At 38.4% G+C, this 142943-nt stretch overlaps 6 protein-coding genes across 6 annotated transcripts; 3 read left to right on the top strand and 3 right to left on the bottom strand.

Annotated features, from left to right (window-relative positions):
* Positions 1-6483: 6483 nt before the first annotated feature.
* LOC140239345 (echinoidin-like) lies at positions 6484-10526 on the top strand. The gene is made up of 3 exons (XM_072319221.1): positions 6484-6620; positions 8744-8918; positions 10287-10526. Exons 1-3 carry the CDS (start codon positions 6484-6486, stop codon positions 10524-10526), a joined length of 552 nt encoding a protein of 183 aa, XP_072175322.1.
* Positions 10527-17099: 6573 nt separating this feature from the next.
* On the top strand, positions 17100-25292 carry LOC140238670 (uncharacterized). The gene is made up of 5 exons (XM_072318571.1): positions 17100-17138; positions 21979-22125; positions 23329-23469; positions 24330-24431; positions 25026-25292. The coding sequence occupies exons 1-5, from the start codon at positions 17100-17102 to the stop codon at positions 25290-25292; spliced, it is 696 nt and encodes a 231-aa protein (XP_072174672.1).
* A 7554-nt stretch (positions 25293-32846) lies between these two features.
* LOC140239270 (echinoidin-like) lies at positions 32847-37407 on the bottom strand. The gene is made up of 3 exons (XM_072319143.1): positions 37283-37407; positions 35734-35908; positions 32847-33086 (listed from the first exon to the last, which is right to left on the bottom strand). The coding sequence occupies exons 1-3, from the start codon at positions 37405-37407 to the stop codon at positions 32847-32849; spliced, it is 540 nt and encodes a 179-aa protein (XP_072175244.1).
* A 5465-nt stretch (positions 37408-42872) lies between these two features.
* Positions 42873-50014, bottom strand: LOC140238669 (uncharacterized). Its single transcript, XM_072318570.1, has 5 exons — positions 49976-50014; positions 48690-48836; positions 46977-47117; positions 45241-45342; positions 42873-43130 (listed from the first exon to the last, which is right to left on the bottom strand). Exons 1-5 carry the CDS (start codon positions 50012-50014, stop codon positions 42873-42875), a joined length of 687 nt encoding a protein of 228 aa, XP_072174671.1.
* Positions 50015-62230: 12216 nt separating this feature from the next.
* Positions 62231-69642, bottom strand: LOC140238926 (uncharacterized). Its single transcript, XM_072318823.1, has 3 exons — positions 69259-69642; positions 66966-67164; positions 62231-63561 (listed from the first exon to the last, which is right to left on the bottom strand). Exons 1-3 carry the CDS (start codon positions 69540-69542, stop codon positions 62986-62988), a joined length of 1059 nt encoding a protein of 352 aa, XP_072174924.1. The 5' UTR covers positions 69543-69642; the 3' UTR covers positions 62231-62985.
* Positions 69643-75394: 5752 nt separating this feature from the next.
* On the top strand, positions 75395-138703 carry LOC140239324 (phosphatidylinositol 4,5-bisphosphate 3-kinase catalytic subunit beta isoform-like). The gene is made up of 19 exons (XM_072319197.1): positions 75395-75531; positions 78419-78635; positions 98114-98342; positions 102043-102254; positions 104151-104318; positions 105069-105305; positions 106778-107023; positions 108098-108379; positions 110805-110981; positions 112042-112163; positions 112762-112905; positions 113437-113536; positions 114765-114946; positions 116005-116114; positions 116993-117071; positions 117907-118086; positions 135216-135333; positions 136284-136432; positions 137650-138703. The coding sequence occupies exons 2-19, from the start codon at positions 78492-78494 to the stop codon at positions 137909-137911; spliced, it is 3141 nt and encodes a 1046-aa protein (XP_072175298.1). The 5' UTR covers positions 75395-75531; positions 78419-78491; the 3' UTR covers positions 137912-138703.
* The last annotated feature ends 4240 nt before the right edge of the window (positions 138704-142943 follow it).

The following is a 142943-nucleotide window of genomic DNA, read 5'->3' as shown; positions in this document are numbered from 1 at the left end:
AGAGACAGTAGGCCTAAGTTTACTTCATGAAACATGGAATGTCCCTTTTTATGATTACTCTCATTAAATTAAACTTCATTTGACATCCTTGGCAAATAGTTATGACAATCATACTGTTTTCATAGACCATATAATAACATACCAAAATGATTAATGATCTTGAGTACCGGTAATGTAGTTTACAGTACGATTAACCCCCAGATAAATAACTAATTAAAAGCATGCCGTCGAGTACCTAGCTTATCATCTCAAAAAACAAAGACAAAAATGGAAACCTGAAGCCCCACCTCAACCGAAACTATCCCCTTTTTAAGGGGAACTATACGCAAACTTATCTGCCTGTGAGTCGCCGAAGAGCGCATCTACTCCAGGGCACACCTCCCTTGAATTTTAAACGTGTAATACTTTTGGTGACACGACAATTGCTCCGGTCTATTTTTTTTTTTCAAAGGACTTAGTATTAAAGGGGATGGCTAGTAACCGATCAGTGGGAATCAGTAGGAATGCTGGGGGATGATTGTTCCAATCCTTGTGGGATTCATTTAAGAGTACGGTCATTATATATCTACTGTTGTGTGATAATTATTTGCTTCAGACCGGTCTCATATTCAAGTAATGTGCAGATTAATGCCCCGTCACCGACCAGGCACGCTAACCTGGAAACATTAAACTGCACATTACTTGAATATGAGACCATTCTGAAGCAAATAATTTTCACACAACAATAGATAGTAATGTACTCTTAAATGAATCCCACAAGGGTTGGAACAATCATCCTCCGGTATTCCCACTGATTCCCACAGATCAGTTACTAGCCATCCCCTTTAAGGTTAGGGTCGTGATTGGGTTTTAGGTTTAGTTTGATGTGAGAATTGGGATTAGGTTTAGGGTTATGTTTGTGTGTAATATGCTCGGCTTAGCGTGCAAATATTTCACGGTAGTATTTGTCGCAGGAGCAAAATGTCATGGAGCGTAATTTTTAACCCTAATAGTTGTTGTTGTTGTTGTTGTGGGTTTTTTTTTTACACCGAACCCAAAATTGTATGTGTTTAAATGCTCTTGGGTGCAACATACGCTTCTCCCTCTCCCTCTCTCTCTCTCTCTCCATCTTTCTTGTTAGAAACTTTGATGAATGTGCTTGTATTGTACACCTATTGGCCGAATTCGCATATTACTGGAGTTCGGTGTGATATTTATCACATATTAAACGAAGACTGACTATTGAATTCACGTGGTTGTTGCCTATTTCTTAATTGGTGTCGGTAATATGCTTATTTGCCGTTGTTATGCTGTTCGGAAATTGAAATGAACGAACTGAACTAACAAAGTATATATATATATGTATGAAGAGTTTCTTTGCAAAAACCGATAAGTCCATATTTGTCAAATGGAGATATTTGCACTTTATGACAGAGACCGTACTTCAAAATCTTCAAAAATGGACTTATCGGTTTTTGCAAACAAACTCTTCATATATATATATATATATATATATATATATAGATAGATATAGATATAAGTAGATATATTGTATTCTTAATACAACAAATATACATGTGTACATATTTATATACTATTTGTATAAAGAACAATGATATTTCTGAAAGAAAGATATTATTCAGAGGGGTGAAGGCTCAGATTTGAGTTTCTTAAGTTTGTCTCCCTCTACAAATGAAATTTTTTTAAGATCGCAACTGCTGATCTGTAAATTAACAAACATGTCGGAAAAAAGGAACCAGTGGGACTCGAACCTGTCATCTACTGCTTTCCGGGCAGCGACACTACCACCATCAGGCTGTCCCTTGTTGCCGGCAGTGACACGATGAACATGGAACAAATGCCCAAGCTCCGAAATTCCGACATTGTTGTGTTAAGTAGTCCAAGGCGGACAAACATAACAATGTCGGAATATTACAATAGATAATAAATTTTCATTAATATTCGTCTCATATCTCTATTCGGTGTGATTTCCCAGTCATTCATGTTTTTGTTTTTTTTTTTCTGTAACAGTTCACATGTCACACTCAGGAGTTAACATACACACAAGTGACCCCCCCCCCCCACACACACACACACAGAACCACAGATACAGACACACACAAGCAACCCGAGTACACACTGATACAAACAGACGTACCGTCTCGCATAGGACAACATCTGGCTAATTGGAATGAAATATTCATGAAATTGTGTGAACAAAAACGAATTTGATCTTCACATTTTGCGATCCGTCAGCGGGAGGGATGAATTTGAATGACAATTGACGATTTTGAATGCTATGTGTTCGAAAATGTTTGACGAAAAACGAATTACAATGACAATTGACGAAATTGAAGTTAGGATTTGCGTTCCACGTGCTTCTCGGGAGGAATTGAATAATACATTTTTGAAATTGAATGACAAAAGTGCGAAAATGGATGGGAAAACCTATATACAGATCAGCAGTTGCGATCTTAACAAATTGCATTAGTAGAGGGAGACAAATTGAAGAAACTCACATTCCGTTTCATTCCGCTTAACCAAAAAACAAAACAAAACAACAACATAAGAATGTAAAGCGCCAGGAACTTCAGTGAAAAATTCTCTACAAAGAAACAGAGGTGATGACGTGATGACAATCAACAACAGTTTAACTTACTTTCGGTTATGCGATTGTTGATATCGATGTACTTCTTTACATTCGATGTCTTAGACACAGTACAATCAGCAAACAGACCAGTGGTGCGAGAGGTAAAATCGGACATGAAAGAGCTAACAAGTTTAAGAGTATTCAGGTTTCCTGTGTTTTATAATGAAATGTCTTGAACTCGACCAATGAATTATGCCCACTTCCATGGGTTTGTGCGCATATTAATCATACCTTATGAAACAATTTCGGGGGGGGGGATGGGTATGAATAGGATTCGTCAATTACACACTTTCCTCATTTATAGACATGATAGATGCGAAGAATGCAGGTTCTTGTAATTGATTTCATTGCGTTCATCCTAAATTACATAATTAACATCCCCCTTTATATTTTGACGAGAATAATGTTAATGCGGAGCCCTCGAACGGTAATGGATATTCTAGTGCTAATTCCTTTCTCTCTTTTTTTTTTCGAAATTTCCCCTTTCTTATTTTTTTTTTTTTTTCATTTCTACGGTATAAGTAGGTTGAAGAAAATAACCAAAATTCTCTCCCCCTTCCTTGGCCCTGTTATATGGTTGCAAGAAATATCACTATTTAGTGGAAACATTAAATCACAATTCAAAATCCCATAACTTGCATAAAGCAGTAAAGTCATGAAAGTGTGCGTCCAACTGTCACTACTTTCACTTTCAAATGGATTGTGTATGTGTTTTTCCCCTTTTCTTTTAGATGTTATGGAGAACATTTCCTCTTTAAATTGTTACAGATTCTTTGCTTTCGAGAACGTGACCTGGGATGCTGCAGAGATGCACTGCCGTGGCTTCTCCGTGCCGTGTTCGGAAACGGGGACGTTGCTAAGCCTGGGGCATCTGACTTCAATCCACTCCCAAGAAGAGTTCGACTTCCTCACAGTACTCTATGATACCACTCGAAACAAGATAGTAAGTTTCTTGGGGGCATCAGTGTGGTCTAGTGGATAGGAATCTTGCCTTTGAAACAGAGGACCCGAGTTCGTATCTTGCCATCTTGTGCTTACGTTCTTGGACCAGATCTTTTCACCCATGGTTTTACCCACGATATCTTATCTCTTTCATCAGACTTGTAGAAAAGGGTACCTTTCGATATTAATGTTGCCCGTCCCGATGTTATTTTGTCTTCACTCAAGGTTTATTGAATAGTCAACAACTCTCCGATGCGCGCCCAAATTGCCTCCAGTATTCAAGTTCCTTCCATAATTACAAACAGGCAAACAAACAAAACTGCGACGTTTACAGCGTAAAAATAGTGAATGTATATGTATGTTGTAATTTTCTCCTAATATTCTCCCATTTTCAGGTGGCTACCAGGATGTGAATTGGTCTTACCGATGAAGACGTTGAGGGCGCTTGAAGATGGGGCGATGGATCTGACGTCACTTTCACCTCACGGGGGTCGGGCCAACCAACAATTATGACGGCAATCAGGGCCCCGTTTCATAAAAATTGTCATCAGTGACAACTGCCACATTTCTGTGACAAATTTGCTCTCAGCCAATCAGATGCAAGGATTTCAGTAGCTTGTCACAACTATGACAACTTGTCACTGATGACGTTTTATGAAACGGGCCCCAGGACTGTGCGTCGTTCAACACCAAGTTCAGTTGCAACTGGAACGATCTCCACTGTGGGATTGATAACGAGTTCACCGTTGAGTCGTTCATCATGGATCGAGCGATGAAGTGCAATTTAACTTCATGTTCAAAATTATATAGATTCTTCCAATTTAAGACATTATTGTACTGCGTCATCATTTCGTTTACTTTTTATTGCACATCTCTGAATCAGTAAGATAAAGGTCGTTGTTTGATGGAAATATAAAGTCGTATTTTCATGTATGTAAAAGCTGCATGCTGAAAAAAGTTCGTATACTAACAAAATACACGAAGATTTGTCTTTGTTATTATTGTGTGGTCCCCAGTATTCCCAAGTGGTCCCCCACACTCCCTATAGCCTTTTGCAAAGGCGGCTCGCTATAATTTCAGCGCACGCACAGCTCGCTCCCATCCGATCTCTGTGTGCGCGCGAGTCCAACGCCGTCGTATGCGAGTCCATCACTGTCAATACCATTGCGAGCCGCCTTTGCAAAAGACTACATTCTCTACATAGATACAGGTTCGATTTCGATAAAGTATAATGAAAATCACATGGTACAGTATGTTCATGTGTTAACAATCGCCTATACCACATACCTGAGGGTTCTTATTCCATGATATTTATTAGAAGAGGCTATCTATTGTTACAAGTTGTCATGATGTAAAAGAATAGAATGTGTATAACAATTCGGTTATGATTGTGTGTATAGTTGGGATACGGTTGGAATCCATAGAGAATTGCACTAGGTAAGTGTTGTACAGTATAACGTATAAACTCATAGTTTCGTCGGAGATAAGAAGTGTATGACACAAATTGCACTGATGTGTAAAGGAGTTAAAAGTTCACATTATTAGGAAAGATACTACCATGGTTATTCACACCGTAGGCAGGAAGTTTGCAGACTGTAATATCCTGTTGAGCTCTGCGATCTAAACTTTGTCTGATATACAGTACATACAGTAAACATCACGATGAGCTAATGGCATTATGTTGGTATAGGTAAATGATCTTCATTATTCAAGGCGTATTAAGAGAGTAACATCAGGCAAGTAATAGACACAGAATAGTTGAAAGTGTTTACACATAGTCGAAACAACATGTGAGTGCATACTGCATCCATTCTCTTATACAGTAATCCAATGTTTCTCCCTATACGTCTTTGTCTACACAATAGAATATCAATCACATTAAAACGCATCGTCAGTTATGATATGATATTGGTATATACTACGTTGGATTTATGGGCACTTCAAGTGAATATTTTGAGGATTCGCACATTAACCGAGAAGAAGCCCGATGAGTGAGAGAATTGGACAAAGAATTAATTATGATACCTCGCTGACAGCATTTCTGTGTTTGTGTAGCGTGCAAAAGCACTTTTTGCAATCCTAATACCTACCATGCAATCATCTCATGTCGTATTGAATTTCATGCCTTGACCCAATCGGAGTGGGAGTGGCCTGGTTATTACAAAGGTTCACGAGCTATATCCCAGAGCAGTGCTGCAATCGTTGTTTCAAACCGTTAGGGTACTATCATCCGGTGTGGAGAGATTGAACCTCGTACTGACTATACTTCTGTTGGTCTGTATTACCATATTATTATTATTATTATTATTATTATTATTATTATTATTATTATTTGCCGTTGCTTCTCTGAGAAGACTCTTACCCCACCGCAAGGGTTTCATTTAGTGTTTATGGGTTTGTAATATGGTTTGGTATGATATGTATAGCGCCTGCTTTATGCCTTGATGCATTTTATACGTCAAGTTATAAAAGATCATTACTTCGTCACCTTGTTCATGGTGTCGTCTCAATCACTTGAGTTATAAAACCATATCGTGATAGAAAGTTTGCTCTCGTTTGTTTGTAAGTATTTTTTTTTCTTTTAAGACCATGTGAAGAAACATTAGTGTTGAAATGCGACAGTCGGTGCTTGATTTGAATGCCTTGACCAGATAATGCTTTCTCTTCTTTTCTCTTGAAAAGTCAACCTCTGAACAGTGGCAATATCATAGCCTACTCCGGGACGTCAAAATTACAAGATTGGAGTGCATGTCGGCGAGTTGTCGATACTGAAATATAGTGCTGTCTGAAATCTAATTCTAACTGATGATTTCAGCAGAAATATACGAGCATTATCATGATAAGGACATATTAGACGAACTGATAGTAATTATTACCGTCTCAAATTGTGCGTGTTTCATTTTCTTACAGCCATGGCAAACTTGAAATCAGTCCTTTTCGGCGGCCTGGCCATTACTGCGGCTTTGCTGGTGACGCTTCCCCCATCGTCTGAGGCAAGCGCTTGTGGGTGCCCTCCGTTCTGGACCCCCTTTGGCGATAATTGCTATCGGTGAGGCAATTTTTCACTGCTATATGATCTCTTGCCATTTTTCTTCTCATCAACATTATCATCAAAGAACCAATGAACAAGGGGTATTTTGAGCAGGTGATCCCTGCTTTTCAAGGAGGAAAAGTTTAGAAATGTCAGTCATGTGGTATTATAGTAAGATTTGAAATAGGTATAGGACCTACTTTCTAAACTATATAAATGGGGTGATGTTCGTTATTCCAAAGGTTCGGTAATCCAAAAATAGGTGGTTCGTTATTCCATTGTAGTAACTGATCCGCCCGAAACTGTCCATAAGATTACACCCTAAAACGCCCGAACCCCCCTCGTCCGTTTTTTTTTTCTTTTTTTTTTAGTTTTACGGTTTACTGTTTTCATTGTTTTCATATTGAATAATGACGTAATTTAAAAGAGGTCAGAAGTCAATAAAAGTATGCCAGAATTATTCATGTGACACGCCAGTCTCTTGATAAAGTCTTAGATAGGTTTTCAAATATACATAACTTATACTACACAAAAATAAACATGCAGTGCAGTAAAGTGATTTTTTTTTTCTAGAATTTAGAAAGTTGTCGAAATGAGTGTAATACTGCTATACCTTCTAGGGAACAATTAACCACTATGTACGGAATCTTCAGTCGCTTAGGGTTATTCCGAAGATTCGTTATGCCGAAACACACAAATTTCATATACCCAGATGGTCGTTAATCCAAACAGGAAATACAGCTGCAGCTACATCGTTCATTGTTCCGAACATTAAAGTAGCGTTATTCCGAAGATTTGTTATTCCTAAGGTTCGTTATTCCGAAAATGAAATCGTTATTCTAAGAATTTGATAATCTGAAAATGAAATGAAGTTCGAATGGCAAACCTTTCTTTATATTCAGATTAACGGACATTCGGAATGAAGTTCGAATGACAAACCTTCCTTTATACTCAGATTAACGGACATTCGGAATGTCGAACCTCATTTCATATTTGGAACTACAAGCCTTTGAAAATGAAGAAATGTAACATTAGCCGTCATCACTTAGCAATTTTGGCCTTCTCTTTGACACTTGATAACAGTGTTCAAATGCATATTTTATAAACAGTAAAGTAAGTGTGAAGTGCGTTCGTAGGAAGTTGGCAAAAAAAAAAACCGGAGGGTTTTTTTTTTTTTTTTTTTGGTTATTTTCTTTAATATATGTTTTTTCTCAAGGATCACTCTTCATACATGCTGGTATAGTAACCATGGTCGCTGAAATGACACGGTTTGGTCTGGATGGCCATGAAAACTTATACGCATGTGGGCGTTTGTACAGGCTCGTTATTAACAATAGCCATTGATATGGGAAGTGTGCTCTGCCCTTGAAAAGTGAACTTCCACTCAGAAAAGGCAGAAACGCGATCGTGTCATCACAGAATGAACAACAGAACGAGAGAATCCATTTCAAGTTTATGTTAATCGTTTTGCTCAGATACAATACATAGAACATATTCCGTTTTGAACTCAACCAATAGATCATACTCGCTTCCACGGGTTTGTATGCAAATACCATATGAAAACGTTGTCGCTGGGGGGGGGGGGGGGGTGTATGAATAGGATTCGTCAACCACAACTGACTTTCCTCATCTTATAGATGCGAAGAATACAGGTTCTTGTTATTGGTTTTATCATAAAAATTCCTATTACATTCCATTATTCCTCAGTCAAAGCTCCCTGTCTTTATTTTATGTTTATATTAAAGATGTTAATGCGGAGCCCTGAAACGGTCATGGGTTTTCTCGCTCTTGTTTCTTTCATTTTTCCCCCGCAATTTCTCCGTTCTTTTTTTTTTTTTTTTTTTTTTTTTTTTTTGTCTTATAGCATGAAAAACCATCTCGGTTCCATGACCCTGTTATTATGGTTGGACGAAATATTAGAACTGTTTTGATAAAACTTATAAAACCTACAACTCAAAATCCCATACCTCTCATAGTCGTGATAGTGTGAGTCCAATCATGCCAATTGTCACGAATCATGTATATGACTATTCTGTTTATTTAGGACCTACTCTCACTCTGTAAACAGTAATTAAAATGTTTTTCCCTTTTTCTTTTCTTTTAAATGTCATGGATTACATTTCCTCTTAAAATTGATACAGATTCTTTACTTTCAAGAACGTAACCTGGGATGCTGCAGAGATGCACTGCCGTTCCTTCTCCGTGCCGTGTTCGGAAACGGGGACGTTGCTAAGCCTGGGGCATCTGGCTTCAATCCACTTCCAGGAAGAGAACGACTTCCTCACAGTACTCTATGAAACCACTCGAAACAAGAGAGTAAGTTTCTTGGGGCATCACTGTGGTCTAGTGGATAGGACTCTTGCCTTAGAAACGGAGCTTATACGTTCTTGGACGAGATGTCGTTTACCCAAGATGGCATAATTCTTACGACCCAAGTGTAGAAACGGGTACCTGGCAAGGCTGAGTTGATAGTAAAGGCCCTCTGGATGGAAGAACAGCGATTATGCTGAAGAGGGCACAGTGTATGAAGAATAAGACCATGCTGTGAAAGTTATTATTGCTCGTCCGTTTATCCTTATCTGTCCCCTCTCATGAATTTCCTACATACGCACCTAAATTGCTTCCAGTAAACATGGTAAAGGTTCTTTTCCAGGAACAGGTTCTCACACTATCCATGCGGGTTCCAAACAATACTGGTATATAGGTTCTCATCAGTGGGCTGAAGATTATTATTATCTTGCCCTACAAATTATGGAGGCCGTTAGACATTATAGGAACTGTTTTGCCGCTGTTTTATACATATAATGCACGTTCATAAAAGAGTACAATAACCCAGTTCGGGGTTCCAGTTTTAAACATGGCACTGAGCAGAAAAAGGTCATTTGTACTGAGAGACAGGTTGGTTTTTAAATTCGCTGAGATAAGCACCTGTGATCATGGTGATGCAATGATTATTCGTGCAATCATTATAAATTGTGTCTGCCAGTACATTACGCTGACAGCAAACCTAGTTTTGGCAATGTGAAGATAAAAAAAAATAGATTTTTTTTTTTATGTATTCAAAACAGCACAATGAAATGAATCCTTCCCAAAGTGTTGATTGGTAAACCATTCTGTGGTCACTTGATCTACTTAGGTTCATTCAATTCAATTCAATTCAATTCAATTCAATTCAATTCAATTCAATTTTTATTTTCCACTCATGGGGTGGAACACCCTCGTCAGCCAAAGGCTGGTTTTCAGAGGGGTCCACACATTGATTAAAAATACAAACATTATACGTACAGTATGACAAGGATATACATCACATAATATGCAAAGAGCAAGAAACGAGGTATATTCACCATGATAGCTTGTTTCAGACACACAAAAAAAATTCTTTGTTTGAATAAGAGTTCCATAAATTGTTTTGCTGGGCAAATTGATGGATGCATTATTTGAATCGAGTGACGTGCCTAACCAACTGAGAAAAATTAAAGGTCATTTGTACCCACGTGCACATGAGCTGTCTCCGAACTTGCTCATAGTCTTCGACGAATGCAGAATCCTGTGTTAATAAAGTATGTAATTCAGTTTCGTAGAAATGCAAGTTCCTACAACTTGCACGTTTGATCTGTATCCCTAAATTCGTGTACATGTTTAATTGTGTGTGTGATGATTTCCCTGTTATCCTCCCCTTTTCAGGTGGCTACCAGAGTGTGGATTGGTCTTACCGATCAAGACGTTGAGGGCGCTTGGAGATGGAGCGATGGGTCTGACGTCACTTTCACGTCATGGGGGTCGAGCCAGCCGAACAGCCACGGCGGCAATCAGGACTGTGCGTCGTTCAACACCGACATCGGTTACAATTGGAACGATCTAGACTGTGGAATCGAGAACGAGTTCACCGTTGAGTCGTTCATCTGCAAACTCCCCCGCTGGTGATAACAACAACAACAACAAACAAGCAAATGGCGAAGGGAGTTGACGTCATGGAGCATATAAGGGCATATCCACTCCATGCTTAAAGGGATAGTACAGTATTGGTGGAGGTAAAAATTGGGCTTTAATCTTTCTTTCTTTTTTTTTTTTGGCGAGATTCCAAGAAAGCACTTATGAAACAGTACAGAGCATACAATTTTAGAGATGAATACACAATCTATTTGATAAAAATCGGGTTTGGAAAGTAAAACAAAACGATCGTAATAAAATGTGGGTCCCACACTTTATTAGGATCGATATCTCGGCCTTTTCAAAATCAATTTTCATCAAATAAACATTGAATCCCTCTTGGAATTACATGCTCTTTCATATTTCATAAGAGGTTTTTAGATATCTCGTCAAAAAAATGATAAAAACCTGAAGTCTCAACCAAAACTATACGATCCCTTTGAATTAAAAAGAAAAAAAAATGAAAATGAAAATGAGAATGAAATAAATGAAATGAAATGAAATGAAATGAAATGAAATGAAATGAAATACGCCTCTCTCTCTCTCTCTCTCTGGAGAAGTTTTATTAAAAACTGTGATGAATTTGCTTGTATTGTGCATACCTATTGACCGAATTCGTATATTACTGGATTGCGGTGTGATTTTTATCACATACATGTATTAAAAGAAGACTGACTATTGAATTCACATGGTTGTTACCTATATCTTAAGAGGTCTCGAAAATAATCATGCTTATTTGCAGTATTCTGTTTACAAATTAGAGATATGAATTAACTGAAGTAACATAGCACACACAGACACACACACACACACACACACACACACACACACATATATATTATATATATAGTGCATGAGGCTGAATGCACTATAACAATATAAGCACCGACAAATTCTGAATTTGCCCCGAAGGCCAGTTATATTCAATGAGGCCGCAGGCCGAATTGAATATAATTGCCTGAGGGCAAATTCAGAATTTGGAGGTGCTTGGTACTTGTTATAGTGCAATAAGATGTCATGCACTATGTGTTATATAAAATAGCATACATACCCAGGCAAGATAAATTGAAAAAATACGAAAGCCTAGATCATTTAAGACTCTACACGTGTCTAGACAAGCAATAATACCAGTTTCTTTGAACCTGTGTAGACAAAATCCTAACGTGTTGGGGTCTACGTGGTTATATTTAACGATTTCTAGGCCCTACGATAGATTAGGTCTAGGGGCCCTGGCCTAACGTTATACTACTAGATCTACGTCACTTACGAGCGACAGAGCTAACGTTAGTTAACACTTGACCTACAATAGGTCTACCATGGATCTAACAGTAACACGTTAGACGCCCTAAGTTTACTTACTGCACTGTGGGTCCAGGACCAGGACTAGATGATGTTTTGTAGGATTAGGGATCTACTGGATTTAAACACAAGGCTCGTGCCAGGCATCATTGAAGTCACCATTGCTGCACAAGTGGATTCCGAGAGTGTGTTGTAAATGTCGTAGTAAAAGTTCATAGCGTAGCGTGATCAAAGAGCGCTTAGCGTATACCGTACACACGCTACCCATTTCCACGGCGCACTTCCGCGTAGATATTGTACGGAGAAAGCGGCACAAATCTTGGGTTGACTTGCTCAATATCCGTCGGTTTGATTCCTTTTCAGAACAGTAGAAGTCCAAAATTCGTAGGGTGTATTTGATGGCATCCTTTGTGTCCTTATTGTCTAAGATACTGTTTATATAGATCAGTCTCTGTAAAAGTAGCGAACCTGTTCATTTCAGCTTCCATGTTTAAATCTACCGCTGATAGTCTAGTCCCACACAGATAAGTTGCTGGTATATAGCCAGCGAGAATCGAGAATAACGATAATATCGAGCAAAGGATATCGCGGTTGTGGCGCAATCGCGTCGATGAGCACTGTGCGGGATTCAGTACTCGATGATTAAAATGGGGGAGCAAAAACCGATATCAAATCGATAGTGGGTTATCGTCTGCAATCGTTATATTTTACGTGCACTATAACTTTTGTCATGCACTGCCGGCCTGTATCATAAGTATGTATGCTATTTTATATATATATATATATATATATATATATATACATATATATATATATATATATATATATATATATATATGAGAAGGTGAAATCGGTGCGTAGCTTTGACATCATTATTCTTCTTACTCTTCCTCCATTTCGGGAGAGCGCAAGAGTTGAAAAATTGGTCTCCGCCGGGAATCGAACCCGGGTCTTTGGCATGTATGGCATGGAACGTCAACGTCTTAAACCCCTTCAGGCAGACCCAAGCTGGAATACCCAACAGACCAACCTTCAACTCTTTATGCGCGTGCTATATATATATATATATATATATATATATATATATATATGCATATAATGATATATCATTTATAAACACAAAGGTGTTTCTGCCGCAAAAATTCACCGGGGATAGAGCATCTGCCCAATATAGTGTCCAAGGACCTACCCCCCCCCCCCCATTGCATCTGCAATCTTTTTTAAAATTTATCTTGCTTTACATATGTCGCATCAAGGAATCAAGCTACTAATTTTGCGTTCTTTTCACATCTATCACAAATACCAACGTCAACATCTCTAGAAATACATAAGAAAGTGCTAAAAATATAAACAATTCCGAATTTCATTCCCTCTTCCTCTTTTGAAGATTGCAATGTGCTCAAAACAGAACACAAAAAAAAGGTCGGGATATCCCCTAAAGTCCCCTCCTCCTCTCCCTCTTTCGAATGAAAGGGGTATCATTACGTAAGGTTATGTAATGGGCAAAAGTGCGAGTTTGTTGCCCTAACGTGACTAAATAAAGAATATGCAAAGTGTGACGAGGTGAATTTTCGCATGAATGGTCATGAGTTTAAGGGTCCTTCATTATCAGGGTCTCATGAGTCTTAAACAATGTTACCACAAGGTAAATAATGTATGTCCGTATTGAAATGTATACCAGGTAAACATGTCAGAGGAAAAAAATGTTAAAATATATAATAATAATATAACATAATATGGTAATTCCTCCGCATAAAAATGACATAATTGGTCTTAGCTAATTATGTAGCTTTTTAAAGATTTTTTTTTTTGGCTGTCTCATTTTTTCAACCTTTCATGAAGCTCTGAAAGCGGCAAAATTTAAAATCATACAGTGATGATTCAATTCAATTCAATCCAATTCAACTCAGTTCAATTCAATTCAATTAAGATTTTATTTCCAATATCACATTTTGTTGATACAAATTCAAGGGAAAAACTATACATTGTATACAACAATACTAGATACATATACGTGTGAAATTTATGTTCAAAATAATTGCGTTATTGGAAAAGAAAGGCCTACATAAAAGACAAACTCGTTGAAATGTGGGCCTCTCAGAAAATCAAACTCGCTATATACAGTGCCGGACATGTTGTAGTAAGTTCTTCACTAGAAAACAGCAAGCTTATTTCATGATACATAATTTGGAATGTGCCTATCTTTTATGCTTACTCTCATTGAATTAAACTTCACTTGACAACCACTTATGACAGTCATACTGTCGTTGTAGACCATAACATAGCATAAGAAAATTACAAATGATCTTGAGTATCGATAGGCACACGACGGCATGCTTTTAATTGGTTGATTATATCTGGTTTTCATCGTACGTATAGTAAACTATAGTTGTGTTTATGCTTGCCCATAAAACGTGATTAGTTAGAAACGCCGGTCGTATAAACAGCACATATTTTTGCGTTTTGAAACGACGTTTTGTAACGGCGTTTATATCAGAGTGAGAAAGGACGCAACCTTGTTTTGAACTAAAAGCGTATCAAAACGCTGATTTTGATCCAAAAAGGGGAAGTATTAACACAGCTTAGAAATTCAGATGAATTTGCTCGTATTGTGTGTTATTGGCCGAATTCGCGTAATACTGGAGTTCAGTATGATTTTCATCACATATCAAAATAAGAACTATTGAATTCATGTGGTTGTTGTCTAAAAAAAAATGCTTATTTGCAGTATTCTATTCGGAATTGATACGAATGAACTGAACTAACATAAAACATAATTATGTTAAGGACAAAGATGTTTCTGCCGCAAAAGTTTACCGGGGGTGGAGCATCTGCCCAATACTGCATGCCTATAAGGACCCCCCCCCCCCTGCATGTGCAATCTTTTTCAAAACTAATTTCTGCTACATTGTGCATAATATCATGTCTCTTCAAGGGGTCAAGGTACTAATTTTGCGGGGTTTTTTTACATTCACTACAAATACCAACGTCAACATCTCTAGGAATACATAAGAAAGTGCTTATAAAGTATAAAAATTCCGAATTTCCCCTACCATTTCCTCTTCCTCTTCTGAAGGTCGTAATGTGCTCAAAACAAAACAAAGAAACAAACAAATAAGGTCGGGATATCCCCTATACAATCCCCTCCTCCTCTTCCTCTCTTGAATGAAAGGGGTATCATTACGTAAGGTTATGTAATGGGCAAAAGTGCAAATAGCTTGTTGCCCTGACGTGATACAATAATAAAGCATAAGTGCAAAGTGTGAACCAGGTAGGGAGAGTGCTCGCATGACTGGTCATATGCGCTTGAGGGTCTTTATAGGGTCTCGATGAGTCTGAAACAATGTTACCACAAGGTAAACATGCCAGAGGTAAAAAAAGTTAAAATGTAATTATTTCAGAGGTAAAATGCCAGAGGTAAGATTGGTCGAAATGTCACGTGTAATGATGTTAGAAGTAATGATTTAAGAGGGAAAATGTCACATGTCAAATACACTACAAAATAATTGAAAACATAATGATAAAGTTTTTTTTTTTTTTTTTTTTTTTTTTTTTTTTTTTTTTTTTTTTTTTTTAGTGCATGTTTGTAGTTTGATTCGGAAATCACAGGTGTATTATTACTTAGCAATATTGATGTCTGCCAATTTTCATTTTGCCTTGTTTCCTTCATTTTGAGTTTACTTTTGTTTGATATGATTATCTTTCGTTGATTCGATTCTCCCTTCATAGGCATTACGATGCGGTGAACAATTAATTGACACCCAGGAGGGAGTTTATAAAATCGATTCCAGATGGGCGGGATCCGCAGGTATAGCAGAATTCCGAAATATCGTTCGTCAGAGATTATTGATAACTTCACATTTAGAAACATTTTTTTCCACGCCGAAATTCTTTCGGCAATGATCGCCTCGTATCCAGTCAATCCGCAATTCCAATATTATAACAATACCCGTACGTCAACTTAGGCTCTACAAACATAATTATTCTATTTTGCTTTAAATTTAAAGGAAGTGGACGGGCCCATCAGAAGTATTGTAAGTAAAATCCTGTCTCAGAAATAAATATTTTCACTTAGAATCATTCCTGTTCATAATGTTATTCTTAGGCAAAATTATCAACATGGAATAAAGACAACTGAATACTTGTGGAAAAGCAGTGCTCGTCTGCGATTCTTTTTTTTTGGTTTTTTTTTTTTGTTTTTGCTGTGAGATTTTTATCTCTAACCTGGGATTACTCCCGACAGTTTCACCTCAGACATTTTTACCCCTGACATTTAGCTGATATTTTTACCCCTGATACTTTTACCACTGTCATCTTAGAGGAGTCTGCGCCTTTGAATGTTTCTTATGGGGCGCTGCCGTATGTGGGGGGGGGGGGGGGGCTGTGGCATAGTGGATACAACTCCCAACTCCCGATCGGAGGACCGGAGTTCGAATCCCGCCCAGTGCTTACGTCTTTGGACAAGATGTTTTTACCCACTGTGTCCCTCTCGACCCAGGTGTATAAAATTAATGAGTACCTGGCAACGCGAGGGTGCATGATAACAATAGCAGGGCCCTCTGGTAGAGCAGTGGCAACACTGGAGAGGCTACCCTGGGTAAATAAGACATCATAATAATAATATTTATTTATTATTATTATTATCATTATTATTATTATTAGTAGTAGTAGTAGTAGTAGTAGTAGTAGTAGTAGTAGTATCATTATTATTATCATTGTTATCATCATTATCATTATTATCATCATCATCATCATCATCATCATCATTCTTATTGTTGTTATTATCACTATTATCATTAATATATCTAATGATTCTGTTATTGAATGAATCAATGTCTATGTACAGGGAAGTGAGGATGGTTTTGCCACTCTGATCTCTAAAATTTCATCGTCATGGTACCAAAGACCATGGAGGTGAATATCCCAAACTCCCTACCTACCAATCAAGATTGCGCCACCTCAATCAATGAATAAACAAGGTCGATTGGCCCAGTGAGGCCACCTCTCTGATTGGTAGACTGCGTTGAGCTATAGTTCCACGATCGAAGCAGCGATTGGTCACTACAATAATCACGCAATTGGATCTTTTAAGTAAAGAACAAAACTTGAACCACTCAGCCGAAGCTCACGAGGCTTATAAAAGCTGTGATGGCATGCATGTTTGGTCACAGCAGTCCGCAGAATCGCTGATACGGCAGACAAAGTTAGTAAGTATTGGTATTATTACCCTTTCGCGGTAGGAAAAGAAACGCCATGACCGCTATTAAGATGCCGGACGAAAAGACTTTGGTAGAGCCACGCCAAAAGGTAAGAAGAACTCATGCAGTTTCATTCTAATGCCTCTATTAAATGGAAGAACACATATTTTTGACTGTGATTAATAAGTTTTGTGCTAACCTCTCGTTTACGTGGTCCTGTATAATAATGCAGTCGACAATTGTCGAGGGCTAAATCAAGTACATTGCTGACCCAGTGGGATTACTGACTATACGTATTAAAGTGTGAAATGAACGAGCTTTCGATTCTGATCCAATTAGGTTGTGTGTGTGTGTGGGGGGGGGGGCATGCTCTTTGAGTTAATGAGCCTACATCGGCTAGGCATGTCTACAATCTTGTACTGACTAAATCAAAACTGTGTAGCTTTTTTCATGCTGTTTTTAAATCTCTCTATTGAAAAACAAATAGTTGAAAGGCGAATAGAAGGCCTACATATCACAATGTAAAGAAATCACTTGGAAATCAGCGCTTTTGCGGATAAAAACCTACCTCGTACAGCCTCGCAACATGCGCGAAAATGGTTTTAAAAGTTGCTGAATGATACATATTTTGCGTTACAACAAACCACATATAGGAACATAGTAACTGTATGATGAACTTCACAACCCTGCATGCATTTTCTTCTATAACACTCATAGTACATAATATACCACACATACATTAATACATACCGCTTATTTGATGAGACAAGTGAATTTGATTGTCGATGGGCATGCACTAAAGAGTTCATTTAGATGTGTTCAGTTCAGTTCAGCTTAAGAATTCACGATATGTAATAAATCATATGAATTGTTTATACACATTGTGGGGCACGATTGTATAAAGAAAACGTACAGAGAGAAAAAAGTACAACAATATCTGAATGTAAATTGTACGGTAAGAAACAGGTCAAATTGGGTGTATATCATAATAATGAAATTGGAAACGCATGGGACAATCTTCATAAGCAGAGTTTGACTAGGAAGATGGCCTCAGATAATTATGTTACAACACAATGAATTAAACCATCTTAAAATATCTCTATATCGCCCTTCATATTATAGAGTGAATAGTGGTGCAGAAGGTGCGTTGTACTGTGATAATGTTGGTCTTTGAAATATGTTCAGTACACCTCACAATATCAATCAATCAATCAATCAATCATAGTTTATTTCCAATCAACGAAAATCCAAAAAAAAAAAAAAAAACATAGTACAAAGTATACATGTGATGAAATATTGTTCAAACGTTTGCAAAAGATTCATGTAATATATATACGAGACAAGTTATAGAACAACATATAACATGTACAATATTTAGGAAAACACTGTATAAATACTTCGTGGGAGAGCGGAAAATGAATTCGATTAGGGAAAATAGTGATCCACTAAAAAGCATACCTTGTCGGACGTGGATTGCTAGACAAATAATGAGTAAATTATATACTATTCTATAACAATTTACATGTAATTATTTTGAGATACACCGGTTGGGAAAAAAATATAGAATACCAATGCTAGTGCCCGGACACTGCTCACTGAACCACGTGTACCGGGAAAATATGAGAAGGACAACACGTTCGTACACACATTCGATTACCCACACGTATACACTGTAAGACGCGAGACAGTACCGAGAGGAGAGAAGACGGTAACAATACAAGTCTACGAGGAACAAAAGACAGGAAAGGAAGAGGAGAGAAGAAAGAAGAGAAGTCTGCACACAGAACACGCCAAGTGCTGCGACATCAGGACAGGTGAAGGCTCAAGCATGAATCAAAACAATTTAAATTATCTAAGATTATAAGTAGAAAGTAAATATTTTCTGAGTTTGTATTTAAATGTAACAAATTTGGGGGAATCTTTTAAACTATTATCTAAGTTATTCCAAAGTCTGGGTCCGGTATAAAGAAATGTATTTTGGGCATGTGCGGTTCTCATTAGTGGAAGATGAAATTCGTCGGATCGTCGCGTGGGATAGTTATGAACATGACTATTTCGATGAAATGAATCATGGAATATTTTAGGTAAAAAGTTACTGTTGTAATTAAACATAAACTGGCCAAGTTGAAACACATACAAATCATTTACTTTTAATATTTTATGGTCAGAAAACAAAGCATCTGTATGTTCTCGGGTATGTAAATTAAAAACAATTCTAAGCGCTTTCTTTTGCAGTAAGAGAAGTTTATCAAGTAACATCTGATATGTATTACCCCAAGCAAGAATCCCGTAGTTTAAATAAGGTAGTATCAAACTAGAATAAAGAGTTAATAATGCAGATGAAGGAAGATAATATTTTAATCTATTCATTACGCCAATGTTACGTGATATAATTGTACATATGTTATCAATATGATTCCTCCATGAAAGCTTGTTATCGACGCAAACACCAAGAAATTTAAAGGAAGAAACTTCTTCTAAGGGAGTAGTATCAAATGTTATTTTGCCTGGGAGGCTATCTAAAGAATTACTAAAAAGCATAACTTTTGTTTTTTGAATATTTAATGACAACTTATTTGCGTATATCCATTGTATAACCTTTTTCAGTTCTTCATTGACTGTTCTTATTAAAATGTTTGGGTCAGGGTGAGAAAAAAAAAGGTTAGAGTCATCCGCGAATAATATGAATGATAGTTTCTCCGAGGATCTATGAAAATCATTAATATAAATAATGAATAACAATGGGCCTAATAAACTCCCTTGTGGAACACCAGATGCAATTGTTTTACTTTGAGAGTCAAAGCCGTTAACATATACAAATTGGGATCTTTCTGATAGGTAACTCGTGAACCACTCCAAGGCCATTCCACGTATTCCATAATGAGACAGTTTGGCGAGAAGTATTCCGTGGTTAATCGTGTCAAAGGCCTTGGAGAAGTCCAAGAAGATACCTATTGTGTGTGAATGTGTGTCGAGTGCTTGTGTGACTTTGTCGATGAGGGCAAGTAGTGCGTGTGTTGTGCTGTGATTTTCCCTGAATCCAAATTGAAAGTTTGAGAATATGTCGCAGGTTTTAAGAAAACGTACTGTCCTGATATAAACTATTCTTTCCAGAATCTTAGAAATAGAAGATAATAGAGATATAGGTCTATAGTTATTGACATCATCCTTCTCCCCTTTCTTGTAAATAGGAATTACTTTCGCAATTTTCATGCTATTTGGCACATGGCCAGTTGTAAGTGATGAGTTGATAATGTGTACTAAGGGATCCACTATTTGAGGAATTATGTTTTTTATCAAAAAGTTGTCAATTCCGTCATGGCCAGGACTTTTTCCTTCTTTCAAATTAGCAACAATCTTTATTATTTCTTCTTTATATGTTGGGTCAAAAAATATAGTTTTGGAGTTAGGTGTATCTAAAAAATCATTAAAAGATTTACTAGAAAGAGGAATATTTTGAGAAAGATTTTTTCCAATTGAAGAGAAAAAGTCATTGAAAATTTCCGCCATGCCAGCAATACTGTATGATATATCTCATAATAGGTAGAACATTTTTTTTTTTATCATTTCATACCTTAACCTCGTTATTTAGAATGAAGAGAAACGAAACTTATTACATGAATATGCCCTATTTATCTAAATTTTGGGAGAATATTGAGATATAAGAATATCGTTTAATTCTCTTTCAAAAGTTTTCCATAATAAACACTGTTTTAAATCTAAAGGAAGAGCATTCCAAATGTCTGGTCCTTGAAGTTTTAATGATTTGGTGCTTTAGTGATTTTACGAGTTTCGAAATGATAACCGGATGATTGAAGTGTTGGGTAGGAATGAACTGAAGAGTTTGCAGTTAAAAAAAAAAAAAAGAAATCAAACATTTCAGAAAGACGATTATATGTGTATTTTTTTTTCAGAAATATTGCAGTCTGAAAAGTATATGTATATCATTAACTTTCATTATTCTGATTTGAAAAAAATAAAGGATCGGAGGGTCTAAGGTGAATTAGTGATTAATCACACAATTCGTTTCTGAAGAATTAATCAAATTAATTCTACTTATTAAAGCCACAGTTTCCCCATGCAATATCATGAATATTGCAGTATGTTATATAATATAGTGATGTCAGATCATTATATAGAATAAGAGACTTTTGAGATACAAGGTTTTTCAATTGGTATAAAATTCCTAGTGCTTTAGACATATAGATGTGTGAATATTATGTATACGATCAATTAAATTGGAGTTTAGGAATTGTAATTACTATAAACTTAGTGAAATTCACTTCAGTTAGAGGCAATCAATCAATACATCATAATCAGTGCTATCAATTTGTCATGAAAAATACATTTGAAACTCAAAAAAGGGAAATTGTTTTGGAAATATCTATCGGCAATCTATTGCATGTAAAGCATTGGGAAACCTTATCTATTTCTATATTTTAACGAACATTCAACATTTCAAAGTCCTGATGAGAATAAAAAGATATTAGTAGTATCGGCAAATTATTATAAATTAATCATGTTAATGTTAGCAACATGCATCCCGCGAAATGCTAGAAGAGAAATATAAACTACGATTGAAAAGAGCAATGCGTGAAAACTTTCATAGACAGAGATAAGCTGTCGTTGTGATAAGGTTGCTATTTTCAAATGATTATGCACACTTTATAGGCATAAACCTGGGACAAACACACACGTACACACACACACACACACACACACACACACACATGCAAGTACTTTAATGGTTAAATGGAATTGCCATAACATTAAATCCATCTGCTGACCTACTATCAATATTATATAGAATTGCATGAGGTATTGTGATTATTGATTGACAACCAGTAGCAATTTCAGTTTTTGATAAAGCCGTGCATAATGTATCGAGGTTAAGATTAAAATTTCCCTTATTTTTCTCATTCTTGCACTGATTTTGTCGCTGGCATCAGTCGTGGATTCGTTCTGCGCTAGCTCTCATCGCTCTCTGCTTCATTGTCGCTTTCGTTGTCGCCGTCCTGCTCATGTTAGCCCTCATGTACAAGAATGTCTCATGTAAAAACGAGCAACTGGACGAACCTATGAGCTCAACTGACAAGGTATGTACAGTCTGATGACGGTTCAGCTTATATTGCAAATTGCTGAAACTTTAATCTATGATCCATTATAGTAGATTATTTTTTATCACTGTTCCATTTTCCAAATTTTATACCATTTTTTCATCCCAATTCTTTTTAAGAACGAAGTTCAACACAAGACAATAAATTTCAGATACATGATATAGGAAGTAATGAATAACGCGGATAATATCAGGAACCTATAGCTTGTGAAAATGTATAGACCCAATAATAATGATTTAAAAGTTTATAGCACGTATCAATGACGAAAAATGACGAAGCATACGAAAACACAAGATATCGAGAGAGTAATGACAATGAAGTTTACGTAATGCCCAAAATGTTATAGTCTTCATTATTAACCCTATCGTTCCAAAACTTAGTACAGTAAACCTTTTGACATGTTTGATGATATTTATGCCACACTTTTTCTTTCTAAATATTGATGTTGTAGATGATGGCGTGTAAAGAAAGATTCATGAAGATTTTCAAAGCAAGACGTATATTATTAACGAATATGATACTCCTCGTTGATTTTTTTCTATCATTGCGTTTTCAATTTAAGTTGATTTGCTTTTTCCCAAGGTTTCATTATAGTTGACATAGTTGATAGCAGCATTGTGAGGTCACATGCAATTATGATAATTGTGATACTTATGATTTATTTTGTGAAACGAGAAAGTTACAAAAGGTGTATCACTTTTATGATCTCTCTCTCTCTCTCTCTCTCTCACTCTCTCTCTCTCTATATATATATGTTATATTATATATATATATATATATATATATATATATATATATATATATATATTTGTACAGAGGGCTGAAAGTAGAGCAAAATCTGAAATTTAACTTAGAAATAAATCTTGAATTTAATAAAACTTATTTATGCTTTCATTCTTAAATTACCTCGTACAAAATTATACAGTATTCAGCTATTGATATTGTACATATCAATGTCAGTGTTTTCTGATATATAGTTTTGGAACTATTAAGGATCATAATATTGGGAAATGTTTTTCTGTAACACTTAGTATCATAATGAACAAGCGCAAATTTATGATTAAATCCAGGACAATACACGTTATAGGGAGGTATGCTTTAAGACGTGCTTTGCTAGAATGAAAATTGATTTCTCATCACAAGTTTTTCTATGCGTCATAATTGCTTCTCATAATGGTATAGGTGTTTCATCGACAAGGATCTTTCAACGACCACCGCTTTGACGAGGATTGTCGGTACGACCACGAGCAGAACCTCCTGGTCATCGACCTCAAGGGGGATGGGTACGGGGAGAACGCCACCCTAATCTACGATTTCGGACGGGTAAGTTGGATTGCCGTCTCTGGCGGCGATGGTCTCACCATTTTTGGCAAAATTTCAGAGTAGCGGTTTATTGTCTTTTTCGATTACATGGTATTAAAAAGAATGTGCCTTAAATGGTGCTGTTCGGACTGAAAATATACAGTGGCAAATTATCTTCATTTTATCTTGCTGTTATTACAAAATATGAAAAAAAAATGCTTGCTTTAGCACAAGAGTGTAACAACCCTTGTCATGCTTGTTTCTTTTCTTTCCTTGCTTTAAGCTACAGTATATCTAAAATTTGTTTGCCAATATTCACACTCACCATGCTCACCTTGTGCATTCTTTATTGTCGCTGACAAAAATAAAAATCATAAACGGCAAATAGAATATGGAGCTCATAAGAGACTAAACAAACGAAGAAAAAAAAAGACGGCAGCTAGTGTTTAATTTCGACCACACACGGCGCATTTAGTGATGTAAAAAAATAATTTGACGATTTTCTACTCATAGAACATCATTTCCTTAATATGATCAGGCTTACATTTTATCACTTCTACATGATTGAAGCGATTCAATCGTGGATGGATTAACTTTGACATGGCAAATAGGGAGATCGCTGCTGTGTTAATATCTGAAATGCTAAAGATGAACCCAAACTCTCCTTGAAAAGACGGATATTCCACCCAAAATAATGAGCAAAGCTGAAGAAAAAAACTGTGGACAACGAAACAGAGCAAACTCCAACTTGAACGACCGCCATCTTTCCTTAAACATATTCACTGAACATTTTGCTCATTAACTTGAAAAAACTTGACTACCCTATTACTATAGACACCCATTCGGCTCATTGCACACCCATCTATCTTTACCTCTCCCAGCAATTGATGGCCTACCACCTTGTCCACAATAAGACGTGCTTCATCGGAGAGCTGGATGAAACGGTCGACGTCCAGGGTATCTCGAACGGAGAAGTCATCAAGGTGAAAAAATAGTCTATGATTCCAAGAACCTCTTGTCCATTATACAAAGTACTACCTCAAAAAGTGATGATACCCTTTAAACAATATACCAGCTATGGTGGTAGTAGTCGCTGCCCGAAAAGCAGTAGATGACATGTTCGGGTCACACTGGTTCCTTTCTTCCGACATGTTTGTTACAGTACAGATCAGCAGTTGCGATCTTAAGAAATTAAATTTGTAGAGGGAGACAAATTGAAGAAACTTAAACCTGAACATCACAAATTGTTGTACGGTTCCCATTTAGACAGAACTGTACACGGAAGTAACCAAAGGTTTTGGTAAATTCATAAAATGAGATCGAATTGAAAGATTTTTTTTTCTCAAATTATCACCGAACGTTACCACAATGAATCTTCCTGCATTCGCAGAATCCAAATATATGTATGAGGAAATATCTTCCTTTACGTGTTTCCATGGCAACTCACAACTGGAGTTCACATCTTCCGAATTCAAGACCTCTGAGGATGGCCTACGTATCACGTCGCTGAGTCGACTTCATTTCGCTTATGTTATTCTTTCGTTTGTTACCCCCCCCCCCCCCCTCACTCGACGCAGCTCCCCGAAACCTCCGGTCGTAACTTTACATCCACCGGGACGATCCCTTCGGGGTTCCTAGCGACTAGCATGTCTTCGACGGTGACCGCTCTGTGCCAAGATTTCACGTCCATCTGGATCGAGCCCCAGGTCGAGCAGGCACACCGGGTCGCACGGCAAACAACGACTACGACTACGACTACAACTACGACCACCACGACCACGACATCCGACGGGAAAACCATAACGACAACAACCACCACTACTACCACGATTATTCACAAGTGAAAGTGATGTTAAATATTAGCCCACAAGGGGAGCATGGTGCCCAGTTGAACAAATTGAGATCCTAACCCCCTACACATGCTACCTGCCAAGTTTGGTGAAGAATTCATCAAGGAGTGTTCAAGAAGAACATAAACATGTACAATTTACTAGTAAGTCCCCATTTGGACCCATCCTACCCCCCTCCCCTGGGTCCCAAAGGGGGGGGGGGGGTCACCCCTGACCCCACCATGAACAGACTTGAAACAACAGTCATCAATACAGGACTACTAACTCATTTCATCAACTAAGCTATATCACTTCTGGTTTTAGAGAAGATCTTTAAAGATTCCTGGGGGGTGGGTTGGGCCCCCTGGGGCCCCCAGGTGATGCATGGTGGCCATTTGAAGGAACTGAGATCCTATCCCCCTAGGGATGCTACCTGCCAAGTTTGGTGAAAATTCGTAGTGGGGTTTTCAAGAAAAAGATGAAAATGTATAATCTGAGCCCCATTAGGACCCCGCCCCTGGGTCCCAAGGGGGGGGGGGGCACCCCTGATTCCGTCATGAACAAACTTGAAACTACAGTCATCAATGTACTAACTCATAGTATGAACTCAGCTTTATCACTGGTTCTGGAGAAGAATATTTTTTAAAGATTCCTTATTTTTCTCCTTTTTTTTGGGGGGGGGGGGGTGGGCCCCCTGGGGCCCCAACGTGGGTCATGGTGCCCATCTGAACAATGAGATCCTATCCCCCTAGGAATGATACCTGCCAAGTTTGGTGAAAATCGGTCTTGGGGTTTTCAAGAAGAATATGAAAATGTAAAAAGTTTAGGCACGACGGACGACGGACGCCGGACGAAGTAGAGCGATCGATCGCAATAGCTCACATTAGCCTTCGGCTCAGGTGAGCTAAAAATACAGACGTATGGGCGTGGACGGCTCAGAAAATAAATGTAATCATAATAATGATTTGTATGTAGTGTGATTTCAAGGAAACTGCATGATTATATTTGGGCATTGCGTGCAAAATGTGATGGTGCAGTATATCCATACTGCACCATCAACACAATTATTTTGAACATTAGTTTCACATGACATACGTATTTACATATTGTTGTAATACATTGTACTCTTTTTCTCCCTGAATTTGTATCAACAAAAAAGTGTCATTAGAAATAAAATCTCATTTGAATTTAATTGAACTGAATAGTTGGGAGTTTTTAATTCAATAGCAAATTAATATTGCCATTGCTTAGAGGGGAATTTTGTTCAACTTATGTAAAGAAAAAAGCTAAAACATTATCAGGTCTCGACATTCCAATCGATTCATGGTTGTATTTCAGTAGTAAATGATCCTTCATTTAAGTCTTGGCAGAAAACAGAGAAGAGGCACTACAATATATCATACTGTAATATTCGGGTAAAGAATTCCATACATCAGAGTCTTTATATACGAGTAGGCCTAACAGTGAAACCCTATTATAACGATCGAAGTCGTTGTGCAATGGGACAAACGACATTTCTATCTAAGTTCGAATTTAAGTTCGAATCTAAGTTCAAATTTTACCCCGAGGCCTCGATCGATGTCAAGCGGATACTTATGATCGCAGTCTCTTGCTTTTCTGTTGTTGCAGTTATTTTATACACAATTCCCAAATCAAAATCATTTAAATCCCCCTTTTCTCTATTTTTCTTTTTTTTCTCCAAATTTTGGTTATTGTAACGACATAATATATTCCGAATGAATAATCAGTCATCACCTAGTTAATTTACAATTGTTATTTTCACGATTTCCTTCTGAATTCATTTGTCATATTAATATGCTATGCACCTTATGCATCGAATACTCTAATGCTCACGCAAAATGTATGTATTTTTGATCAATTTGTAAGACAGGAAGCTAAGCCTTATGCGTCGTGTAATGCTATTTTCAAAATGCATATATTCTTTTGTTGTGTGTGATTTAACAAAAAGGCAGTAATAAAAACCAAACAAAAATTACCTCAATATAACGTACACATTAAAACACAGAAAATCATGAGCATAGATTATTTATCAACTGATAAAACCTACAAGCAGTAGTTACGTTGCTAGCACACAATTATATAGACCGTCATGAAGAGAAAGAATAAAAAGTTATTAAAAGGGAAATCCAGTCCAAAAAAAAGTTAGTCTAATGAAAAAAGAGTAAAATCTTACTAGTTCAACGGTAAAAAAAAATAAAAAATGACTGAAATCATGAAAAATAAGGAGGTAATGAAATTTTGAAGTTTTGCTATTTTCTGCAAAACAGTTCTCGTACTATTGATATGAATATGGAAATGAGTGGGCTCATCATGTCATAACCTCACAATTTTCCATCGATCGTGAAAAAAAAAATGATGAAAATTCAATGTTTCTGTCATTGAAGTCGGAAACATGATGTCATTCCTGGTTGAACAACTTCAGAATAGTGATCAGTTAGATATTATCTGGATTTGAGCCTCGGGCATAATTGCGTTTGAATGAAAAACAGGAAATTTTAACATTTTATGTACAAAAACTTATTGTGGCAAGTTGTGAGGGTATGACATGATCACTTTGCCATTTGCATATTCATATTGACCGTTCAAGTACTGTTTCAAAATGTCATAACTTCCTTATTTATCACCCGATTTTGATCATAATTATTTTACCATTGAACTCGTAATATTTCATTCTTTCTTATCAGACTAACTTATATTTGGACTGGATTTCTCCTTCAATGTGGTGAATCGATGACAAAGAGGAAAACGAAGTACTTGTAAATGCTTACTTCTTAATCAAAGCTGTGAATGCCGTGCAGTTCAAAGAAATAGAAGAACAGTTGACTGTTTTTCATGTATGCCTATGCTGAAGGTCTGTTTTTGTTGCACGTTGGAGTCTTAGGCCTATTGAGCGTGAATATTGTCCGTAAAGTCAAACATTCTTCTACACTTCCGCATTTTAATGCACATTTTAATTTGGCATTACGCGGAAATGCATTTTGCTGAATGTACACAAAATAGATCTATTGAAGTGAATCAGTGCATTATTTTGTGCATGTGTGTCGGAATGAATTCGGATTTGGAGAGCAACAACATATATAAATACATATATTATAATATGATATATACATATATATATTGTTTATTATATATATATATATATATATATATATATATATCATATATATTGTTTTTATATTCATATTCATATTTATACACACATAGGAACATATGAAATCATATTTTTTTTTTAATCAATATATTGCTCAGTGTCGTTTCACAACACATTGAGACACGGTACTGTTGTGCTCATACAATGCATTCCGTAATAACCGAACAGTAAAGTATAGAAAGATATTATATAGATGATAATTTTGGCACATACATGGACCTAACTTTTTACTTCGTTGTAACGAGAAATTTGTTATAACGAGAAAGACGATATAACTGTGTTCGTTACAGTGCACTACTACCAAGCATCCCAAGTGAATCGATCACCTGGATTCTCTTTAAATTAATTTAATCAGCTTTGGAGTTTGATGTCTGGTCTAAGCATGATTCATAACATTGGAAGCCTTATAACAAAAAAAAAAAAAAAAAAAAAAAAAACGATGACAGAGTAGTTATTCCAAAGTTGGATGTGTAATGAAGATTGAGAGACATTTCTCACAGGATGTCGATTGCTGAAGAATGAACCAAAGTCATATCCAACCATGAATATATCCAGTTATCATTCCATTATTTAAATAATGTAAGTTGTAACGACCAATGGAAAAAAGTGTGGTTGTCATGAATGACTATCAAGTAAAATGTAATTTAATGAGAGTAATCATTCCACAAAGTACATTCAATATCATGTGCCATGAAGTAAACTCAGCTGTCTTTTCTAGTGAAGAACTGATCAGTTCAACAAAAAACATTAAATTTCGAAGCTTTAGGCACGTTCAGAGCCTCACGAGAAGTCTAAATATTATTAAAAGGAGACATAAAAAATCGGAACTTTGTAATTAAACCTACATTTATAGGGAACAGACACTACAAAGTCAGCTCAGACAAATCTATTGTTTGTTTACGAACAGCTTTCAACAGCTTTAGCTGCATGCTACTCTATAGCTCAGTAAATGCTTTTATAATTCATTTCGAACAGAACTCAACAATTTCAAGAGGTATAAAATAAGAACTACACAACATGATGCTACGGTACAATAATGTCATATATTTGAAGAATCGATATCAATTTGAACTTGTAGTGAAAATGCACTTCTACGACCCCGTGGCACTGGGAGTCGCGGGTCTCCCGATTCTGTCGCTCCCCTCTGGGGTAAACTTAAAAATCACCAAAAAGCACAGGTCATAACTGTGCATTGACGCCTACGCTCATTGGTGTTAGTCTATTCCAGTCGAAATTCTTCGGGTTTATGTGTAGGACTACTTACACATGCAGAGATCTGTGATAAATACACTACATTCGTTACAGATATTCTCGAGGAATCCCGTTATAGCGAGATCGGATAGAAAGAGAATCCGCTTATAACGAGCGAAATCGTCCAGTCCCAATTAACTGTGCGTGTTACCTTTTGGAAATTCGAAGTTTCTTTTATTAAGAAAGAGATGTTTTTGGGCTTAAAAAACAAGAAAAACAAAGACAAATTTGTGCGGATATAACGACACTTTTGTTTCAAACGGAACTAAACAACGGCAAAATCACTGGTGCTGTTCGTTATTCCGAAAGTTCGTTATTCCGAAGGTTTGTTAATCCGAAACACACAAATTCCCTATGAGGTTCGTTAATCCGAAAATGAAATAGGGTTCGCTATTCCGAAGGCTCGTTTATCCGAAAATGAAATAGGGTTCGTTATTCCGAAGGCTCGTTATTCCGAAGGTTCGTTGATCCGAAATGATATAGGGTCCGTGACGAACCTTAGGAATAACGAATCTTCGGAATAACGAACCTTCGGACTAAAGAACCTTCGGAATAACGAACCTTCGGAATAACGAGCTGTAACCAAAATCACACGCTGTTTGAAAACCAGAAACTACTGTTTAATAAGTAGTTTATTATGTTATAAGGTCCACGTCAGAAATTGTGAACATGTTGAGAAGTCCTTTGTGAAAAGAAAGACTGTTTGCAACAATGACAGCTGTTTTAACGTTTGATCGCAACTGCCAAAACCTAATATTTGCAAAAATTCACTACGTTCTTAAATATTAACGTCTCAGTTATATACCCCCTTTTACCACGATGTTTACGCACTTCTTGAATTGAGAGAAATTGAATTACATGTCAAAACTGAAATACTACAAATGGTATGAGGTCGTATGCTAGAATTAAATCAACTCAACTTAAATCAACTAAAAAACTCAACTTAAATCAACTAAAAAAAAAGTCCATGATCTGTCGATCAGTCGATAGGCTTATACATTTTATCTTAAGTATAATAATCGCGAGCATGCTCTAGCACTGTTTCTCTGTTCATCGATGACCTTCGTCATATTAATATACGATGCACAACCCGATTGTACAAGAGCGCGTTTTTAAACGGTGTACTTTTCCAACATGTTCGGGCACAACGAGGATCCGAATATACCGAAAAAAAAAATATCACTCGGAACCTGTTTGATATACAGGATATAGGTTTTCCCCTTCATTTTCATTTTTTTTTTTCATTCAGTTTAGAGATTTGTAGTTAAATTTCGTCCGGAAGAATCTGAAATATAGGCCAATCTCAGATTCAAATTCGTCTTTTGTTGATCATTAATATTATTATTGTCGATCATTACTATCATTATTATTTTTCATAGTGCATATTCGGTCATCACGTACTACGGCAAAGCCCCCTGAACGTGTTAACTTTAATAGCAGACTCATTTATTATCATTACTATCATTGTAAAGTAGTTGGAGTGGTACACAAACACTCTGTAATTTTCCCTTTTCCCCCATCCTTCCCTCTCTCTCTCTATCCCTTATTCTATCCAGAGTAGCTAAGTATGGGGTCTCCATTACGTCAAGCCTCGGCTTATTTTGGGGACCCTTCTGTTCAAGTTCCCTAAGCTGTTTGTACTCGTTTTGTTTTGTACTAAAACTATGTGTCGATATACTGTTTGTCATAAATGATTTCTGATATAACGGAATTAAGCAGAAAAAAAATAAATCAAATCAAATCAAATTTTAGAACAAAGTGTATTCAATTTAGTCATTTTGTCACCCAATTTCGTCATTAACTGTTCAAATTCGTCCATCACACTCGCTGCACACACGACAGCCAAGGCGATTTCGTCTTTTTGCGATCATTTTCGTCATACTTTCCTTCAAATTCGTCTCATCTTTTCTGTTGTGATTTCCTTTTCCCTGCACCAGTTCACTAATCTTCATATTAGGAGTAACATAAACGTTGATAAACACAAGTGTACCCCACCTCCATACACAAAATACATACACACATACACAAACACATGCTTGCGCACCCATACAAGCACACAAAATTAAACGGCTAGGAAGTTAATGTATTTTATTTTTTCACGTTTGATAAAACGGGCTTTAACTGTAACTCCTCCCCCCCCCCCTTTACATGTAAAGTACAGTCAAACCTGCCTTAGCGGCACCTGTCTAAAGCGACCACCCGTCTATAGCGGCCACTGAAAAAAAAAAAACCAGGGGGAAAAGCCTACTGGTAAAAACCCTGTGTTTAGCGCCACCTGTCTAACGCGGCCAGCGGCCACAAATTTTGTTTCCCGCGGTAGATTTTAACCTGTCTATAGTGGCCAAAAACCCAATGGAGCCATAGCCGAGCCAATAATTCAGCGTGTTTTTCTGCTTTGTAGCGGGCAACGTTCAGTGATCGCCACTCCGCTGCATTCATCCCTCATTCAGTCATGATAATGCACTAGTGTTAAAAGCTTTCTTCATGACAATACATAATACAATGTACTACCGTGCAACAATTTCATAATTCACCGGCATGGTTAAATGCATGAAACACAGGGTGTGTGCATACGTCACACATACATGTACATGTAAGGATACAACGATGATACATGCATGAAAGCAATGCACACAAAATAGAATTACCTGTGTCTACATAGCGGCCATCTGTCTATAACGGCCACTTTTTCCGTCTCCCTTGGGTGGCCGCTATAGACAGGTTTGACTGTAATTGTCGTCAGTCATAATGTGCCTGGAAATAAGACAAATTTGAAGGAAAAATTGACGAAAATGATCGCTAAAAGACGAAATTTCTCTTTCTGAAGCGGCTGTTACGGGTGCAGCAAGTGTGACGGACCAATTTGAATTGTGAATGACGAAAATGTGTGACAAATGACTGAATTGAATTGACTTTGTTTGAAAATGATCGACAAAATACGAATTTGAAACTAAGACTGCATATTCCAGATTTCCCGGGTTGAAATTGAACAACCAATTTATCAAATTGAATGGGAAAAGTTTAAAAATGGACGGGAATACCTATATAACGGGATTTCGCTGTATCCTATACGCTATCGGATCTTTAATGCTCCATGACGTCAACTCCCACCCACCGGCCGTTGCCATTTCTTCTCCTTCTTCTTTTCACCAGAATGGGAGTTTGCAGATGAACGACTCCACGGTGTACCGGTTCTCAATCCCACAGTGGAAATCGTTCCACTTGTAATCGAATTCGTGGTTGAACGATACACAGTCCTGATTGCCGCCATAGCTGTTGGGCTGGCCAGACGCCCATGAGGTGAAGGTGACGTCAGAACCATCGCTCCATCTCCATTCGCCCTCAACGTCTTGATCGCTAAGACCAATCCACACCCTTGTATCCACCTCAATATAAGAGAGGGATTTAAAGGGACACAACACACATAATATCATGCATATACATCATTCCAATTTAGACACAGAACAAATTAAATCAAGTTCCAGGAAAATCTGACAATCCTTTAAGGATGACAGATTGTTTAAGATTGCCTATTCAAAGATGTTTGAAGACAACAAATCGTGATTAAATAATGATAATAATAATTAATGAAAATGGTGTTAAACTTTTGATCTCAATACCTCCGGAATTTTTAGCTGTTGACGCTTCAGCCTTTATCAGCGGAATGACCCGTCTTTGCCTTGATCACGTGACAGTCAATAAGCGGGTCATAGACTTTCGGAAGTTTGCACCGCCCCCCGTCTCTGTTGAGAGAAGGTTGGTTGGCCCTGATGTAGATTGCCTCCTTATCTCAGCTTTCAAAGTATCGGGGTTCCCTGTCTAGAACCTCCCCCTTCTCCAGGTCTACGTGATGGCCTGGTGATTCGATGTGAATGTGTTGTGATACTTCCGAGGAGGTGGAGCTAGGGCTTCTGTGTTCAAGAAATCTGGTCCGAAGTGATCGTTCTGTTTCGCCGATGTATGACTGCTGATAGGCACCTTTGAAGGTCTTCCCTTGACAAGGAATCCCATACACGGGATCAGTGATATCTTTCTTCTCAGTTTTGTCCTTCGGCACTAATAAGTACCGGCGTAATGTCCTAGTGGGCTTGAAGTGAACCCGTATGTCAAACTTGTTGAAGTTCCTACGTAACGCATCAGAAACTCCTTTGACATAAGGGACAACGATCTGAGGAAGAAAAACTCCACATTGAAAAGGCTCTCTCAAACTGCGGCTATCCTCAGTGGGCTTTCGATAAGATCAGCCAGTCCAAGAAGAAAGATTCCAGCACCATCACAGACTCTACAACTCCATTAAGAGGACAGATCATAATTATACTGCCTTATGTCAAAGGATCGAGTTTCTTCAACAACTTCAACAAGGACATCACTGGTCCCGTGTATAGGATTCCTTACTAAGGGAAGATCTTCCAAGTGTCCAAGGTGCCTGTAGCAGTCATACATCGGCGAAACAGACTTGAGCTGACACGTATAGGACGCCAGAGCTCCACCTCCTCGGAAGTATCACAACACATCCACATCGAATCGCCAGGCCATCACGTAGACCTGAAGAAGGTGGAGGTTCCAGACCTGGAACCTCGATACTGTGAAAGGGAAGTTAAAGAAGCAATCTACATCAGGGCCAACTAACCTTCTCTCAACAAATACTGGGTGCGGTACAAACTTCCGAAAGTCTACAACCCGCTTAGTGACCGTCACGTGATCAAGGCAAAGACGGGTCAATCCGCTGATGAAGGCTGTAGCGTCAACAGCTAAAAATTCCGGAGGTTATTGAGATCCAAATTTTAAACCAATTTCAGTTGAATTTCCACTACAGATGAGTTTCTACTGTAATAACAACAATGATAATAACAATAACAAAAATTATAATAATTATTCTTTATGGGCATTTCTGATCAGCTAATCAATGTGCATTGCATAGTAAGCGTCCCAAAGACAATGACAAAAAATAACAACTTTTTAACATTCGCTCTGAATATTTTCGCTGATGAGCGGCGTCCATTGGCACGGTATTCCAAACCGTTGCCCCAGAAAATTAGAAATTACGCTCAACGGTCAAAGTTTTTGCACGTGGTATCTAGAGCACCGTACTACGGGGTAGTATATCTATGGTCGAGCGCCATGTCGACTCTGAAGATGCATGATTCTTTAATTTGATCGAAGGGAAATCTTCATTTTATGTTTTTTCATAAGGGTTTTCGGCATACCACTATTATACACCACATGATGGTGCGACAAAATGTCATATATATATATATATATATATATATGCATGTTCATGGATTAAATTTGAAGAATCGACAGCAATTTGACATTGATTGAAAATGGAATTACATTTAAGCTCCATGTTCTTCTTCTTCTTCTTCCGAGTGAGTGCAGTCCACCATCTGGTGTATTTTCGCACTGTTTGGCGGGTCTGATGCGGTGTATGTACAGTGCCATATATAAAATAACTACATGATAACTAAGTGCAGCTAAAAAACAGCATTCCCCTTCTATCGGAGCTGGAGTTTCTGCACCTCCTGCCTGAAACTGTCAGTAGAGGTACATTTCATGAGGGCTTCTGGCAGAGAGTTCCACAGCCTTATGGAGTCAGGAAATAATGATTTCTGGTTGTCAACCTACATTCAAAGGAATGTGTAGAATCGGAAGGAACCCCCATTAAGGTATAGGAACTTTCCAGTATTCACGGAACCTGTACTAGTAACAATTTGGTTGCATGTGGAGAGTTGTCCACAATGCTATAATAGTCCATAAGAAGGGACAGAATAGGAATAATAACATTTAATAGTAAGGTCTTCTACCCAAGGTGCCATCTTCTGTATTGTCACTGTTCATTCATTTAGTATCAACTCACTAGTGCCAAGTACATGTATTCCCATTTCTACCACTGTGTCGTATGAAAGGATATAATATTATATCGTGGGTAAAAACATCTTGTCCAAGAACTTATGGTAGGACTCGAACCCAGGCCTTCGTTTCAAAGGCAAGATTCCTATCCACTAGACCACAGTGATGCCCCAAGATACTTACTCTCTTGTTTCGAGTGGTATCGTAGAGTACTGTGAGGAAGTCGAACTCTTCTTGGGAGTGGACTGAAGTCAGATGCCCCAGGCTTAGCAACGTCCCCGTTTCCGAACACGGCACGGAGAAGGAACGGCAGTGCATCTCTGCAGCATCCCATGTCACGTTCTCGAAAGTAGAGAATCTGTAACAATTTAAGAAGAAATTTACTCCATGACATATAAAACAAAAGAATACTACGGATAGATTCCAAAGAGTGAAACTGAAGATAAAAAGAATGGTACACGTTTCATAACGACCATGACAACTAGACGCAAACAAAGAAAGTCATACAGTTTTGACGTAGGCATGTTTGTCATTATTTTAACATAATTATGATGATTATGATGTTGCTTGCAACAATAATAACAGGACCATGGAATGGGAGTCTGTGAATTTGCTGTAGTCTGCCCATACTGCTGACACGAACAAAATGAAAAAAGGATTGACTTACGGAAAAACGAGAGAATAATGTAGAAGAAAACCCATGACTATAAGGGTTCCGCATCAAAATTAAGATTAGTATACCCATCAAATTGAGGGGGGGCATTTACCTTTGACGCAACCAACCACGAACCCCTGCAAATGATGCAATATATCTCTATAAGATGATTTTAATCAAATCAGTAACAATACTTTGCATCAATGATGAGGAAAGGGTGAAGGTGACAAATCTTTATCCCCAGCCCACCACCACCCCCTTCCCGCACAAGTGAAAAATTTGTGTATCTTCCATATCTTCTTGTGTATAGAGACGCGCAAGTTTCATTATTTTTATCTTTTCTCCACACGATGTATAAAGCGACACCGCGTTCAGGCTAGCTCACTTTAATCAAAGAGTTCAATTCAATTCAATTCAGTTCAATTCAATTCAATTAAATTCAATTCAGTTCAATTCAACTTTTATTTCATTTTTCGAAAAGAATCAGATCAGGCGATCAGGGTGTCATACAAACACAAGGCCACAGTTGCGAGGTGTGGACATTTATAGAGTTACAGTTCTGTATTCCGAAGCCTCGTAATTTCGAAAATGGAAGAGGTTTGTTATTCCAAAAATAAAGAAAGGTTCGTTATTGAGGAAAATCGTTTGCGAACCTTATTTCATTTTAAGATTGTCGAACTTTCGGAATAACCATTTCATTTTTGGAATAACATGAATAACGAATCTTTGGAATAACGCCACCAATGTAAGGAACAACGAACCCTGTGGATATTTCATTTATGGATCAGCGAACATATCTAGGTATAGGAATTTATGTTTTTTCGGAATAACGAACCGTATTTGATTTGGGGACTAACGAACCTTCAGAATAACGAATAATACCCCACTATAGCTTAGGAAGTAGGTCCTATATCTATTTCAAAATGTAACTAATACCGCGTAAGTGACACCTCTCAAGTTTTCCTCCTTGGAACAGGGAGCACCTGCTCAAACTACCCCTTGCCCACTGGTCCTCTGATGATAATTTCGATGAGAAGAAAAATGGTAGGAGATCATAGGAGTGAAAAATTGGCTCACCGGTAACAATTACCGCTAAAGGGGGTCCAGAACGGAGGGCACCCACAACCGCTTGCCTCTGACGAAGGGGTAAGCGTCACCAGTAAAGCCGCAGTTATAATCAGGATTAATTTCAAGATCGCCATGGCTGTAGGAAAATTCCGTGCTTTCTTGTCGAAAACTGGTCAAGAAGTGTGAGTGAGCGTAAACGATTGAATTATTTTAATAATCGGGGAAGTTGTAACTGATATGCGAAACTTCGTGACGTGGACTGAAGGAATAATGAGATTGGTTGAAAGCAGCGTCCATCACGCGTTGGTATGGTGACCGGAAGAGTGACAGATAGATGAGTGCGCCATGCAGAGCGGTCGTAATATATGAATTCAGAGAGTATACGAAAAGAATTCTTTGTTAAGTGTTGTGCAGTGAGAAAATAAAAGGATATGACTCATATCAGTCAGGACCACTTTCCCATCACAAAATCTTAAACATATACTTAAATGGAGAGGTTGGATAGGAGAAATCCGGTTAATGTTTCCTTTCATGTTAGAAAAGGGAAGTTGACTTTGGCATTCGTATGTGTATAGTGTGTAGTTTTTATGCATTGAATGTATAAAGAACGCAAAGTACCTCCCTTGCTGTACAAGAGAACAATGTAAAAAAGCTTATCATGCAGATGCGATTAGGGTAAGGACTCTTTGGCAGTATTGCGAGGCCAGGTGTCCCCATGGCATGGACTCTCAAAACATCCATTCGTTGGTTCTCACTGAATAAAAAGTTAAGTGAGTTCAGTTTATTCGTTATCATTTCCAAACATACAATATGCTGCAAATAATAAGCATAATCGTTCAGATCCAGAAAGAAATGGAAGACAATCACATCTTGAATTCAACATTCCCTCTTCTTTATCTTAAATTGAGAGTCACACCCATCTCAAGTTAGGCGAGGCATATTTAGCCGATTTGTAATACAAGCAATAGTTTCTGTTAAGCATTCTTTATCTCTCTTAAAAAAAAAAAAAAAAAAAAAAAAAAAAAAAAAAAAAAAACGTATATTGCATCCAAGAGTGACTAACCTAATCATCTGAAATTTCTATAGGGCCGTGGACTATGGTCGCGATGGTCTTGATGATGTCTGGGAGGTACAACTAGCCTATAAACCTCATGGGTGATGTGCACTTTGTAGAATACTTCTCTTGTATCTGTGTCTTCCTTACCATCCCCTTCTTTTTCCCTTAAAGTTGGTGTCATCATGGTCATGTCTCACCTCGCATCAACAAGAAAAAAAAAAAACGAGTGGAAACATTCACTCACGATCGAAGGAGTGACTTTTCAGAAAAGAGTGAATTTATAATGAATCGTAGTAAATTTGAAGTGAAAATATGGGGTTTTTTTCACTTATTTTGGAGTAACCTCAGTGATCACTCAAAGATTTTTGGGTGATCCCTGTGGTCACTCCAAAATTAGTGAAAATAAATATTTTCACTCAAAAGTCACTCCAATTTCATTCTAAACTCACTCTTCTCTGTTCTTCACTCCTTGCGTGAAACACTCTTTATCTTATTGAATCAAAGTGAAATCAAAAGTTAAAGTCTGTAACTTCAGCTAAAGGCTGCTATGCAGCTGCAGACCGTGAGATATATAACAGCCATTTTAACATGGACAATTATTTGAAAACACTATACATGAAAGAAAAAAATACCAACGTCAAAAATACTTACATCCTGAAATATTCAATGCAGCATGTGCCATTCGAACGGAACAAATCTGACAAAAGAAGCTATAATTGCGAAACAGAAATTCTTGCGAAACAGAAATACTGGCAAAACTATAGGTGAGCTTAATTACTTTGAAATGATTAAGTGCAAAATTGCTTTAAAGATAAAGTTCAAAAACTTTACTGATCTGATTTATAGTTGTTACGAATTGAACACTTTCAGCGACCTTGAATACAATAGAGAGCTTACTGTGTGTGTGTGTGTGTGTGTTATATATATATATATATATATATATATATATATATATATATATGCATTAATGATAATTTGTTTTGGTATCATGATTATGTAAGGTGTAGGAAGTTTCCCTGATTTCAATACGAATGTATAAACTTTTATGGTAACATTGTTCAAGAGCTAATGAACACGATGTATAATGGTTATTCTTAGTTGTTGTGTTTTCATAACCTTATTCAACGATTTGTTCATTTGTTTGTTTTTTTGAGCACTTGCTCTCTTATGAAACAGCCTGAATAGGGCGCTGACGTTGGTTTATTCGTGATTAATATAAGAACGCAAAGTAACTCCCTTGGTAGTAGAGAATAATTTTTGATGAGAAGCACACCGAACGCCAGTAAAGCTATGCGAATTCGGCCTATTGGTAATACAAGCAAATTCATTAGAGTTTCTGTAGAAATATCTCCATAGAGAGCAGGGAGAGAAGACGCATCTCCAACCCGAGAGCGTTTAAGAGTGTTTAGTTTGGTTCAAAATATCAAGGGAAAATTGATGTCAGAGTAAAAATGACAGGGGTAAAACTGTGAGAGGTAAAAATGACATTTTCACTTGTCATCGAATGAAAGGAAGGGAGCGGGGAAGATGACGTCATGGAGTATTAAGTGTATTTCAATCAATGTTCAAATTGATGTCGATTCTTCAAAATTAATACATGTGTTTGACATCTTTAAAGTACCACATGTCGTGTCTGATAGTTGTAGGCCTATTACCCCAGGAAAAATGAAGACGAAGATTTTCCTTTGATAAAAATTAATGAAGCATATTATACGAAGTAATGCAGAGTGGCAGTCGTCGTCTTCAGCTAGTATCCGAGCATTACTCTGCCTGAAGATCGGTGTTAGATTTTACACCACGAGCGTTAAATCTAACACAAACCAGTGTCAATACAGAACAACACCGACAGCTGGTGTAGAGTGTTGTCCTTGCAATTTATCATGTTTGTTGTTTTTAGTTGACACTGCAGCTGGTGATGTAACATACAATACTTAAAATTGAGCTTATTCTAATCAAACTATATCATCATTCATTTTGTTATTGTTGTTGGGTTTTTTTTTTTTCTTTCTTTTTTGGGGGTGGAGGTTTCAAATGTCATCATTTTGAATAATGCATGGAATGATAGATATCTGTAGGAGGAATAATACATTTTAACTATATATTGTCTCCGAACCCTTGAAGTTGCTGATTTTCACTCTATTCTTAATTCCTTACCGCAAACATCTCTCACTACACCATGTAAACGTTCAGGCAACATATAAGATGTAACAGGCACATAAATCGAGATTGGCGGCCTGCATAATAATCATAATCACATTGGAAAGACATGTATTTAATAATCTGAATAAATTCCAGCGGAAGACGCGTTAAGTTCTGGTCTGATGCTGCATTTCTCTCTTTTAAAAGATTTCCTGGCCTATTCGTTGTTCTCAGTGAAATTCATCCCCCCCCCCACACACACACACTCACACACACATTATACAAACACTGATTAACAACACAAATTATGAAGTCATTTATGCAATAGCTCTGTTTGTAGTACATTAGCAAAGGTTATATTTCCATGTAATGCCCAATCGATAATCCCGTGGAAGTGTAAAAGTATATACAATAAATTCACATACAATATTCACGTTTAGTTAATTTCAACGTGCAATAGAAATATGCCTACACACATGCATATGAAGAGTTTGTTTGCAAAAACCGATAAGTCCATATTTGCCAAATTGAGATACTTGGGATTAAAGGTCAAGAAAACTAAAGAGAATAATAAGAAAATTGTTGCTTCTTTTGACCATAACTTCAAAAATGTACCTTTAAATATGTAGTGACCAATATGTCATTTAAAAGGGATAATTTTGTACTTAATGCCAGAGACCTACTTCAAAATCTTCAAAAATGGACTTATCGGTTTTTGCAAACAAACTCTTCATATGCATGAAAATACGACGCAAACAGTCAAGTTCCTATATTATTTTTTTTTTTTAACTGCTGGCATTCACAACTTTCAATTAGAATGGAAATGACAGAGAATACTAGTAAGTTTTCACAAGGTACTGGAAGAAAAACATGACTATTAACGATAGATGAACCAACATGGAAGTATGCTGTCTATGGATTACAGTCCTGCAATAGATTATCAATACAGTGCACTGTGATATAACGAACACGGTTATTACGAAATTCCGGTTACAACGAAATAAAAATTCAGGCCGCAACATTATCCTGTTTATGTCTTTTTTTTTCTCTCTTATAGTTTATTTGTTCGGTTATAACGAATTATTTCAATACCCGTGTATATAATTATAACGAAAGAAAATTGCCGGTCCCGGTCATTCTTGCAAACGTCATGTCCATTTCCAAATGATGTGCATTGTTAGCATTGCAATTCTCACCAGGCAATCGGTTTATGGCGTGCTTTACCTTATAAACCGTTTTCACGTGTTCACTGCTTTGGCTGGAACCCGTTAGACGAATCTCAAGAGGGAATGAATTGAACATCATTGAGAATAGCACCATGGGAATCCAACAATGACATCAACTACTTGTCAATCACTGATACAGAGAGACAATCCAATGTGGTAAATGATATTCATGCATTTCTGTTGCTACTGTCCATAGCCTGGCTTCACTATCAAACCAATACCAGCTATTACAAACCATCCATGGACTGAAACTGTATTACACCTTATACACTACTGAGGTAAAAACGTACAAAAATGTTATAGAGTTACAGCTTAACGTCAGTTTTGAACAGTCGTGGTAGTGGTGGTGATCGTCGTTATTATGGTTTTTCTGGGGGAGGTTGTTTTGATTTGTGTCAAGGTCTTGATGTAAGCTATACGTCGCTCGAAATTATTTGAATATCAACTTATTCAGGCCTCCATTAGATGGGTGAGCTAGAATAGCAGAAAAGACTTAGTATGGCGTATAATGGCCCTCTATCTGTTTCCATGTTTTTCTTCTTTTTTTTTAGGGAGGTGGAGGGAAGATAGTTTGTGATAAAGGAATATTAAAAAAAAATCTCCAGAATCAGAAGTGATAGAGCGTTAAGTCTTTTTTTTTAACTGCATGGTCAAACTCTTTTAGTACAGTGTACTTGGCACATGCTTTGACCAGTGTGATGAAATATGCAAATGGACACCATGCCCCCAGCTCTCAAAGCTGCCCCCTCCCCCCCCCCCACCCCAAGTTTCCAATGTTTTCAAGTAAGAGTCTAGAAGAATGCGTGAAAAGTGAACTTGCGGTACTCGAGTGAGCGCGAGACCCCCGGGGTCTCTTGTTGTTGTTGTCATTGTTGTTGTTGTTGTTGTTGTTGTTGTTGTTGCTGTTGTTGTTGATGGTGGTGGTACTCTAAATTCACGCATATTTGCGACATGGCTTATATTATAGTCTTGCCTTTCCATTAATCGCAATTGTAGTTTTATCAAATATGGTCTTTCTATCGAATATAAACCTACACTTTTATTGTATAATCTGGTTGTTTATTCATCTGATCATTTTGTCATCATATAATTATTGTTATCATATATTTTGCAAAAAATACATAAGAGCTCCTGCACATTGGGGGGGGGGGGGGGTGGGCAACATTTAACATCACTTTCATTTGCGAATAACCGTGGTAGTAGTGGTGGTTGTTGTCGTTATGGTTTTCCCGTCGGAAGTCGTGGTGGTCGTGGTGGTCGAACTCGTAGTCGTTGTTTGCCGTGCGACCCGGTGTGCCTGGTCGACCTGGGGCTCGATCCAAAGGGATGTGAAATCTTGACACAGAGCGGTCACCGTCGAAGACATGCTAGTCGCGAGGAATCCCGAGGGGATCGCACCGGTGGATGTGAAGTTGCGTCCAGAGGTTTCGGGGAGCTGCGTGGAGTTGGTGAAGGGTGTAACAAACATAAGAGCATAAGCAAAACGTTGTCTTGTTGATTCAGTGATAATGATTAAACCATTTTCATATTACAAATTTTGAAAGGTACGTGATGCAGTATTTGAAACACGTACAGGGCAAATTTCCTCTACTTATACATAGATGTGGATTCAGCATAAAAAGCAGGAAGACTTCGGCAGCGTTCAGTGATAATGTCAGAAATATCTTTCCATCCGATCTCACGTTATGAATGTATCAAAACTTTGAGTTACTTCCATGTACGGTTTTGTCTATAAAAATATGAACCGCACAACAATTTGTAGGGTCACACTATACAACTATATAACACTATAACTGTAGTCCGCGGGCCGCCCTAACCTATATCCCTTCTAGGTGCATCCAGCGTTACAGATGTATGTGCCACTGATTATCATAATGAAATATTCATACTGTACCTTTTAAAATCTCTTGTATAAAAATGCAAACTACGTGAAAATCCTTTATATATATTTCACAATATCAAATCACAATTTACAAACTCATGTTTACACCGATGAAAGGGTGACATAATTATAAAACAGATCCCTTTTACTCTCCCAACTCTCCCTCACACAATCCCCAAATTAGAAATCCTATCACACACACAAAAAAATAAAAAATCAGCCACCCGTCGCCCACCCCCCTATTTCCTAACAAAAATATTTATTCATTAAAATACAAACACTGGATATGTGTCTTTAACCCCGTACCCCCCCCCCCTATTCCTTCACAAACACCCCCAATCCAAAATTCATAATTAAAAAAAAAAAATCAAAGTGATTCAGAAACACACTCTGAGACTGTAAATTACAATATCTGCGAAATTGAATAAACAATAACATAAAACTTAAGACATTGATTGTCCCAGATATTTTTTTCCCGACTGTGGTTGATAACACAGAGTGAAAGACTGTGATAGATAACACAGTGTGAGACTGTGAGTTGCTGTGGTAGATAACACGGTGTGAGAGACTGTGGTATAGATAAGACAGTATGGGATGCTTCAGTTTGACATACTGTGTTACCTACCACAGTATCCACCCTTTGATTTTCCACAGTGTGATAATAACAAAGCATTACCACATGTCCCAATTTCACAGGTGACCATAATGTGACATAACACACTGTGTTTCACACTGTGAATCACAGTGTGTTTTACTATGTGGCAACATTATGTCTGTTCTATAACGGACAGCCCACGTGTTCGACACTAAGCAACTACAATTATAAAAGGCCCACGTGTTGTAATGTCAAACTCGTGGGCTGTACTACATACTGTCGAACTTATGGGCCTTATTTGCCTGCTATCGAACTCATATAATTATTATAATGTCTGGTGGGCTGCAGGGGTATGACTCAAGGATCTTTTTCAATGTCGAATTCGTGAGCTGTACGACTTGTGGGTGTCAGTCTCGTGGGATGACACCGGCCTAATGCCCCAGTCACATAAACATCCTGGATCACCCCGGACCACCCCAGATCTCGATCCGGGGTGATCCGGGGAGAGATCCGTGTTGACGCCTCGGACATCATTGGACATCCTTGTATGTCCGTGTAGATCCGGGGACATCCGGGTGGCCAACACGGCAACGTTTGAAGGTCAAAAACATCCGGCGTCATCCGGGGATTGGCGTGTTGGCAGAGCAATCCGGGATGGTCCGTGTGGCTGCCGTGTAGCTGCCGTGTAGCTGATGTGTAGATCCGTGTATAGATGCCGTGTTTGTCCGTGTAGACGCTGCACTCTTCCGGCCTTATCCGTGTAGCTGCCGCGCTGATACAGTGTGAACAGTCATACCAACGCTCGTCGACACTCTATCGAGGTCGAAACTATCCCGGATCTCCCTAGACCTCCCCGATCTCCCCGGATCACCGTGTAGATCCGGGGTGGTTCGGGGTGATCCGGGATGTCTATAAGACTGGGGCATACGCTAACCTTGTAAAATAGGTGGTATATTTTGTTTGAAGGATATAGTTATGGCGACGAGACGGTGAGAAACTCGGTTGCAAATTCGTGTAATAGACAAGAGCTTCTACGAATGAAAAAAAAAAGACTCATAATGTTCTCACCTTGATGACTTCTCCGTTCGAGATACCCTGGACGTTGACTGTTTCATCCAGCTCTCCAACGAAGCACGTCTTCTTGTGGACAAGGTGGTAGGTCATCAATTGCTGTAGGGGAGGTATAGGTAAAAACTTGCACAATGAGTCGGATCGGTGTTTGAACAGTATAGGGTAGGTCTCTTTTTTCGATGAACAAACTGTTCTTGAGTACAACACAATTCCAGATCACATGCCACTTGCGATTTCACACACATTTGCACCCCTTCACAATTGTAACTTAAAATCAATAAAAGAAAAGAAACACGAGCTTTTACACTTCCTTATAGCACCTAATTATTGTGCTTTTAAATCAATATAAGATTAAGTGATGGCGGATAAAACAGCCCTTTACTCTAGGATTTGTCCAGGCAGTATATTTGCCAGAGTACGTCAAATCCACACAACACCGCACAACACACGCTCAAATCTACCAAGTAGGCCTGATTGAAAAAAAAAAACAAGGAAAAACAAAGGTGCGTAACATATGTCCCCGCCGGAAGTAGCATTTTGTAACAAAATGTGCAATATAGGTAAAAAATCAAGGTCAAAGGTCAAAGAAGTCAAAGGTCAAAATTCTGTGTAGAAGTTTTGAAGCCCTCACCTAGTGCCATCACATAAAGCAAATGGAATCGAAATTGGGTTAGAAATGGCGAAGGAGTAGCATTTTGTAGCCAATGTACAATATAGGTCAAAAATCAAGGTCAAAGGTCAAAGAAGACAAAGGTCAAAATTCTGTGTAGACGTTTTGAAGCCCTCACCTAGTGCTATCACATAAAGCAAACGGAATCGAAATCGGGTTAGAAATGGCGAAGGAGTAGCATTCTGTAGCAAAATGCACAATATAGGTCAAAAATCAAGGTCAAAGGTCAAAGAAGTCAAAGGTCAAAATTCTGTGTAACAGTTTTGAAGCCCTCAACTAGTGCCATCATATAAAGCAAACGGAATTGAAATCGGGTTAAAAATGGCGAAGGAGTAGCATTTCGTAGCAAAATGTACAATATAGGTCAAAAATCAAGGTCAAAGGTCAAAGAAGTCAAAAGTCAAAATTCTGTGTAGAAGTTTTGAAGCCCTCACCTAGTGCCATCACATAAAGCAAACGGAATCGAAATCGGGTTAGAAATGGCGAAGGAGTAGCATTTTGTAGCAAAATGTACATTATAGGTCAAAAAATCAAGGTCAAAGGTCAAAGAAGTCAAAGGTCAAAATTCTGTGTAGAAGTTTTGAAGCCCTCACCTAGTGCCATCACATAAAGCAAACGGAATCGAAATCGGGTTAGAAATGGCGAAGGAGTAGCATTTTGTAGCAAAATGTACAATATAGGTCAAAGGTCAAGGTCAAAGGTCACGACTGAAATTCTGTGTAGAAGTTTCAAAGCTCCCATGTAGTGCTATCATATAAAGCAAACAGAATCAAAATTGGCTCATAAATGACAGAGAAGTAGCAAATTGAAGATTTTGATCACACACGGACGCACACACGGACACACGGACGGACGGACGGACACACGGACGGACGGACGGACGGACGGACGGACGGACGGACACACGGACACACACACGTACGGAGCCCGTTTCATAGTCCCCTGCTCGAACTCGTTCGGCGGGGACAAAAAAAAGCCCGTCGTTTCTATGCAGTTTTGTCCATGTGAACACAATAGTAAGACCATCGCTGCCAGCATGGCCAGTGACGACAAACCAACTTACCCGTCCGAAATCGTAGATTAGGGTGGCGTTCTCCCCGTATCCATCCCCTTTGAGGTCGATGACCAGGACGTTCTGCTCGTGGTCGTACCGACAATCCTCGTCATAGCGATGGTGGTTGAAGGATCCTTGTCGATGAAACGCCTATATTCAACATTATTCAAAGCAAACAACGTAGAAAATTTGTGTATATGCGATAAAAACACGGTTGCTAAACAAAATCATACCATCTATCATGTATAGCGTGTATTGTTCGGGGTCTGATTACTATCATTTTGTGCTTGATTTTACTAAAAACATTGTATTCCCAATCAATGTCAGACAGGCCTGTTTCGATATGAGAACCCGGCCCAGATTATTGGCTTCCAATACAATAAAAGAAGAAGAGATAAAACTCAAGAGTTTCATTATTTGATATTACGTCAAACAGTCACACAAAGTTTAATCCAACGAATGATAATGAACTACTCTTCAGAAATATAATTATGATTCAAACAGACAATGAATCAATCATACATTATCTCTCCGAAATGATAATATAGTAGAAAATGCAGTTTACGAGAGGATTAAACAGAACTCGAAGGAAGTGTAGAAAAGAAAAAACCTGAGGGAATAATCATCAGATTCCTTGAAAATATATTATGTAAGCAAATGAATTGACAAATTTTGAGATGATCATATCCGTCCCGAGTTACGTGTCTGTGGGGAAAGAATAATATCGTATTCTTTGATTTATTTCTTTGAATCGACAGATATTGCGTTTTTCTTGATGCTCACTTTGTAAACAACAAACATGCCATCGCATAAATTATTATTACAGGTGTAGTACACTCAGCCCGCTTCGTAACATCCGGGTCTGATTGGTGGTCGTCTTTCCAGACCCTATAGTTTTACTAAAGAGCTAAGTTCAAGTTGGAAGGTATATAGGCGGGAGTACAATGTAACTCTTTCTGTCCTTGGGAAGATACACGGGTATGCCAGAGTTCATCACAGACCGCAAAGTTTCGGATCACTGAACCTCGAGCGACCCTTGCACCCCTGCGGCTCGGGTAATTTCACTGGCAATGTGCACGGTATATTATACAAGTCACAGTCGCTCATAATACACCCCCAAAATTACGTCACACGGACATGGTAGCGGATTAGATATTGATGACCCTCTAATTTCTGTGACGTATCACATATAGCATTATTTGTACGTTATACTCACATCCATCATGAAAATGAATTACGAATGTACCAACCCCTCCCAAAAAATGATTACATTGGTACACCCCCCCCCCCCAGATATGCACACAAGGTATATACAATCTTGAATCTTATAGCTACATCTCATAATATTGTTGGACAATAAGCGGTGACAACGAATACCATAACGGTGACACACATTGCCTTACTTTCTCGTCTCAACAATTATCATAATCACAATGTGATCGCATACTGCCACTATTAAAGTATTAACAATGATAAAAAGATGAAAAATCAACAATATTTGAACTTGTAATGATGGAAAAAAAATCAATGATGGAAACCAATGATATCGTAAACTTGTGCGAAATGTTATGAAATCTTCTTATTAATCATCTGTTACGCACAAAATCCATGCGCCTCATCAATATTTTGAGGGAAAAAAGCAATCGTATAGATCATCAAAAACATCGTAATCATCATGGGTTTAATTTCCAGCTTGCTGTTCCTTCTTCAGACAAAACATACCTTGTCTGTTGAGCTTACAGGGCCGTCTGCTCGCTCGACTTCACATGACATATTCTTGGACATGAAGACTAGGATGAGCAGGACGGCGGCAGCGAAAGCGACGTTGAAGAAGAGAGCAATGATGGCCACGGTGGAACGATGCCCCGACTGGAATAATGCCCACGATGTAATCGATTGCAAGAATGAGAAAATAACACGAAGGTTATTTCATATTCATATTGTTGATAAGTTTGATTCTATACTTTCATGTCTTGTATTCCTGTTAATTGTATTATTACTATTGTATCCTCAATGATTGTATAAATTATCTGTGATTGTAAACTTGAACTTAAATTTGGTAATAAATCATTCATTCAGTCATTCAGTCATTCAGTCATTCATTCCTAACTTTGACAGATTTTATCCGGCTTTATTTTCAAAATCTGAAATTTATATCGTTGGCTGTTATATTATCATAAATATTGGGCCTACCTCTCATAGTCTCACAGCGCTCTAACAATCTTGTATCGTATCATAGATATGGATTTATGTTTTCTTTTTTTAATTCAAGTTTTATATCTGTCAACAATGCACAATACATAAATTATAAGTGCATAACTTATCACAACCTTTATTTATGTGAATGAAAACTTTTACTCATTGTTCTTTCCAATCTCTCTTCTCATTTTCTTTTTCTGTGTGTGCATTTTGTGCATGTTGCCTTTGCTATATCAGTTCTCCATTCACCCTAATTTCGTGAATTTTGTTGAGTAATTTGAAATAAGAGATGTAATTCAACAACTATTCAAAATTTTTTGGTGAAATTTGCGAAGCTATAGGGTACACTGATTACTTTCAAATATTCGTGATTTTGAGTTAACAGACTTAATAGATTATAGAGTTGAGAAAAGCGTTAGTTTATGAGTTAAAGGGATGGTATAGATCTAGTTTAAATGGGGATTCAGCTTCCAATATTTTGTAACATGACTTGAAACCACCTTTGAAACATTTTCGAGCGTACAATCAAGAGGAATTCAAAGCTTATTTAATGAAAATTGGTTTTGAAATGACTGAGATATCGAAAATAAAGCGATTCTAGTTAAAACGTGAATGCCTAATAACAGGTGGATCCCTGCAATTTCCTCTTAGAATAGTACATTCTTTTGAATTTGATTATTTCATAAGTTTCTCATTATCTCCCCCCAAAAGAAAGAAGTTGGGAACCTGATGCCCCATTAAAAAAAATAACTATATCATTCCTGTATGCTTAAACCGAGGTACTAGAATACAGGTGAAAGAGTTCTTACCTTCTGGCGCGGCTCCATCAAATTCTTCTCGTCCAGCATTTTGGTGAGTTTCTGTTTTGATCGCGAGAGAGTAGTAACTGTGTCTGCTATATCAGCGGTATCTGCGGACTACTGTAACTAAACATGCAGGTTATCAACTTTTATAAGCTCCGATCGAGAGCTTCGGATGAGGAGTTCGCAGTTTTGTTTTGTCTGTTTGCTTGTTTTTATACCTAGAAGATCCGGTTGCGTGATTACCTTATTATGATTACCTTATTTGGCTAACAAGTGTTGCGGATTTCCTACTGATTCCGCGAGATTCATCTAGAAACAGATTGGATGATTCGACCTATCAATCTAACTGATCGACCTTGCTTACTCATCCATTGATCTGTTAAATCATTTTATCTTTTAGCACAGCGCTTTTAAATTGTTCGTGGTTGAAACATCACAAAGTGTTATACCATTCAAGATAGACCGGAGGCGCGGTGTTGGCGCGCCCACAACCACAAGCTGTGGCACAAGTTCAAGGTTTGACCTTTCCGCACCGTGTTTTCCACCGAGGTAATGTGCAGGTCTGTCAGGTCCTTATTCAGGGAATTGCACTGAAAAAAAAAGAGAGAAAAAACACGTCACTTGTTTTGGCCGATGCCTTTTTTTTTTTCTGGGGTAGGTTGTTTTAATTCGTGTCTAGGTCTTGATGTAAGCTATTACGTCGCTCGAAATTATTTGAATATCAACCTCTTCAGGTCTCCATAATGGGTGAACTAGTATAGTCAGCATGTAACGCCAAGTGAAAATACATAACGCACAAAATGGCCCTCTATTTGTTGTTTTTATTTTTTTTAGGTATGAGGGAGGATATTTTGTGATTGTTTGTTTGTTGTTTGTTTGTTTGTTTGAAGAAAAAGAAAACACGTCACTTGTTTTGCCTTATTTGAATATCAACCTCTTCAGGTCTCCATAATGGGTGAACTTTATAGTCAGCATGTAACGCCAAGTGAAAATACATAACGCACAAAATGGCCCTCTATTTGTTGTTGTTGTTGTTGTTGTTGTGTTTGTTTGTTTGTTGTTGTGTTTTTTTTTTTGGGGGGGGGGGAAGTCTGAGGGAGGATAGGTTGTGATTATTTGTTTGTTTGTTTGTTTGTTTTTCCGTCACAGAAGTGCAAGCACACCACTTCATATAGAATATGGTGAATACTGTCCAGCAACACTGGCTAAGCGTTATACATGCATAATGTTTGTCATTTTGCTCGTGGAATCATTAAAATTCATTATACATTATACAAGATTATTCCACCTCTATCGCCTCCAGCCGCCTCCCCTTCCCCCCTACAACCGATTTACCCCCCCCCCCCCCACTCCCCCACCACCACCACCACCACCACCACATACACACTTCACAACATCTTGCAGCGATTCTTCTTGCCTTCGTGTATCCAGGGCACCTCGACCGGCAGTGTCTTGCATCTTAGCAGGCAAGGAGGTTGATGATAACTTTCCTGGCATAACTCGTATATGGCATGATGTCGACTCCTAGAAAGAACAGTGGTGAGACCATGTATTTCCCTGTACAGAGAACATTGAGAAATTTCCTCGAGTATCTATAGAAATGGATTAAGTTTTTGCAAAAAGACTCGAATGAAATATGCCGAAATCCTGTCGTTCAATACCTTAATGATGTTGAGTTTTCACGCTTTACTGAATTTCATGTAAGCCCTATAATACTCCTTTTTTGTATGAACATTCTCTTATGATGTAAGAACAATAGAACTATGATAAGACAAATGGGGGGGGGGAGCAGGGAGTGTTATTAAAGCTTGGGAGTTGTGAATATTACGGCGACGATCATCGTTATATATAATTTATCAAGATACTTTCATTGTGCACGGTCTGCTATGATAATTATTTGGAATATACTACGATCAAGTATATCTAGATTTGAAACTTTGGAAACTTTGGAAACTCTTGACGGGCTGGGCTGTACTGACGGGAAGGGGGGGGGGGGTACCTAGGATGATATCTATGAAAGGCGGAGATGTTGGTATTTATAATCCTGATGAATCAGTGTTTGTGCTGCTTCAGCCAAGATTCGAGTTTACTTGGAAAAGGGAAAGGAATTGAACTGTGATTGGTTATGGGAGTGATAGGGCACTTCCGGGAGTTCATTTTTCAGATTCGTCAAGTCACGGCAGGACAAACTTTCCTGACACGGATGTTTGCTATATCTCATATCAACTATAAATCATGAGCGTTATAGTTTTGTCACTTTCAGGAGAAACGCTGATGATTGATTCTGCTATTGCACCACTCACTATACATCATAGCCAAAAGGAGCTGATCAAAATAATCTCAATAGCCAAGCTTTGCCGTCGAGTGGCTCATTCTGTAACAAGCTTCCCGTTATCACACTGTGGTGTGGTGACAGTGCAACTCGACATCATTTTTTTTTTCCAGGGTGACTTTTAGGAAATAATAGACAGGGTCGTTATATAGTTTCCACAGAATGCTAGAAGCTTCATCAAATTCGGACATGAAAATCTTGAATGGTTAAAGCCTTGAAACCTTCTATTTGTTTTTGTTTTTCAGATAGTGATTGTGGTCGTAAATATTATACACAGAAAGACGAAAAAAAAATCTACACCAATAGCATTAAAGGACAAGTTCACCTTCATAAACATAAGGCTTGAGAGAATGTAGCAATATTAGAAAAACACATCATTGAAAGTTTGAGGAAAATCGGACAATCCGTTCAAAAGTCATGAATTTTTGAAGTTTTTGTGCAGTAACCGCTGGATGAGAAGACTACTGCAGTGTATGAATAACTTAGATGTCATATGCGTACAACAAAAAATAAGGAAAATATAAAGAGAATTCCACAACATTTCATCTTTTGAAAAAAGTACACATTCCCCTGACTCGTTACCGACATATGTTATGGGTAATATTATTCCCCGCGCCTTTAGAAAGAGGCAAGTCAAGTGCTCTTTTATTATGCGAAAAAAGTGAAAATATGTTGAATTTTCTTTACATTTTCTTTATACTGTTGTACGCATATGACTCACAAGCTGTAGTAGTCTCCTCATCCAGCGGTTCCAACACAAAAATTAAAAAAAATTCATAACTTTTGCATCGATTGTCCAATTTTCCTCAAACCTTCACTGATGTGTTCTACTAATATTGATGCATTCTCCCAATCCTTATGTTTATGAAGGTGAACTTGTCCTTTAAATATTTTACTGTTTTGACATAACGTACAATGACTTCAGGGGGAAAGGTTCTTAAATTGACCAAAAACATGATCTTCATGATACTTTTGTTGTGTGTGTGTGTATGTGTGGTGTGCATAGCGATTTACTGCTGTAAATGATATGAGTATGATATGAGGTAATGACGTCATAACTTTGTAATTTAGTCCTTACATGGGTGCTTCAAGTGCAAAAACAACAGCAAAAACAACAACAACGCACACGAACACACACGCAAACATAGTGTTGTACACACGGTCCAAAAATCAATTGCCACAATCAGTTGTGAACATTATAAGTGACTATGACTGTTGCTTGAGAGATTTTAAACCTCAGTAAAGTTTCCTTATACTTAACGTCCAATTTTCATAACAGTTTGAACGAAATGTTCTCTGATTTCACCCACAGTGTGTTGAAGCGTTAACATGGAGTACATCCGTGCAATTTAAACTGCGATTTCGGACCGCGCTCATTTGCTTCACTACATGTACCAATAATCAAGAGAAGAATAGAGGTTTCATCAACATAAAAGAACCCCCCCAAAAGTGAAAAAAGTTACGCAAGTTTAAGTTGTACATGCTTTCATGAAATTGGTGTTATAGTTGCGAAAACATACGCAGTGGCGGATCTAGAGGGGGCGCACCGGGCGCACGCCCCCTCTTTATTTATTTATTTATTTGGGGGGTTAAAACAAAAGAAATAAAAAGAAAAAATGGGGGGGGGGCGCTTACAACCCCCTTTAATTTTGTAAAGGGGCCTCCCCTTTACGGAATTCCTGGATCCGCCCCTGATACGCACGTTGGCAACAACATAATATGTAAATTAGAAGTTATGACGGGATCATTTTGCAAGTATCACATTTCAAATAAAAAAGAAAATCGCTTAAGCTCCCCTTTTAGACACAACGTAGATGATCGAACATGGAGCTAAACTACATGTACAGGTGTATTTCTAAATCTGTATCAACTCAACGACAACGACTTTAAGAGAAAGGACCTGTAGTCAATAACATACGAACCAAAAAACATGACTTTTATAAAATATTTGCATACGAACCATTGGACGAGCTGTATTAGGTAATCATAATTATGATGTGCATTTCTGGCTTATAAATCTTCCTTGAAAGCATTTGATTTCCTTCTTGATTTCATTCCGTGACTTGTGTTTCTATGTCTTGATTATACGATGTAATAAAACTGTTGTAATTCTGTCTGATTTTACTCTCGTGTTTTGATGTAAATAAAAAAAAAAAATTGGATGGAATTTCACTTTAAGCATGACTCTTGTGAAGCTTTGGTTATCTTTAATTGTTGGTGGCAAAATTTGGGTAGCTTTATTGACGCAAGTTACTGTAACAAGTAAACACGCAAACATCGTATTTATTATACCTTCACTGAAACATTTACTATACAACTACACCACTACTAAAATTATAATGAAGATGTTGATGTTGGTGATTATAACAAAACTTATGATTTTAGTTACCATAGTAGTAGTAATAGTCATAACAGTAACCAAATAATGATAATGATAATGTTACTTATGATTATGACGAAAATAACAAATGATATACTTATTATATATGTTTTCCCATCCATTTTCGCACTTTTGTCATTCAATTTCAAAGATTTATTATTCAATTTCGTCCCGAGAAGCAGGTGGAACGCAACTCCTAACTTCAATTTCGTCAATTGTCATTGTAATTCGTTTTTCGTCATTTTCGAAGACATAGCATTCAGAATCGTCAATATTGTCTTTCAAGTTCGTCCCTCCCGCTGACGGATCGCAGAATGTGAAGATCAAATTAGTCCGATCTTGTTGATTATTTATTTTGATGGTGAACCAACTTTAAGCCGACATATTTTTACTTTCTCTCGTAAACTGTATCGTTACACATTATTCCCTAACCATTTGCTTTAACAATACACACGAAAAACAAGACTGCCAACGAAAATGATTGAAGGATAAACGACAGTCAAAAGTCATAGCCCAGGACAGTATGTCAGTGTCACATTTTGAACTTTAATTCGTAATGTTCAGGTTTTCGCATCATTATGCATGAAGCAAAGTTTAAATTTTGTACCCTGGAAAGCAGCAAAGATAATTATGTTATCCATTCATTGACATTAAACAGGCGACAATTCTACACTTAAATTTTGTCTTCAATCATGTTTGCCTAGAACTCGTTTGTCAGTGTTTTCGTTTGCGAGACGGTATGCGTCTGTTTGTATCAGTGTGTACTCGGATTGCTTGTGTGTGTGTGTGTCTGTATCTGTGGTTCTGTGTGTGTGTGTGTGGGGGGGGGGGCACTTGTGTGTATGTTAACTCCTGAATGTAAAATGTGAACGGTTACAGAAAAAAAAAAAAAACAATACATGAATGACTCGAAAATCACACCGGGTAGAGATATTATGAGACGAATATGAATGAAAATTTAACGAAAATGATTGACAAAAGACGAAATCGATCCTGCTGTTTTGAGTGCTGCGAGTGAGACCGACGAATTTGAACTGTAAATGACGAAAATGTCTGCCAAGTGACTAAATTGAATGGACTTTATTTGAAAATGAACGACGAAAGACGAATTTGAAAGTAAGATTGGCCTACTCCCGACATTCCGCGACGAAATTGAAGTAAAAATTTGTGAAATTGAATGAAAAAAGTTTGAAAATGAATGGGAAAACCTATATTTCACATTAAATATTTGTAATACATTATATTCATTGTATGTATGTATATATATATACATTATTATTTTTTTCATTTAGATTATACAGAAATAATTGTAACATCAGTTATTATATTTTCTATTATATTTAGCGCATAGTATATACTAATAATAGGTATATGTACATATACACATACACACATACAAACAATGTTGTGCATATCAATAAAGAGACAAGACCAGCAAGACAACAACAACAACAAAAAAATAATAATGATTGACACACAGCAGCATACACACGACACTGAGATAAAGAAAGTCACACATTTTCGAAACATTTTGTTCACAGTAAGAAAAAGAAGATTTTATTGCAGCATGGCAATGATGCCTCAAAAGATATCGAGATACTTAGTACACGAACAGGCTAGGGCTCCCTCTATGGGCCAACCCTGCACAACTCTCACCAATTAACGTGTGCGACTCCCGGATCTCCCTCGAGTCTTCGCTTCATTCTTCCCATTAAATGTACATCATACATGCATTGAGAACAAGATCGTCAGGAACATTTTTTTTTTTTAAAGACATGAACCTCTCACATGCACCATGGTTTTGCCACATGCTAGAACAAAATCAGGGCAGAAACCTCATTTTAAGGTTGATGACCACTTCATTCCATAGGATGCTTTTCCAAAATTTACCAGCTGCGAGAGGACATGACTGAGATCACACCAGAATCAAAAAGGCCTGAATTCACGAAGGTGGTACAATCTTTGTCCATGGTTTAAAACCATGGACAAAGATTGTACCACCTTCGTGAATTCGGGCCAAAGAGACTAGAAGTGGTTCGCCAGGCATCTCTGCATCAAATTCTTATAGTACTGGTGGATAGCCATATCATAACTTTGGGGTCACTGTTTTATTAAAAGCCTGAGCAATCTCGTCGAATCTCCGGTAAATGTCACACGACAATGGTTGAAAGGAAGGTATGACAGTCCAAGGGCAAATTTGATAAATACGGGACAGAACATTCAACGTCAATAACAAACTTTATCGAATAAGGAAAGAAAGCAAGTCTCAGACTGGAGTACATGTGGGCCATATCAAAACCGGAGTACAGTTAGGAAGTGTCAGCACTGCACTATGCAAGGTAGATACCTCAATATCAGGTCTCAAAAAAGAAAGAAAGAAAAAAAAAAGCATTGAACATTCTTGGCAAACGAGAGAAAGTAATCTGACCAATCAACACCCCTCTTAGTTAGGACCTATAATATCATAGTATTGACCTTCAGCAAGTTATTTTTGTTCTTAGAATTTTATTTCAATATCAAACACCTAGCGATTTATTTGAATTTTATTTACTACATGAGTGATGGTCTGTATATAGTAGAGTTGAGATGGCCTTTTAAAAGATAAATTATGAAATACATTGTAGGTACAGGCATGCTACACTCCAACTTCCACTCTAACTGGTTGGGCATGTGACTTTCACAACCTTCACATGAGATACACGTGTATCAATATGTATAATCACGGACGTGTTAAAGATTGAGTGGCAACTCTTTGTAATCATTGCACACACAGTGGGTTCTTACGCATTTGTACGTACCTTCCAAAATGTTAAGTGAGGCATCTAACATCCCTACATACTCTAAAGCCATGCTTGACATCGCTCTAGTTCCAACATGAAATTTGGGGATAAAGAAAGAGTTTTAGATTTCATGAAAATTTCAAGCTGTATTTCAATGTAAAATTTTGAATGAATTACCAGAATTCGTTTAGAATTGCTGATGACAGAATTCAAAATTATACACCTTCTTCTGTTCTCATAAAAAGTAGATCGAAACAAAGTGAAATGTGGATCCTCTTAAAAGCTGAATATTTTTCAATGATGCACACATTTGCACTTATTAGTTTCCTATCTTTAATTTGGCATATTTGATCTTTCAAATAAAGCATCCCCTGAAGTGTATTCCACGTGACTTCAAAGGAGAGCAATTCTACCTACTCCATCTACAACACCACACAGATGAAGAAAAGCACTGTACTGTTTGACTGTAGATTGATTGAATATTTGATAAGCTAAAGTAATCTTTGCTCGACTTTGAAATGCTTCACCAAACAACCAGTATTAGCATCAACTGCAGGTTAATACTGTATTTCAGACACGGCATTCTCATGAATTTAAAGGGACTGTACACTACTGATTGAGGTGAGGATTTAGGTTTACTTGTATAACTTTTTTTTGTGTGTGTGAGATACATGTAATGAGAAACCTCTTATGAAATATGAAAAAGCATGTAATTTCAAGAAGGATTCAACGTTTACTTGGTGAAAATTGGCCTTGAAATGGCTGAGATATCAAGAAAAAAAAGTAATCCTAATAACATTTACAGGCCAAGGCTTTTATTAGGATATCTTTGTTTTACTTTGTTTTAAGATATCTCAGTCATTTCAAAACCGATTTTCATCAAATAAACTTTTGATTCCCCTTAGAATTGTACTATGCTCTTTAACATTTCATAGAGTGGTTCCTATATATCTCACAAAATGTTACAAGCTGAATCTTCACCTCAACCAGTACTGTACAGTCCCTTTGATTGATGCAACCCACAGTGTGCTAGACTCACGGGGCTGAAAGGGAATCTGAGAAGAAGTAGTGTACTGGCCCTCATTTACGATGTATTATGGGAAGTCGTGAACAAGCATTTGGTGGCCAGGAATTATCATTACAAGGCAAACAGATTTCAATATCTGCTTTTAAAATAGTTAAAAAAAGAAGAAGAAGGAATGTACCATTCATATCATGAGCTTATCCTCTTATAGAACTAATAGATATACATTAAATTATATAAATATTGTACACTGTATTTTTTCTTTCAAGTCGACACACACAGTGAAATGAAAGTCTTACATTGTCTTTTACTGCTCAACAAGTCCATATTGCTTTTTGTCAATTTTGGTGAAATGATCATTATGCAAGAAAGATGCTGTGTCTGTGTTTACCAGACGTGGGACATTCAAACAATGCATTATGGTTTCATGCATTAAAGGTATTAGCCCACATTTGTAAACCTGCAGCAATTGGTCTCATAGTTAGCATGGAGTTTGGGTATGATTGCAGTAACACCTGTGCAAAATTTCGTTCCAATTACAAATAGTAGTCCATTACTTTCATAAAAATAAATGAAAATGCACTGTAATCCGTATGCATGCGTATAATGCTCGCTAGCTCCGGTCCACGTACGTGTTTCATGTACAATGTACGTAGCTATAGCCCGCGCTCGTAATTCGATTTTGGGTCGGGTTGACCCGATTTGAAAATTGATTTTAAAACGATGATTTTCTCTCTTTTATCGAATGGTATAGACAAAGAGCGACAGGTGAGGTATGTTACTGTTATAACTTGTACAATTTGTACTTGAAGTCATATTGGACCCGTTTTATGCAGTTTTGATTTTCGTGGGTTTGCAAATGTGGGCTAGTACCTTTAAATAAATAAATAAATAAATTATAAAGATCTGCTCCTTTTATCTAAGATCCATAACATAAACCTTAATTTCTCCAGTGGTATCATAAACTTCTTGGTTGTGGATATTCCATTTTCTGTGCATTTTCTGATCATGACCTCCCCCACAAAAAAAGAAAGAAAACAGAACGAAAAAAGTCATGAACACCCCACAAACAAAACAAAACAATTTCATAGTCCCTGAATTTGACATTTCAACATCTTCACCTAGGATAATTGCCAACTCAAAAAGCATTGGCCTTTCAAGTCAGTGAAACCATTCCCAGGAAATTTCTTTTAAAATTCAAATTGCATGTTAACCCTATTCCCACGGGGGGGGGGGGGGCATTTTGGCCCCCCCCTCGACGTTTCACGTGATTATTCCACAACGTGTGATGCTCTCGCTGCGACATTTTATGACTTTTTTCTTTCAAGTATTGCGCAACTTTTGAGACCAAATTTGTCACTCCCGGGCATACCGTTTTGAAGCCACGCTCCATTGAAAAAAATTCGTCGACCCAAAAATTGCTCAAAAACATGATTTTGTGTACAAATCCAATGTAAATTGTGTTTTTGCAATTAATTCATACAAAAATAAATATCTTTACCTTTCAATGGCTGATAATGATTTATTTTAGCCTGATTATGCTTTAAAAAAATTCCTGCGACAAATTTTGACGAAAAAAAACAATAAAAAGTGAAAAAACAAAGAAATACATAAGAAATTCAATAAACAATAAAATACATAAGAAATAATTATGAAGCCGAATTTTTGCTTCAATATTATTGTTGAGGATATTAAAAGGAATATGTTCACCAAAAATTGGAAGTCTTGGAGCTTTATTTTTTAAATTATAGGCAAAAAATAATTTTTGCATAAATTAGCATAAATTAATTAATGTAAAATACATAAATTAAAATTTGAAAAATCTAACTATACAGTCTTGTAGATTACATTGGCCTCTACCTCAGTGCAAATTTTTGCGAGGATTGCGCGATCCACGACTGAGATCTGAAGGGGGGGGGGGGGCAAAAAAGCCCCCCCCCCCCCCCCCCCCCCCCCGGTGGTTTCAAGTCCCGGTGGGATTAGGGTTAAATCATATTCAAATGACATTTTAAATCATTCAATGTACCCGCACTCGATGTAATCACACTTTCAATTCACCCTTATTTGTACATTAATGTAACTCAGTACACTTGACTGAACAATTTGCATGTGAATTTTATGCTTCCTCAACTCCCATATCATGTGAACCTGTAATATTGTTGGTCATGCTTAAATGGCTATCAATGAAAAGTTGATGTTCAAACTGTGTCAACTTTTGTGGTTTAAAAGAAGAAATAAGCCAGGCTGCTTGCAAACAACATTACCAGAATCCACCCGAGTCACTGAATCCCAATATTTTCCATCACATTTTCTTGGAAATTGTCTGGAAAGTTCCTTTAAAAGCTTGGCTCAGTGAGGTGAATGCAGTGTTGATACACTACTGTTTATGAAGTGCCATTCATTGAGAAACTCTACATGTACAGGTACACATACATCGCACATAACATCATTTACATGTCATTCTAGATTCAGTAAGGTGGGCTTTCATGATTAAATGTGACCCTGCATCATAAAGTCACCAAAAAGTTAGCCAGACATTGATTTTTAAGTTCAGAGCAGATACTGAAAGAGCAGACTATAATATGCTTCAAACTGATGACTGACCCAATGCAGATGGATTTTCTTAACCTATCGCACTATTGGATGGAAAGAAAAGGCACACTCTGGAAATGCGTTTTATAGTTTAGGGCTTATTCAAGTGCTTATTCACGTGCTTATTCTCACCAAGCTGTGCTTATTCTCACCAAGCTGTGCTCTTTTCAATGAACGGAACAAAAAACAGGGTGTAAAACTGTTTCGCAACCACAATCAAGGAATCACTGGATAAAGCTGAAATTTTGTTAAACTGATTAGTAGGCCTACATTCTATTCATTTCTACTAATTTTCAAATTAGTGTCATCTTCTTTTCAAAAGTTATTTGAGTGAGTTGGAAAAAAAAACAGTACCGGTATGCAAGGAGTTTTTCAGAATTGAATAGGAGCCCCTAAGACATACCTAATCAAACAATTCTGAAAAAAAAAAAATGTTCTAGAAAAATGGCAAAAGACACCATTTCTTATTTGTTTTATGATCCAAAATGTCAGAAATAAGTATATTGTTCTTTCAGAAAAACATGAAAACCTAAAGACCTACTAGCTTGACCTATTTCATCTATTTTGAGTCCTAATGTGATTGTATGACTTTTCGTTAATTTTGTGATGCACGGTCACAATATTCTTTTTCATTGATTACCCTTTCTTTTTTCCCACTGAGCAAGCTCATTTCAAGCCTATATTAAACCTAGTGCTGACAGGAGCTGAACATATCAAGCATTAATTCTAATGGGAAATTTGAACAGGCATTTCTAGCGTTTCCTAAAGAAGAGATCACGTTTTCTCCACATATCACAATCAGGGAATAATTTTCCTTCTTAAAATTGAACAGCAAATTTTTGTTGATGGACTTACATTTTCAACAAAATGGTATACAAGTCTATGCAATGAAACTGCTATGCAAATTACATTTTGCATAGCAGTCATACCAAAATGCATAGCAAATTGCTATGCGATATCAGGAAAATTATTCCCCGACGATTGTGACACAAATGCCACTTAGGCTGGAAATGTAACTGTATACATCATATATTCTAATAGCCAGTCTAATTTTCTATGAAGAGGGACTTCCCATCAATTTCACGAGTGGTTAAATTCACAATTGTGGAGTGCACTACTGAATGGAGAAATGTATGTGTGCATACATGAATACATGTTGAGATTAGAGACAATATTTTCGAAGGTCTTTAAATTTACAAATGACATCCGACTTGGGAAATTCAGGAAAATAAAGACCTCATGAAATATTTGGCGTATATGTTTATTGACTGCAGCAAACACAGGCCTAGTAGACCCATCGCATTATTAGCTATTATCTGATCATATTAACAAATCAGAATCATATACAAATACAGAAATTAATGATATGCATATTCATAGCTTGCCCTACCTGTTTCTGCCTTGTCTTTATAATTTGTTGTTATTGCTGTTGGAGAGGGATGGGACATTTTGTAAGGGAACTTCTGTGGTCGAGTCTTAGACAGAAGTTATGATTAGTGGCAATATTGCTGCATGATGTATTCTTCCCCGCAAAACGTTCAATCACAATGCCTCGTTACCTTGTCATGAATGCATGCATGTTACCTAGCCTCTTTCAAAATTCTCCATCTATCATACCTTCTCTGGATCCATTTCATTCGCCAATGCCTCCTTTGAGGGCAAAACGAACGGAAACTTGAAAGGATTTCTGATGCAATCAGAACCTTCTGTACCTTCGAGAAATCATCATAATTATATAAAAAGGTACAAAATATGCCTGAAATTAGAAACAAACAAAACAAGATGAGTCACTTCCGATTAGGACTCATTTACCAAGCTGTGCTTAGTCTACATGTACATGAGGCAGCACCCAATGGAGCAACCGGCCTCTAGCCCCCCAAACATGAGCCATTGGCCACCTGCACACACCTAGTATGAACCTCCTCGTTTGCTCTTCAGTTGTCGTGGGTCTAGCTGGAATTTTGAGCTCTCCCACGGCACCGGCATCTTCGACGACCGCCGCAGATTCAGTGGATTCTTGTTCATGTAGACCTCTGTGACCAGGTAGAGAACTACGCACACCGCGACGATTAAAACGCCGATGATGAGCAAGGTATAAATAGTGGCGTTTGTCTTGGTGGGCTGCTCGATTTCACGCAGGTGCACTTCTGCCGGCTGGAACGTGGGGTTTAGGTCCAACGCGTGCCGGAAGTGCACCGTGGCTTCGGCATAGTTTCCCAGCACTTTATAGATCTCGCCAAGGGTAAAATGCTGCAGCCACGAGTTCTGGTCGGGCGTCTTGAACAGCAGGGACTTCTGGGTGAGGTAGAGGGCGTCGGCATGGTACTGGAGATTAAACAGCACCCTCGCCAGGTTGAGAAGAATGTCAGGGTTGGTCGGCGAGAGTGAAATCGCTTTCCGAAAACACTCAATGGCCAGATATGTATTGCCTTTGATTCTCCAAAAATTTCCCACTTGGTTTAAGACTGCCAGTGAAGATGGGTTCTGACGGAAATAGGGAACAAGTGGAACACATAAATATGGTTAACGATATTATGTGCTTTAGTGTGAACACAGAAAGATACATTGTATGCAAATTAAAACACATCAATCAGTGACAAACAAATGGATTACTTTTGGGGGCATTGTTGATATCATTGCCCCTAGGGATCTCAACTCCTTGCAATGGTCCCCAAAGGATAGGAGTTGATTTTCCCCCAGGGAGCTCAACTCCCTGTGACGATCTTAGGAGACGAGTTGCTCCATGGGATCTCATCTCCATTCTTTGAACTTAGGAGCCGAGTTGCCCCACAGGATCTCAACTCCATTCTTTGAACTTAGGAGCCGAGTTGCCCCACAGGATCTCAACTCCATTCTATGAACTTAGGAGCCTAGTTGCCCCACGGGATCTCAACTCCATTCTTTGAACTTAGGAGCCTAGTTGCCCCACAGGATCTCAACTCCATTCTTTGAACTTAGGAGCCGAGTTGCCCCACAGGATCTCAACTCCATTCTTTGAACTTAGGAGCCTAGTTGCCCCACAGGATCTCAACTCCTTCTTTGAACTTAAGAGCCGAGTTGCCCCACAGTATCTCAAGTCCATTCTTTGTACTTATCAGCCTAGTTGCCCCACAGGATCTCAACTCCATTCTTTGAACTTAGGAGCCTAGTTACCCCACAGGATCTCAACTCCATTCTATGAACTTAGGAGCCGTGTTACCCCACGGGATCTCAACTCCATTCTTTGAACTTAGGAGCCAAGTTGTCCCACAGGATCTCAACTCCATGCTATGACCCAAGGAGCCGAGTTGCCCCCTAGGAATCTCAACTTCATGTTATGACCTCAGGAGCTGAGTTGCTCAAAGGGATCTCAACTCCATCCTATGACCCTTCGAGATAATTTTGCCCCGACAGATCTCAACTCTAATTCTGAGATGCCTCTAAATCTGCTTTGGAGTCACCTTCTCAGTGAGAACAAGTGCCATTTTTTTTTTTTTTTTTGTCTTTAAAGTGGCATGAGTCACTGCAAAGTTTCCTCCAGTGAGATATGCCCTCTTACTTTATCAGTTACATGTCAATGATAATACTTTCACAACAAAATCTTTGGTATGGTGTATGTGACCGTGCATCACAAAACGAACAAAAAGTCGCACACACTGATTTTGTGTGAGACTGAAAATAGGTGAAATGGGTCTACCTAGCCGATCTTGACTTTTTCATATTTTCTAAAAGAGCAAGTCTTCTTCTACATTATGCTAAAATTTGGGATCATAAAACGGGCAGGAAAGTGTATTTTTAAGCTGTTTATCTCGAACATTTTTTTTTTTTTTTGCAGAACAGTGTGATTAGGTGTGTCTTTAGAGTCCCATTTTCATTTCTTAAAAACCTTGTACACACTCTTCACTTTCAACTCTAATAACTTTTGACAGGATGATGCAACTGCATTGAAAGTTGGCAGTAATTATGGACAGAATGTGTTAATAGGGCATGCTTAAGTTCAATTTAATCTGATAATCCCTTCATTGTTGTTACTCCAGTGGTTTACATCCTGTTTTTTTTTTTTGTCCCATTCATCGCACAGCAAGCACGGCTTGGTAGAGATTAACCGCTTGAATAGACACTGTACTTCAGAACCTCTTTTCTCAGTTCACACTTTTCCTGAGTGTGTGTTTTCTTTCCAATATTTAGACAGGTTAGGAGAGTCCATTTCATTTGAGTTATACATCATTTTAAAGCTTAAAGTCTGCTCTTTCAGAATATGCTCTTAACTAAAATTTCATGTCTGGCGACTTTCTGTTCGTTTTGTGATGCAGGGTCACATATAAAACATATATTGACGCCTTTTTTCATTCAGGTCAGAGCCAAGCCCCTTTATTTTTCACAACAAAACCTTTGGTATGGTGTATATAAACATATACATTGACCCTGCATCACAAAAAAAAAATGTATATAAAAAATAATAATATAATGTATAACTAAAATCAAATGGACTCTTCTAACCTATCTAAATATTGGAAAGAAACCACACACTCCCCAGAAGTGTGAACTGAGAAAAGAGGCTCTGAAGTATAGTGTCTATTCAAGCGCTTAACCTTTACCAAGCCGTGCTGGACGTGCGATGAATGGGACAAAAAAACAGGATGCCAACCACCGCAGTAACAACAATGAAGGGATTATCAGATTAAACTGAAATTGAGCATGCCTTATTAACACATTCTGTCCATAGTTAATGCCAACTTTCAAAGCAGTAGCATCATCCTGTCAAAAGTTATGAGAGTTGAAAGTGAAGAGTGTGTGCAAGGTCTTAAAAAAATGAAAAGGGGACTCTAAAGACACACCAAAAAATGTTCGAGATAAACTGCTTAAAAACACACTTTTCTGCCCGTTTTATGATCTCAGATTTTAGCATAATGTAGAAGAAGACTTGCCCTTTCAGAAAATATGAAAAAGTCAAGATCGGCTAGGTTGACCCACTTCATCTGTTTTGAGTCCTCACACAAAATCAGTGTGCGCGACTTTTTGTTCATTTTGTGATGCACGGTCACATATATTGACACCTTTTTTCATTCAGGTCAGAGCCAAGCCCCTTGATTTATAATGAGGCTACCTGACATACTCTGATCAGCTCACTCTTGGTTTCCAGGCTGTCTGTTAACATCACCTTGGGGTAAGGATTTGCACTGGGAACCCCTTGCAGCAGTCACTCTCTGTGTGTGCTGCACATCAATACGGATCAGGCTGGACTGGTTTGTACAGTGCACTCCTGTTATAACGAACACGGTTATAACGAAAATCCAGGTCGCAAAATTATCGGCTCTATGTTTTTTACTTTGTATTTGTTTGGTTATAACGAAATTCTGATATAACGAAAGAAAACTGCCGGTCCCGAGGACTTTGTTATAGCAGAATTCCACTGTACTTAAAGGGTGTGGTGGAACAGAGAATGGAGAGAACTATTCCATCTCAAAGTTACACAAACATAGCTAGGCATCATAAGGGACAACCACATGTCAACTTCACTCTTGGCACGACTGCTGAACAGGATCAGAGTCCTGGATAAGACTTTATACCAAAATATTTAGCTGTACGATTATGAATGAGCACCAATTGATTGTCCAAACTTGGTGCACACTGTTTTCTATGACACAGTGGATTCCCGTTATAATGAAGTCATTGGGACCGGCAGTTTTTCTTTCATTATGCTGAAAATTTGTTATAACCACACAATAAAGTATACAGAGAGATATTCATGATAATTCTTGGATCTGAATTTTTACTTCTTTCTAACATGAATATCATTATAACTGTACTTCATGTGTGACCTGTTAAAAGGAGCCCCTACCCTCTTTTTTTTTTTCTACTACTGACAAGACATGTAACTCCTTCATCTTCATCTTAAAAATGCTTACTAGTTTGATGGTTTCTCGGAGTGAATTTTCGAGCATCGACATGTCCACCTGGTCAGAGTCACTTCTTTTGAAGATTAGAGCGACTTCTGGCTCCGGGATGCTTGGGTGCTTCCATCTGTCCGCGATGCCATTTAAATAGTCGAAATCTGTCTTATTTGCATGCTTTCCACAGTGTAACGGGTCTGACGTACTGCTTGATCTGATTTAAGAACAAAGAAAAAAAAGTAGAAAAATATCAATTAAATTTTCTTGTTGAAGAATATCATGTAATACAATTGTACAATGTATAATGTACTGGGCAGAAAAAAAAAAAGTGCCCCCCCCCCCCCCCCAGATGAAAGGAAATTAACAACATTTTTCTTTTTAAAAGATGACATAATGTACAGGTAAAAATCATTAACAACAAAAGAGCAAAAATATCAAAAGGCTTTATGACGATTGTTTGAATGACAATATTCATCTGTGGTGGTTGTGCTTGAGTTTATTGATAAGCAAAGTAGCAGTGACTGATCTTAAGCCTTGGAAAAGTCATGAGATGGCAGGTTGTGGCAAGAATTAGATGAATCATGGAAATAGATCGGTAATAGGATGAAATGGTTTAAATCAACAGAATTGTACAAAGGAGAGCTTTTCACTGCAGGCTATCCTTACTGCAGTTTGTTTGAATGATGGTATGACCATTTACACACTTTGCTGTCCATTGTCACAAAATGCTCTTTGAATTGAAAAAACTTTCTTTTTTTTTTGTCACCAAAGACAGATCACAAAACTCCCTATAATCTCTATTGTATGTTCACACTATTTTGTAAGTGGCCTTCTGTTGGGACTGTTCAGCTGTGTTCAACCAGTGGAAGTTTTGCCCAGCACCAAAAACAACTTGCCAAGATGGGGAACTGTATATGTGGGAAAACTGACAATGATGCTGAAAGTGGGTATAAATGCACCAAATTCTGCCGCTAACACTATAAATTAAATACCCTTCATTGTTTAAACAATCAAATGGTCTGAATGAGTGAGTTCATTAATAAGCAGACATCTTGGATCAAGCAGACAGATAGATTTTAACTACTTACACAGATATGGGTATTTGGGACTAGAGACTGGCATATCGGCTATCCTATTAATCCATGGCTATCTAGATTGTACAGCAGGCATGACCTGCCTCTGTTCTCAGATTCCACTCCCTCTACAATATAACACAATCATTTCCTGGCACCAAGGAATTCACAATTTAACTGATTTGATAGACTGACTCATTTTGGTAGCCTCTTGTCCAAATCTACTGCCAAACTGTAACCTGTAGACAACTACACTACAGTAAGTAGCAACAAATGCCACAACAAAGACTATACATACTTTAACGTGCTGTCTTACGACAAAAACATCTTGGTCTAACCACAAAGTTTTTGAGTCTAAACCTTACCCACAGGTATACCATGAGATTTGATGTCTGGTCTTCAGTGTAATTATGATAAAGTATGTAAAAGTATTACATGCACAATATACATTGGTGAGGGCTCTAGTAAGAATAACCCAGACAAGGTACCTTTGGAACAGTCTGACACTGATGACCGTTTTGATGAAGATGATTATTAGAAAATGGGTAATAAATGCCTTAACACAATGATGTGTATAATTTGTTTCACAAAATCATAAAGTAGATCTTTGCCATCAAAAGAATATGAAATGTAGTAATTTCAAATTCAGCAGCAGCCATTTTCATGAGTAAATAAAATGATGAAATCTCGCTAAATGAAATGACGAAATGATGAAAGTGCTAATGTCGCGAATATGATGAACAGTCATTATCATGCTTTACTGATGACCGGTCATTTAGGGAGAGTACTTCTTCAAGGATCAAGGTTAGAAGTCATGGAGATTGGTGAAAGTACTCCAGAACAGAATTAACAAGCATACCAGTACTGCAGCCAGTGCAGATTTTGTAATTGTACATCATAATTCTTTATGAGGGACTGATAAACAACTAGCATACAGCAAACACCACCTGCAAAGGGAATTATGAATGTCCTAGGATGTAACAGAAGTTGCAAAAACTGTCAGTGGACACATCAATGGCCAAAATGATTGGAGTGCTTACCATTGACTGTATGTTCATCACTACATCATTACACATTAAATTTAATACACTAGATCTACACTTGTGGGCCGCCGATTCATTTTTACTTGACGCACAAACGACGGCCTGTGTTTCATTGATTAGATTCCATGGATTCATATTAATTGTAATAAAGTCAGTAACAACATTTAGGGTCTAAATAAGACTTTGACATACGTATCACTCTTTTCAACTCCCGTTTTTCCACACGATAAGCATTCCTGGCCGTCCGTTGTCAATATAGTTTCACCGAAGCCATATTTCTTGGCAAGGATACTCATCACTGGATCGTCGCCGGGGAGTTTGCCCGTGTCATCGTCGTGCACGGGTCGGACGAGCAGCTCGCCAGTGGAACTTTCCTGCAACTTCCAGTGGGTTGCAGAGCGAGTGTTTGTCGAAACGATACTTGCAGAGATCACATAGAGCGTCATGTAGGTCATATATGGCACATCTAGCGCCATGATGACACAATTACGAAGGCTCAATTGCGGCAAATCAGGGTCAGAATCGCTACCGTAATCTAGAACCTTTTTTCCTTGTTCTCAGTAGCTAGCTATTTACTGTCACATCACATCGATCGACGTAAATAAAAATGTGAGTCTACCAAGCGCCACCTACGATGCTTGTATGGACAACTCGAGACCTCGAGAGACTCCGACGGTGTTGTGGCACGCGATAGAGATCCTGTAAAACGAGCAATACTCGTATTTTGCGAGAGTCAAGATTCGTGAAATCAAAATACACGTGAAAGTTCTTGTCTACACTATACACAATGAATGTTAGAGGCAATTCGCGAAAATTTCATTCCACGAAAAAGACCATATTCGCGAAAATTTCATGCCGCGAAAATATCGTGTTGGAAATCAGTGAGCTGGACAGGTGTATGACAATAAAACCAATAATTATTCGAGGAGTTTCAAGCGACTTGATAAAACGCAAATACAAGTACAAAATAATTACTGATAATGTTTTCTAATCAGTATTGCCGGTGACAGGATATAACGAAAAGAAAATGGTTAGTTGTCAATGAATGAATAATTCAGGAATATAGACCGGATTACTAAATCTATATTGATGTTTCATCCGTCCTGATTATTATGTTGTAACGAGCTATAACCTATTTATATAACCTCAAAAGCAATATTGTTGTCAATACTTGGAAGCCAGTTTGCATACATGCACTACCCATTGTTGCAAGTTTGGGCAAACCATGGGTGTATGCAAGGGGGGTCGGGAGGGTCGTACGACCCCCCCCCCCCAAAAAAAAAAAAAAAAAAAATTCAAAAGGTCCACTTTTTGTAAAAGACATTTTTGTTTTTCGAGGGATTTTTACCCTATAGATCTATACAACAGGAAAAAAAAAGTCACTTTTGTATGCACCAAATGGCCCCATTTTAAGATATAAAATTCAAAAACTCCGTACCGTCAAGGTGGGAGGGGGGACACCCCTTCCCACACCCTTCCCCCGCTCGGTCACTCCTCTCCCTCGCAAAGGTAAAGGTCCAAAAATTGTGATTACGACCCCCCCCCCCCCCCCAAGAAAAAATCCTGGATACACCCCTGGCACCTTTCAGGTTGTCAAAAAGAACCATCGTCAGAAAGACATGAATGATACCATTTGAATAATTTATGTTAGTAAACCTGCTTGTTGGTATACAATGGATTGAGTTCAATGACTCCGGACAGCGATTTAAAAACAGAAATGTCAGCAATGTGAATATTGTTCCTATTTATACCCGTGAGATTCCTGCAATTATCAAAGGGACGATATTTATATGGCCATGCATGTCCAAAGACTCGAAGACACGGCTGGTTTTAGCCTATTCATTTCCTCATACACCTTTATGATAATGATTAAAAGATCTTAATTAACTTTCCAAAAAGAAAAGAGCTACATTCGATACTGCAACTTGTATTGATTCCCATTAGCCTAAGCTCAAAGTGACTGTTTCTGACAATGAATAATCAATACAATATAATGAATATAATGTGACCCTGCACCTCAAAACAAACAAAAAGTCGCCAGACAGGAATTTTTAGTTAAGACCATATTCTGAAAGAGCAGACTTTAAGCTTTAAAATGATGTATAACTCAAATCAAATGGACTCTCCTAACCTATCTAAATATTGGAAAGAAAGCACAAACTCAGGAAAAGTGTGAACTGAGAAAAGAGGCTCTGAAGTACAGTGTCTATTCAAGCGCTTAATCTTTACCAAACCGTGCTGACTGTGCAATGAATGTGACAAAAACAGGAAGTAAACCACCAATGTAACAACAATGAAGGGATTATCAGATTAAACTGAAATTAAGCATACCTCATTAACACATTCTGTCCATAATAAAAGCCAACTTTCAAAGCAGTGGCACTATCCTTTCAAAAGTTATTAGAGTTGAAAGTCAAGAGTGTGGACAAGGTTTTTCAGAAATGAAAAAGGGATTCTAAAGACACACCTAATCACACTATTCTACCAAAAATGTTCGAGATAAACTGCTAAAAAACACACTTTCCTGCCCGTTTTATGATACCAAATTTTAGCATAATGTAAAAGAAGACCCGCTCTTTCAGAAAATATGAAAAAGTCAAGTTCAGCTATAGGTTGACCCATTTCACTTATTTTCAGTCCTCACGCAAAATCAGTGTGTGCGACTTTATGTTCGTTTTGAGGTGTACGGTCACATTCATCAAGTAGTTAAAATGGACAGTCACTATATAGGATTATGTTTAAGCATAAAATTAATTCATTGCCTTAAGATGTTTTCTGGTATGATATAGATTTAACGATCAGATCCGCAGCTACAACGCTGAAAATATTTGTCATATCAGTTTCTTCTTCTTCTACAGAAGCGGATCTAGAGGGGGGTTGGGGGGGTTGCAACCCCCCCCCCCCAAAAAAAAAAAAAATAAAAAAAAAATAAATAAATAAAAAAATCCGGGGACTTGTAATTTTATTTTTTTCTATTTATGGCAATGACCTCTATATACCAAAAATAGTGGTGTTTTAGATGCAAGAAAACGCCATTTTCACACACAGATTTTCAAAAATTCTCCCTACTGTGGGAGGGGGGAAACCCCCCCCCCCCCTCAAAACCCTCCCCCCCTCGCTCGCTCCGCTCGCTCGGGCTCGGTCGCTACGCTCCCTCGCATACCGCCCCAACCCCCTCCTTTATAAAAAGCTAGATCCGCCCCTGTTCTATATAGTAAAAATGTATAGGCCTACTCTCTAAATTCCTTAGAATTAGATGAGGGACAAATCCAAAATTGGATTGAAAATCTCAATCTGATAGATTTAGAAGTCAGTCTAATCTTTATGTCTTATTTCAGATTTTCCTTAACCACAATCTCATAGATTGATTTCTAATCTAAAGGGTCCTAAACATAACTCTCTTTAGATATGCTATAGTTAGACTACTAATAACCAGTCGATAGTTACAGGTCTTCCGCCTTAAAGGAAACCCAAACCCAAAGAGAAATGTGAATTGAGTGAAAGCAGCAACATTTTAGTAGAACATGATTATCAGTGAAAGTGGGACAATCGATGCAAAAGTTAAATGAATTTTTAAAGTTTTGGTGTTGGAACTGCTGGATGAGGAGTCTACTAGAGGTTATGACGTATGTGTGGACAACAACATAAAGAAAATATAAAGAAAAATTCACACACACTCACACACACACACACACACACACACACAAACACAAACACAAACACAAACACACTCCCTGACAAGTTTCAGAAAGCAGGAGGAATATTGCTCCGCTTAACATGTATTATGTCAGTGTCAAGTTCAAGGAGTGTGTAACTTTCATGAAAAAAAACAAGAATGATTTTTTGTGGAATTCCATTAACCCGTTCCATACTGAATTCTGAAATCCCCATAGACTTAATATACAGGCCACCAGGTTTCCGTACATATTTTGTAAATCAAACTGTTTTCGGACATTATTTTCACCATAATTCCACATTCTTCTTCATTTTTTTTTTTTGTGTGTATATCTTCAGCTGATTTTTTTTTTGAAACTATAGATTGTAACCAACTCAGTTTGAAAATGAAACAAACAAACAAACTTTTAACTGTGCCTGTGATTATTACTGATGCAATGAACAAAATGACCCAGTATAGTACCTATATCATATAGGCCCTACTCATTTTTATGGGAAATACAATTTTAGTATCAGCCCCTATTCATGTTTAATAATACAAAGAAGCAATTATTAGTAATGACGTCAAACACTATCGGATGACTGATGGCTAAATGGCTAAAAAAAAAAAAAAAAAAAAAAATACCAGAGACTAGGCCAATATGGGTATACATGTAAAATCAAACCTGCCTATAGCGGCCAATTGTGTATAACGGCCACCTGCCGTCGATGCGGCCAATAAAAAATCACCCTGCGCCTGCTCCCCTCGAGAGAAAGTGACTCGACCTTGCTCTTACCACAACAATATTGCTCCCAAGGACTTCTAGTATAGAGGCAGGGCAGGGCCGGCGCACTGTTTTCAAAAGTGTGGGGGCCCACTTCCGGGTTTCATGAGCTAACAAGCAAAAAAAAAAAAAAAAAAAAAGGTCCTCAGCTCATTCTCTCCCCTCCCATTGTAGTGCCTCTTGTAACGTACTTCCGGGTTGAAAAAAGTGTGGGGGCCCAAAGTGATGGCACCTTATGTATTCCTTTGTATGGTGTACAAAAAGTGTGGGGGCCCGGGCCCCCACGGCCCCCACGGCTGCGCCGCCCCTGCAGGGTAAGGGTTAGGGTTGGGCTAGGGTTTCAGATAATAGTTTGATGTGAGGATTAGGATCATATCCGGGTTATAGGCTTATGTTTCAGTGGGTGGAAAATGTATTATTTGGCTTTAGCGTGCAGATTATGTCAAGGCCGAGTAATAATTATCGCAAGAGCAAGAGTTTATGGAACCTGAGAGAAAAGCTGATAGTTAAAGACCTTGTCTATAGCGGCCACCTGTGACGGCAACTTTTTTTGTCTCCCTTGAGGCCTATAATAAATAGTGGCCGCTATTAACAGGCTTGCCTAAATGGACAGCTGCACATCCAACTTTTTACAGGTATCTTATTTTTTAGCAAAAAACAAAACAAAACAAAACACAAAATACTACTAATAAAATAAGATTTAAAAAAATGAATCCCTAACTCATAATGTACTCTGGTCTCTATCCGAATCGCCATGGGCCTATTAATTAAAGGGATAGTTCAGTATTGGTTGAGATCGTATGAGAATTGGGCTTTTAAGTTTTCGCAAGATACCAAGAAAACACTTGTGAAATTTTACAGAGCATACCATGTTAAGAGGCATTCAAAGTTTATTTGATGAAAATCGGGTTTGGAATGACTGAAACATCCAAAAACAAAGTAAAACAAAGCGATCGTAATAAATTGTGGGTCCCACACTTTATTACAATCGCCCTGTTTTGGATATCTCAGCCATTTCAAAACCAATTTTCATCAAATAAAGTAACGTTGAATTCCTCATGGAATCACATGCTCTTTCATATTTCATAAGAGGTTTCTCATTATCTCACCAAAAAAAAAAAAAAAAAATGTTAGAAACTTGAAATTAGGTGCTCAACCAAAACTATATGATCCCTTTGATAGGCCTGGGTATAGGCCTGTTATTATGATGATGGCTGCCACCACTCTACTCAGCCTAATTATTTAGCGCGAATCGCGTATTTTGAGATGGGTCCGCCTTACATAAAGAGGATTTTTGTGATTTTTCCCATTTTAAAGACTCGGATACCGAGTCCATCAAGCCATGGTTCACTGTTCCCCCCCCCCCCCCCCCCGGACGACATAGAATACATGTAATCATTTGAGCTGAGCTTTTTAGTGTTTTTCCCCTTTTTATATTATTGTTCTTTCAATCGATACCGAGCTGGCTACACACAGCTCAAAGAATGATTGACCGTCCATTTAGCTAGCTTTTTTGTGTGATCAATGACTTGTTTACTACCTAAGCTGATATTTGGGTGAATGAAACTAAAAGCAGGTTCAGGAACACCAGCTCCGGAGTAGGAGCCTACTGTTAAATCTTAGAAGAGCCGCACCTAAAAAACGATTAGAACACCAAGGCTCATGATTCATGCTCTTGACTGTGTTATGTTGTGCCATACTAGTATTCATGGCTTGGATGCTAGTCTAGAGGTTTAGTAGACGTGATCTCAGCAAACTGAGTTATTTTCTGAACACAAAATAACAACACGGTACGTTCAGTGTAGCGAACAATAGTGCAGAGCATCCCCTGAGAGGGCATTGAGCGAGACTATCGATCGCGATATGTTGTTTGTCCGATTTCACTTCCTCGTTTGGGCGCTGAACGAATAAGCAGTCTGTGCGGTAGGTCGTAAACAACTGACGTGAAAAGCCGGAAAATGTGTCTAATCGACTTTCAACTTAGCTGAGGGTTTCCCATAAGCAATATTTGGATGTCAGAGCCAAGGTTTGTATGTACTGAATATTCAAAATCATTTTCGTATGTGTGTTTTTTTGATGCAAGATGTTTGCAGACTGAGTTGTAAACAAATCAATTATGATAATTGATTGCTGCTAAGTCAGTAAGATGGCTAGTAAGATATCGTGACCCGCGCCTCCCCCGTCTTTGGTGTCCTGCCCGCAGTAACCCGTGTATAGCCGAACCGTTTCCGGCATGTGTATCATGTGTATGGTCGTTGTTCATAAAGCTTGCCTCAGCGTATGGCCTGTTCATGATATATCAGTGTCAGATATAGGGTCTAGACCTCTAGTTTTAACTGTACACTGTTACTCTGTGGTAGTGTAATGTAAATTGTAAGATTTAAATTTACATTTTCAAAGTCAATTAGATAATGTGCTCTTGCTTGGCTAGGTTGGCACTGCACTGTCTGTGTGATGCGGATAAAATGTAGAATTGAGCAGGCTTCGAATCATAAATGTGCACATTAACCCATTGAGCATGAGTCAAGTCCTGATGTACTTAGTGCAAGTGTCAATGGAAATTTAGCAAAATCAGCCCGTTCTCAGCAGGTTGATTAAACACACCATCACCAAGTTGATGGCTTTGAGTTTGAGTACAACCAAACTGAGCTGTGCTCGATCAAGACGTGGTTCTTCGATCAGTACCAGTAATACCACTTCATTCTTGCACTGTTGTCACACTAATTTTACAAAAAGCACAATGACCATACAGTCACAAACTTTCATTTGTAGTTAATACCCTATGTGTACGTCACTAGTATTGTCTCCTATCAAAATATTTCTAAACATTAGTCTTACAATTGTGTACATGCCTTGGATAATGTAGACATTCTGCATTGGAAGTTTGCATAAGGTAAACGGAAAGATCCATCTGACTGGAGAGTCTTTTATTTTTTGACGTTATCGCTCTCCTCCGGATCCATGAAGCCAGATGCAGTTTCAGCAGAACATATCCCAGAAGCCCAGATACAGACCGATCTTTCAGTCAAGGCGTAAGGTTAAACCAAACTCTTCTTTTTGCCACTCGGTGTGATGTAACACAAAATCAATAACTCTTGGATAGACGCTGTGCAGGAAATGAATTGCATGGACAGAAAAATATCTCTTCGGGGTTTATATTTGTTCCTGTTTTGACACCAAAACCTCTCAAAATTAGACTTGAAACTGTTCACTGATAGGCTGTCAACTACAAATAATGGCAGCTCAATTAATATTCCATTCATTGATTACTTTTTGAGAGAAGGAGCATTGTCTCATTTCAGATTTTACATGTTTGAATTTGCATCCGCGTGCCCTCCTCCAGATGAGAACTAAAAAAAACCCCAAAACAAACTTGGGAGACTGTATTACGTCAATCCCACCTACAATCTTTAAAATCCATATCATTCCAGCTCTATGAAAGTGAAGGCAATTTCAAATGTACATTGTATTAATCTTGCTTCATTACTCAGAGTCCAGTCTTTAAAATTTAGAATGTTTTTTTTTTTTTTTCCCACATGTGAGTATTAAAATTTCAGGCAAATTATGAGATAGACTACACATGTGTTTACTTTCTATGAATAGAAAATTGTTAGGATGCTGATTTTCGAGACACCCAACCATGTACACTGTACATAAAATCAACAGATAGATTTGTGGAATTTATTGTGGTTCTAAGAGCAGAGAAACCAATAACTCTAAAAAACCCCTTCAAACAAATTACACTGAACAAGGATGATGACATACAAGTGTAGAAGTTGTAGGAGGCGCACATGTTTCAGAAACTAGCAATTTCATTCCATTTCAATACTGCTCGCGTTAATAACAAGTTCACCTGTGTAAAATTTATGCATGCTTTCTTCTTTTGTTCTGCTTCCTTGAGCCCCAAGTCATGCATTCTACATGAAAGATAGCACTTGTCTGTCTGCTGCACACTGTAATCTATGGTACAAGCGTGTATGCACTGTGGCAAAGTGGATAAGACTCCTTGGACCTTGGACAAGATGTTTTCAAATAACCCACCATGTCCCTCTTGGCCCAGCTTGCAAAGCTAGGGTAATGATCATGACAGGGTCCTCTGGTAGAGCAGTGACAATACTGAAGAGGCTACCCTGGATAAAAAAATAATATTTTTATCATTATAATCATTAAATAGATGAAAATGGTATTTACACTACATGACACAAATTCTTGCATAGTGGGACTGAGAACTCTATGCTGTGATGTAGATCTATGTAGAATAGAATGAATGAGACTTAAAAATGTGAGTGATGCTCTACCTCTTGAGCAAGAGGGTCAGCGTGCAAGATTTGGTAATGGCACTGCTACATACAATGTAGTACTTATGACAATGCAAATAGTGTGTGCAAAATGTGTGTATGTCAATGGATCTCAAAGTTTCAGTCATGATACAGGCTCGTATACCAATATACAATGTAAAGTAGATCAGTGTACAGTATGTGTTCATTGGGTGATGCTGTATGAGGTGTGGTCAAAGAGGAGGTACAGTATTCATCGCATAATCGGGACAGGTTGGGAGTAGCAAACACGACCCCTTTAAGCGGGGTGCCCGATTTCGCGATGAGCACTCACCATACACTAATGGCACATTTTGGTAGATTTTTTGTGTAAAATATCAACAAAATCAAATATCGCTTGACGAAAAATTTTCCCGTTTATCAGAGGTCCCCGCCCGATTATCCAGTGAAAATAACATGCATTGGAAATGTTTCTGGGAAGCGTATGTCATTTAAGCAAGGTTCCTGATTATCAGATGCCCGATTATGCGATGAATACTGTACTAGGCGAGCCACTCACTTTGATGAACAAATAAATTGACAAAGACTTGATATGGCCGCCCAAATTGCTCAAAATTGTTGTTCTGTTTTCACCAGGATTGCGTGCATTTGTGGACAGTTGAGACCATTTGCCCCGTTACCGTGACACCCGCCTCCAGCACAAGCCACGATGCCTCCCGGGTCCGTGCCGCATCTGGACGAGTGGACGGAGGGTGATTTGGCCACCAGTGTGGACATCATGTGCCTCCTGCCCAATGGTATTTATATTCCCCTACAGTGCAGCAGAGAGGCAACATTGACCAGTATCAAAAGGGTGAGCCTGACAAGCTAGAGCTCTACGAGCAGAGTAGAGAGATATTTTTCTTCTTTTCTTTAATAAGTAGATACATTGCACCGTAGTAATGTGCACTTAGACCTGTGGTGTGTGTCTTGATGTGCAAGACCTATAAATTGTTTTACCAGTAGGTGCTTGAAAGACCAATATTTTTGATATCTCCGTTGTGAAAGAACTGGAATATTTTGGACACAGTGCATAACACCCCTAGTCCCATCCCATATCTGTGTTGGGTACAATGTATACCTTTGGGTTTATTTCTGCAAATGATTATGTATTTCTGGGAGGACATTAAAATCTTGATGTCATTACCAAGTCTGTATTAACATTCAGAAATGCGCATGTACATCTTGTACATGTTGTAAATAAGACTAGAATTACAGAAAAATGAATAAAATGCAGGTTTTTCCAAGAATTATGTGTAGTTTGGCTTCATAGGAGACATATTTACTCCCAATAGTACGATGTTTTGAATGATGGCAGAGCAATAAAACTATCAATTCAGTATTAAATTGTTTCAGGCAAATAATTGCATACATTTCAAATACTTTTTGAGTCACAATTTAATAATCAACTAGAATATGACCTTATAAACCTGTGGGCAACTTGTTTGTGTGTGTGTGTGTGTGTGTGTGTGTTTTTTTAATGGCACAATGTGCCAAGTTGATTCCATTTGCTGACTACTAGTGGCCAGCTCGGTCAAAATGTTTGGGGTCAGAATCATTATTTTCGGGAACTGGTTGTATACAAAGTAGTGTACAAATGGCCATGTCGTACAATGTACCGGTCCTACATGTACCTGCTTTGATATACTACGTATGTATGGGGTATAAATACATGTATATTTGACTGTATTTTGTTTTTGAGGGAGTGATATTTAAAGTACATTTTCAAAATTAACAACTCATGAGCTACTACATCTCCAAGGTGGTAGAAGCACATATTGTCCGATATGTACAATGTAACGTTGCCAATTTCCTCTTTCTTAATAGGGTTTCTTCATAGCCCTGCTAGCTGCTCAAGCTAATAAGAAAAAAGAAAAGCCTTTTGTATTAAAAACATGATAATAGACATAGTGATGTCCATGAAATGTAAATTGAAGAGATATTATGAGTGTTTGTTACAATTTTTTGTGCAAGCAAAGAGTAACAGGCCTACCTCACTTGAGGAGACTTCGCAGCAACTGCTGCAGCTTTGATATCAGTTGCCATGATTCATGCGACTGGAAAGACCAAGAACTATAAAATTGCTTGCCCCCCTACCAAGAAGGCAACAGGTACAGAGTGTACTCCAGAGCGACATCTGAAACGACTTCTAACAAGGTGACGTCTTATTCACCTGGAAGTCGCGCAGACGTCGCTACAATGTCTCAGAGACATCTTCTCAGTCACAAAGATGTCTCTGGTAGGTTGCTATGGGTCTTCTGAGGTCGTAAAGATGTCTCGGGTGACCTCGCGGAATAACCAGGAATAACATCATGTTTCAGACTTCAAGGACAGAAACATTGAAATTTTGTCATTTTTTGCACACGATCAATGGAAAATTGTGAGGTTATGACATGATTAATAGCTCACTTAGAATATTTGCATACATGTATTTTTATCTACTGCACAAGAACTGTTTTGCAGAAATTAGCAAAAATTCAAAATGTCATAACTTTCATATTTTTCATCTGATTTCAGTCAAATTTTTACCGTTGAACTCGTAAGATTTTATTCTTTTTTATCATACTAACTTGCATTTGGGCTGGATTTTCCCCTTTAACTCCACCATACATGTAACTGTTACAAATGTAGGTTGACAGACTCCCCGTATTACAAGACTTGGGGAACGTCGCTCGGACCGTAAAGTTTCGCTACTCTACTGGCACACAGGTTTATATAATATCAAAACTTGTGAAGGAGCCACCAGCTCAGTTAGAAAGTTGTATCAATTGGCAATTAAAGACCACACTGAATAGAGCTCTGCATCCTGAAATGAATTAAACAGTTCTTATTACAGTTTCTGTGTGGTTCATAGAGCAATTATCACCTTCACTATCAAAACACTTGATCAGGAAAGACCTCTTCAGAAAAAAAAAAAAATGTGGAACAAGAAGAAGAAAGCATGGCCAAGAAGGATCCACTTTAAGAGTGAGTGGGTCTAGGACTTTTCTCACAATGCAATTTCCATTTCTGTCCATATGTATGGGCTGCAGTGTCGAAAATCCCCGCTTCAACGTGTTTAAATGTGTTTGATTAGCAGTGTAAGTTTGAAAATTTCACATATTGTAGCTGCCTTATCAGTTGCTCATTGTATGAGCAGACCATACATCAATGTATGGTGAACAACATACAATGTAATGACAACAAAACTACAAACTTTCAAACTCACATGTCATGTACAATACAACTGTAAACTAGGTATGTTTCCACTCATCTTGCACTGTGATGGGAAAAATAGTGATAGATTCTTGTGTGTGGACTAAAAACAAGTGTAGATGATAGACTGCAATGAGATATCAAACATTATTCCATTAATGATATTTTTGGAAACTCTCAGCTATACATTTGTCTTCATCAGCACACCATCCAAGCCCACGGTACAGTCGTGTACGTCGTGGGTAGTTTGTAGGATCGAGATTAGTTGCGGCCGCGGTATGACAGTTGTGAACAGGCACAATCAGACTGATATAAAAAACACAATGCATGCATGGAATCATGATCTTTAGGTGAATTTCCGATGTTTTTTCGGCCACCCAAAAACTAGTGAATTATCATGTATATGAAAAAAAGTTGATGTAGCCACCAAAAAAAAAATATGCAAGCGTGGATGTGAAACACAAATTTTTGACATTTTTAATTTTCATTCTGAAAAACCTTTGTAGTAAAAAATTGGGTGCGGCGCCCAGATCAGATGCATGTGAGGACGAGAAACTCTTTTTTTTACTTGGCCTTAATCCAGAGTCATCTGAAAGATTTGTACAAAGCTCGATTATAATGTAAAAATTTGGATTTGTCATGAAATGATTGTACATTGTAGATGTTTTAACTTAAAAAAAGTTTTTATTACTCTCTTAAATTGAGGTTTATACAAATCTAAACAAGTTTTTATTGCTCCCTTAAATTGAGGTTTATACAAATTTATCCATCTCATGTTGCTCTTTAAACTACCAAATTTTGAGTGCATTAATAGCTAATAGGAAACAGACCCCTTTATTTAAATAGCAGTGCTAAACACTGTACAATGTACATCGTGAGTTCTCAAGCAATGCCATCTACATGTACATACATAGTTTGTACATTTAAATGCACTTGCCCCGCATTCTGTCAAGGTTAAATAGCATTGTTACCTCAGCCATGGAAGGGGGTTATGTTTTCATTGGCATTGGTTTGTTTGTTTGTTTGTCTGTGCAAAATAACTCAAAAAGTTGTGTAACAGTTTGGATGAAACTACAGGTACATTTGTACATACAAGAAAGGTTGAGAATGACATAAGGAGTGGTCAGATAATTAAATTTTTTAGTCATCCAGGAGTTTGTATGGACTTTACGAAGGGCTTTTTATATTTTGGCAGGTAGGGTCAATGAACTTGGGAGGTCAAGGTGCGCATACATGTACATGTACTTGAGGTTTGCACTACATGCACTAAAGGTCGTGCTCTGCTCGGGCGAGGCGCTGCGCAGCTAGAAGCTGATGACGTAAAACAAAAGGCTTCTACAGATATTCGTTTTGGGAAATTGGGTGATTTTTAACAAGCTATCATCTATGGGGGGGGGGGGGGGAGATCAGGGGTGGAAAGGGGTGGAAAGGGGTGGAAAGGAGCTGTTTGCCGGAGGTCTGTGCTCTCAGAGTGTTTCTCTAGTTTTGTTATGTTTTTTATTAATTATTCATTTCCCCTTTGAGATCAGACATTATTATCAATGTGTTTTTTACAGTGATGTGATTAAATATTTGTGTATGTGTGTACATGTACACATCTGTACATGTGTGTGTGTGTGGGTGTGTGTGTGAATACTAAACACAATCTTTGCAGGGTGTTGGAAATTCATGGTGACCAGTGGGTTCTTTCTTTCCACCCACCCCCCCCCCCTCTTCCTAATCCCTGAACCCAGAAAGTGTAGTACATGTCCTGGTGTCTGCTTCAAATTGAAAGTGGTCTGATACCCCTTTCATAAACTCATCCTCCTATTATCCGCATAAGAATAATGCGGACAATTCAATAAAAAATGCGTTCACAAACTCTGAAAATAATCCGCATTATTTTTACGAGCGCCTGTCCTGGAAAAGGCGGATAATCGTCATGGTGACTGCACACATCCCTCCTGCGGGAAAGACAGGTGACGTTTGACCGCACCCCGGCAATTATCCGCATTATTTGGGTTTGCGTTCATAAACTCAAAATCTGGTCCCGATGCTGCTATTATGCGGATAATAGAAGGGTCGAAATAATGCGCATTATTCTATCCCCGCTCCGATTTTACGACCAAATGTTGCGGATATTATCCGCATTATTGAGTTTATGAAAGGGGTATTAGACATTATAATTTGAAACAGCCACATGGCTTAGGATCACGAATGGCTTTCAGCCAGAGACTTGCTACAGTTGTAATCCTCAAACAACTCTCAAATGTCAGCGGGGTTGGGATTCACAACTCCATGACCAAAGCACAATGTCAAAACAGAGCAAATGAAGTGTACTGTAGTTATTAATGGATTTCTAATTGACTCCTACAGCTGTAGGTACATATTTATAGTTTGTAGAAGACACAGATGGAGCATGCCTGTACATGTACTGTATATCTTGTATATCGTGTCTTTTGGTCGTGCAAAGCATGCCTTTGAATTGGAATTAATTGAATTTGAATTTGACAAGAGCAGACATTTGACTTGCATTCAACAAGAGCTGTCATTTTGTTCAAAGAATTTTCTGTGAATAAAGTTTATTCGCCAAAGCAGTCTTCACAACTTAGACCTTTTATTTGGTATCAAAGATTCCTTTAATACCAGGTACACCTTGTACCCTCTTTAAGTTCAAGCTTGATAGAACTTTATAACAAGAAGATGCATGGAGTTACAACTGTATGTACATTGTACAATGTAAATGCAGTGTACATACATACTGCAGCTTGGGCTACAACTGTTGATATGTTTAGTGTTGGAATGACAAATATACATGTAGTATGCTATAATACTGCTTTTGTACATCTTCTCTTCCTACTAACAAGGCTAGAAAGCCGTTTCATTGTTATTTTACATGTACACTGAATATTAGTGCACGTTCAAAGTGAGAAGTTATACATTGTATATCGTATAATGACATCTAAGACGTTTTTATGCCTCCGCCACGAAGTGGTGCCGGAGGCATTATGTTTTCGGGTTGTCCGTCCGTCCGTACGTACGTCCGTACGTACGTCCGTACGTACGTCCGTACGTACGTCCGTACGTACGTCCGTACGTACGTCCGTCCGCTTTCGTTTACGCGATAACTTGAGTAATATTTACTGGAATTTTACCAAACTTGGTCCAAGTATGAAGTATGATGGGGCAACGATTTGATAAGATTTTGGGTGAAATCGGCTAAAGGTCAAAGGTCAAAGGTCAAGGTCAAATCATGAAATTGTATCCGTTTACGCGATAACTCAAGACTGTATGGAGCAAATTTCACCAAACTTTGTTGGAGGATGATGTATGATGGGACAATTACTTGAATAGTTTTTCAGTGAAATCGGACAGAGGTCAAAGGTCAAAGATCAAGGTCAAATCCTAAAATTTATCTGTTTATGTGATAACTCAAAACTGGATAAAGCAGCTTTCACCAAACTTGGTCCAGGGATGATGTATGATGGGACAATTAGTTGAGTAGATTCTAGTGACATTGACAAGAGGTCAAAGGTCAAAAGGTCAAGGTCAAATGCTAAAAATGTTGCTATTTCCCCCATATCTATGCAATGCTAGCAGTTATTTTCTTGAAACTTAGTGTAGACATGTACTACTGCGTAAGGATTCTCCAGAGAGAGTTTCATGTCATAAGGTCAGAGGTCAAAAGGTCAAAGGTTAGGTGAAAATGTTTCAATATCACTTTTCTCCCAAATGGTTCAATGTATCTTCATGGAATATGGTACATATGCATGTACTGACTGGCAGGGATTATCTAGGGAATTTAGGGGTCATGGGTCAATAGTCAGGGGTTCAAAGGTCAAGGTCAACTCCTCAAAATGTTACTGCTGTATTTTCCTCATACATGTATACTAGTATATGCAATGATTGCATTATTAGTTTTAAAAGTGTTTGATATATGTACATGTATTACTTGATGGAGATTCCTTGGAAATGTCTAGCCAGAAGGTCAAAGGTCAAAGGTTAAGGGTCAAAGGTCAGGTTTAAATGAAAAAAAAAATATTTTGTACTGTAATTACACTCTTTTTTCATACCTTGAAAATTAAACTCAATGCATAAACTTATAATAAGGTCGGTCAGAAGTCAAGTAAAAATTTTCAATTCCCCAAATATGTGTACCTGCACTCTTTAATAGACAATTATAGCAAACCCAGTTCGTGGAAAGTGAACATTCAAGATATTTCTGACAAACCTGTTATTTCGATATTTTGCCAGTTATGTGAAACTGTCATCACACATTGTCAAGACATTGTACTATACACCTATTGGGAGAATCATGCATTATGGCGGAGGCATCAGTCGCCGTAGCGACATTTCTAGTTTATTTATTTATTTGTTTTCATTTTTATTTTTAAGGCAAAGAGCTTTTTTCCCTCTCAGACATTACATATGTAGCGATTGTAGGTCGATAGTGATCATGCAACCATTGGCCGGAGATTTACCATTTACAGTGCATAATGAGCTTGTAGAGAACTTTGTGAATCTACCAAATTACTGACACCGCAGTCTAATTAGAGATCTGCGCATAATGGCATGGTCTGTACGTTGTAGGCCTATGTATACAACGTAATGTTTAGTGGTAGTATTGTACAGGGTACATTGTAGGGTAATTTTGTATTGTAGTTTGCAATGAATTGATACATGGTTGACTGTTTGAATACAAGCAACTACGGTACTTTAATGTCAAAGCTAAATTTCAATTTAAATGAAATTTCCCAAATTGCTTTGGAATGGACACTAGCAGTGGGATAGTACAATGTAATGTGATAAACTGACAATTTATTGTTTTGACAGGCATGTCCTTTTAAAATATAAAAAATGTGATGTATAGTATAATACAAATAAACAAAAACAATGAAGACTCGTCAAGTTGATTTTTAATTGGTGGTGCTCTGATACATACATGTACTGTAAAGTGCAAATTAAATACTGGCCATCAATAGCCAAACTTTGTCGGAACTCATTCTTAAGTTTACACTCGTGTCACTGCAAATCACAGGTACAGTGTGTGACACATGTATTGTACCATCACTATGCTACATGTATACATTTCATGTTTCACAAACAATTGTAAGAGTTGATATTCACACTATATTAATCAAACATTTCTGGTAGAGCCTTAATAATGTTTGCATGTACTGATGTACAAATTTTGTACAGTGTACAGTACACTATGTGTTATCGGTACACAATTTGTATTTTCTATGTACAACCACATACAGGTTTATGTACCCTGTACATTGCATTTTAAACATGAAATGTGCAGGTTGTATGTTGTAGGCCCTACTGATGTACAGGTAGGGGATACATGTTGTATGACAGACCTGAACATAATAGAAAAAGAGCACAGAGTCTTTAGCCCTTTATCAGGATGGATCTCAAAACAGGAAAATGTCCTCGCCAGGAAGCTTATTTAGAAGCTTATTCTAAAACATCACACAAGCAGAAGCGTCATCCACACTATATCAAGAGAGCTGTGAGTTGTGAAAAAAGATGGCAACAACCTGGATGTGATTAAAGGGATATTGCAGTGTGAGCGTTAAAAAAAAAAAAAAAATGCACAAATGGGTGAGGCATTGAAATACATGTATGTGGTCAGAGGTATAGTTTGAAAGACATACACCACTTGAAAACATACATGACATATATTTGTTTGTTTGTTTTTTGTTCTATTTTATGATAAATATAAAGGACATCATGTACACTGTAACATACAGTACAAATGAATGTGAGGAAGAATTACAACTGCTGTAGGCAAGAAAAGTACTTTACATAATAAAAATATTGTCGCCATGAAAATGGTGACATAACAAATTTATGTGCACAAAAACATTATGTCAGTCATATTAAGTCTACAATGTACATGTACTGTATGTACCATATCTTTACTTACTCAGAACCAGCCTTGCTCAGTTTACATTTTGGTTTTCACGTATGATCATAAACCTGCAAGCATGATCAACCTTACAGAACAAAATCTTATTAGCCTGTTTTGTCCAAATTGATTGTCTTTTAATAGAGAGAAAGGTACAGAGCCTCACACGTACATGTATGTAATTATTGCTGGATTTGATCATCGTGACTGTGGTACACGCTGTACAAGTAGCTCCATTACAAGAAATTTGTATACTTTAATGTAGATTTAAATGTATAACCAGTGCTATAATTATGTAATACTAGTATCAGCATCTTTTCTTAAACAATGTTCGGTCAGAAAGTCACAGATTACACAATAGGTGTTTTCACATCAGCCCGATAAAAATCCAAGCTCGAGATATTTTTCGCGATCGCAAATTAGCGCGCTATTTCATTTCCTATTCACATCAGCCCGAACATTATCAAGAAGCGCTAGTTCGCATTAATTATCCTGCTATTTCGGAAATTTCCCGAGTTGGACTCGAGAAATTTTCTCGATCAATTAGCGCGCTAATTTCTATTCACATTATCAAATAGCGCGCTATTTCATGATCGGGTTAATTTCCCAAGTCAGAAAATAGCGCGCTATTTCGAAACATCGGGCTGATGTGAAAACGCCTAATGAAGATCCAAGCTGAATGTGTCTGTTGGTCTGTGTGTGTGTTCAAAGCAAACCAACATTACCCTCTTAAAGGCAATTTTATGAAAAATGTAACAGTCTATGGCTTGTCTGATGTGGTAGTGGCATTATATATTATTTCAGATGGTAATGTGATACACGTAGCATCGAAACAGCTGTATTGTAACTTTCCCACATCATTACGTTTAAGACTTTGCTCAAATTTTCATTGCCAATTTGTTTTGATATTTTTAATATTTATTTGTAAAATTGTGCCATGAACTTTTCACTCAGAACAAACTTCTCCAAGGTGCAGAATTTCCTTTCCTGGCAGTACTTGTCAGCTGAGGTGTAGACAACTGCGGAGTACGGGGACAGACAAGAGAGGCCAGATTACGGTGCCGCCACCAAAAGATGCTGAGACTTGACATTTAGTCTAACTGTACAGTCATCCAACTTGACCTTGCTTTGGAGAAAACAACATTCATTGGGGAGAGTTAAAGGCAGAGGGTGAATTAGGGAGAAAAAACAACAACATATCAACACAGACCTCTCTTCTCGTTCTGTTAAACTTTGATCAGGGGAGTGCGTAACATAAACCATTGGGTACAAAAAACGATTGTGACCTACTTCTTTTGCAACACAGTCACAACACAGGCTGGTTCTGTGTTGGAATGACACTATTAACATTCGTGCAAGAAACTTTTGAAGAGCAAACAAAGTCATTAAAGGACAGTCAGAATAGCATGATAATGTACATGTATGTGTACACAGGTACAGTACATCTTGCATTTTTCCATGGTATGAAAACCTTTTGATCCTTGGTGTGTAAATCTTGTGCATAAATGAAAGAAACATAATGGTACAAGCGTAGAAAGGCTTGACGTTACATATGCACAAATTTCTTGAGATTTTTCTCATGATCCAAATATCAAGATTTATAAAAAAAAAAGATATTAAATTTGCCTAAATGTATGTGGACATTAAAATCCCACTAATTAGTGCGATCAGCATTGCAATAGAAATCTCAAGAAATTTTGCAAAAATTATTTTGAAATTATATACCGGTAATAATAATTTTAGAAATTGCCCTATATACACATGTGTAATTTGCACCATGGCATGGGTGTGAATGCTTGAGATTTTCAGTCCTGTCATGATCCAAAACACCATCAAGGCAGTGCCCCAAACACAAGGGCAAGTGCAACCATAATAGGTTTTGGACAAGCACAGTTTGGTTGATAATTTATCACGTTTTGCACTTAGCAGGATATTTCTGTCCATCTGAATGGGCGCACAGTACACCGTATCTCAGCAATTGGATCGCAGTTGTTTCGTCTACATGAATGCGACTGTGTTCGGCTGCTCGGTGGCGTGGTGGGGCGTGTTGAATCGAGGAGCTTCTGAAGCTCCTTGGTAGACTCTCCAAACGGGTGCAGAAGGTATTAACAAAAATATTAAACCATTTCCTCATTCTTGCTTGGTACCAGTGCCAAAGTGGAAATAGTCAGATGACCAGAGACTTGTTCTTTTCAGTGGCGATGCTTGCTGCAACATGGAGACGCCCAATGTAGGTGAAGAGCAGTCATGTGATATTTCAAACACACGGCGGAGATGAGTTCTTGGCTCATGAATAGAAACCTTTGTGGGACATGTTTGTGATGTCTCTGTTTGTCCAACCGTGAAACACAATGAAATGCATTATTCCTATAGTTTCTTTGTAATAACACTGGTGATCATAGTGTATAGCGTCAAGGTTTCTAGAAGTCAAAGAGATCTGCACTCACCCGTGCAATAAATGTCCCAGGGCCTGAAACCGTGAAACTTTTGTCTAGTATGGTGGCACAGTACACATGTATCTCAAAAGACCTTGCTGTTTTAGATGTCATTGAAATGCCTTGCCGTAAAATGAACATGGCGGAAGTAAGAGAATTTACTGTCGAAAGCCGAGGCAAGGAAATGTATGATGTGTTGTGTACCTTTAAGGCGGTGACTGATTGTGAATCACAAGCTGCTGCAGCTTGCGTTTCTGTCTGCCACCTGAATATTTTACCCGCCAGGGGGTTGTCAAGTTTCACTGCCACGGAGTGTGCCAGGCCCGTAATTTGTTACAGTATGTGGAAGCTGTCAAGTTGATTTGTTCGTAAAATGTGAACGCTGCATTTGGTTGCATGCAGACCCAGGACCCTTTCTGGTTGCATCTGTCTTTGATGACAGATGTCTTTAATGTCTTTAATGATTCCCTTTTCCCACCCCTTTCATGGCCATTATCTCAACACTAAGTATTCATCTACATCCACCATTGATATCCATTTTTTTTTTGTAATGCACCTCATCTAGTTTTGCAGTGTCATGGCAAAGCTGTTGCAAAGCAATGTCTTGGATGCTGCTTGCAAGTTGTCATTTCATTACAGCATGTAGTTCACACGATTGTGTTCTTATACCCTGTTTCAAAGTAAAAGTTCTACAGAAGGTATACATACAGAGTTTGTGTTCAGGCCTGTAACTGGGGGGGGGGGGGGGGTTCAGGGGGTTCGAACGAAACCCACCCCCCTACCCCCCTCCCCACCCTGCTAGCGAGCAGGGTCCACTTGAACAAAAAATATACCCCTCCCAGAGTGAGACCCTATCCCGCTTGGTTACTTAACTCCCTCAGAAAGGTCCACTATTTCCAATTTTGGACCACCCCCCCCCCCCCCCCCCCATAAAAATCCTAGTTACGGGCCTGGTTTTGGCCAATTCAAAGTCACATAAAGTATTGTGTCAGTATAAGACTGTATGCACTTTAAAAGATCTTCAAGGCAAGATATTTAAAGAGGCAGAAAAAAAAAACAGTATAGAAGAAGCAGAAACAGAAAAAGAAGGAGGAGGAGGAGGAAGAGAAGAAGAAACAGAAAGAAGTAGAAAAGCACTCTGAGAGCGCAGACCTTTCGCAGACCTTGTTTCAAAGTAAAAGTTCTACAGAACGTGTGATACATACAGAGTTTGCGTTCAGGCCTGTAACGGGGGGGGGGGGGGGGGTTCAGGGGGTTCGAACGAAACCCACCCCCCACCCTGCTAGCGAGCAGAGTCCGCTTGAACAAAAAATATACCCCTTCCAGAGTGAGACCCTATCCCGCTTGGTTGCTTTAATAACTCCCTCAGAAAGGTCCACTACACGTATTTCCAGTTTTGAACCCCCCCCCCCCCCCCCATAAAAATCCTAGTTACGGACCTGGTGTTGGCCAATTCAAAGTCACATAAAGTATTATGTCCCTATAAGACTTTATGCACTTTAAAAGACCTTCAAGGCAAGATATTTAAAGGGAACACAAACCCAAAGAGCAATGTGGATTGAGTGAAAGTAGCAACATTAGTACGTGTAGAACACATCGGTGAAAGTTTGAGGAAAATTGGACAGTCGATGCAAAAGTTATGAATTTTTAAAGTTTTGGTGTTTGAACCGCTGGATGAGAAGACTACTAGAGGTTATGACGTATGAGTGGACAACAATACAAAGAAAATTTAAAGAAAATTCAACAAAAATTCATTTTTCTAGCATTATGAAAGAGCACTTGACTATTTAAACCGCTTTCAGAAAGCAGGGGGAATAATTGTTACCCTTAAAGGCATAATTTATCATTTGCAGGTGAAACAAAAACCCAGCATTAGTGCTTTAAAATAGTTCTAGTATGTGTGTTAGGGATAGAAACAACCACTGTAAAAATTTGAATTAGTTAAATCAGTGCTAAGTATTGCTAAATATACAAAATGTGAACAATAGTTATAATAAAAATGTTTCCAGACTAAACCGTCTACAGTTACTTTTTGTTAAGAAAAATACTTATATCTCCTTGTATTTTAGGCTTTATAGTGAAAATGTTATGTGGCAGGATGTTTTGTGGTACAACAGACCTAATCATATGCATCAAATGTGATATCTTGAACATTTCAAAATCACTGTTCCCAAAGGTAAACTGGACCTTTAACATATGTCAGTATCAAGTTGATGGAATTTGTAATTTTCATGAAAAATGATTTTTTTGTGGGATTTTCTATATATTTTCTTTATATTGTTGTCCACTCATACGTCATAACCTCTAGTAGTCTCCTCATCCAGCGGTTCCAACACCAAAACTTTAAAAATTCATAATTTTTACATCGATTGTCCGATTTTCTTCAAACTTTAACTGACATTGTGTTCTACTGTGTTGCTGCTTTCACTCAATCCACATTGCTCTTTGGGTTTGCGTTCCCTTTAAAGAGGCGGAAAAAAAATATAGAAGAAGCAGAAACAGAAAAAGGAGGAGGAGGAGAAGAAGAAGAAACAGAAAGAAGTAGAAAAGCACTCTGAGAGCGCAGACCTTTGCCAAGCAGCTCATTTCCACCTCTGATCTTGTTCTCCAAATGAGATACGTATTAAAGTGATTTCCACTCTTTAGATGCATGCTGAAAATTGCCCTATTTCCCACAACAGAAGCCCTTGTTGTTTCACACGTCATCAGCTTCCAGCTGCGCACGCCTCGCCCAAGTAGAGCATACTACACGTACACTTTTTATAGTGTGTGTACTGGTAGGTACGTTTTACAAATGTATGCAAACCTCAGATACGCTCAGCTTGAACTCCCAAGTTCATTGACCGTATCTGCCAAAAGATTACAAATTACCTTAAAGAATTAATTGAAAATTCCTGGATCTCTACCAAAATTTAATCATCTGTTCGTTGTGTCATTATCAGCTTTTCCTATAGATTCAATCCAAATCAGTTCACAACTTTTTGAGTTGTCTTCCACACAGACAGACAAACAAACAAACAAACAAACCAATGCCAGCAAAAACATAACCACCTCCCTTGGTGGAGGTGCAAACATTATCATTTGTTATTTGTACTCGTATCTCTTTAGATGTTTGTTGTGTTTTGTCACTTGTGAAGCGCTTTTAAAACATTTTCGTCTTTAATGAAGTGCTAAATTTTCAATAATATTATTATGAAAAGAGGAAAACAAGAATGAGAAGGACTTGGCAGAATAGGAATGGGAATAGAAGATACAGAGAAATAGGTGGAGAAAAAATTGGAGGAAGTTAAGAAGGGAGAAGAATGGCGAAATGAGTGGACTATTGTAGTCGAAACTAGAAGCTAGGCACCGATGAGATGTTAAAGTAACAAAGAACAGAGCCTGAACAGAAAGTGAACTTTGTTTTTGTCTGTATCAAATCACTTCAGAGGTACTTAAGAGTTATTTTAGGAGTGTGTGTCAGAGCAATTTGCTTTTAGTACACTGTACATTGTACTGCATACATTGTACACTGTAGAAAAGTAGTACTGTACAAGTAGTACAATGTACATTGTACACTCTGTGCATTTTGGTGTACCCCATTATGTACATGTACAACCTACAATGTAACAATACATTGTATGTTTTGTCAGCCTAAATTTCAAATTTAGATCAATATTCTACATATGGCATCAAAATCTTACTAGTATCATTATTACATGTACTACTTTTCTAAAATTCTTACGTGTACATGAGACAGGATACTGTAGATGCAAAATATGGGATCATTGAACTTGAATGAATACAAAATGATTTAGCCCTTTGCTTTACTAGTGGTAATATGATAATCAGCATCTATTTTGTAGTTGTATTTATAACACTGTAATCATTTTTACAACGATAGTGATAATTGCAAGATGCCGGACTGATGTACAAGTAGATGAGCATTGATAAATATTATACAACACCTAAAAAGAATGTACTATGTAGCTATCCAATTGGTCGATTTCCCATCATGTGACGTACAAATGAAATGTCTTTTAATCTTTGTTGTTGTTGTTGTTTGTGTATGTGTTGGGGGGGGGGGGGCTGTTCTGGTGTGGTCAAGGGACAGACTTTTTTTTTTTTTTTAACCATGGATGTACAGTAAGCAAATAATCAACAATGGTGAAGGTGATGGGACAAACTATCACTTCCGAGGTGATCTGGATGTAGCTGTCTTTCCAAAGTGCAGCTGAGGAAAGATAGCGTACACATTCAGATCGCTGAGAAAGTGATAGTTTGTCTCATTGCCTGAAGCCAAAAGTTGATTATTTGCTTTATACTCCACATCTAGCGTCCTAGATATTCCCATTTTATTCCACATCTGAAACCATTTTTAATAGCTGTCTCAGGGTATCCTCAGGGCTTAGGCTACATTTGTACGTAGTTTACTTAAGACAAGACGTACAATGTAGATGACAAAACAACAAATTTGCTCCACGCCCTGCGCGTGGTACCGAAATAAAAGCGCGTTGCACTGTGGTCTATCACTTGACCCAGGTCAAATGATAGACCACAGTGCAACGCACTTTTATTTCGCTCGTACTCAAAATTTTAAGTTGTATCACGCATTTGTAAAGGACTGTGTGCACTAGAAAGAGATCAGTGAAACAAAATGACAGTCATCATTAGAGTATAACAAACTTTTCTTCTCAGGTGATGTGATGGGCAAAACTATGCTTTATCACGTGATCAGCTCTTGACCAATCCTATAGCAAGATTCTTAGTATGTGGAATATACAATGTACAGTGTAATATGTACTACACATCATCAGCGCTGCCACCTGATTATGTGCATCTTTAATGAGTAGGTGGAGATGTTTGGACAATGACGACCATGTACTTTGTGAATCGTCACTTGACAAAAGAGCCATTTCCCTCATTTCAGTCTTATTTGGCTGAGGTGCCTTTTCAGATTTTGAATGTTAATCCTCAATGATGGGGGAGAAGCAAACCTCAAATCAAGACAAATTTTGTATTACTGTCCATGTTTTCTCTGAAACAATGTGCAAAAATGGGAAAAATTAGATTGCAAATCACCATCAAGATGCCGAAATATTTGTTCTCTCTTGAAATGTACATGTTCCACATGCATTTTGCAAATGAAATTGCTAGAGTGACGATTTCCAAAGATAAGCAACAACTTTACTGCACATTATTTTTTCTTGATTAGAGTGTTTTCATCTTCTGCACATCTACATGTATGTAGGTTTTCAATTTCTTGAAGTGCCATTTTTTGCTTTAATCCAGGTAGGCTGTCAGCAGTGATGATAAGATCAAAGCATGTTTAGAATATTTTTGTGACACTTTTGACAGAAACGGGTGCATGAATAGATAATTAACAGAACAAGCAACAAATGTCCATGTGTACATGTAGGCCCATGTTTTAACATTTCCACACAATGTTCTGAAATTTATCTTAAATCAAGTAAAATCAGCAAACAAAAAGTTTTTCTTTCAATTTGTGTCTATTTGATGAAAATGTTCACATTTCAGATTCCCTCTTCTTCTTTCGTGTCTGATTTTGATAAAACTGCACCATCCAGTTTTTGCGTATAATTAACTCAAATCACTAAGCTATCCTTACAGTGTGATACAGGTACAGTGTAATTCCACCTGACATTGCAGTGGTAATATTCCAACAATGTACATGTAGTACCAAATTCTAAACTCCAAAAATGAAATTGGAGTACCATTGTAATGCTGCTTCACTCTGGAAAACTCATCAGGTAAGGAGCTGTGTTTGATGTACAGCTTGTATGTAGTCAAGGGTAGCGTGTAGACACACTATCATCATTAAATTGCGTTACAATATTCAGACAGTCTGGCTGAGTGCAACAATACCCGCAATTTCAGAGGGCAGGTAGCATTTTGTTTACGTACGTGGAGAATGAATTTAACAACATGTATCATACCAGCTGTGTGAAAATCGAGTCCCTTAAGAATATTTACAAGTGTAGCAAGTACAGTTATGTAGGGCTCAATGCTTGTAACATGAGAACAAGCTACTGGCTTGGTTTTCAAGGAAGTATATTTTTCAGGGTTTATTGTTGTGTATGTGTGTGTGTGTGTGTGTGTGTGTGTTGGTGGGTGGCTGAATGGTTTTCCTTGGCAAGATTGTCTTCTAAAGCTTATGAGCAGCTCCCGTAAAATTTCATTTTTGGAGCAGAATGCAGTTTAATTTTCCCTGTGCTTACTCAATCTATGTAATCAACTCGAAGGTACAAATTTCTGTAATATTACAGTGTGTTCAAGCATGATATTTTCAATATTGTTTTTGTCAATATTTCGTAGATTTTTTTTTTTCAATCTACTATCAAGGCATTCCATACATTTAAAATCATTCTTGAATAGTGTGTAAATTATTATATTATATCATGCTATCACAATTTTGAGAATTACAGTAAATCTAGCATCTAAACTTTGCCGATGATGATTTTTTACTCAAAGAAAAGTTTACCATCGTATAATGAGCAATAATTTATTTTGAGTGAGGCTTATAAAACATGATTTGGATGCACCAAAATGGACTGGTCACTCGCCAAACTTAGCTTCAGTTGCGTGCTCATAGTCATACAGACTGCATAAACTTTGAGAAGATTTGTGGGGGTTCCAGAAATTCTCTAAGTTTGAGTGGGAAGCTTTGCCACTTGAAGTTTTGTGAGAAGTTTTAGAGAAGTGTGGAGTCTCGCAGTTGGCAAAACTTTGACAACTTTGAGTTGTTTTGCCGCTGTCACTGTGGCTTGAATGTGTAAATGCAGCAGCGAAGGATGTATGAAGAATTTGAAGAAGATGTTGATGAATCTTTCTTTGTTTGGCAAACAAATTTTATATTTGTGCTCTCTTTTTGAATGGTGCATTGTGTCACTGTTGGTACAATGTGTACAGGGTGCTTTCCCTATTAAAACTGTGACCATTGTACCATGCCGCCTTGTTACCCCCGCCAAGGGAGGAGGTTATGTTTTCGTTACCGTTGATTTGTTTGTTTGTTTGTTTGTCCATGTGCAAAATAACTCAAAATATAGTTAACGGATTTGGATGAAACTAACGGGACACAAGTAACAAATGATGAAATTTTGGTAGTGATCCGATGATTTTGGGGGGAATTTATGAAGGATTTTTTATATTTTGACAGGTAGGTTCAATGAACTTGGGAGTTCAAGCTGCGCTTTTTTGAGGTTTTCAAATGCGCACTAAAGTACGTACATTACCATAAAGAGGTAACAAAGGCTTGTATAATGGGAAATCTTGCGATTTTTCAGCATGTATACCTATGGGTGGAAATCACTGATCTCTGTTTAAGAGCCCAAAGAACTTTTGCCCAGTGGTGGAGAGGAGAAAAATCTCTTTAGAAGAGCAAGGTCATCGGTGAAAAGAAGCTGCTTGGTGGAGGTCTGCGCTTTCAGAGTGCTTTTCTAGTTTATCACTGCTCAGTGGAGAGTAGGAAGTTGCGGCCAAATGTGACGTGGCGTATATGATGGTGTTGTAAATGTACTGTAGGAGCCAATAATGGCTGGTATGAAGGAAAACGCAGTCCCAACATGGAAGTTACCTTGGACGAAGGCTGTGACATGAAAGGCAATAGTCAAGTGAGAATAGACTCTTGATAAGATAACGGTGTGTGGGTGGTCTAATAATGAATTAAACATGACCTCCAGTGTGCAGCTAGAAATGATGTCTCTCATAAGTACATGTATTAACTCTAGTATCATATAGAATATCTGTCATACTCCTCAATCGATCATAACTCAGTACCGGTACAGAAACATTGTAGGGAGACCTGAAATAGTGAAGTCAAGAATCAATTGCTCATGAGAAAGTACTGTATACGTCGATTATTTTGCAAGGTTTTTATTTTTCGCGAATTTTGCGCGTCAGGAGCTATTCGCAAGAATAAAGACACGCAAAAATAATGACTCTAATCCTGATATGAATGTGATGCACATGACAATGTACATTTCTCCGTTCAGCTCAGCACTCCACGATATCGAATCTAACCACTCGCAAAATCATCGGGAAGTCCTGATAGGCAAAACTTTAGACTCGCTATTATGGCTTATACATGTAGTTACAGTACAGTATTCTGCACTAAGTCTGTGCAGTTTTCAGGTTCTCACTAAAAAATGGGGAAATGGATACAATGTATAAAGTGTTTTGTTTTCTTTTTAATTTCTTTGGGGAAATGTTACTCTTTCCTGGATGATGAATTCAACCATGCTCCCTTGATTTCTTTTTTTTTGTCTGCTTGATAGAATTTACTTCTTTTCTTTTTTTTTTAATGATTTGCATTTAACAAGAATGTCTGAAAAAATATTGTTACCTTCATACATGTAGTCATGAAAACATAGGCCAAATTGTTATAAAACATTGTCATATTCTAACATTCTGTTTTTAAGAGTTTGTCATTAGGAATTTCATGAAAACAAAAGGAATGTGAATGTCATTGTAGTTAAGTGACCCAGAGGACTGTCCTGCTTGACACAGGAGGAGTAGTTATGTGACAAAATTTGAGAGGCCTGTATTATAAATGTCGCAGGGTTCCCCTTTAATAGCACTTTGTCTTGATCTGTTGTATTGGTTTCACTGCTGTTTAGATGTATCATAAGTATGAAAAGAGTGAGGGGTGATTCGTTGACTACACTATCATCTTTGGTTTCTGCATAAATTTTATCAAATCATCTTCTAGTTTGAATTTGTACTGTGCATCAACTTCTATCTATTCTGTTCTTTATGATGTCTTTCTATTAGGAACTATGGAACGTTGCAAGCACCCAGCCGCTGTACAACCTGCTCCTGGATCTCAACTTCTACATCTTCCAGTGCATCAACTACTCCGCCGAGCAGGAGGTCCTACTGGATGAGAAGCGGAGACTCTGCGACGTCAAGCCGTTCTGGAGCACGCTGCGCGTCATCCGCAAGGCGGGTGACGTCGAGGACAAGGTTTTGAACTCGCAGATTGGTCTCTGCATCGGCAAGAGTAAGTTTGGTTGCATGTTTGCTTGTTTGTACAGTTTGTTGTGGTTATTGCACCCTTAGGCCCAAATTCACGAAGATGGTACAAATGAAACCATGGTTTAAACCATGGACAAAAACCATGGAGCGCCAACGTGTCGCATGGAATATTTCGTTACGAAATCAGTCATTTCGTTGATGAAATGATTATTTTGTAACGAAATGACAGCATTTTCGTCAAAGAAATGGTCATTTTGCCAACGAAATGACCAATTTCGTAGCAAAATATTCCGTGCGTCACTTGGCGCTTCATGGTTTTTTTGTCCATGGTTTAAACCATGGTTTCATTTGTACCACCTTCGTGAATTCGGGCCTTAGTGTGTAGGTTTACTGGAGGGTACAAAGTACGTTATATGATTGAGCAGTCTTGATGATTTAACTGTGCTACCCCAACACCCTGCCTGTTACATTTCTTGTGTGTGCTGTACTGTTCACTTTTAATCTTGATCAAGATCGTGGTGAACTTTAGGTCCCTAAAAATGTTTCTGGTAATTTTGATTTCATTCTGAAGCCATGAGATTCCATTACTTCATCCTTGAATATCTCATATTGATGAAAGCTTCTTTCATTATGGTTGTTTGATACTCTATTATCATAATTCAACTTTAACATTTTTGAAACTTACTGCAGTTATAATTCTACATACTTTTAAGGATTTGATTCCTCGTCTTCACTATTGAAACTCTAGTTTTGCACCAAGCGGTGAAGCTGCAAACATCCCCTATAAATAATGATGCTTTGCATATTTTAAAGTTATCATATAGGCAAATGTTTATAACCCCCTCCCCAGCAGTGATTAAAGAAACAAAAACAAAAGCAAGAACTCTTTAAATACGCATCAAATGGTGGCATTTCATTTATGTGTTCTTTGCTACATGCCTTTGATGCTTACAGGACATGCTCCTTTCAGTCCATGGTAGTGTATACTGTAAAAGTGGAAATTTTCGCGGTGTTGAAATTTTCGCGCATTTCGCGCAACCAGAAACTAGCGCGAAAATAAAAACACGCGAATATTTTTGCTTGCCATATGTTCCTGTGCGTGATGTCTTGATTCCGCGGAATTAAAAACACGCGAAACTCTTCTGACCCGGCCTAGCGCGAAAAATTAGTCGCGCAAAAATATCCACTTTTACAGTATTGCACAGTGTTCTTGCACAGTCCACTGAACATCTGTAGCAGTCATTACCAAAATGTACAATAGTATATGTGTATTTTTCCAATACTGCAGAGATTTAAGGTGATTAAGTTTGATTAGCCCTATTTCAAAAATTAAACATAATTAAGACTTAAAACTTTCAGGATATGTAGCCCACATATATGAGAGACAGTGGAGATAAAATCATATGAAACCTTACATTTTTCATGTATATTTTTAACAATATGCCTTAAAAATTGGCCATTTTAGGACACCAAATTTGTGACATGATTAGTACCCCTAAGATCAAATGCATCACACTCAACTAAATTATATATTTCTATAAGTGTTTTTGACTGATCTTATTCCAGAACATGCCTATTTGGAATGACATGTAAAGAAAATCCTGTTAATAAACCTTTTTCATTCCTAAAATGCCATTATAAACAGTGCGTAACGCGTGTTACGCTTGGTGTCCACGCGACAACCGTTACACAGAGATCCTAGAAAAGGTTGATCGGAATTCTGAAAATCAATGCATTTTTGCTGTTTTAATGAGCTCAATGGGGGATGAAAAATATGTGACTTTTGTTCCAAAATATTTACATCTTTATGTCAAAATTAACAATGGTAAATCAGCAATTTTTTGGTGTCCAATGTAACCACCGTTACACATGAAGATTTGATCTTTTATTTTGTACATTTCCAATACTATTTACTGGCCTTTCTGATTTTTCTGAGTTCCTTTCCAGGATAGGTATCCAAAAGAAAAGAATATAAATTATATAAAATATTTGGGAAGAAACTATTTGCCTCTTTCTCTTTAGTGTCCAATCGCGACGCGCGTTGCGACACGCGTTATGCATATTTGGAAAATGCCTAAATAAGTACAAACAGTAAAATTCTGCACTGTTATCACAATACATTAGTTACATTATTAACAAATCAAGTTCATAAATATTTTGTGATCAACAATATGTGTTTAAAATTATTTTCAATATTCTATGTAACGGATGTTACATAGGACACCAAGCATTTTCAATGGATTTCCCTATAGGAATGTACACAAAATAACATTTTTCTGATTTAATTTTTTACAGAGCTTTTTTGTGCACTATCTCTCTGTACAACCCTGAATATCAAGAAGTCACTATTCATTAAAATGAAGCTTATTTTGAGGTCATTCTAGTGGAATTTAATTTTTAGTACAATGTCACACTTTTGGTTGCAGTATTGTAAAACTACACATATATACCATATAGCATTTTATCATTTTTGCCTGGTTCATTTGATTTATCAATTGGACATGCAGAGGATTCATTGCTTTACGCAAGTAGAGCTTACAGGTGTATTTCTCTCACACGAGGAGTTGTTTGGAAAACTTATGTACATGTACATGTATTCAATTCCCTTGGTCGTCATAAAATTGTATACATAACTTTCAGGTTGTGTTATATCCTGTGCTGTAAGGAAGGCACTATAAAATTGTTTTAATTTCAAGCATAACTTTATATTTGCTGCACATAATGTAGCATGGCCCAAATATTTCTTCAAGTTCAAGATCATCATTACTAGCACATTTAGAATTTGAAGGTCTACCATATTTAAGATATTTTTACATTCATACGTAGCTCCATAAAGGGCAGAAAGGACAGCCACATGTACTGCATATATGTACACTGGTTTTTATTTACGATTGTTATATCTGAATGTTTCCTGCCATCATATAATACCTACAAATCATATGCCAGCCACTACAAATAAACAATACATGTAAAGACTTTGAACTTCATTCCGTTTCTTGCAATACTTTAGGGCGTAGTTACAATATGGGTTCACCAGTTTGTAATCTTCAGAGTTTTAAAGTTAAATAATTGTTATTGTTATTGTTGTTATTGTTATCATCATTATCATCATCATAATCATTATCATCATCATCATCATCAATCATCATCAGCATCATCATCATCATCATCATCATCATCATCATCATCATCATCATCAATCATCATCATCATCATCATCAGCATCATCATCATCATCATCATCATCATCATCATCATCATCATCATCATCATCATCATCATCATCATCATTTCTATTGCCATTATCTTGATTATCATATTTTCCTCATCATTATCTTCATAATTGCTGCTCGGATTTATGCAATTGTACATATGATGCACCACGCGTTACCCCGGGGTACCGTAGTACCCCGGATTACTGCGTTGTGTAGCGCCACCTCACGTCCATTCGAGAACAGTCAGAGAAAAATGCATGCACTGTGTACGTGTACATAGTCCTTCCCATGCCACTGCATGTTATACTATGCGTGCATGAAAGCTGCGATACCACTAGCGTGTGCTTTAGTGTAGTGCAGTGCAGTGGCTAGCGCGCGCTAGCTCCAGCACCAAAATAATTTCCTCTTTTTGGCACCCAGGGTACAACCTTTTTAAAAATATAAATAATTCAACAAAATGGCTGATTTTTATTTGGTACCCCGGGATACCATTTATGTCATCATATGTAGGCCTCCATGAATACGACCAGATGAAGAACCAGGAGGTGCACGACTTCCGCAGCAACATGCGACGCATGTGCATGGACGTGCAGCGGGACCACATGAAATGGTCTTGGGACCGGAAGGCCATGTACCTGTTTCCGCCCCAGGTGGACTCCAGCCCGGTTGCAGAGAGCAGCCCAGAGCAGTTTCTGGTCAACATGCGGTTCTCCTCCAGTCTGGTAAGGACTCCCTTATGGGGCAGTACATATTAAAACTATTGTTCACCACTTGTCCGGTCAGAGAAGCAGATTTACAAATTGTTGCAGAACATTTGCCTGAACATGCCCAAACAGAAAGTCCAAAAATGTTAGAGAAAATGATATAGAAAATCACTTTGCAAGTCAAGGGCTTGATAAAACATGATAATTTGAATAAACAGCACACATGGATTCACAAGCTCAAACACATTGTGGTATTAACAAACTTGGATCAATTGAGTGTTGGTGTTGCATTGCATTGAAACTTCTTCACATAAGTGTTGGAAAGTTTTGCTGAAATGAAATCAAGGTGCATTGCATCACTTAACAGTCATTACTTCATGGCTTCTGTATTGTTGACCACGTTGGTTTAAAAGGGGGAAGTGAAAGAAGGTGGCTTTAAAACTTTTGCTTGCCCAGTGTGGGCAAGCATTTTCTCTCATTGTCCCAGAACTCGTGCCTGCCTTTGATTTTAACTTGCCCCTTGCACTTTGGCAAGCCCTTATCCAGCACCTTGCCCTCAACCCCCCCCCCCCCCCAATGACAACACTAGTTTGGATACCATTTGCCCCGAATGCAATACAAAACCAGGGCGTCCCACCTGCTATACATGTAGCGTGCATTGAAAATGTGCTGGTACAAAGCCTGGTGCATGAAAATTATTGAAACAAACCGACAGATACTTATATATCCTTATTTTGTAAAACCATCTGCTCTACTTTGTTGTTTACGCTCAGCAAATAAAATGCAATAAAGTTTACTCTCTCCTACACATTTATTTGTCACTGTGTGCTTGCACAGAATATGATGGGGACCTTTGAATGTTTTTATGTGTGTGAATGTATGTGTGTTTGTTTCATTTTGTCATAGTGTCTGTCTGTAAATCTCCATGGCCGCCTGTAGGCCTATCTCTTCGACTTTTGTTCCTCTTTTTTCTTTCATTTCTTCCCCCCCCCCCCACACACACGCACATTAGCACACTCTCACCCAAAATTGTCATGTACTACCTCAGATACATTATATCTGTTGACTTGAGGAGTGACTTTGTCCTGCTTCAAGAAAATGTAAGTTTTCTGATCCAAAGCCAATCCGCTTAATGATTGGCAAAGGAGGATTTAGGGAGGGCCTTTAGGATTTAGGGAGGGCCTTTAGCAATGCTGAAACATGGTGGCCACCGTGAACGGTAGAAAGGTCAAGTGAAATTCTTTGCTTTCTGGGATTCTAGAAAAGAAACACCTTTTCACTGGATGATTAAAGGTATTGTTTACCATTGGGAGCACATATCACGTTTGATGCACATAATAGTTCAGGGGCCCCTTTCATAGAACTTGTTATCAGTGACAACTACCACATTTCTTTGACAAATTTGCTCTCAGCCAATCAGATGCAAGGATTTCAGTAGCTTGTCACATCTATGACAACTTGTCACTGATAACAAGTTTTATGAAACGGGACCCACTGGTGTATCACAAAACATTTTACCATGTAAAAATTTTGCAATAAAGGCTAAAATATAAGGGGATATCATTATCATTCTCAATAAACCATACCAGTAGATGGTTTATTCTAGAAACAATTTTATTATACACTAACTATTGTTCATATTTTTTATTTTTTATTTTTTATTTTTTTTTTACAATACAGCTGTACTTAACTTTGATTATACGGATTACCATTTTAGCATTGGTTGTTTCTATCCCTAACTCACATTTCAGAACTATTTTGAAGCACTAGAGCTGGGTTTCTGTTTCATCTGCAAGTGGTAAATAATGCCTTTGACAAAGCTTTCCAGACAAGCAATGCAACTCTGACTGTGCTGCTCCCTCTCTGATCATGACACTCTCTCCTTTATTTATCCCAATCGCCTCCTCCACTCAGTCAACAACGTCACTCCTGAGGGTGAACAGTCGGGACCGGCCAGAGGACCTTGTGCAGAAGGCCCAGAAGAAGATGTACCAGCAGGCCACGCAGGCCGACGATTACGTCCTCAAGATCCGCAGCTGCGAGGACTTCCTCCTCGGACGTCACCCGCTCATCAACTACAAGGTCAGCCTCTCTCTCTTTCTCTTAATAATGATGTTGGCTCACGGTATGGAGGGAAACTGGCATATTTACAAATAATATTTATAAATCCATTGACAATTTTTGAAAAGTTTGGACACAAGACATATAATATCTAGCCAGAAATACTGTGTGCACCAAATATTTTGTGAGGTTTTTATTTTTGCAAATTTCACGAGTCAGGTGCCATTCATCAATTTAAAGACACACAAAAATATTGACTCTGATTCCGATATGATTGTGACGTGCACGTATACATGTTTCCCTCTCAGTGCTTTACTCCACGATTGCGAGTTTAACTACTTGCGAAATTATCAAGAAGTCCCGATTCGCAGAGAGTTAACCTCGCTATTAATTTGGCATATACATTGTACAGTGGTTGAAACTGCTTGCCAAACATACAAATTTGCTTGCACAAAAGCACTTTACAGAAGATGAAAGTAACTACTCCCTGTACGGGAATGAAAAATTCCATTGCCACCTCAACAAGCTCTGGACACATTTAATTGGGTGTGAACACATAGGCAAAGACATTGATATTGATGAGGCATTACTAAAGATCTCATATTTGTGTTATCATGCCGGTTGCCAGCTACAATTGTGTCTTTGCATGCCTCGAAGTTATTGGTTTAACAGTGTGTTATCTGTGTCATTTTTATCAAATTAAGTTGATTTACAAGCAATTTGAGGCATAAATCCAAGTTTCTTCTCCCAAATGCACCCTTCGTAACCCAGTACATCCGGAAGACGCTCAAGGTGAATGAGAAGCCAGAGCTGATCCTGATCCACAAGTCGGAACTGAAGGTGGACGAGCGGTGCCAGGACCCGATGTTCAACGTCCTCTCCCAGAAGGAGGAGGAGGCCCCGCCCCTACCGTCCAAGCAGAGCCGTTACGTCAGCTGGGACATCGATGAAAAAGTCAGCGTCACCTTCCATAGCGCCAAAAGTGTCAATGTCATCGAGAGGTCGGGGGTACGTTTACGGACTTTTGATTTTCTAAGAAATCCCCAATATGATACCTTTCCATATCACCAAGAAAACTGCATGGATGTTCACAATCACTTTTTTTATTGCAACTGACTGACAAATTGCCTTACATCGATGTAAATAAGCACTGAATTGATCAGTGTTTTAGTAGTAGCCATGATAAAAGAAATCATGGGCATACATACTGGAGCAGGACTTGAACCTATGACCTCCTGATCTCTGGACAGGCGTCATCTCCACTAGACCACCGAGCTTCTGCCTGACAGCAAGTCTTGGTTCTATTCCTTATGGCAAGCAGTGGGTACTGCGTAATTATTCAAATTCATGAAATTTCTCATGAATTTGAATCATCATTTTTGTTTTCATTTCATGAAAGAGTATAAAGATAAGATTCTGTTAATAGCACATCTCCACCATGTTGTAGCTCAGAAGTCACCATGATTTAGGTTCGTCTTTTTTTTTTTTTCCTGTCATGCCATGCTTTAACTATTTTTTCTTACCATATACAGTGTAATTCAAAACTACCTGGAGATATTGCAGTGAGAGTTCAGTGATTTGAGGGGGAAATGATGAAATCATATCAAATTTAGAATAATGAGGGATAACGTGTAGGAAATTTTTCCACCTGAAATGTTGAAATAGAGCCTAAAGTGGACAAATATTTGACAAATCTTAATCAACTTTTATAGTGCATGTGTGAAGTGCAAATTTTTCAATGTCTTTCAATCTAGCGGTCTATATATCTATGAATCTGTCTGCCTGTCTTCCTATCTGTTTTGTATCTATCTTTACCTATATTGATCTGTATGTTGGTTTATTTAAGATTGAACCTCATTTTAACAGGCTGCTTTGGACCACTGAAGCTTTCTTGCTTTATCAGCTATCTTGTTATATCAGGGATAAAATCAAAAGAATATATTAGGGGAATAGAAGGTACAAAATTACCTCACAGTAGCAGTAATGAAAACAGGAGAGTACTAGGTAATGGGACATGCATAATTACCTTGCTATATTGGGTTTGTTTGTTTGTTTGTTCATTTGCCTTCTGAGAAGATGGCTAGATAGCCCATATTCAGTTACACTGGGTAAAGCTGGTCTTCCATGGGGTCCAGTTGGATGTGAGGTGGGACCACTTCATCCGGTTAAACACCCTGCTCTTTGCGATGAATGAATGAAGCCGTATCTTTATACGTGCACGAATTGTGACTCTCTCACACACAGGACCTCCATTTTATGTCCTCTCCGAGGGAAAGAGTGTTTTGCCTCTTGCTAGAGGAGATGGTATGATTACACACAACATTGCTCAGTCCAGACTCAGGTATCAACCCGGGTCGCTTAGGTCGGAGGCAGACGTGCTACCGACTGAGCGAACTCACCACCCTATTAATCTTTCTATAATGAAATTCCACCATATCTAATCATCTCTCTGTCCACTTCTCATTTTTTCCTCCACCCAGGTGAAAGTAAAAGCGGGTGTGTTCCACGGAGGGGAGGAGCTGTGCACCTTCTTCAGCTCCAAGGAGGTTGAGGGTCCCGACCCAACCTGGGAGGAGACCTACGAGGCGGACATCAGGGTCAGTGACCTGCCCCGCATGGCCAAACTCTGCATCCTAATCTACACGTACAGCAGCAAGAAGCTGGCCAAGAACACATCAGCCGGTCAGCTCAACCAGGAAAAGACCAAGAAGAGGAATGTTCGCAAGGTAGGGAGGGTTATTTTTACCTCCGCCAAGGGAGAAGGTTATGTTTTCGTTACCGTTGGTTTGTTTGTTTGTTAGTTTGTTTGTCCGTGTGCAATATAACTCCAAAAGAAGTTAACAGATTTGGATGAAACTTACAGGAAAGGTTGAGAATTACACAAGTAACAGATGATTAAATTTTGGTAGTGATCCGAGAATTTTGGGGGAATTTATGAAGGATTTTTTATACTTTGACAGGTAGGGTCAATGAACTTGGGAGTTCAGGCTGCGCGTATTTGAGATTTGCATGTCCGCACTCAAGTGCATGCTCTACATCGTAGTTTCTGCTAGGGCGAGGCGCGCCATCAGCTTAGGGTTTATGATGTAACAAAGGCTTCTATATTGGGAAATCGGGCGACTGTCACGCACACAATGCTATAAGTACGTATGGGTGGAAATCACTGGTATCTCTATGGAAGAACAAGATCAGTGGTGGAAATGAGCTGCATGCTTGGCGGAGGTCTGCGCTCTCAGAGTGCTTCTCTAGTTTTGACGTTTTTTTTTCTTGAGTGGCGACGTGGAATAACTTTTCTGCTGAGTTATTCTGTCAGTAGATCTTCGGTGTGATTTGAATTCCTGTTAATTGATAGATCAATGCTAAGGGTATTACCTATTAGGAGGCTTTAAAGAGGGAGCTGTGTAGATTAGTTTCTGCTATGTAACATTATATACTCAGATCCCCAATGAGATTGCGAATAGCTTGTCAGGTGTTAGGCTGAATTCTAAAAGTTTGTTCATTGCAGTATCATGAGAGTTTGATTCAGAGTCTGCTATTCATGTACACAGTAACCATATGGTCAGAACAATACAATATTCGATACAAATGTGTTTGACGAACTGTGAAAATTCAGGGTTGTTTAGTGCAGTGGAGTGATGTATGGACGATAAGCGGTCTGGTGTTTATTCCGCCACCTGTTCGCAACAGTGTAATGTAAGAAAGACAAAGACCGTGATAACATACAGCAGTAGCGATGATACGTGTGAATATTTTGAAATTCTGCTCAGCATGTTGACCTCTGTGTATCTTGGTCCACCCAGGAGGTCGTCCCGATTGCGTGGGTGAACACCACATTCTTTGACTACCGGTCCCAGCTACGTACGGGGCAGACCAAGCTCTATATGTGGCCCGCCTCGGAGGCGGCCGACCTCAACCCCCTGGGTCCCTGCGAGTCCAACCCTAACCGGGATGACACCACCTCCATCGAGCTTTCGTTCCACCTGTACAGGCAAGGCACTGTCTCTTACCCGACGTTCGACAAGGTCCTCGAGAGGGCGGCAGATATTGCTCGCAATATTGACGCTCCATTCCAAGCCCCATCGGTGAGTCACTTTATTCTCTTCTTTGTAAGCGTTTGAGTCTTATCGTCAAAATCTGTAGCCCTTGACGCACATACACGTATTCATATAATCTTGTAAGAAGCACCATACCTTTTTGTTGAGAACAGTCGGTCTGTACATCAAGCACATTTGTATTCTTCTAGTCCTTTGCCTATTGTATGTCCGGTTTTAAAGGTACAGTTTACCTTTGTTAGCAGTGATTTAACCCTATTCCCACCGGGGGGGGGGGGGGGCATTTTGGCCCCCCCCCTCGACGTTTCGCGTGATTATTCCGCAACGTGTGATGCTCTCGCCGCGACATTTTATGACTTTTTTCTTTCAAGTATCGCGCAACTTTTGAGACCAAATTTGTCGCTCCCGGACATACCGTTTTGAAGCCACGCCCCTTTGAAAAAAATCTGTTGACCCAAAAATTGCTCAAAAACGTGATTTTGTGTACAAATCCAATGTAAATTGTGTTTTTGCAATTAATTCATATAAAAACAAATATTTTTACTCGCAATGGCTGATAATGATTTATTTTAGCCTGATTATGCTTTAAAAAAGTTCTGCGACAAATATTGACGAAAAACCAACAAAAACAAAAAGTAAAAAAACAAAGAAATACATAAGAAATTCAATAAACAATGAAATACATAAGAAACAATTATGAAGCCGAATTTTTGCTTCAATATTATTGTTGAGGGTATTGAAAAGAATATGTTCACCAAAAAGTAGAAGTCTTGGAGCTTTATTTTTTGATTTATAGGCAAAAATTTTTTTTTGCATAAATTAGCATAAATTAATTAATATAAAATACATAGATTAAAATTTGAAAAATCTAACTATACAGTCTTGTAGATTACATTGGCCTCTATCTCAGTGCAAATTTTCGCGAGGATCGCGCGATCCATGACAGAGATCTGAAGGGGGGGCCAAAAACCCAGAGACTTGCTCAGGCACTAGTTATGTCTCGCATTGACTTTTGCAACAGTCTCTTGTATGGTCTGCCTGATGCGCAAATCAACAGACTGCAGAGAGTTCAAAATTCAGTTGCTAGGCTTATTGCTAAACGTCGTTCACGTGAGTCGGTTACCCCACTACTGAGAGAACTGCATACGTAAGAATCCGCGAACGAATTACAGTGTAACTTCAGGATTCTTTTGTTAACTTTTAAATGTTTGGGAAATATTGCACCGGTTTATCTTCAACAGTTGATAACTGAATACCTACCCTCCCGGAACTTGCGGTCTAACAACAAATCACTTTTAATACCTCCTCCTGTCAATACACAATCTTATGGTTCTAGATCTTTTCAGTCAGCATCACCTCAACTGTGGAACAGTTTACCTGAATGCTTGAAACAAACAGACTCAATAGACAAATTTAAATCCATGTTAAAAACGTATTTGTTTATTGAGTAGTATTATGACTGTGTCTCATGTCTTATACCGTTACTGAAACTGTACCTTCTTCTTCTTTCTCTCTTCTTCCCTTTCTATTGTTTTCTTTTTCCCATAGCGCTTAGAGACATTTTATGTAATAACGCGCTATATAAATGTTGTGAATTATTATTATTATTATTGATTTAGTAATGACACTGTATGCAATATAATTTTTTGCACCGTAGGGCACTTTTTTTTTGCGCCATAGGGCACTTTTTTTTTTGCACCATACAAAGGAATACATAAGGTGTCACCACTTTGGGCACTAGAAGAAATAGATAGAAACCTCTTAGTCTGAGTGCAGTTAGGCTTTGGTTTTGCACTGAAGACCTTATTCATTTTTTTTTTGTCAGCTGAAAAAACCCAGAAGTGGCACGCTACAGAACTACAGAAGTTGCGCTGAAGACATTTTTTTTTTTTGCTCGTTAGCTTATGAAACCCAGAAGTGGCATCACAGTCTGAAGTGGCCTCCCCTTCCTCCACTTTTGAAATTGTGTCACTGGCCATGATATTTAATTTATGTTATACTTGTAAGACTTATTAATCAATATTTTTTTTTTATTGCTTTTAGTACCGGTAGTAATAGTATGATTATTGCTTCTACTGATATTATCTTAGTATTGTTACTGTTTTGATACAATAGTTACTACGATTATTTCATTTGTCACTGTAGCATTATCTTTGTACTGTTAATGTTATTCTTAATTTTGTTTCTATTATTTTTCTATACTTGCTGCTCAAATATAGTTTGGAAGAGGTATATACTTGATTATACAGTGTAGTATCTTTACTAAGTCAAAAATATGAGGGACTTGAAATAGACTCACAATACTTGCTACTTTTGAGTTGAGTGATGCTTTGTTCGTGCCAATGAAACGGGAACATTTACATCTGTAATTCGTTAATATAGTGTGGGATATCATTGTCCTGTGTAGGCCCTATTAAAAGTCATCACGTTGTATTTTGTGGTTGTTGTTGAGCAGGAGGAGTCCATGCAGCTCCTGCGCCAGATCGTGGAGAAGGATCCCCTGGAGCCCCTGAGTGAACAGGAGCGGGAGGACCTGTGGGAGGCTCGGCAGGACTGCCGGGACACGCTCCCCCACGCCCTACCCAGGCTCCTCAAATGTGTGCACTGGAACCACAAGGACGAGGTGGCACAGGTGTGTGCAAGTGGCCGTGCTTGACATGAATCATTATGGGTTGGACTAAGGAGGGCTCACCTGTGTATGGTTAATACCTATAGTGACACATATTACTATGGATGGGACTAAGAATGGCCCATCTATAAACTGTAGGCCCTATGTCTTGTTTATACCTATGCCAACACTTATAATTATGGATGGGACCTATGAGAGCTCATCTGTGTATGGTTGATGTCTGTGCAAACACATACTACTCGGGGTGGGACTATAAGCAGAGCCCAGCCATGCATTGCTGTTGCCTGGCCCTGCCAACTTGTATTCCTATTACTAAGGCTAGAGTTACAAGTGTAATTCACATATTGGCGTGATGCCCAGATTATACATGTATGCAGGACGTGGTAGCACACTATGTACAATTGTACCATCAGAGGATAATTACACTTGGTCTATTTAGCAACCTTTTTTAAAAAGGTAGTGAGGGCAAAATTCTGATGATATGTTTAACAGTGGATCCATACCTGAATACCTGAATTGAACATGCAATTGTACTGTTGTTACTGGTACTGATTTTCATTTCCTACTTTATAATTCGTTTTTTTATTGAAACAACATTCCGTCGAACTTTGTTTTTATGGTTGTACAATCATATGTCTTTAATATTCATGACATAGACCTTAAAAATGACATATTACATATGTGAAAGCTGTTATTGCCCTCAGGTGAAGCATATATGTTAGCATATTATTGTACCCTGAAATTACATGAATTTTATGTAAATACCCTAAACATTTTTTTTTTTTCCAGTGGCCTCACTAAGAACTTTCTTCATAGATATAAACTGTGAAGAAGAAAAGAAATCTAATGAGAATCTAAAATGTTAAAGATAACTCACATGGTGTGTTATGTCTTACTTTTATAATCATGTTAAACCTTAGCTGTTTTTCTTCAAGCTCATCTTATTATTTTCTATTTTCAACTATTAAATGCAAACACTATAAAGGAGAGTTTGACTCACAAAGTCGAACAGTTTCACTGGATGACAAATTATTTCTGTTTTCTCAAAAACTCTTCCCCAAAGATGCAAGCACTGCTACAAATATGGCCGCCCCTCAAGCCAGAGGAGGCGATGGAGCTTCTAGACTACCGTTACCCAGACGTCTCTGTCAGACAGTTTGCGGTAGAATGTCTCAAGTCACTTACGTAAGTCGTCTCACAGAGCTGTGTTTGAATGATTACATATCATCCCATTTCCACCAAGAAAAGAAAATGATAAATTGATATATTACTTCTAAAGTTTGCATCAACGAGCCTCAAAAAAAAAAGTGTGAACAAAATGCAAAGATTTCTTCTGTTTTGTGTGAAATACCGCTTTTTATTTTCATCTAATTGCTAACCTTTCCGCTCTCAAGTGTATGCTCATAGGATACAGCCTTTTTTTTTTTGCAATTACTCCCCCCCCCCCAGATTGTACCTCTGAATTATTTCTCTTTATTATCAATGTACCGTGTAATTTGTATTATTACGTAATTGTCAATATTTTGTATTCACCAAGTCTATTAATTCTTCTTTAAAAATCCTTTGATTTGTACAAAAGAAAAATGTATTTGTATATGTGTCATGAAATCGCAGAAATGAATCAATATCAAATGTCAATATCATATCAATATCAACCTCTGCCTCAAAAGCTCTACAGACTTCAGCAACAAAGATGAATGATTTGTTTTAATCTGATTCGAGTTAAGTGATATGGTAACGGTCAATCAGTAAAGCCCTGTCTGTGGTCATTTCTCTCCCACAGTGATGACCAGTTCTCTCAGTATCTTCTCCAGCTAGTCCAGGCCCTGAAGTACGAGACCCACTTGGACTGTGCCCTTGGCAGGTTTCTTTTAGACAGGGCCCTCTCGAACCAACGCATTGGACATTTCCTCTTTTGGCACTTGAGGTAGGCATAACAAAAAGAACTTGTTTGTAGAGCTACGAGTTGTGTTTCAGTAGGGATTGACAGCTTTGTTTATAAGCCATTTTGGATTTATATCTTGTGCATGAGCACATAGAAGTCAGGTGTCATTGCAAAAAGCAACAAAATGTGACAGAGAGTTGTAATGACCAATGTCAGCGACACAGCGCCTGAGCAGTTTCTTTACATTGCAATGAAAGAACATTTCCGAACATTCCAGGCACAGTTGTAGCTTGCAAACAGCTACATTTTTTCTTCAGTGTAAGATTATTGATTTTCTATTCTAGATGGGCAACCTGATTCAGGATTATGATTTGTGTTTTGAAAACAAAACAAAATTGAGTAATTACTAGCAATTCTTAGGACTTTTGCATCAACCCCACACATTGTACGTAAATTTTGTCCAATAAAATTGCGAACATTTCCAGAGAAATAGAAGTGTTGCACTTGCACACAACAGATGCCTGGGTCACATTTTTCATAAAATTCTCCCTGCTCTGTGCAATTGTTCCTTAGGGCGGAGATGCACCAGGCAGCTGTTACCACTCGCTTCGGCCTGATGCTGGAGGCGTACTGCAGGGGGAGCATGGCTCACATCAAAACACTTAGCAAACAGGTGAGGCAAATCCAGAATAGACCTGTTTGGCATTGGCTCTTTTTTTTTTTTATGTTGATATCTATTTCCATCATAAATGCCTAACAAAAGTTGATTTATGCACTGATGCAGCAATATATTCTAAATAATTACATATTTAGAGCAAGCTACAAATGATAGGTAAATCAGTGTGATGGACAGGATCTGAGAACACACGGGAAGGAATAATATAACACAGTCATGCAGGTCTTTTGATGAAGTGGAAAAATACAATAGGGAACATGTATAAAAATCTGTGAGGTTAGGTGATTTTCACTCATGGTGAAGTCTGTCTGTGGCAGCTTGTAGAGAAACTAAAGTACAATATATATATCATTCTTGGCACTGCGGCTATTGTGAGTGCACTATTACCTTTTAATAGCAGGTGGCAACATTTTCGTGTGTTGTTAAATTCGCGGTCCAACGGTGATTTGCAAAATTTGTGAAAATAAAGGCTTAAAGGTAGGGGATACCTTTTACAGACCTCCCAAAATGCAGCAAAACATTAAATATGAACCTCAGGGGACTTGTTTAGGCCACTGCTGAGAAATTTGGAAGTCAACAGTTATCTACAATTTGAATAATGCACAAAACTCAACTACTCAGTAGATCTGTGTGTCAGCCACACTTAAGCCTTTTTGTTGCAGTCTTCTGTATTTTTTATCTATAAACACAAATCTAAAAGTATAAGAGCTGATGTAATAACATATAGAGTGTGTGGCAAGAATGTATATAGAAATGTTTGTAAGTTTTGATGAACTTTCTTCACAAAATATACATGATGGACACACATGCAGTGCATGGGTCTGCAAAGGTAGCCTAGTAATGTACTGGAATTTACGGTGAGCCCCGAAAAAAAATTCATTTCAAAATCTAACGGTCAATAAAAATGTACTAAATGTTACCTTCCACTTTCAATACTTTATGGGAGTTTCTAAAATGATACTCTCTTCAACATACCACTGTATTTATACAACTCTTCATTTAAGGCATGCAAATGGGATTCCCTACCTTTAATATACAGTATACAAGCTTGTTCAAAATGTATTCCTACATTATGATATGACAGTGTATGAAGCACAGATAATACACCATACTATTCTACAGTCACAAAGCTGATGATACATGTGATGGCAATCTGAGAAGAGTTGAGAGAGAGAGGTAAGTAGGTGAAGTGACCATGCTGACCTTTGACCTTTGACCTTTCCAGGTAGAGTCGCTGAACAAGATGAAGAACCTGAATGAGCTGATCAAGTCCAAGCAGGCCAAGCAGCAGGACAAGTCGGACCTGCGGCTCATGATGAGGCAGGTTCTCGAGCAGGAGTCCTACGCCGACACTCTCTCCAACTTCATCTCACCGTCTTCCCCCTCCTACAAACTCAAATGTCTCAGGTAGGACTCACGAGGGCGGCATCATCCACAATCAAACTCTTGCTTCTATCATCCCCTCCCCCTGCAAATTTGTATCTTCCCCACATTCTAAAAAAAAAAAGAATCTTAACTGTACTCTGCTTTCTTTGTCTATTGGTGCAGATGTTTTGTCAATGAATAGAGATTTCCTAATCCCACTAATCCCCATCATGTCATCAAGGCATTCTTCTTGGACTGAGGCACATTGCTTTGACTGAGTGGGCTTGATAACTTTTACAACAAGGCCAAGTTTTGATGGATTACTGAATGCTGGTGACAAAGCTTGTAAAGTAAGTTAAGTGCCAGGGCACATAAAAAGTGGAGGAACAATGTACAGGAAGACCACATTAGTATGTATGGAACTTAGACACACAGTCTTGTAGGAGCTACAACTGGGACTTCCTTGATCTTTGAATTTCAGTATAAACTTAAGTTATCATGCAAAGTTCTTACATCTGTGTTGTAGTACATGTATTATTGGTAGTAGAGTTTGTAGTCTGCCTCTGATCTTTTTTTTTTTTTTTTTTTCCCAATACTTCAACTCACTTGAAGGCTAAGGCTAAGAAATCAAAAGCTGTTGTTGATAATGCTCAGGCTATATTTGCAACCACATTTTTGCTTGTGCCCTTATACTGCTGTATAACCAAAGAGCTTTTTCCCAGTAAGAACTAGAGTGCAGAGTATGCATACACCCTGTACTATTGTTTTGTGAGCGCACAGGAGCACCGGTTGACGACGACGCGGTAAGGTCACCCATCATGCTAACACCCTAGCAAACAAGCAATCGGGAGCAGCCAAATCTAGAAGTGCTACTCGCATAAAAGTTAAAATACGCGCTGTAAAAATGTTACTTCACTACGCAAAATGTCTGCCATTACTAAGTGGGTAATGGCAGCCCCCATGATATCTCAGACACCATTATGTAGTTTGCCCTTTGGTTGTGGAGAGGAGAAAAATCTTCTTGTGTGCAACATACATCCATGAAGCTGGTGGGTTCAGAGGTCATCAAATTCCTTCACCCTTATTTTTTTCTATCACAGCCTTGATGATTGCAAGTTCATGTCCTCCAAGATGAGACCACTCTGGCTTGTCTTCAAGAATGACGATCCAATCGGGGATGACATCTACCTTCTGTTCAAGAATGGAGATGGTAAATATACCTCAGGAGTCTACATATCACAACAACTCTTTTAACCCATTGAGGACGGTTCGATTTTGCTACAACACGCATTTCCCATAGAAGCTTGCCCTAGTAGACTCGGGACTCCTACTCAATGGGTTAACATCTCTCTGTCATTGATTTCTTACCATGTCTGCATTCTCCGTACATTTCATTTCAAGTCTCCTGCTTATTCTATTTCTATTTTGCCTGATCTTTCTCGTCAAACAGTTTGTGACAGTTTTACCTCAGAATTGAATGGTGAGTGCTACGTATGCCATAGTTATGGTGTTCAAAGTTTAAGCCTCCCACTCTTTAATGCTTCCCTTGTATTTTGTGTCTCCCACACCCCTCCATTCATGTACAATCATTCCTCTGTCATTGAGGCATTTCTCTTCATATCATTTTTTATTCTTTCTGAAGTCGAATGAAATCAAGTCCAATACTTTTACTTCCACAGGCCATGGAAAATTTAACTTCTTTTTAAAACTTGAGTGTGAGAGAGGAAATGTCTCAAACATGAAACAGAAAGCCCATTACCAACCGTAAAATAGGTTCCATGGCATTTACTTCCATGACATTTCTGTCTGTGACAATTGCTCCCATGAAATTCTGCATGCTAAAGCCAAACATAAACTCTACCCACAAACGTTACCCTAACCCTCATCCTAATCCTCACATCAAACTAAACTTAACACCCTATTACAATGCTAACACTGACCCTAAGTCCTTGGAGAAAGTACAATATGACCTGAGCAATTGTTGCAGGAGCAAATGTCTTGTCACCTGTAGACTAAGATCTGACTGTAGTACACATCGTCTCCCATTACCTGTTTTCGGTTTTGTGTATTCCCCGTCCCTTCTGGTAGACTTACGCCAGGACATGCTGACACTCCAGGTGATGCAGATTATGGACAACATATGGCAAGAAGAGGGACTGGACCTGAGGTAAGGGCGTGGCAGTCTTTGGTACCAGTGCACCTGCAGCAAATGAAGAGCCCCCCCCCCCCCCCCCTTGAGGGGGTTGCACAATTTTTGCGATGTCAGACAAATTCACATCTGTCCTTTTAAACCTAATTCAGTTCCACATAGGGGAGTCTTGTCTTATGTCCTATGTCAAGATTATTGCAAGAATGTCTTATGTCAAGATTGTTGCAAGAATGTCTTACATGTATGTCAAGATTGTTGCAAGAATGTGTAGTCAGATGTGACTTGCATATCAGGGGGGCAGTCAATCTGGTGTAAGTCAAGATCTTATTTATCTCGTAAAGCTCAGTGGAAGTGCTGTGAACTTTTCTCTGAGCCTTGGGGTAGTTTCTGGACTCTCTCTTTCTCTCAGTCAAATTTTACAGTGTCCAACTTGTGTGCTTCGTTTCGAAGGGATTCAATGGCTCAAAGCCAATTGTATTGACTTAAAAGAGTAAACTCTGATGAGATGTTGTAATTTGTCTCTCGCAAAAGGTCATTTGTCATTATTCAGCTTGTATGTAGCTGGGCGAGTACTCTGTCAAGATAGCAGTGTATAACAATATGATTTTATTAGAAAGGTTGTGTTTTTTTGTGTGTGTGGTATTAAAGTAGAATTACATTTGCAATAATTGCTGACTCTATTGAAAATTGTATTCATACAAATGTCTTTTCAGTATTTTCGTCTGATATTCTCACATGTTGATGGCTAATTAGTGATCGGATGAAATCTGTGATTGATTACTATGGTCCAGTAGGAGTGGACTTTTGGCTCTATTTAAGGCATTCTTGGTGCACATTCCATTCATCCCTGCAGGATAATCCCCTACCGCACCCTGGCCACGGGTCCCAAGGTGGGCCTCATAGAGGTGGTGACCAATGCCGAAACCATGGCCAACATCCAGAAGAAGCATGGCTCCACGAACGCCATCACGGCAGCCTTCCAGAAAGCCGCACTCTTTGAGTGGATCAAGAAAAAGAATCCGACAGATGAAAAGTAAGGAATCTTGATATGTGTCCCTGCATCACACAACCAACAAAAGTCGCCAGACATGGATTTTTAGTTAAGAGCATATTCTAAAAGACAGACTTGAAGCTTTAAAATGATGTATAACTCAAATAAAATGGAACCCAGTCCAAAATAAAAAGAGACTTTCCGAAACAGTCTACAAAAAAGCACTCGATTTTGGGAAAAATTTGTTAAAAATTGATCCATCAATGTGCAAAAAATGGTATTTTCTACTGAAAACGCTGCTCCCAGGTTCGCCAAAAAGCGAACCTGGCTGCCGGGTTTGCCAAAAAGCGAACCTGGCTGCCGGGTTTGCCAAAAAGCGAACCTGGCTGCCGGGTTTGCCAAAAAGCGAACCTGACTGCCGGGTTTGCCAAAAAGCAAACCTGGCTGCCAGGTTCGTCAAAAAGCGAACCTGGCAGCCAGGTTCGCCACAAAGCAAACCTGGCCGCCAGGTTCGCCACAAAGCAAACCTGGCCGCCAGGTTCGCCAAAAAGCGAACTTGGCAGCCAGGTTCGCCAAAAAGCGAACCTGTCCGCCAGGTTCACCAAAAAGCGAACCTGGCAGCCAGGTTCGCAAAAAAGCGAACCTGTCCGCCAGGTTCGCCAAAAAGCGAACCTGTCCGCCAGGTTCGCCAAAAAGCGAACCTGTCCGCCAGGTTCGCCAAAAAGCGAACCTGTCCGCCAGGTTCGCCAAAAAGCGAACCTGTCCGCCAGGTTCGCCAAAAAGCGAACCTGGCCGCCAGGTTCGCCAAAGCCGGGTTCGCCAAAAAGCGAACCTGGCCGCCAGGTTCGCCAAAAAGCGAACGTGGCAGCCAGGTTCGCCAAAAAGCGAACCTGGCAGCCAGGTTCGCCAAAAAGCGAACCTGTCCGCCAGGTTCGCCAAAAAGCGAACTTGGCAGCCGGGTTCGCCATAAAGCGAACCTGGCAGCCAGGTTCGCCAAAAAGCGAACCTGTCCGCCAGGTTCGCCAAAAAGCGAACCTGGCAGCCAGGTTCGCAAAAAAGCGAACCTGTCCGCCAGGTTCGCCAAAAAGCGAACCTGTCCGCCAGGTTCGCCAAAAAGCGAACCTGTCCGCCAGGTTCGCCAAAAAGCGAACCTGTCCGCCAGGTTCGCCAAAAAGCGAACCTGGCCGCCAGGTTCGCCAAAGCCGGGTTCGCCAAAAAGCGAACCTGGCCGCCAGGTTCGCCAAAAAGCGAACGTGGCAGCCAGGTTCGCCAAAAAGCGAACCTGGCAGCCAGGTTCGCCAAAAAGCGAACCTGTCCGCCAGGTTCGCCAAAAAGCGAACTTGGCAGCCGGGTTCGCCATAAAGCGAACCTGGCAGCCAGGTTCGCCAAAAAGCGAACCTGTCCGCCAGGTTCGCCAAAAAGCGAACCTGTCCGCCAGGTTCGCCAAAAAGCGAACCTGTGTCCGCCAGGTTCGCCAAAAAGCGAACCTGGCCGCCAGGTTCGCCAAAGCCGGGTTCGCCAAAAAGCGAACCTGGCGGCCAGGTTCGCCAAAAAGCGAACTTGGCAGCCAGGTTCGCCAAAAAGCGAACTTGGCAGCCAGGTTCGCCAAAAAGCGAACCTGTCCGCCAGGTTCGCCAAAAAGCGAACCTGTCCGCCAGGTTCGCCAAAAAGCGAACCTGGCCGCCAGGTTCGCCAAAGCCGGGTTCACCAAAAGCGAACCTGGCAGCCAGGTTCGCCAAAAAGCGAACCTGGTTGCCAGGTTTGCCAAAAAGCGAATCTGGCATACATCACAAAATCCTTTTCAAGCAAGAGAAAATGTTAGGTGCATTTTGATCTCCAAAAGGCTATTCTAATGGTTTTCATCAGATTTTCCTTCAGTAAATGTGAAATTATCACTCTTGGTTTTGTGTATGAAGAGTTTAGATAAGTGAACAAACATTTGTCAGTGACAATCAATTTTACCTGTGTAATTACTCTGTACTAATCGTTAATTTCAGCCCATTGGGCCATGTATGTCCGTAACAAAAAAAAAAAAAACATGTTTTTTTTAAAGTTTTACAAATCACGCACTCGGTAAAGAAGAACACACTAATTAAATGCAAAGCAAGGTCAAAACCCTCTTCCGAAACACTCATAAAGAAACTTCTGCTCTGTAATAATTAAGTAACTTGTTTAAAAGTGTACATCTGTAACAGACACATATAGTGTGACTGTATGTGAGCTTTACAATTTCATGAGGATTGATTTGTTGATTTTATTTTCTGATGTTTATTTGTGATTTAATTGAAAGGTAGCATGGAACATCTTGATAACTACGATTAAGTTGAAATACTTGTTGATCAAACTAATTAACAGTGTTTGTTTGTTTGTTTTGTTTGTTTGTTTGTTGTTGTTTTGTAAATTGCATTGCACACATATTCAAAATTTCCGAGAAAGACCCAAAGTATATGGAAATGCTAAATTGCATAGATCTCTCATCTTTTGTGTATCAGGAGACAGAGAGTAAAACAAAGAGCATTGTTACTGTCTCAGATGAGCATACAACACAAGCAAACATCTATACATGTAGATCTATATAATTATGGAGCATATCTTGATTAGGATTAAACAAAAAATACCTTTAACTACCCACAATCCATGTGGTTTCAAATGTACACATACCCAGTTCAAGCCAAGTCTTCCTTGATACAAAAGTAGAAGGAAACTATCAATGCAGATAATGATAAAGTGGCTTTTTGTCATGGTAAGGGTGTACAACGAAAGTGTGTTCTCAGTGGACGGACAAGATAGTGAGTACTGTAAAAAAAAAGAAAAAAGAAAAAGAAAAAAAAAAGGAGCAGTTTGGAGATACATGACATTCATGTGTAAAATGGGCGGGCAGCTACATCAACCCCACAAACAAGCTATGAGGTAGAAATACTAAGAATCCCACAAAAGATGTGATTACTAAAGGAAATGATATCAACTGAGAGAGAAGTTGGATTCAAAGGCACCCCTATTTGCAAATAGCTGTACCTGTACCAAATGCTCACACAGTCATTAGGCCTACTAGTATATAAGGAGCATAATGTGAGTATCAAAAGTACCATTGAATGCTTTAGAATACAGGAAAGTCCAATTAGACAGGTTTAAGATCTCTGATTCCATGGTCAGTCTAGATGAGAAACCTGAAGATGACACGTCAGTGAATGATAAACTTGATGTAAATGTTGGGGATTTAGTGTTTTAGATGAATATCACATGGAAACATTTCCGGATGAGGTTCTTTAAATAGGGGCACTAAGGGCAGGAATCTCAGGATCAATGTCAAGTATCCTGCAAGTGGTCACCAAATCACCAGATCAAATATTTTCCTTAAAAAAAAAAAAAAAACACACAAAAAAACACACAAAAAAAACCCACAAAAAACACTGCCAGAAAAATCACACTACAAACAGTTGATGGCAATCGTGGTCAGTTTACACGTAGCTGGAGTCTGGGACTCGCATTCAAACTCTTTGCTCTGTAAATTATGTCCTTCATCCATTAAAGTCTCAATCATTCCATGTTACACTATTTTTAATACCCCCCAAAAAATGAAATTACTACTTCAATTTTAACCATACAAACCAGTATAATTTTGTTTTTAACATGCTGAGAAATAAAAGATTTTTGGAGTACTCACAATTCATAGAGCAAGGGACACCATGATGTGTTTTCAAAATCCACATTTTCAAAATCCACATTAAGATTATTATTCTGGTGATCATGATAGTTTACTGTCAATTTGTTTTTATGTACAAATGTATCTATTCTTTTTTATTTCAAAACTTTGATCAGGTATAGACTCTACAATTCAGATATGTTTGAAAGGATTTTGTGTGAAATGCTTGCAAAATATAGTAGGCCTACACCATCAATTTTTCATGTGTGGCGCAAACCATTTCTGCACAGCTTTGTGTGTACTGCATACATGAGCAATGGATCCCTAAATAGTTTTATGATGGCATTAATTAAATCTGATTCCAATATCAAATTAATTTCTTTTCTACAAATTAATATTCTAGACAATAATGTGTTTGTCAAAATGAAATAGGCTACAACATGACCAACTGACAAGCTAATTTACCATGAAAGGATATTTCTTTGAATAATGTAATCATCCTGTTGCTCAGTGAAGCATGAACTGTATGCAAGGTGATGATTTGGGGAAGGTTTTTGCAGATTTCAGTAAAAAAATGCAATTGTCATCTCAAATTATTAAGATTAAGACCCTACAGCATGAGAAGTCACTGAATTCTGGTATAGGGATCTTAAAATAAATCCATCAAAATAAGATCCCTAAAATAAATCCATCAAAATAATAAAATTAATAACTTTTTCAAAACGTACGTCTGTAACGGAAATTTTGTACGTCAGTAAAATACTGTACATCCGTAACACAAAAAGGGTGCAATTAATTGCTAATTTAAAAAAAAAATAATTCTTCATTTCTGCACTTTTGGGTTGTTTAACATCTAATTGAATGAAAAGAATGAATTTGCTGGAAAGTACCCCAAAATTCACAGAGTTTTCCACTTTACATTCCAATGTCAGAAATTTCAACTCATGCGAGTACGTCTGTAACAGCCCTATTTTCATCATATCAAGGTCAAAGTAATGATCATATTGAATATGATTTTGTGATCACTTTACCTTCGAGATGGATGTTAGAAATTAAAAGTATCAAATCTTGTGAATGAAATCAAGTCTAGTTGTTAGAGCTTTTTAAAGTGTATGAAATGTACGTTTGTAATTATGGAATTGCCCGTAAAAGACAGTGAAAACAAGAGAGAAAGAGATAGATGGCGTTTCTCAGCTCAAACACAAACTTTGATGCACTACAGATTGAAAAGTAGTGACATTACTTCAAATTTTTTTTAATGTATCAACAGAAAATATACTTCTGCTGATATTTTGAAGCCTGATACGCAGTTTTACCGCTGTGGTGTGTCTCCTTAAAACGAAGAAAATGAAAGGAAGGTAGGATTCCCTCCATAGGCTCACGTGTTATGAAGCTTGCGGTTTCATTACTAAAATGACCGCCGTTGGGCTCAATGTGAGGCCCCATGGCGCACTACATCCATTTTTGTGCGAAATCGCGAGAGTATACACCCTCTTAGCCTAGCTATGTATACTATTTGCTATGAGTTAATAAACGCAACTTTTCTGAAGACGTTTATCACAGGGCTTTGGAAACGACTTTTGATAGTGGGTATGCATGGAAAGACTTTTTGTAATTCGCGGAAAGATGATAAACGCAGCCTTTAGGCCTATGCTTCTCCTATATTTTCTATATCACACCTGAGAACTGGATTGTATTCGGCTATTGATAGATAGCCCTGCTTGTGGTGTGTGTGTGAGTGTGTGAACATATACATACATGTAATTATCCATACATGGCCTTGCATATGCAAAGTTTGTATGTACTAGGCTTTGCATTATGCTTAACAAGTTTGAATATTTTGCACATGAAGTGGAACATTATCATTTAATGCAATTAACGTGTAATGGTAAAGCAAGAACTGTAACTATTTTATACCGGTACACAATCAATGCAATATTTTGCAACAACATTCCCGCATGCATATTGATCAGAAGAAAGCTATGTAAAGTTATAGGGCCAGTACCAGGTATCGCAGGTATCGCACAAACATTTAATACGTACAGTCCAAATAACGTCACTGACAAACACAAGTAAGTCAAATGCTCACAACTCAAAAAAGGATATAGTTCTGGACACTCAATCGAAATGTTTATGCACAGCTCCTAATCATTGCATGATCACCATCCAGTGCACCACTGGCCTCATCCTGTGAAGTGAACAGTTTACAAGAGAATATTGGATAGACTTACAGTTGTACAAACTACTATGAAATCCGTTTAACAATATTTGTGAGTCAGGACACCGCTCTCTTATCACAGTCGTCATCTTATGGCGAGTGCTCTTCTTCAAATGGCCATGTTCACGATGATCAACATACAATTGTATACATGCTGGTTTCAGAGGATTTATATTGTGGGGATAGAAAGTGTGGAACGATGTCTGGCCTATGTCCATCAGTGCAGGGGTCAGAAAAGGTCAAGACCTAGCCAACTGCCAAATCCACAGAGGGTTCAGTGAGTGGAATGTGATAATTCAGACACACTAGCACAGTGCCTGCACTACATTGTAGCTGTACAGTTCTCATTGCAGTGTGTCTGCAAACCAAGGCCATAGACAATGTTTTGGTGGGACAAAGCCACTTGTATGAAATATATTAAACTAACAATCCCACCTCATCCCTGCTCATGGATATACAGTTCTGTATCATACACTTGAACATTAAAGGGGATGGCTAGTAACTGTTCAGTGGGAATCAGTGGGAATGCTGGGGGATGATCAAGGATTGCAACAATCACCCCTCAGCATTCCCACTGATTCCCACTGATCAGTTTGGTAAGAGTAGCCATCCCCTGTAAGTATGCATTTCAGTTAATTGAAACAGGTTTGTTTAGTATTTGTTAGTTCATGTGTTTGCTTGTTTTGGTGATCATGGCGATCATGGAAATTTATTCACGTCATGAAACACAACTGAAACGTGTTTATTTTTTGTGGGCTTGTTTTTGGAGATGGCCTGTGTTCATGGATATTTGACAGAACTATATAATCATACCCAATCTAAGGATAACTGTGAAGATAAAGGCAATTTTGATTTAGAGATAAACATGGTTTTGCTATTGTCCTGTCGCAAATATAACTTTAATTCCCAGTAATTGGTCCCTTTTAAACCTGGTTAAACCCACTTGTGATGTTACTCTATTCCAAATATCAGGATACTCTTTTGCATTTATGCATATGTCAGTGTGCTTTCACTGAACAGGCAGGTCGTGGGCGCAGTGCGGCTTGCTGTGGCGAAATTAGTAGTCCCAGAATACTGTATGGTGTCTTCAAGGAGACAAATTGAAAACAGCATCCATATCCATTATCGGCCTGCAATAAACATATGCCTTGTATCAAAACATTGTTTGGGCAATATGCTTTTGGTGAAAAATGATTTAAATATTTCAAAAAATAATGGTTTGGGTAACTAACAGGAGAATAAATTGGAACTATGAGAATGGTGCAAATTGTACACTACTAGGGTACAAAATGAGTGCTGAATTCACAAATATTATGAAGGCATTAGCATATAAAATGGGGATCCCAATTGTTTAAACAATGCAGCAAAGATGTGTCGTGTCCAAGATCCAATTCGTATTGGAATTCACGAATGACTAATAACTGTTCTGGAGGTACATTTAATGTTTTTACCCTCAGGCTGACCTAAAAATCATGATTCAAAGTGGACGGAGGGGCTAATATTCATGATAGACATTGCTTCTGAAAGCTTTGTTTAAGAGGAGATTCCTACAGTACGTGTTGGCCTATACTTATTCGTAATCTGTATTTTCTGACATCAGTCTTAACTTTTTTGTGTGTGCGTGTGTTTCTTTTACTTTCACCATTCTGCTTTCCTAAGTTGTGTGTTTGTACTCCTTATAGCGTCTCCTTTTGTTGCAACTTCAATTTTTCTTAATACTGAAATTTAATAGCATTGACTTGATTCTTTGTTATTATTTGATAGTTAACAAGAATTTGAACATCTACAGTGTAAAAAAAATCATAGTAAATGAAAAGCTGTTCTTGGTTTTTATTTTCGGGCGATGAGCTTCTAATCTGTGTGGATGTAGCTCTTTCTTTTTCTTTCCTTGCTGTCTATCTTAGCTTATCCATCATTTTCTTTGTCCATTCCTATCTCATCTTAGGTTGATTCTGATTTCAGTTCGATGAAGCAATTTGGAGACTGAAGTTGTTGGGTTTTTTTTGTACAAAATAGTCATCAATGGTAGCATTTAGTGGAATTGTTCAAAAAAACAGATAAACACACCAATTTTCTATCTTACTGACAAGAGTTCATTTTTTTTTTCATATCTTCGAGGTAAGGCAATGTCTGCACGGAGTAATACACCTTGAGCTATACCTTGTTAATCTTTATCCTTTTCCCTATGATATGTCATTCTGTCTCATTATGTTTTATATTATCTTGTCATATTTTCCCACTGTTCCTCCCCTTATGTTATTTACAGTATTGTTTTATTTCATCTCATCTTCCATCTTTCCTCCCCTTTTATCCTCTGTCAATCATCATTTTCCCTTTTTATGATTCCATCATCTTCTCTTCTTATGCTTTGTTAAGTGTTATTTCTCTCTGTATATCAATTTGAATGGTTTTCATTCCGTGATACGGACTCTTTTCGATGAGTCCCCTTGAATACACGCGTATAAAGCTTTTATAGGCTAATTTTGCCCCAGCTAGCCACACCGCACCTGTGATCTGATTGTTTATCAAAAGCCTGTTTGGAATACGAGAAGTACAGAGGTTACACTCTAGAAAGATATGTTCATACAGGGTGGGTCGTGGCTCAAAAAAAAAAAAAAAAGGCCTAACCAGTTTCCCATGGTCAGTTTCTGCAATATTTGTTATCAGTAATTTAGATGCGCCATTTTCTAAGAAAAACGATACCAAGAATGATCGTCAATTTTGGTCGAGTAGTTTTTGTTTTATGCTACAAATCATACTGTGGAAGGAAGCCCCACCGCCATGCTTATCTACCGATGAACGCCACGGTGGGGCTGAATTCACGAGTAGGTTTAGGCCTATAAAGCAGGCGAGTCGCCGTAGTACAGACACGCAGTGGTGGTGGGGCTATCGTGAAATAGGCCCCACCGCAGTGCGTGGGCACCGTACCCGTGTGTTTATAGCAAGCAAGGGTAGGTCCTAGGGTTTAGGGTTAGGTAGGGTTGTATTTATGGTTAAATTGGCCGTAAAATTAGTCGAGGGACATATTAGGAAGTCATTTTCGCCGCATTCACGAGTATTGACTATGGAAGGCAGCCCCACCGCCATGCTTACCTACCGAAATGCCACACGATGGGGCTGAATTCACGAGTATTGAAACAGGCGAGTCGCCGTAGTATTAGTGGTGGGGCCTATTTCACGAGTTTGCCGAAAATAATGAATATCCAAGCGTACCACAGTTGTAATCTGTATTATTGGCAGTATTAAATCCGATACAATTCATTAAATATTCTTTTGTCTAAAGGCTTAGCCAATGACAATAATGCAGCGCCTGCTATGCGCTCGCTAGCTCGCTCCCCAGCCAGCGCTAGCCGCCGGCCGGCTGTCGCTGCGCTGCGCTAGCATAGCCTTGCAAGCTCGCTGGCTTTCAACCAGACAATCAATATCGACGACTCCGTTCTTAGATGTCATCACAATTTAGAAGTGATAGTGCCAAAGTATAGAAAGTTTTCCAAAACCGAGGAAATTGCATCCATTATGTTAACAAATGTAGAACAAAATTCAGAACAGTAAAAAACCCCGCACGACCATAGAATTACTTAGAATTTAACATTTAATATTATTACATCATTAAGAAAAGAATGTCTAAACCATTTTATTAGGTCTTTAATGTCAGGCCTTGTTTGATATTTTGTATCAAATTATAATGCATGTAGTGTTTTGTTCTTGTTTGTATGTCATGTGTTTTCTTCGATAAAAACATTGAAAAAATAAAGAAAAAAAGTTTTACTCATCAGACTGCAATCACATACCCTTTCTTGGGTGGCCGGAAGCAGCATACTTTGCATTCGATGACCTGACCTTACCCAGAGACTCCAACCCCAAGCACCTTCTGATCTGGAGATTCTCCCGCCCGAAACCCCTAACAGACGGGAGACTCCAAGTTAATGTGTGCGAAGCGCGAAGTTCCTAGGGTTTTAGATGTTCTCTGGTGCTATCTAAGGCTTATTTTTTCAACATACGATAGCAATAAGTAAGAAATCCTTTCCACCGGGAGACACAGAGCCAGGGCGGGAGAAATCAAATCTCAATCGGGAGAACGGGAGATTTTGCGAAAATGGGCTTTCAGCGGGAGATCTCCAGTTGAAAACGGGAGGGTATGGAGTCTCTGCTTACCCAACCCTTTGTATATTAGGCCATGTTATTCACGAAAAGTAGGTAACGCGACCACCTGACACGAATATGATCACCTAATGAAACAATGTAAAGCCTTATAATTGAGGTTTGTTGAAGTCAAGGGTAAATCAAGAAAATATTGATTTCAATTTTAGGGCATAACAATATCACAATGCCAAAACAGTTTAGAACTCTGCTATTAAAGGAAAAAGGGGTAACTGAAAAAATTTTAGCAACTAAAGTATGGAACCTGTTAACAATATTCTTAATCGGGAGTCCTTAAAGTCAAAACTTGTTATCCGTGACATTAACTACCACATTTCTGTGACAAATTTGTTCTGCGCCAATCCAATCATGTAAGGATTTCATTACAACAGCTATAATTGCAATTTGGCACTCATAACAAGTTTCATGAAAAGAGCCCTGGACACTATACTTTCTCAATGCAGGAAGTTGTATGTTCACAATGAGTGCAGAGATGCCAAGTTCAAAAAACTTTTATGAGTGAGATTTTTATGACTCGGCGTCTTGGCGCTCATGCGCATGCGAACGAGGAGGGTGTCCCACTCCCACTGTAGGGAGCTTTTTTAAATTGTTAGCTCTTAATGATGCGATCTGGTGCATACTTTAGTGACTATTTTTTACTAATTTTGAAAGGCAAAAGGGAAATATACCTTCAATTGCAACTATCACTTTAATCCTTTGAGCTATGCTCCTTATTTTTGGCCCAAATTGCAGACTTCACCAGATGCGTGAGAAAAATGGGTGCCATGCGTGAGATCGTGAGACAGACCCTAAATGCTCGAGTCTCACGCAGAATGCGTGAGACTTGGTAGCTCTGTGAGTGTCCAGTGTATGCTGTATTGTGGGGAAAGTATTTAACTTTTGCCCCTGTACAGTTCAGGGGTCAAAAAGAATGTCACCTTGATAAGACTTGGCCAAAACATTCACCAGACTCATGGTCAGGGGAGAGTAAAGTAACATTAGCCCACTGTATCTGCACTTTGCTGTGTGCACCATACACTCTGTGTGCCACCAAGTTTGGTTGTCTTAAAGGGACCCTTAACTTTTGCAAATACATTCATTCTGGCATAGGCCTGTACAAACATTATTGTTCTGTCACCACAGCCAGATTAGTGAGATCCCTAGGGCTTACAATTAATCAATTACATGGCAGTATAGCTAAATTGGATGAAAAGGATGAGGACCTCATATCAAGGTGACTTAAAAAAAAAAACAGCTTTCTATAAAATAATACCAGACGTTCTAGACATAAAAAAAGAAAAAAAAAATCATGGGTACATCCCATCATCTTTGCACTTTTCGTTTGAATAATTCTTAACACAAACGCAAAACACACACACACAAAAAAAAAAAAAACTTTAAAGAAATTGAAAACACTTGGATCGATGTATAGGACTGCCTCTCCACCTGAAAACTTCATAAATAACTTTTTTTTAAAAAGGTGCCCATTTGCATAAATTGAGATTCTATTCCCCTCAGGATGGATGCTACCTGCCAAGTTTGGTGAACTATGTTGTATCAGTCATGGGGTTTTCACGAAGAAAATGAAAGTACAAAATTAACGCATGACGCACATCACACACCGGACAAAGAGCACACGCAATAACTCAATTGAGCCTTCAGCTCAGGTGAGCTATAAAAAGGATGTCAAAAAGTACAGATTATGAATATCAAGTATGGGTTTCCTCCTGTTATCAATGTCTGCAGATGCAATGTAGCCCCTCTGTTCACTTTGAGTAATGATTTTCATATCTGTCAATGTGAAGGTAATTGATCTCCATAGCAAATGTATGAGTCTGTATGTTGCTTGAACAAGGATCCCAATTTCATTTGTGATCTTATAGTCGATCCTCATCAAATGCAAATGAATTTTCATTCATTAATTGGGTACTTATCTTAATGCACTAGTATACTTTTGCACCATTCCTTTTGAATTTCTGATTTCTCCTGTTTACGTAATACCCCGCTCATTATTCTTTGAACGGATGAATTAAATCATCTACTACCAAAAACATAGGCCTTCAGGGTACTGCCAAGGCAGTGTTATTGCTGTGTAGGCCTACATGCCATAAGATCGTTGCACTACCATTAATCATGGATATGTGGATGCTGTTTCAATGTGCTTTCTTGAAGACACCATACAGCTTTTTTGTATGCTCCAAGCAAGCTGCATCACTGATCTTATAAGAGATCAGTTGCCGCACCATGAATGACACGTCCACCCACGGCCCAACTGTTAAGCTTAAGTTATATATACGCCTGAGCAAAAGAGTATCCTGATATTTGTATGTCTATATACGTAAGAAGTGGGTTTTTAGAGGCAGCTTCTAGGACAATAAAGAAACCATGCAGCTCACTATAATTCTTATTAAGCTTCTAGCATTCACATGTAAATTATCAAAATCATCTAAATTGCCTTAACTTCACAATCAACATAAAACTGGGTATGTTACTGTGGAGTTCTGTCAAATTTCCATGATCGCCATGATCGCCAAAACAAGCAAACACATGAACAAACAAATACTAAACAAACCTGTTTCAATTAACTGAAATGCATACTAAAAGGGATAGCCTGTATTACCAAACTGATCAGTGGGAATCAGTGGGAATGCTGAGGGGTGATTGTTGCAATCCTTGTGGGATTCTTTTATGAGTATATTATACATGTATATCTATTGTTGAATGAAAATTATTTGCCTCAGAATGATCTCATATTCAAGTAATGTGCAGTATATGCCCCGTCACTGTCAGGCATGCTAACCTGGAAACATTGAACTGCACATTACTTGAATAATAATTATATGAGACCATTAATTCTCAAGCAAATAATTTTCACACAACAATAGATACCGGTATATAAAGTACTCTATCCCACAAGGATTGGAACAATCATCCCCCAGCATTCCCACTGAACAGTTGCTACAAATTGTAGCACTCATTTTGGTCCTTTCTCACTCTAAAACTTTATTTCATTTGCATGCATTTCTATTGATATCACTCATTTTGACTCCTAAATTATAGCATTGGCCTATGGGAGTCTCACTCTCAACTATAGTTGCCAATTATGGCAGCCCTGTACTAGCCATCCCCTTTTATAATGTTCATGTGTATGATATATTCACATGCAAGCAGGGATGAGGTGGGATTGTTAGTTTAATACATCTCATACAAGTGGCTTCCCACCAAAACATTATCAATAACCTTGGTTTGCACACACGCTACCATAAGAACTGTATAGCTATGTGTAGTGCAGGCACTGTGCTAGTGTGTCTGAATTATCACATTCCACTCACTGAACCCTCTGCGGATTTGGCAGTTGGCTAGGTCTTGACCTTTTCTGACCCCTGCACTGATGGACATAGGCCAGACATCGTTCCACACTTTCCATCCCCACAATATAAATCCTCTGAAACCAGCATGTATATGTTGCTCATCGTGAACATGGCCATTTGAAGAAGAGGACTCGCCATAAGATGACGACTGTGATAAGAGAGCGGTGTCCTGACTCACAAATTTGTTAAACGGATTTCATAGTACGTACACCATGTAGTTTGTACAACTGTAAGTCTATCCCATATTCTCTTGTAAACTGTTTACTTCACAGGATGAGGCCAGTGGTGCACTGGATGGTGATCATGCAATGATTAGGAGCTGTGAATAAACATTTCGATTGAGTGTCCAGAACTACTGTATATCCTTTTATGAGTTGTGAGCATTTGACTTACTTATGTTTGTCAATTTGACATTTGGACTTCATCAAATGTTGGTGCGATACCTGGTACTGGCCCTATAACTTTATATAGCTTTCTTCTGATCAATATGCATGCGGGAATGTTGTTGCAAAATATTACATTGATTGTGTACCGGTAGTTACAGTTCTTGCTTTACCATTACACGTAAATTGCATTTAATGATAATGTTCCACTTCATGTGTGTGCTGTGTAGTGCGCAAAATATTCAAACTTGTTACGCAGAATGCAAAGCCTAGCACATACAAACTTTGCATACATGTGCAGGTCAGGGCTGCCAACTCTCATGCATTGAGGTCCTTTCTCACTCGATCTAAAACTTATTTCATTTCCATGCATTTCTATTGATCTCACGCATTTTGACTCCTAATAGCATTGGCCTATGGGAGTCTCACTCTCAACTAGTTTCCTATGTTGACAGCCCTGGCATGTATGGATAATTACATGTATGTATGTTCACACACTCACACACCACATGCAGGGCTATATCTATCAATACTAATAGCCAAATACAATCCAGTTCTCAGGTGTGATGTAGAAAATATAGGAGAAGCATAGGCCTAAAGGCTGCATTTATCATCTTTCTGCGAATTACAAAATTACAAAAGGCTTAATTTCCATGCACACCCACTATCAAAAGTTGTTTTTTAATATGTGTGCAATGCAATCTACAAAAAACAAAACAAACAAACAAACACTGCTAATTAGTTTTAATTAACAAGTATTCCAACTTAATAATAGTTATCGAGATGTTCCATGCTACCTTTCAATTAAATCACAAATAAACATCAGAAAATAAAATCAACAAATCAATCCTCATGAAATTATAAAGCTCACATACAGTCACACTATATGTGTCTGTTACAGATGTACACTTTTTAACAATAATTGATTACTTAATTATTACAGAGCAGAAGTTTCTTTATGAGTGTTTCGGAAGAGGGTTATGAGCTTGCTTTGCATTCAATTAGTATGTTCTTCTTTACTGAGTGCTTAATTTGTAAAACTTAAAAAAAAAACATGTTTTTGTTTTGTTTTGTTACAGACATACATGGCCCAATGGGCTGAAATTAACAATTAGTAGAGTAATCACACAGGTAAAATTGATTGTCACTGACAAATGTTTGTGCACTTACCTAAACTCTTCATACACAAAACCAAGAGTGGTAATTTCACATTTACTGAAGGAAAATATAATGACAACAATTAGATAGCAATTAGATAGGCTCATCAAAATGCACCTAATATTTTCTCTTCTTTGAAAAGGATTTTGTGATGTATGCCAGGTTCACTTTTTGGCAAACCTGGCAGCCAGGTTTACTTTCTGGCAAACCTGGCAGCCAGGTTTACTTTCTGGCAAACCTGGCAGCCATGTTCGGTTTTTGGCAAACCTGGCAGCCAGGTTCGCTTTTTGGCGAACCTGGCGGTCAGGTTCGCTTTTTGGCGAACCTGGCGGCCAGGTTCGCTTTTCGGCGAACCTGGCGGTCAGGTTCGCTCTTTGGCGAACCTTGCAGCCAGGTTCGCTTTTTGGCCAACCTTGCAGCCAGGTTCGCTTTTTGGCGAACCTGGCGGCCAGGTTCGCTTTTTGGCGAACCTGGCGGCCAGGTTCGCTTTTTGGCGAACCTGGCGGCCAGGTTCGCTTTTTGGCAAACCTTGCAGCCAGGTTCGCTTTTTGGCGAACCTGGCAGCCAGGTTCGCTTTTTGGCGAACCTGGCGGTCAGGTTCGCTTTTTGGCGAACCTTGCAGCCAGGTTCGCTTTTTGGCGAACCTGGCAGGGGGTTCGCCTTTTTGGCGAACCTTGCAGCCAGGTTCGCTTTTTGGCGAACCTGGCGGCCAGGTTCGCTTTTTGGCGAACCTGGCGGTCAGGTTCGCTTTTTGGCGAACCTTGCAGCCAGGTTCGCTTTTTGGCGAACCTGGCAGCCAGGTTCGCTTTTTGGCAAACCTTGCAGCCAGGTTTGCTTTTTGGCGAACCTGGCGGCCAGGTTCGCTTTCTGGCAAACCTTGCAGCCAGGTTCGCTTTTTGGCGAACCTTGCAGCCAGGTTTGCTTTTTTTGCGAACCTGGCGGCCAGGTTCGCTTTTTGGCAAACCTTGCAGCCAGGTTCGCTTTTTGGCGAACCTGGCTGCCAGGTTCGCTTTTTGGCGAACCTGGGAGCATCATTTTCAGTGTAGCAAAAGCCATTTTTTGCACATTGATGGATCAATTTGTAACAAATTTTTCCCAAAATCGAGTGCTTTTTTGTAGACTGTTTTGGAAAGTCTCTTTTTATTTTGGACTGGGTTATGGACTCTCCTAATCTATCTAAATATTGGAAAGAAAGCACACACTCAGAAAAAGTGTGAACTGAGAAAAGAGGCTCTGAGGCACAGGGTCTATTCAAACGTTTAATCTTTACCAAGTCGTGCTAGCTGTGCGATGAATGGGACTATAAAAAAAAAAAAAAACAGGATGTAAACCACCAGAGTAACAACAATGGAGGGATTATCAGAAATTGAGCATGCCTTATTAGCACATTCTGTCCATGATTAATGCCAACTTTCAAAGCAGTAGCATCATATTTTCTAAAATGTTATTGGAGTTGAAAGTGAAGAGTGTGTGCAGGGTTTTTGAGAAATGGAAAGGGGACTCTAACACCGAATCACACTTTTCTAAGAAAAACGTGTTCAAGATAAACTGCTAAAAACACACTTGTTTTTTTTTTTATGATCCCAAATTTTAGTATAATGTAGAAGAAGACTTGCTCTTTCAGAAAATATGAAAAAGTAAAGATTGGCTAGGTTGACCCATTTCACCTATTTTCAGTTCTCACACAAAATCAGTCCATGCAACTTTTTGTCCGTTTTGTGATGCACAGTCACATATGTTCTTTTTAACTCACCTGAACCCAAGGTTGGAGTAAGCTATTGCGATCATTCCTTGTCCAGCATATATTGTGTGGTTGTGTCGTGTGTGGCGCATAAACATTTTACATTTTCAGCCTTTTTTTTTAAGAACTCAAAGATGAATTTTCTCCAAACTTGGCAGGTAGCATCTCAGCAGGGATAGGATCTCACTTTTTTTCCAATGGACACAATGCCCCCAAGGCCCGAAATTAAGGGATCTTTACAAATCCTCTTTAGAATAGGAAATGATTGAGCTATTCAGGTTAGTACATTGGTATGAGTCAGTAGTTTCAAGTTTGTTCATGGTGGATCCAGGGATGCCCCACGTATACAAAGGCCCTTTGGTGTGGCGGGGTCCAAATTGGAGCCCAAATTGTACATTTTCATCTTCTTGAAAACATAACCGTCAGATTTTCACCAAACCTGACAGGTGTTATCAAAGGAGTGATAGAATATGTGTATTTTGAGTGGGCATTCTGTGTTTTTGTTTACCCTTGCCAGGTTGGACCGTGCAATAGAAGATTTCACCCTCTCGTGTGCTGGCTACTGCGTTGCCACCTATGTTCTTGGCATTGGAGATAGACACAACGACAACATCATGGTCAAGACGTCTGGTCAGGTATGTATGACGGCTACAGCTATCCTAGCAGGAGAATATCATGTACAATAAATCAAGAAATTTAGTCCTTTTGTGGTGTTTCTGCAGCACCATTTAATGACTTCTTTCTTTGCAGTCTCCAACGTATTGTGAGACCAAATTTGCGACATCCGGGTACACCATTCTGAAGTTGTGTATTGTTTTGATTATCCATGTCAGCCCCAAAACAGCTCAAATTTTTTATTTTGTGTGCAAATCCAATGTAAATCGTGTATTATTTGTCAAATTGATATGAATTTAATTATTTAAACTTTTAATCAATGAAATTGATTGATTTCAATGTAGATAAGCTTGAAAAAGTTTCTGCAACAAATTTTGGCCAAAAAAATGAAACATAAAAGGAAAAAAAAATACAAGAAAATATCAAAACAATAAAAAACAGTAGAAAATGATTTTGATTGTGCTATTTTATTCTAAGAAATTTCTTCGATGTGTGTTAAGGAATTTTTACACAAAAAGTTAGCAATCCTTCAGTCTTTAATGGAGTTACAGTTGAAAATATGATTTCATGCATAAATTTGCATAATTAATAAATTAGGAATATAAAAATCAATATCTTTCTGTTGTTTAATCATATAATCTTATTGTTGACATCCAGCTGTATGTTCAGGCAAAATTTTGCCGCGATTGCGCTATTGGTGGTCGAGAGTAAAAAAAAACCAGTAAAACCCCAGTAAAAACGTGGTCTCAAATAGCCCATTTAGAATAGGGTTAATACTGCATTTAATAACTATATGTGAATTATCCTTGTCTGCTTTTTTCTTTCTGTCATTTCCATAATTACTGATTTGCAGTCAAATTACCTTTTGTAATCTTAGAAGTGTTTCAAATGACTGCAATTTTTCACTTGTGATATTATTTTCCCTTTTGCATTCGTGTGTGTGTGTTACTCCTTGTCTGATATTCTGCAGCTGTTTCACATTGACTTCGGCCATTTTCTGGGTAACTTCAAGAGAAAGTTTGGTGTGAAGCGGGAGCGTGTCCCCTTTGTTCTCACCCACGACTTTGTGCATGTCATCACAAGGGGGAAAGGCATCGGCACCACGACCGAGTTCAACAAGTATGTCATGGTTCGGTATCAGTCAGCCAAGTCTTGCCTGAAGCTTATTCCTTGAGTATCTAACATGCTAGATATAATGAATATTTCCATCATGCCCTCCCTTTTTTGATATTTTCTCAGCCAGTTTTATCAAATTTGCACAAAGCTGTTGTGGTGGTCTTCCTATGTCATTTGTAATATTCTCATTCATTGCTTTTCTGACATCTATATTTCTTTTCCTCCTTTCTCTTCTTTTTTTTTTTTTTGCTTAAAACTTTCTATTCATTAGTTATGCAAAGATTAATTTCGGTCACAAATTTGTCTTGTTCTTGTCATGTATATTTACATTGTATATGCCCCAATTAACTGCTGACATTCCCACTCTTGATAATCATGTGCTCTTAAAGTTTAAATTTTTGTTTTGTTGAAATTTTTGTGTGACAATAAACTTGTGCAAATTGTTTTCTCTCTTTTTTTTTTTTGCTTATCATATGTAACACTATTTATATTTAGAATCTGCTGAATTAAAAGCACGTAAAATTCATCCTTCGTAGATCCTGGAAAATATTGTGTGCAAAAATTTGTTTTTACCGTATTCAAATTTTGTTAATTTTATTTTTAGTTCTCCAGAGTAATGCAAAGATGTTAGCTTGCACAGTTTACTACTGTTTTAATGGATGGGACCAAAGGAATGGAGTCGAGCATGCTTAGGTGGATGTGTCAAATGTCATAGATCTTCCAAGTCTCCATGAATCCATGGGTGTCTCCTTGAAAATTTAAGTTACTCTTCATGTCCTTCCAAGAGAATATTAACCCATTGAGGACGGTTTGATTTTGCTACAACATGCATTTCCCATAGATGCTTGCCCGAGTATACTCGGGACTCGTCCTCAACGGGTTAAAGCCTCCCTAATTTTGAAGTTGAATTTTTCATACTGAGATGCATGGAATGACAAACTATCTCCCATATTACTCTTTGGATCTACCCTGATTTTGATTTTAACAATCCTGGGCCCTGTTTCATAAAGCTGTTCGTAAAGTTACGAACAACTTACGAGCGACTGGTGATCAGTTCTGATGTGCTATACTTATCAGAATTTCCATAATTCAGCACAAGAACTGATCACCAGTCGCTCGTAATTCGTTCGTAACTGTACGAACAGCTTTATGAAACACCCCCCTGATGTAATATCACCATGATGGTAATTCCCTTTCCTGCAAACGTTCCACTCTTACAGCTTCAGGCGCTGCTGCGAGGAAGCCTTCATGATCCTCCGTCGCCGCGGCAACCTCCTCATCAACCTCTTTGCCATGATGCTTTCCAGCGGGATCCCCGAGCTGTCGGACGAGACCATCAAGTACCTGCGGGACGTGCTGGTCCTCGACCGCTCGGAGGACGACGCCCTCAAGCACTTCCAGGGCAAGTTCAACGAGGCGTTGAAGAACTCATGGAAAACCAGCATTGACTGGATGATGCACCACATCGCAAACAGGGACTAAAAGAGAGCAGGGATGAGCAACCTCCATCCCTGGTTCTCGTTCATCAGATGTCTTGCGCTGCAGATGGGGAGGATATAGCAGGGGAGAGACAGAGCCCATTTTCATCTCACAATTAATCCGCAGATGTAGGGTACAGTAGATAGAAAGACAAAGAAAAGAAAAAGAAAAAAGCAATCCGCCACACACAATGGAGCAGTGTGACATAGTGGAACAGTCGCACAGATGGCTACAATACTGAAGAAAAGAGGATTGTGTATTGATGCATGAAGGTAGATGCTAGGGAAAACAGGAAAAAACACAAACTGCATTGAATTGAAATCTGTGATCTGTGAAAACAACTGCACATGTTTACGAGACTGTGTGTAAAGCATGATCAACAGTCATATCAGAATTTGAAGCATTCTTGCATCATTAGAAAAGTGAATAGACAAGGCAGGAGATATATTCAGCTTCTAAACCACGGTGATTATCATCATCATGCAAATGAAAAGTCGTCAAGGAAGCGGTTTTTGCGTTGCAAGGCACACAATGGTGGTGTCGTCCTCATGGACTGCACAGACCCCTGGCAAGCTGCATTAAGTGGCACGCTCTGGAAAGCTGGGGAATTATTTCTTTCACGGTTGGCACTGAGACTCTGCGAGACATCGTACGGTAGACTTCTGGCTGGCTGAACTGCGAGGGTTCCTCCTTCCACCGGTTTGCTCCAGCATAATAACCACACTGAACGAACATCTCACTCAAGCTTATATAAGTTTAACATAAAAAATCAATGTGACATTTTTGTATATAAAAAAAAAACAAAAAACACACACACAGAAAAAAGCTTTAATTATGTAATCCTCCCATCTAGTTTCTCACATCACAAAATGCCTCTAGTCACCAGATAACACTTTAAACTATACATCAGCTGTATTTCCCAAGCTTCCACGAGGGAAAAAAACAAAACAAAAAAAATTGCTCTGTTCTTTGTAGCAGCAATGCAAGCCTCATATGAATACACAGTGCAGTATTTTACCTCAGTGGTTGGTGCTCATTGATGTGTATGCCTATGAATAAGATGGATGTGGAAGTGCTTTCAAAATTGTGTGTGTACAGTGTGCATACATGCAGACGTCTGTGGTTGACCAGAAGGGGCAGGTTAAGTTCACAAGTTTTCGTAAAACTGACAAAGAAGGTTGTTTTTGTTGTCCCTGAGGTGTTTTATCTGTTGGTCTTCTTGAATGTTTCATGCACAGATACAGCTCTAGGAGGAGTGTCGGTGTGAGGGGGAGGGTGTCGTTTGTGGTTGCATGGCAAGAGGAGAAAGGGTGGGGCCTTTTTTGATTAAACTTTGTGTCAGCTTCAGGTGTATGCTAAGCTTTGTCCCCACAAATGCAACATGCATCAGCTCTTTCTGATTTAAAGAAGCATGAGAGAGCAAGAGAAAGAGAGTGAGAGATAGAGAGAGGGAGAGAGAAAAGGGAAAGAGATTAGAAAAGTATTGAAGACAATTTCATTGGCCCCTTGTACTTATTCTAGGTCAGTGAAAGATGTAGCATTTTAGCACAGTGACCAAATATATTGTCCTTGGGATTATATGTTATGTGCAGAAAGCATTATTATCATAGCCAGTGAGGTACAAACGTATAAAATGAGCACTGTATTTGAAAGGGAGTTTATGATACTTTCTATTCTAAAAAGAGATCGTAATTCAAAGATGTGAATTTGTTGTTTCCTGTTTTGACTGCATGTTGACCAAACATCAACAAGATGGTTAATTGCCCCTGCTGCTGTGTGAAAGGAAATTGAGCGGTGCCAAGGGTTAAAGGTCACAGGAAGTGGCTACTGCAACATAAGGATTAGCTGTTGAGCCAAAGCAAAATGCGGCTTCTTTTTAGTCTTCTTCCTTTTTTATTCCTACCTGTGAGATCACGTGAAAGTTTCAGAGTAATCCATTTCTTATGAGAGCCTGCCTAAAAGTTTATGAGGATTACAGACTCATGCCAGGGAATGGATTGCGTTGTCCCGCCACTCGGAGAAAGCAACATTACGAATGAGCATTTTGCTCCGTTTGGAGGTGGTAATGCGTTTTCATCATCAAAGAAGAAATGCATGTCGAGATGTCGTGCATGTTCTATTCCATTGTGTTTTGATATCAAAGCGATTGAGGAAGGAGCGTATCATCCAAGGAACACATTGCACGATCTTGGTGGCTTTCGATTATGCTCAAGATGATAATGCTACAGTGTATGCATGGTGTTCTGCAAAGCTCTTTACCATTGAGCCAAATGGCATGTGTTTGTATTTCGTTTTTGTTTGTGTATACCGTAGTGGAAGATTCACTCGATTCTTGTTGATTTGATCATATTTCTGTACGTGCAATGCTTTCGTAGTTATCTCCTTTTTTTCAGGATTTCATCCCAATCTATTATAGGATGATCGATGACATTTTTTATATTGAGATGGAGGCTCAGAGAGAGTGGGCAAGTAGGGGGGGGGGGTGATTTGAAGTTGAATTTTATTATCTATAATCACATGTTTACATTGATTAACACATAGCAAAGAACACATGCAAGAATACAGGATAAAAGGTACCAGAAAATAGCATGAATGCTAATCAAGTCAGATACCTGTCTGATACAAAAGTTTTAAAAAGGTAATAAGTACAGTACAATGAATACTGTAAAACATGATATATTCGCGGCATGAATTTTTCACGAATTGGAGCCGACAGCCTTTTTCGTGACATGAAATTTTCGCGAAATGCCGCTGGCGTTCAATGCATATAGTGTAAACAAGGACTTTCGCGTGCATTTTAATTTCGCGAATCTTGGCGCTCGCGAAATTTGTGAAATTAAAATGCACGAGAAAATTCCTCGTTTTACAGTAGCTCTAGGTTAAAGGGGATGGCTAGTAACTGATCAGTGGGAATGCCGGAGGATGATTGTTCCAATCCTTGTGGGATTCATTTAAGAGTACATTATATAACTATTGTTGTGTGAAATTTATTTGCTTCAGAATGGTCTCATATTCAAGTAATGTGCAGTTTAATGTTTCCAGGTTAGCGTGCCTGGTCAGTGACGGGGCATTAATCTGCACATTACTTGAAAATGAGACCGTTCTGAAGCAAATAATTTTCACAGAACAGTAGATATATAATGTACTCTTTAAATGAATCCCACAAGAATTGGAACAATCATCCCTCAGCATTCCCACTGATTCCCACTGATCGGTTACTAGCCATCCCCTTTAAGTTTGAATGTTATCATCTCTAGCAGTCAGTGTCAGTGATGTCAATTGAGATGCATAAAATATCATGCTCAGAGGTGTTACTAGAGTGTTTGTTTGTTTTTTGTTTTTTTTCAACGTAATTATCTTATGGGTATCCAAGCCTCCTTTCTCTGGGGCAACAGAACTTGGCTTCGGGGACAAGAAGAAAGATACAGTTCATAAACTAGCCCCAAAAGCATTTCTTCTCAACCAGAAAGGAAGACAAAAGATGAAAACAGTAAATATGAATAAAACTGAGATGGCTTTAAAAGTGGAGATGATGAATTCCAGTGCTTATTGATATCCCATTTATTTGCTTGTCCAGCAGAATTGAGATAAAATGACAATTCATTTCTGAATTTTCATTTTAGAAACATTAGTGTAGTGTCTTTTGTTATAAAAAAACAGAATTGAGACAAAATGACAATTAATTTATGAATTCATTTTCAGAAACATTAGTGTAGTGTCTTTTGTTAAAAAAAAAAAAAATATATATATATATTTTTACTTGCCATGCTAAAAAAGAATCTCATCCTCAGTACCTTATATGCAGACTTTTTATTCATTCATTTATTTATTTAATTAATTATTATTTTTTGTTTGTTTTGAGGGGGGGGGGGAGGTTGGAGGGGTTGTAAATACTTTTTTGTTGGATTATTCCAGAACATTCCATCAAGATTTTTAATGAGTTTCCTCCCATCCTGGTAACTACACAGGTTGGAATTAGTGTTGATACAAACAAGATTACCAAAAAAAAAAAAAGCAATCTGTTGTGCAGTAAGAGTGGATGATGCCTATTCACATTCTGTCTTTGAGGAAGAGAAGGATGTGGATTCAACCCATTATACATGCATGCAGTAACCGGGTGAGATGTTTTACAAAATATAATAGGATTTTAAAGACTTGCATGAAATGGGCTTGTGGACTTCATGTGATACTAATGCCTTTCCTGTTCTCAACAAATAGTATGGACGGCCACGTGTAGTACTTCAAATTCAAGCTAGAATCTTGCAATATATTTTCATAGAATTTTAAGATATAATTGATTGCTTTGATCTTTACATATATATAACAGAATCTATTTTTCTTATTTCATGTGAAATTGGTAGTATTGCCCATTCGTTTGTGACATGAGACATGGTCATGGTGTTCTGTTTGTACATGTGAGGGGATGACAAAAATGACACTCCTATTAGTCGGGTTTACTGGATCCTGGTCTAAAGTCATTGTCTTTGAAGGATATGCTTGTGCGTACCGACAAAAGCAGGCACCCTTTTTCAAGGAAACACCTGTTCCTAGGATATCCAATGTCCAGCTTTATGATAAGGTGGTGCAATTTTTATCAGCATGTTACATTTATTAGTCTTGAACAGAAAGTAACCAATCAGTGCGGGCCTCAAGCTGTGTGTGGAGAGGGGGGGGGGGGGGGCATTCCTGTGATCTTTCTGAAGGGATATTACATGTGAATGAGATATGAAACAGCCCTAGTGGTATACAAGTCCGTGTACATTGTAGTGGCGTACATACAATATTGGCTTACCGTGCATGAGAGGGTTATATTTGACCCGTCAGAGACAAAGTGCAATGTGTTGCTAGCGATAAGGCAATATTTTGGAATATTCTCCCCTTGTAGTGCACGGGCAGCAAATATTGTGATTGTCAGCCATGTCATACTGTCTCCTTTGAGACAGAGACAGTAGGCAATATCAGATGTTATTGTCTGTATCTGTGGCACAGGCAGGTAGCATTGTACGAATGAAGAGTTTGATCGCAAAATAACTTA

This window comes from Diadema setosum, chromosome 15, assembly GCF_964275005.1.
Source record: "Diadema setosum chromosome 15, eeDiaSeto1, whole genome shotgun sequence".
NCBI lineage: Eukaryota > Metazoa > Echinodermata > Echinoidea > Diadematoida > Diadematidae > Diadema > Diadema setosum.
This window is presented reverse-complemented; position numbering and strand designations above follow the sequence as displayed.

Coding starts and splice junctions, on each gene's coding strand:
- LOC140239345 (XM_072319221.1), top strand. CDS start 6,484: ATGGCAAACTTGAAATCAGTCCTTTTCGGCGGCCTGGCCATTACTGCG. Junction 6,621..8,743: donor TTTGGCGATAATTGCTATCG/GTGAGGCAATTT, acceptor AAATTGATACAG/ATTCTTTACTTTCAAGAACG. Junction 8,919..10,286: donor AAACCACTCGAAACAAGAGA/GTAAGTTTCTTG, acceptor TCCCCTTTTCAG/GTGGCTACCAGAGTGTGGAT.
- LOC140239270 (XM_072319143.1), bottom strand. CDS start 37,407: ATGGCGATCTTGAAATTAATCCTGATTATAACTGCGGCTTTACTGGTG. Junction 35,909..37,282: donor TTTAGCGGTAATTGTTACCG/GTGAGCCAATTT, acceptor AAATTGTTACAG/ATTCTCTACTTTCGAGAACG. Junction 33,087..35,733: donor ATACCACTCGAAACAAGAGA/GTAAGTATCTTG, acceptor TCTTATATTGAG/GTGGATACAAGGGTGTGGAT.
- LOC140238669 (XM_072318570.1), bottom strand. CDS start 50,014: ATGCTGGACGAGAAGAATTTGATGGAGCCGCGCCAGAAG. Junction 48,837..49,975: donor TGATGGAGCCGCGCCAGAAG/GTAAGAACTCTT, acceptor GCATTATTCCAG/TCGGGGCATCGTTCCACCGT. Junction 47,118..48,689: donor CTGTAAGCTCAACAGACAAG/GTATGTTTTGTC, acceptor TGTTGAATATAG/GCGTTTCATCGACAAGGATC.
- LOC140238926 (XM_072318823.1), bottom strand. CDS start 69,542: ATGGCGCTAGATGTGCCATATATGACCTACATGACGCTCTATGTGATC. Junction 67,165..69,258: donor GGAGTTGAAAAGAGTGATAC/GTATGTCAAAGT, acceptor TTCTTAAATCAG/ATCAAGCAGTACGTCAGACC. Junction 63,562..66,965: donor TCCGAGAAACCATCAAACTA/GTAAGCATTTTT, acceptor TATTTCCGTCAG/AACCCATCTTCACTGGCAGT.
- LOC140239324 (XM_072319197.1), top strand. CDS start 78,492: ATGCCTCCCGGGTCCGTGCCGCATCTGGACGAGTGGACGGAGGGTGAT. Junction 117,072..117,906: donor GAAGAGGGACTGGACCTGAG/GTAAGGGCGTGG, acceptor TCATCCCTGCAG/GATAATCCCCTACCGCACCC. Junction 118,087..135,215: donor AAGAATCCGACAGATGAAAA/GTAAGGAATCTT, acceptor TACCCTTGCCAG/GTTGGACCGTGCAATAGAAG.
- LOC140238670 (XM_072318571.1), top strand. CDS start 17,100: ATGCCGGACGAAAAGACTTTGGTAGAGCCACGCCAAAAG. Junction 22,126..23,328: donor CTATGAGCTCAACTGACAAG/GTATGTACAGTC, acceptor ATAATGGTATAG/GTGTTTCATCGACAAGGATC. Junction 23,470..24,329: donor TAATCTACGATTTCGGACGG/GTAAGTTGGATT, acceptor TACCTCTCCCAG/CAATTGATGGCCTACCACCT.